The 144,179-nt window shown below is 42.4% G+C and overlaps 1 protein-coding gene across 4 annotated transcripts; it reads left to right on the top strand.

The window, feature by feature from the left end:
- The first annotated feature begins 69,550 nt into the window (after positions 1-69,550).
- On the top strand, positions 69,551-137,285 carry RNF19A (ring finger protein 19A, RBR E3 ubiquitin protein ligase). 4 transcript variants are annotated; one of them, XM_063130993.1, is made up of 11 exons: positions 69,551-69,704; positions 73,527-73,658; positions 112,546-113,297; positions 121,186-121,394; positions 123,959-124,103; positions 125,726-125,888; positions 127,482-127,596; positions 128,222-128,383; positions 132,285-132,498; positions 133,179-133,322; positions 135,133-137,285. In XM_063130993.1, exons 3-11 carry the CDS (start codon positions 112,702-112,704, stop codon positions 135,821-135,823), a joined length of 2,439 nt encoding a protein of 812 aa, XP_062987063.1. In that variant the 5' UTR covers positions 69,551-69,704; positions 73,527-73,658; positions 112,546-112,701; the 3' UTR covers positions 135,824-137,285. The 4 variants fall into 4 exon arrangements, with proteins under 4 accessions (XP_062987063.1, XP_062987064.1, XP_062987062.1 ...); XM_063130994.1 differs by lacking the exon at positions 73,527-73,658 and having other exon boundaries at positions 69,551-69,649; XM_063130992.1 differs by lacking the exon at positions 73,527-73,658.
- The last annotated feature ends 6,894 nt before the right edge of the window (positions 137,286-144,179 follow it).

Below are 144,179 nucleotides of genomic sequence, written 5' to 3'. Positions count from 1 at the left end.
CTAATTGTTTCTTCTTAGCTTGTATTTCCACTAATTTATATTTATCTTTACTTCGCCAATATCTTTCCTCCAAGTTTTTAATTTCTATCTCTAACTTTTCCTGTTCTGCACGTTGTTGTCTTTTTAAACTACATGTTTCTCTAATACAGATTCCTCTTGCTACAGCCTTCATGGTGTCCCAAATGACTGACCCAGCTGTTCCTCCTTTTTCATTAATTTCCCATGACTCCGACAGTTCCTTCCGAATTTTATCTACTATTTTATTGTATTTCAATATCTTTGTGTTCAACTTCCATCTATATGCCTCTTTATAATCTTTCTTAACTGTAAATTCTAAACTTAACAAGGCATGATCAGTTACTTTTATTACCCCCATTTCCATTTTACAAATCCTCGTTGCAAAGTCTTTTGAAACAAATATATGATCTATCCTGGAGTATGTATGATGAACTGGGGAAAAGAATGAGAATCCAGGCCTATTCCCGTTAAGTAAGCGCCACGAATCTAAATAATCATTTTCTTTTACTAATTTATTCAATATAGTCATATTGTTCCTCTTTTCAGCATTAGTGGGATTTGACCTGTCTCTTTTATTATCCATAACCATATTAAAATCCCCAGCTAATATAGCATACCCCTCCTTAAATTCTTCTATTTCTTTAAACAACTTTATAAAAAACTCTCTATGCCTCTCATTTGGGGCATAAACATTAATCAAAGTATAGACCTTTCCCTCAATTTTACCTTTTAACATAAGATATCTACCCTTATCATCCTTTTTTACCTCTTCTAATGTAAACCCACTTTTTTTTGAAATCAAAGTGGCCACTCCATTTTTTTTGATGTCCCTAATGACTTTTCATAATAGGCTAGCCACTTTAATTTTATCATATTCAAATTCTCGGAGCCTTGGTGTGTCTCTTGGATCATTATAATATCTGATCCCTCTTTATTAAGCATTTGTTCTATTCTCTTCCTTTTCACGACTGCCCCTAAACCTTTAACATTGAGTGTTGATACCTTTATCTTTTTATCCATAATCACCCTTTTGAAATCTCTTCCGATCCCTTGTGCTCAGCAGTTCAAACTTGCTTACATAAAAACACAAACTCCATACATAAAACCCCCACCCTCCTACCCCAATCCCTCCTCCCCTACCTTCCCCCCCTCCCCACCCCCCCACTCTAATCCCCCCCCCCATATCCCCGTGAGTCTAGTACTCCAGCCATCTACTTTAAAGGGGGAGGGGGGAGGCAGTGCTGTGCCTGGCCGGCAGGTTTCTATATTAGCATTTTTATTTGCAATTATCTCCAAACATAATTAACAATTCTCTTACTCTCCAGATATCCCAGCCTCATTCCCTCCCTGGGCTGGGAGGCTGAGAATTATTGGATGTTTAGAGAATAACCCAATGCTCCAGAGAGGACACAAACTATATTTGCACTCTCAAAAGAATTTACCTATTCCAGATAGAATGAAGTTATCCCTCAGTCTTCAGGGGTATTCAAGATAAAAAAAACTGCCTCCCCACATATGAGTCTACCCACTCCCTGAACTATTCTGGTGAGGTCTTTTGCACAGTCCTTTGCCTTCCAGGGTACATTTGGGCAGGAGACTGCATGAGAGGGCTTTTTCCATTGTGGAACCCAGTACATGCAACATCCTGAGAGGTTAGCTTGACTCCTATTTTGCCAGTTTTCCATCATCAAGTGAAGACTTTTCCTTTCTGGCAGGCTTTTGAATTATCTGTTATGCAGAGGGTTTTTTCTTATATAGTCCTGACTCCTTTGACATATTTAAATTTTAATGTTTTACTGCTTAGTGATAGAGTTTTAAAAATGTTGTTTATTGTTGACTTTGAGCTTCTCCACCTGAGCAATTTATTGCATGCTCATGATTGGCTACACATGGAAGTTTGCAGTGCCTTTATATGATGCTGTCAACCTCCAGGATGTGTTGAGTGCTTTTCCCCAGTAATCTTGCTAAGCCATAATGCTTAGCTCAAAATGCTTAACCACCGTGGCTTAACGTGTTGTCTGATCAGGGTCGATGCCTTCAAGCAGAGGCTGGCTGGCGAATACTAGGAATAGTAGGACATTTTGCACCTAAACATGCATCAAATTGCACCCTTAGTTGTGTGCTGCACAACTGAAGTTATACACATGCCATTTAAGGGCAGGTTTAAGATGATTCAATCCAGGTTCTAAAATTACCTGGCTGCACCTAGTCACGGTCACCTAGTCATGGTCTTCTCTGATATAGTGAGATGCACTGTATTTCTATTTCAAATTATAGTAATTATTTCCAAACAGGTATCTGCATATGTAAATTAGCATATGCAGATTTTTATGCAAACTTGCATCCTCTTTTATCTTTTTTTTCCGTGAATCCTGAGTCGTTGTCCCCTGCCCCACACTCACAGGGTGATCTTGAGCCAGTCAAGTTGTTTTGAGGATAAAATGGGTCAGGATATGAGCCTTGACAGAAGGGTGGTAATAAAATTAAAACCTCAATGTTTCCCCCTCCCTTTGGATGGAGCGTCATGCAAATGAGCCTGCTAACTGCTCGTAACATCTTACATCTGTAGGTGGGAAGCATTTTCAGTTTCGTAACCAGAACTCTAAATGGAATCCTACACTCTTGTCCTTCCTACCCAAAGACTCATTGTGGGTTTTTATTATGACACACATTTTAGATCTTAAAACAAAAGGATTAATGTAAAAGGGCATATGGGGGTTGGGGGGGGGGAAGGCAGGAAAAGATTTGGGAAATATGCATGAGGTGGCTGCTAGGCAATAGATTCAAAATGTTAAAAGCCTAGAAGTATCTCGATGTATAATTAACATTTTAATTGGAACACACACTCTCCTTAAAATGTGTGATTGGATAACGCACCCTTTTCAACGGGATTATTGAATGCTTTGCTTACATTCTTCATTCACTTTTCTCTTATCCATTAGATCTTTTAAACTGTTCTTTGACCTTCAGTTGGACAGCTGTGTGGTTTTGCCCACTAGCCAAGATATGAAGTCAGGGAAGTTGCCTCATGTATGGCCCAATCCTACGGTCTTGTTGTGTAAGGTGAAGCTGCCTTATACCAACTCATCAAGCTCAGTATTGTTGTCTACTCTGCCTCCTCCCAAAGTCCCCAATAGCTGCCAGGTCAGGGGGCAAGGTTTGATGAGGGAAGTGAGTGGGGCCACAGAGGGAACCCAAGCCTCCATGGGCTGGATGGGCAACTTCTGCAGGCCAGGTTAGGCACGCGGGCCGTAGGTTGCCCACCCACAGTCTACGCTGACTATGCTCAGAATTGTCTATGCCAGGATTTTTTGACAGGAGTCATTTCCAGCCTTACCGGGCGATGCCAGGGCAGGACTTGAGATACATGCAAAGTATTTGGTCCACCACTCACGTATGGTCCTTCCCCATGTGCCAATACTGTAGAGTGAATTGTAGTACTGCAGCCTTTATCTATGGAACAAAAGCAGCAGAGATTGAACCCTGCAGCAATGCGAGACAGTCCATCTGTGGCGATGCTGATCAAGGCCTTACAGATGTCAGTGGAGAGTGAGAACTGATGGAAGAGCAGGAATACCAAGCTCACTCCTGCAAGACCAAAAACCCCACCCCTCCCCTTTGCAGCAGGACACAGCATTTGCTGGCAAACACAAAACAGGAGCCTCAGGAAAGCAGAATAGTTCCACAGACCAAATGGCTAGAAAGCAGGAGGGCCTATTACTGCAGGTACGCCATAACAAGAAGGGAAAGGTAAGCAGTTTTGGTCCAATTGAATGCTAAGGTCAGGGTACCTAAGCTCCGTTGTATGACGAATGAAACGCTGCAATCGGAGCCAGCGTGGGGCACAAGTTAGAGCTCCAGGGCAAAAGCCTTACTGAACACAGGCTGTGGGGAAGGAGCTTATCTGTGCGAGATCCCTACCATGTTTAAAACCAACTTTCCAACATCTGCTGGCTCATTTCTTAGTGCAAGAGTGGAATAAGAAGCAGACTTCAAGCTACTGCTTGAAAGTAGTAATTAATTTTGTGGCGTGTGCCCAACTTGTTCCAAGCACAGGTCTTCTTCCGGGGCAGTGTCTTCATGCGCCTTATTTTGGTACACAAAAAACAAAACAAAAAACAGTCTTTTCCTGAGGGCCAAACTGCGCACAACTGCGCCCCTTGCTGCCATGAAAAGTCTCATGAGAGGGAGCCATAGTTGAAACATGCTGGAAAATCACAACGTAAGATAAATGACTACTTTCAAGGACTAGCTTGAGGCCTGCCTCTGCTTCACTCCTTATGCAACCCCACCTTCCTGTTCTCTCCTTCATGTGTAGCAACTCGCGGTGTACCCACTTGGGCCAGTACTCACTGGCAAGAGAACAGTATACGCCAGAGGCTGTAGAACCTCTTTAAGCCCAAAGCTGGATTTCATTTTGGAGAAGCTCTTGGGAGGCGCCATCCAGCGGTGGGAGGAGCCCAGCCTGGATTCCTTATGACTTGGAGAAACCTTGCTTCAGGACTGTGTTAAAAGCCCAATATGACCCCATTTACAGTGGTGTAGTGGTAAAATTTGACATGCAGACGCTCAACATGATATTCCCGCATAGCCACACCTCCAAGAAGTGTCCAAAATTATAGGCAGCTGTGTTGATCCATATGCACTAGCCAGTTCTAGGATTTTTCATCTGCTACCAGCAGGCCTTTTATGACACTAATGAGTCTTAATTGCCCATTCAAGACCAAGACACCCCAAAATACTTTGCATTACAACAAGGAACAATATATTGTTGCTGGGAAAATTAATTTCCCCCCTCTGGCTACTCTGAGGATTGCAGCTAAGCTCAGTGGGAAGAGGGAGATGGCAGATGGTGTCAGTGTTCCTGTGAATAAAGAAGTGCTGGTGATGCACCCACCTTAACCCTGGTTTCACTACACTACTGTCCATTCTATAACCCTCTTGGTCATTCATTCCCTCATTACATTTCTATACCGCCCAATAGTCTCTAGGCGGTTTGCAAAGAAAACCTTAAAAATGCAGTATTATGCATAATATAAAAACAGTTTAGCTACAGATCTCTCTCTCTCTCTCTCTCTCTCTCTCTCTCTCTCTCTCACTCACTCACTCACTCACTCACTCACACACACACACACACACACTATCCCAGGACCTGATTAAAAACCTATCATAAGCTGCCAAATTCCTAGGAGTAGAGAAAGCTCTTAACCCAGCATCGAAAAGATAACAATGATGGCACCAGGCAGGCCTTGCTGGGGAGTTCTTTCCAGAATTGGAGGGAGGACCACTGAGAAAGTTATGTTATCAGCACTTGTGTGGGGCCTGAATGTTTTAATTTTTGTGAACCGCCCAGACTATTGGGTGGTATAAAAATGTAATAAATAAATAAATGTACAATCAAGGTTCAAGAGGCAACACAGTCGTTTTGGTCCAGTCCATAGGTTCCTTGCTTTCCACCCAAATAATCACAGTCATGACAATGTATTTGCCAAATCATATGTTACCAATGATTTGTAAGAAATTTTAAAACCTCAACTTCTCCTTTTTTTTAATTGTGTAGTGCCAGCCTTACATGGAAAGCTTGGATATGTTTTATTTATTTTATGATGTTACATAAGCAATGTAACAATGTAACATCATAAACCATTAACGATGAGAAAGAGAGAGGGGTTTTTTTTTTTTTGAAAGAACCCTCAAAGTCTGGCAATGTTGCTGTGGAATGAGAGCCATTCTGTAAGCTAACTGTTGATAGGAGAAGTTTACTGTCTCAACGGATAAGAGATATGAATAAAACTCCCCAGTTACACACATCTATTTATTCCTTGCCAATAAACAGCTCTGGATCATAAGTCATGAATTATAAATACCAAATTCAATGCATAACTGACTAATTGGGTGAAAGCATGCCAACCTATTGTGAGTAGCCAGCACAAAGCTTCCTTTGAACAAGAGCATTTAGAAATGAAAAACTTTACCAGTCTCCTAAATCAACTTGGATGGCACTTTTGCTTACTTTTTGGGGGCAGTGGTTGTTTTTGGCCATTTGTCTAAACTTGTTTGCACTTCACTTTGCAGGAATGGGGCCTTGGCTCAAAAAAGGGCCATGGCAGGGTAAGGAGATAAGGGACACAGCAGCAAAGAAAGCCCAGCCCAGCTAGAGGTGGGAGAGGAGGAGAAATGACAGGAAATTGTGGATGAACGCACAAAATAATTTACTGAGTGGTGATATGCCATGGAGTGTATGCAACCACATACTAACACAGCATAGGGCATCCTAACCTGGTGTCCCCCAGATGTTTTGAATGGAGTGCCTGAGTATCTAAAACGGGGTGGGGAATCTCAGGCCTGGGGGACAAATCCACTCCTAGAGCCCCACTTTGGCCCCTTCGGGATTCCCCACATGGTCATGCCCCTTCTTCTGTCATGAACTCATTGGGCGGCTTTGGGCAAGTCTCTCTCTCTCTCTCTCTCTCTCTCTCTCTCTCTCTCTCTCTCTCTCTCTCTCTCTCTCTCTCAGCCTCAGTCATCCAGTCTGCAATATGGGAAATAATAAATAGATACAGGGTGGTGGTAAGGGGTACAAGGATAATGAATGTAGTGTTGAACACATGAAAGCGCTATGCAAATGATAAGTATCATCTATAAAAGTTGTGAAGATAATTTTAGCACTCCTACTTCCCCAGATTTCTGATCAGGTACAATCCTCCTCATCATTTGGCAAGCTGGTAAATGGCCATCTATACTGAGGGATGGAGAAGAATGAATGGTTTGTTTATTTATTTATTTATTACATTTTTATACCTCCCAGTAGCCGAAGCTCTCTGGGCAGTTCACAGGATGAGGTGTATGCTGTAGATGGGTTGGTGCTGCCTCTCTCCTTAACCCTGCACTTTCCCTCTCCGGGGTGGGATTGGGTGATCCTGACGCCGAGGAGGGAGTGGGGGTTTCTGGAACTGCCCCTGCCCTCTTCCTACTAGAAGGTGACCAATTGCTGATTGCCTTCCACCAGTCTCCATCCCTGGATTGGCTGTGGAGCGCCATTACATGACAGAAGAGTCGTGTTGATGTCGCTTCCTTGAAAACGTCGGGGTAAAATCCCTGACTTTTTCAAATCAGAGCATCGCGGGGAAGCTCCATGGTGGCTGCGACCCTGTGCCTGAATCATCTAACCAACGGGGCGCAGATCCACAGCCACCGTAGGGCTTTTCCCACATGTAAATTTGTCCTACCAAATTTATGATGGGCAGGGGGTATTAGTGATCTCATGGAGGCTAGTTAAGAAACCCCCTCTGTTTCCACAAGTTATTTGCCTTTCTGGCATCTTCCTTTCGATTGCCTGGTCAGGGACAAGAATGTCTGCTACCAGCAATCTTTCAATTGTGAGATTACCACCCCCTGCACACACACTTTATTTAAAATTATGGCTTGGGAAGACAAAGCTAGACTTCTCTCTTTCTTGACTCAGAGAGGACTCCTAGCAACACCGTTTGGGAAACGTCTGACATACAGTAAATCTAGAGGCCCCTTTTGTAGGGAAGAAATAATAATCAGCCCAGGAATAGGATAGTACAAAACAGCAGACGTTTCTCTCTTTCAATACTTTCCATCCTGTGCTTTTTGAGCCCATAGTAACTGCAAGTAACAAAGTCCACTGAAAAATGACTGCCTGTGCTCATAACTAAGCCATTAATAAATATCTATGGGCTCTTTGGGATTAGGTATGTTGCACCTTTGCCACATAAATCTGTCAAGTTTTATTGGTTCTGAAGGGAAATAATTTTCAGTTAAATCAAGTCTGAATAAAGTTTTTTAGTACTGCTTATGATAGCTCTTTCTTAATCAACGGAAAGGGGGTGAGGAGAAACCTTTGGCAGCTCAGTCCCATGCTTGTTTACTTGGAAATACATTCTCTGTTCCATGGGATTTACTCTCCAGTAAGGTAAATGTTCCAAGGCTTGCAGAGGCCCAAATGCAGTGCAAGGTTCATCTGGCCACCTATTCTGTCTTATTCACCAAAGCTGTAGGAAGAAGATGAGAAATACTTACTCACCCTCAGCTGTATCAGCTCAAAATCAAGAATCAATTGACTCTGGAGGACAGGTTTTCTGGTGCACCGTGCTGTGTCTCCAAGCTGTGCTTTTCATCGGAAAACTAGGCCATCCAGCGTGTGCTTTGCGTCTATTTTGGGGCCCAACTAGAAATTAGTTTTACGTAACGATTTCATCTTTTGTGTATCTCAGCCTGCCTTTTGCAGTCTAACAGGCAATAGTTCCTTTTTTTTCCTGGGAGGAGGCAGCAATTGCAGGATCGATCGTTTTCCGACTTGCGGTAGCAACACTTATCTTGATAACAGCTTCTTCTGCAGTCCAAGACCTCAAACAATTCACCCTAACCCTGAAAATACAACAATTCCCTTATGCTGCTTTTGACTTGTGTGATTCAATTTTGAATATCATCATCAATATGAAAGTTACGTGTTTTAATAGAAAAGTAGGCCATCCCAACTGTATCTGCGTTTTGCTTCTATTTGAGGGCCAATCTAGAAATTAATTTTACGTAACAACTTTCAGCCACAGATACTGCTAGCTCTTCAGATAAGATTTGATCCCGAAGTGACTTACAATTAAAATCCACATGGCCTTACAATATATTATGGTCAAGCATCCTGAGTAATGGAATTTATACTGTATTTTGTATTTGTGCTTTTAAAATGTTGGTTGTTTTATTAAGGTTTTAATTTTTGTGAACCGCCCAGAGAGCTTCGGCTATTGGGCGGTATAAAAATGTAATAAATAAATAAATAAACTGTGTGGAGAGACGCAGGATCTATTAAGGCAACAGGAAGTGCTGGACTGGGACAGGAAGTCTGTGGGAGGAGCTCTCAGTTTCTGAGCTGGCTTAAACCGACTTGTTGAGCACACTTATAAGCCTGCCAGTGACCTATGCTAATGAAATAGCCATGTGTCCTACTTTATGGAGCAGAGCCCTCTTTTTTGAATGACTGTCAGAAGGCAGTCCACTGTATTCAAATAGGAGTTCTCTATTTGAAGAGCTGTACGGCCCCAATTCAGTTAAAGACCCCCTTAGAAGGGAGAGAGAGGCCTTGGTGTTGCCCCTCGACTGTTATGTTGAGTGAATAGCCACGCAGGTCACCTGGTCACAGTCTTCCCCACTATAATGAGCTGAATTATATTTCTATTTAAATTGTAAATATTTCCAAATGTGCATCTATGCATTTAATTAGCATATGTACTTTTTATGCAAATCTGTCCTCTTTTTTTGGTGATGCATGTGCTCTTTTTTGCTGATATTAGGGATGTACAATGGCAGGCTTTTCTGGGAGGCTGTCTAAATGTAGGGAAAGCCCCAGGGTGGCTCCGCAGTGGCGCTGTGTCATTTATATGATGCAGCAGCCATTGCAGAGCCATCCCAGCGCTTTCCCCCGGAAGCTCCGAAATTAAAAAGTTGGGGACTTACCCCAACTTTTTTCTTGTGGAGCAAGACGATGATGGTGCATCTGTGCCTGTCCCCTTGCTCTGAAGTTGTTGTTGGTGTTGTTATTTATTACATTTATATACCGCCCCATAGCCAAAGCTCTCTGGGCGGTTTACATTGAAGTTGCAGCGGAGGCATGGCCAGGCCTATGGTGACCCCTGATTGGTTGCCTTTGGCCCGGGGAAAGGAGAAGCCCAAAAGAGGAAGTACAGAACGATCACGAGGACCATTGAGTCCGCTGCTCTAATGGTGCTGCTTCTCCTGTGCACAGCAGGAGAGAGCAGCAATTCAGAGTTTAAAAAAACATCGGACTTAATGAGGTATTTTTGGCGCGCAAGGAAGGCCAGAAAGGGCGGAAGATGCCCAGGAGGCAGATGATGTCATGTGAGGGACCTGAGCAAACTCTGTGAGTGCCCAGTAATGAGCATGCAATAAAACGCTCATGGATGGAGCTTTGAGATTAGCTGTAGTCCTCACAGTAGCTGGGGGAGGGGGAAATGTTTTCCCCCAGCAGTAATGTATTGTTGTGAGCTGTTCCTGTTGTAATGCAAAGTATTTTGGGGTGCCCTGTTCTTGAATGGGTAGTTAAGACCAATTACCTTTATTAAAGATGTACAAAAGACATATATAATGAGAGGGGAAAAGATGGATCAACACAGCTACCTTCAATTTTGGACTGTCTTTAGGGGTGTGACTATGGATTGTCATGATGTGCAGCTGCACTTCAAAATTGACCACTACACATATCTCACCCACTACATTGTCTTGAAAGATGTACAGACTAATGAACAGAAGTCCACATTTATGTATTATTACATGTATGTCCTACTTTTTTTTTCCTTCCAAGTTACCCAAGGCAGAGCCTACTCTCTCCATTTCATCCTCACAGTAGCCCTGTGAGATAGGTTAGGCTGAGAGTCAGGGACTGGCCGGAAATGGCCCAGTGAGGTTCCATGGCTGTGTGGGGACTAGAATCAGTATCTCCTGAGTCCCAGTCCAACACTCTAACCACTACACCACACTGGCTCTCACATAGTGCCTCCCGTCTCTTAACTCATGGGTCATTTTGCACACGAACCATCTCTATCAACCACAGAGTCCCATTGTCCCAAGAGCGTGCATCACAACAATTAGCAGTCCTGCAGGAATGAATTCTGGCATGGGACTGTTGGTTCATTTTCTATATGTCTTGCTTGGGTAAGGAGGAGGCAGAGTAGAAAATGTTGAAAACAGTATCATTTCCCACATCAGCCTAATTCACTTTGAACTCATCGCTTATTGGGTTAACACACTCAAGACCAGAATTAGAAGAGCTGCCTACTTTTTGCAAGAGTTTTCCTTCCCTGAACGCTCATAGACCTTAAAAGCCGGCCAATTCTCCCCCTCCCTCCCTCCCTTTCCATTGATCTACCTGGCTCTGTGCCTGGCATAAGAGCAAGTCTTGCTCGCTGAGTCATGCTTGTTTTGTCTTAGCTACTTCGAGGGAAGGCTCAAATTGCTTGTTTCTTGGCCAGGGAAGCATTTTTGTTTTTATTTAAATTTTGCTGTCAAAATGGTAGGCTCCTATGCTAGTGCAAGTGGAGTGTAAAGTACATTTTGTACAGGGCATGGAGATGGATTTGTGGGGATAACACGGACAAGGGAACACAGATGATCTGCTGACCAAGATCCAGGAACTTGGGAGCCAAAGATGCAACATGCATCTTTTCTAGAGAAACTGGACTTCTGGTAGGTCCAAGGTTCTCAAAGTGTCACGGAGGCTTCCCTAGGGATGTAGGAGGAATTGCCAAGTGAGACTGCCAAGACCTTTCCAGAAACTCTCCTCCATTTTGTGCATATCTTGATTAGGCCAAGAGAGAGAATATGGTCCTGCACTTTGCCTCACATATACCAGACAGTGTGTCAGTGGAACCAGCATCACTTTCTCCTTGGAAAAAATACATTAAAAAATAAAATAAAGCCAAGGATCAGTGGAGCCATTTCCCACTTGCTTGTTTACAGGCTATGATTGCCAAGATGCATAAGCACTTCTAAGCCCATTGATTTAGATGGGAGCAGGTTTGTTATTCTGATAGGGAGTGGTATATAAATATTGTAAATAAATAAATACTTGGTTCATCAAGCTACTTCAGAGGGAGAAGGGAAGCAGGGCCATTCCATCAGCTCTGCTGAAAGACTAGCTCCATTGGGTCCTTTCTCTCCATGTGCTGTTTCTAGCTGAGAACTATGATTTGACAAGAACTGGCGCCCAAGTTTGCTGCTTCTGGTTTTTTTTCTCTTCCCTCCCCATCTCTTTTTCATTTTGTGTTGTGTCTTTAGACTGGAAACTTGCCAGCACAGACTATTTTGGTTTTAATGAACTGGGCATTTCCCAGCATTTTAACAGTCTATAAATAAATTTTAACTTGGTGTTTTAAATTTGTAATTTTGTATTGCTGCTGTTTTTATCTGGTTGAGCTTTTATATTGTATTTTATAGTATGGTTTTATACTGTTGTTTTATACTTTGAATGTTTTTAATTTTTGTGAACCGCCCAGAGAGCTCCGGCTAGTGGGCGGTATAGAAATGTAATAAATAAATAAATAAATAAATAAGGGCCAGGATCTCTTCTCGATCATCCCAGCATGCAGGACACAGAATAATGGGCCCAAGTTACAGCAAGCCAGATTCCGGCTGGACATCAGGAAAAACTTCCTGAGTGTTAGAGCAGTACGGCAATGGAACCCATTACCTAGGGAGGTCGTGGGCACTGGAGACCTTCAAGAGGCAGCTGGACAGTAATCTGTCAGGGATGCTTTAAGGTGGATTCCCGCCTTGAGCAGGAGGTTGGACTGGATGGCCTTATCAGCCCCTTCTAACTCTACTATTCTATGATGGTATGTAAGCCATTCTGGGAGGCTTTTTGGCTGAAGCATGAGGTCAAAATGCTTTAAACAAAGAATACAATAATAAATACATAAATAACCCCTGTCCTTAACACTGCCACTGAAATCAATGGGATTTAAAAAGTGTTTGACTTTGGCTGAACCATTCCCTCTTTCCTGGCACCAGTCCTGTGCCTTTTTAGTACCTATGTAACAAGCAGAAGTCAACAGGTGAAGTTTTCCCCAGAACTACAAAGTTGGGAATAACTCTACCAGCTGGACTTCTGCTTGTCACACAGTGGTTCAAGACACAGGAACATTGTCAGGAAAAAAATGTTCTATTCTTGGGGCTTCTGCTTACCAGCCAATTCATATTTTTCCACACTCTCTGTAGTATAGTGCAACTAATACTTCCCAGGGAGAGGAGTCTGCAAAGTGACTGGATCCCAGTTCTAGGAAATAGGTGTGGCCTGGCTACTTTCCTGGAAGAAGCAGCTTAGAAGTGCTGGAGAGTTAAGCCCTATAAAAGGGGGTTCCCTTGAGACTGGTCTGGAAACTGCAGCATGTGCAGAATTTAGCAGTTTGGTTGCTTACGGTGTCCTATGCATACTTAGACAGAGAAAAGTCCTACAATTCCCAGGGAATGCGCATAGGCTCGTGCTCTTAGTGGGGTGATCTGCAGCATGCATGTTACAGCTTTGCACAGAATTGCACTGGCAACCAGCGTATTCCCTGGACATGTTCAAGGTGATATCATTGACATATAAGGCCCTAAAGAACTGGTACCAAGTTACCTGAGGGAGCACCTTCTTGCCATATCAGTTTGCCTGTTCACGAAGATGTACAGATCAGGGCCCATCGCCTTTACAGAGACATCTGAAGGGAATCAGGGAGAGGTCCTCTTCTGTTGTGGCACCCCGCCATCGGAATTCTCTCCCCCTGAAGTGCAACAGGTGCTATCCGTGACACCTCTTGCAGACTTATTTGTACACTCAGGCATTTGTTGATTTTAAAACTGTGACATTCCTGCACCCTAGCCCTGGGAGGCGAGAACTTTCAGGGGGCTTCAGCACGTCCTCAAACTTCTGTTTCCTAGGCAAGAGCTACACTACTGCTTTCAAACGGTTTATAACAGTAGTGACAACTGTTGGGGCCCAGGACACACTCCAGATACAGTTTTCAAAACATTTTCAAAGTGTCATATCCTGCTTGGTGTAGATCTGGCCTAGAAGGAAGGCACTGGAGTTTTGTGGTGTTTCTTCTATAAAAAGGGTTTATTTACACTGTGCTCAGGATGAAGGCCTACAACAATGCAACTCCACGCAAATCCTGCTTCATCTCAGCTGCCCAGGGATCTGCCAGGCGAAAGCCAATTTCTCCTTTTGTCTAGATTCACCTTCCCCCCAAATTCATTTCCTCTTATCCTCTTGCAAAACAAAAACGTTATCCATTTGAGAACTACAGTGTGTGGGGGGGAGGGGGGCAGAATCTTCAATCTCTTTCAGTCCGAGACACTGAGTTGTGGGGGACCCCTGGAGGTAATTTAGACTGATCCCGAACACATAATATCTAGCTTGGTAGATGTTATTTGTGGTTGTTTTTATATTTGCATTTTATTGTAATTGTGGTTTTAATGCATTTTGTACACACCTCTGTGATTTGATAATAAAGGGGTTATAGAAATATTTTCAATAAATAATAAATAAAAGGGATTAGACCTTTCGAGAGAAATAGCAAGGAATGGAGAAGAGGTTCACAATCCAGTGGTGGTTGGTGGCTCTGATTTCGGTGGGGCTGTGAAACCATTCTGGGTTTCCGTCAGAAGCAGCTGGATCTCTAAAGGAGCTATCCAGGGTGCTGAACCGATCTGGGGCTTGGCTTCAGCATGTTGGGTAGCGCCATTGGAATTCTGGCTGAAAACCAGAATGGATTGACTGCCCCACTGAAATCAGAGCCACCAGGGTTCACTGGCACAACCTGCAGCTTCAGTTTAATTTCCAAAACTCCCTGCAACTGATCAGTCCAGACCTCTGATGGAGTGATGGCAGAAAGAGAGAGAAGGGGTGGTCCTGCCCACTGCTGGCTTTAGCCTCATCCACCAGCAGTATGCAACCCCCAAGGGAATTCAGTTCTTAACTGGGTGTGGGGAGATTTCCCATCCCTGGGCTAGAAGGTACTTGCTATGGCCAGTAACCTAAATAGTTTGCTTTCACTTGGCTGCTGTTTTCAAGTTCTTTTGGTAAATAATATGTCCATCGTTTTTGTTGCTGAGGAAGCACAATATTTGACTTTGTAATTTCTGGCTGATCTTGAATCCAGCATAAATTGCAGGTCATCTACCTTGCTCCCTCTCTCAGTTCTTTTTTTGGGGGGGAAGCTCAGATTGCTGGCTTCATTACTTGGGCAGGTTTGCAATGAAATGCCAAAGGTTAAGACCAGAGTTTAGGATGGAAATATTCAAAGCAAAGGAACACCAGGTTGGTCGGTAGAAGAACATCAGTCATCAAGACCTGATCCTGTATGAAATAGCTGACATAATCTTTGTATCTATGTCCATATATCACCGAGACGTGCCTGGAGGGAGGTGTGCTTTGCCTCCTGTGTTTTTTGATGCTGTGGAAGCCTAGACTTGATGGTCAGAGAGATGGATTGCCCTAATTCCCTGGGATTCTCATTGGCTTTCCAGGTATCTTATGCAGTGGTCTACCAGTTTTCATTCATTCATTTATTCCCTTTTTATACCACCCAGAATCCAAAGCTCTCTGGGCACTTCACAACATGACAAAATATAATATAAAACATTTACCATAGAAAAGTTAGAAATAATTTGATACAGTTAAAAACAATTAACACTAAAACTACTAGGACCCAATTAAAAAATAACATTAAAAAGCCCCATCATATGCCAACAAATGCTGGGGAGTACAGAAAAGTCTTAATCTGGTGCCAATTTTTTTTTTACAATGGTGGCACTAGGTAGACCTCACTGAGGAAAGCATTCCACATTCAGGGGGTTACCACCAAGAAAACCCTCTCCCTTGTTATCCTCTGAATCTCCCTCAGAGGTGGCACTTGGAGGAGGGCCTCCAGTGTTGATCATAGTGTATGGGCTGGTTCATTCTTGGAAAGTTGCTTCTCCAGGTTTTGCCGGCATGAGTCATGTAAGGTGGGCTCTGAAACTTACAGGCAACCAGTGCAAGCAAGCTGGGATTGGTGTTATATGGTCAGAGGTTCTGGCCACCACATTTTGCACAAGATGAAGGTTCTAAAGTGTCTTGTATCTGAAAATGGCCCTATCAGACAAGATAGAAAATCGACTAGTGAGCTGCCTAGAACCTCTCTTCCTGAGCTGAACATAGTAGTCTTGAAGGTGGTCCTGGAGACCTCTAGGCTTACCTGCTATCCACACTGAGATTGCCTTGCTGAGTGTGGTTTAGAACTTCATAGCCACCGTGACAACCTGTCTCAGATTACATTTGGCTAAATACACATAGCCATTTTGATTTGTACTTCTGTCCTGGACAAAGGAGAATGGTCCTGGTTCCTTTGACATGGGCATGACATGGGCAAACCATTCTGTTCACACAGTGGCCAACTAGCTGTAAAGTAGGAACCCACAAACAGACATGAATGCAACAGCATCCTCCCACCCATGTTCCCTAGCAACTGGTGTACATAGGCTTACTGCCTCTGATATTAAATGTAGCACTTAACCATCAGGACTAGTAGTAATTGACAGCCTTCTCCTACAGAGATCTATCCAACCCCCTTTTTAACACCGTCCAAATTGGTGACCATCACTACATCTTGTGGTAGCAAATTCCATAGGATAACTATGTGCTGTATGAAGAAGTACTTACTTTTATCTGTTTTCAATCGCCCACCAATCACCTTCATGGGATGACACCTGGCTCTAGTATTATGAAGGAGGAAGAAAAATGTCTCCCTTTCCACATTCTTCACACCATGCATAATTTTGTACAGATCTATCATGTCTCCCCTTACTCTCAATTTTTCCAAGCTAAACAATACCAGCGGCTGTGACATTCCCTTCAAGAGACTCCACTTTTGAAGATTCATGGCTCCTGATGTCTCTGGGGGAGTTTCCTGCTGTTATGGCTGGAGGTCTTGATAAGACCTTTGTTGACCTCTAGAATCTGGAGATCATGAGAACCATCATCCCTATCATCCCCAGACATCCTCTTCACAGCTTCAGAGCCAGACCATCTTCATAGATTTCTGAGGACTTGGGTTGGATGAAACCAGCTAGCAAACATCTAGCACACAAATGGTGGAAGATACAACACAAATCTTGTCAAACACAAGTGAGAATCCATCTTAGGTCTTGCTCTGCAGTGGTGAGCCAATGGCTGCAATGAAGGCTTACTTCACCACCACCATCACTGCATCTGCTTAGTGCCATTCAGCAAAGATTATCTGAGCATTAAAGATCTTTTACAACTTAGCCTGGTGGGGAACATGATTTAGAATCTCAGAGGCCTCTGTTACTACTTTGCAAAACACTTTGGAGACAAAACTGTTTGCACCTGCTCTGACTCAGATGCTACAGTTGTCTGGTACTCATTAGGGCTATGTTTCTTATGGATACTTTTTAGTTTGTCTATTCAGAGGGTGTGGACAAGATTCTTGAAGTGATCCATGAACATCATGGCTTATTAAATCTCTCAGGAGAGAGCTAAGGGATTTGGCCAAGTAGGTGATAAACTCCTCATTGGGTCCTGTTACTTCTTAAAAAGGCAGCAGTCAAATCTTTTCTAAAGAAACCAATGTCTGACTCTGACTAAAATGTTGCCTTTCCTGGGCAAGACCTTTAAACACATTGTATCCAGTCAGTTCCAGGTCTTCTTGGATGAAACTAGTGTTTTATATCATTCCAATCTGGTTTCCAGCCTGGTTATGGGACACACACAACCCATTCCATGTACAAAGCCTGACTGGGCAGGCAGTTGAGACTCTTCAACACAGGAAATGGGACAGCATCCGTCATCACACCTGAAGAGAGCAAGCGAGCTGAGGGGGTGTGGGGCAGGCCATGTGGTCCTCAGGTCTCTTCTCCAACACCTTTCTGCCACCTCCTAGCATCGGCTGCCTGAATAGGGTAACCATATGAAAAGGAGGACAGGGCTCCTGTATCTTTAATAGTTGTATTGAAAAGGAAATTCCAGCAGGTGTCATTTGTATATATGGGAAACCTGGTGAAATTTCCTCTTCATCACAACAGTTAAAGCTGCAGGTACCCTGCCCTCTTTTAAATCTGGTCACTCTAGTATAGCTCCTGCACTTTAACTGTTGTGATGAAGAGGGAATTTCACCAGGTTCTCCATATATACAAATGACCCTTGCTGAAATACCCTTTTCTATGCAACTGTTAAAGATACAGGAGCCCTGTCCTCCTTTTCATATGGTCACCCTATGCCTGAAGCAACTGCCTCACTCTACCTAATGGTAGGTCCGACCCTGGGTATTAGGCTGTTGAATGGGTCCCAGCTGTAAATTTACCAGTTCTTCCCCTTTGGGTGATAGACAACTGAGCCATTCCAGATGGTAGTGCTTCCAGCACCTGGAATGCCGATACAGGAAGTGAGGCAAGAAGTATCTCAAAGAAGTGGTACATCTTGGTGGGTGGGATGGTGCCATGACAGCAGCTTTGGTGGGAGTTACCTTTGTAATGCTTCCTATGGTGTTCTGGTGGTCCTTTTGGACTAACAATTAGCACAGTGAACACTAATGTCCAGGGATTGGGGGGGGCACTCTTGCCCCCAGCACACCACCTATTTTTGGGGTGTTTTTTTTAAAAAACATAGTGCTTCCCACACACACATTGCAGTGTTCAGTTTTGATGGGGCAGTGGGAGGGAACGGCTAAAACAGCCATGAGGCCCACATGTGGTCCATCCCTGCTTTAAAAGAACATTTTGCTTCAGATTGTTTGATAGAGCAAACCCACACTGCTCTGCCACTAGCCTGCACTTCCTATAAGGCCAAAAATATTGTTTCTCTAAACCCAAAGAATGGACAAGGGGTCAGAAGAAATATATAAGGTATATCCTATGGGTTTATGTACACTTGGTGTCTCCCTTAGCTGCCGTTCTCTATGAGGAATAACTTGTGCAGCCTGATCCTATCCATGTGGTGTTGGGGGGCATTCATGAAGAATGGCTGCAGGAGGGGGTCACTGCTTCTGCTATTCTTCCCACTCTGCCTGAGTTCACTTTCCCTAATACTAGGGCCAGCCGTCATAATCAGTTAATGGTTTGCTAATGGACAAAAAACTGTGGGCTATTTTCATCCGTCAGTAATGGACATTTTGTGTCCTCTGAATCTCTGTTCTTCGCTTGCATGTGTTTATCCAGCAAAAAACTTGGCCTAATAAAGTATAAAAAAGAAGCATCCAGTTCTGGAATGATTTTTATCTGTTGTTTTTATTCAGAGGGTCAGCCGAATGGCCTGAAAAATGAAATCTGTGTTCCAGCTCTGTTTCTCGTTAGCTCTGACCCAAAACTGAGCCTTCCATGTATTTAAATGAGCAACGAGTTTTCCGTCCAGTTATTTCTGAGCTAGTAAAGACTGGACAGAATGACTTTTCCCTCTTTGGTTTCACGTGGAAATGTGTTGTGTGAAACCACCTCCCAACCATCTCATGCAAATAGTGAAAGTTGGCCACATTGGTGAGAACACTTTAAAATTCACAGGGTGCTTGCAGACGAGGTTTTTCTCGTGCAATTGCCTAGCCCCTGCCACATTCATGGAATTTTATAGGAAGTCCAGACAACAAGGCCTTCCATTTCTAACACTCTGTTGTTTTCCCACCACTTCTTCCATCCTTTTTCTTACCACAGAAAATCTATTAAGGAGGAAAAGACTGAATAGCTGCACAATGTCTTTTGATCGGTAGTGCTGAGAGCCGTCCGCCTCACCCGCCATCTCTCTGACATTATACATTATTTTCTGGAGAGGAGGGCGTTGCTTGATGCAAACAGCTTCCCACATGAAACTAAACAGCACAGTAACTGAACTGGGGCTTTAACTGCCTCAGAAATCAATTGAGAGACCTGAAAGATCCATTATCCTAGCCACAGGGTGCTACCAAAAACAGCACATCCTTGGCAAATTCTTCATCTTCCACATTGTAGCCTGTTGCAAACTCTTATTATGTGGAGTGAAGCCATCCTATAATGTATTGTATCCAGTGGTAGTCTAACTTAAATCCCATTCATTTCAATGGGTCTACTCTAAGTAGGGCTAACATGCGATACAACCCAATGAGTTCCCCATCCCTAGTAACAACTGTGGAGCGGGGAAGGGTAAACACTCCCAGCATCAGACTTCTCCAACCTGGCGCTCTCCAGATGTGCTGGACTACAACTTCCATCATCCCCAGCCAGCACGGCCATTAGCATGGCCAACACATCCGGAGGGCACCAGGTTTGGGAAGGCTTGTTTTCATGATTGCTGCTCACCAGCTTGGTAATAGCTTAAAAGTGGTCACGTCCAGGGTGTGAAGAAGTTGCCCCAGGATGCTGCTGTCTGTGACAGCAAGAGGAGCAGGTCCAATTCTTCCATATCAGTCCTTGCCTAAATATTTTAAGCCGCCATTTTCTCCTCCTTTCATCTTCCACAAGCACACGCACAGAATGATGGCATAGTGAGAACGGGGGCAGGGGTGAGGGGAGAAACAGGCCCTTCGCCAATGTGAGCTGGTGGCTCCAATGTCAGTGGGGCGATGAATCCACTCTGGTTTTCAGTCAGAACCAGTCAGAACTCTAAAGGAGCTATCCAAGGTGCTTCACTGACTGAAACCCAGAGCAGATTCACCGCCCCACTGACAATGGAACCACCAGCCTCCACTACTGAGAATATTTCTAGCTCACATAGTCTGAAGAAAGACTAAGTAGCTGTTTTCATGAGCAGGAACTTCTTGCTAACAATATTTACCTCTGTTATCCTTTGTGGGCATGATATGTTCCCCACATTTGTACCCTGGCAATGGTGGGCATTGTTTGGCATCAGCTTAGCCCAAATCCCAGTGGGGCTGTACCTGCAAGTCTTTGCTGCCTATTCACCTGCCCTCTTGGAGAGAGCAGTGAGAGGAGCAAGGATAAGGAGTAGTAATTTCCTCAAGCTTTTCCTCAGTCCACTCTTTCTCTCTCTCTCTGGAGGTGGTGCAGATTGGGCCCAGAGGGAGAGGCAAGCGAATGGAGAAGGTAGACAAACTCAGGGAGGAAGAGCCACGGAGACAGCAACTTCCTCCAGGGCCCCCCAAGACCAAAACCCAGCACTATATCCCACAGCTCTAGACAGGGTAAGCATGGTTAGTGTTATCCTCACAACAACCCTGTGAGGTAAATTAGGTCAATAGTGACTCATCCAGGCCAAGTAGGTTTCCTAGGAGCTGTCTTCATGACGACGCAGTGGCACGGCGAGCCCCCCAAACTCAGCGCTTGCGCTTCTGCAGGTTGTCCCCATGCAAAGGAGCGAGCGCGGGGTTTACATCAGAAGAGACGCTACCTTGTCTGCTCCCTGCCCTCTTCTCCCCGCTTTTTACTTTTAACTCTATTGACCACGGGGAAAGGTGAAGAGATGAGGGTGGCAGGGCCAACAAGCAGGCTGGGCTGGCTAAAGAACGTAATTTCCCCTCACCCACCCCCCACCACCTCAAGGGCGACTGCGCATATAGACACCCCTGAGTCGGAGGCGGTGGTGGCAGCTCTTCATCGTCTTCCTCTTGCACCCCGTCTGTGCACCCCTCCACATTTTTTTTACCTTTTATTTTTCTCCCCACCCCACATTGGAGAAGCGCGGAGGCGTTCCAGCGGCCATCCGGCTCGCTGGCCTGCCCTCTCCTACTCCCTTCTCCCAGTCTGGCGATGGTGACCAATCAGGGGTCACTAATTGGCTGGGACATGCCTCTGACGCAACACTGGAGCAAGGCGGCAGATGGCAGATGCTGTCGTCACCTCACTGCATGAAGAAAAAGTCTGGGTAAGTCCCCAGCTTTTTAAATCCAGAGCTTCAGGGAAAAGCCCCGGGCTGGCTCCACAGTAGCTGCTGCGCCATGTAAATCACCTAGCGCCACTGTGAAGGTAGCCCGGGGCTTTCCCCACATCAAGACAACACCCTAGAAGAATGGGAGTTTCCAGAATCCAGGCCTAACACTCTGTAACACCCTTTCCAGATGTTCATCCGATGGCAACAGGCTTCTCACCACCGGGGGAAAGGCATGGGTGCCTCTCCCTGTGCAACACACATACGAAGCAATGTGTGATGCTTCTTTAAATTAAGGGCGATGTGAATCCCAGTTACAAGGGCTTATTTTTGGAAATACAACTGCCTTTCATTACCTCTACTTAAGCAAAACAGAACTGACATTCCAGACCTGAAAAGCATAATAGCATCTTTATTAATGTAGTTGGTATGACAGAGCCTTTCCAACCTGGTGCTGTCCAGATGTGCTGGACTGCAACTCCCATCAACTGACTGGGGATGATGAGAATTGTAGTCCAACACATCTGGACAGTGCCGGATTGGAAAGGCTACTATAATATATCTGCTTTTGCATTGTTTTAGCTGTATTACATGCTTGATACCTGACCTTGAGCAGTTATTCTCCCCGTACTGGGCTTCTTATTGTACAAGTTGATTTCCTCACCTTTTCTGTACTTCAAGGAATTCTCTTCGGTCAGGCTTTTTCCCCCCTCTGTTGTATTTTTTTTTTATTGCGATGAAAACATTATTTTTGCATATAAAAAGTAAAAAAACACACAACTACAAACACACACACACACACACACACAAAACACCCACATCAAGCTTTAGAATATATGTGAAATGTTTTAGGAAAATTGATTTAACCTTGTGTAATGTAGTGTGTGTTTCAGAATGAATATAGCAGAAACCAGGCTCCAGGCTAAACTGGCTGACGTCTCTCCATTGAAGAGGCATGATAAAATAGCTATTTTATTTCCAGCACTACTGATGAAACGAGATCCTGATCCTGCACTTGCAGAGTTGGGCATGGAGCCAGAAAAACAAAAAACAACAAACACCCTTTCAAAAAAGACGTTCCAAATAGGATATGTCACGGATCATTTGCGCTGCAGAGAATGGAATGCCGGCCTCCCCGCCTGGCCTCCTAAAGGAGGGGCAGGATTAACTGGCCCCAAATCACAAACTGCAGACAAATAAATATCCACAGAAGCTCATCCAGGACTCCGTAACCTGCGCCCTACAGCGCCAAATGTAATTTGCCAACTGCGCTGCTGCCTGTCAAGTTCCTCCAAGTCCCTTGGGTTTAAGTCCCAGGTAATTAGCAAAAACAACAACAACCTGGGCAGTTGCTGAGCTCCTTATGGGTCGCCATACATGACTGGATGAGAGGGTTGCACTTCCTCGTTCTGTATTCGACACAAAGCTAAACTAGGGTGACCATATTTGGGAAACCAAAAAAGAGGACACCTAGTTTGTGTGTGGGGGGAAGCAGCTTTCTGAGTCCTGCAGAAAGTACGTTATTCCCCCGCCACCTTAAAGAACCCGATTGGAGTGGAGGAGGGGAAAGGATTTCATTCTGCACCGCCACCATCCACTCCAATTGGGGCCTTTTCTATAATGTCCACGAATGACCCACTTTCCCCTTTAAGACCTCAATTGGAGCTCGGGGTGGGGGAATGATGTGCCTCAAGAAAGCATGTCATTCCCTCCTGCCATGCTAATGGCAGCCTTAAAGAGGAAGGTGTGTCATTCCAGGACATTATTGAAAATTATAGAAAATCCCCCCTGACACCATGGAAAGAACAAAAACCAGGACAAATCCGGGGAAATCCTGACAGTTGGTCACCCTAGCTAAACGAGCAGTCTGATTACGGAGCTGGTATTTGCTGCATGGCTCTCAGGGCCGGCCCTAGCATTAGGTGGAATGAGACGGCTGCTTCAGGCAGCAAATGCTGGAAGGCAGGTGGCAACAGTGAGGTTTCGGAGGACAGATGTATGTGCTATGCACTCTGCCGTATGCCCCTAAACTAGTTTGCAAATCCTCCAGTATGGTGGCGAATGCTGTCCCATCAGTGAGGTTGAAGTAAGATTCAACTGCTAGGTCAGCTTCTGTGCCTGGAATGGGTGGCAGTGGTGGTGCCATTTGTCCAATGCCTCAGGCAGCAAAAATGTATTGGACCAGCCCTATTCAACCTGCACTCCTAGGCTTCCTCATATCATAACTTCCATGACTGGTGGTCTCTATTTGGCTTGCTGGTTTAGAAGATGTGAAAGCACTGGGTAAAATCCAACATAAATCCTATTTAGAGAAGACCTGTTGGAATAAATACAACTGATTTAAGTCCCGTTCACTTTAATGGGTCTACTCTAAGTAGGACTTACATTGGATTTTACCCAGTTTATAGAACTCATATATATGGCTATTTTCTAATGGTTGATGGTACTCCAAGTACAACAGGAAAAACAGGTTTGTTTATTTATTTCTTGAAGAGTTTGAAGCAGGGAGGATACAGGTGGGGCTCGGTCCGCCCCTAACAGACCTGCTCCTAGAGGAAAATGGTAGTTCAGGGTAAGGATGTTGTGGAGGGGTCTTTGTGTTGGGGAGGGGGACGATTATCTGTGGGGGTGAGGATTTCCATGGGCAGGAAAGAGACATCAGGAGCATGTGGGAAGTCATTAAAAATAATCTTCAAAATAATGTTATATTAGGAAAAGAAACAAACAAAAAACCCAGCCTCCAAGTCTGAAACGAGTGGGGAAGAAAGCCAAGCCTGAATTGGTTCCAAAATGATCTATTTGTTCATACTTACCGAGTTTGTCTTATTTTCTGTAAACTGTTCTTTCTTTACTGATAAACCTGCTATTTACAGTACCCACTCTTGAACTGCCAGAGTGTCTGGACTGCCTCCATAAGTGCCAATCTCTTAGCAACCACAGCAGTTTGGTCTTCAAATACCTGCTGCATTTGTCTGAGGCCCCATAAATCTGGTATGGAACCTATAAACTACAGTGTGGAATTACGAAGGTGAAAATGGTTCTTCTTAGAATACACTTCGCATTTTGCAGTCTCATTCCACAATGAATCAACAACTATATCATCTCTCTGTTTCTTATTGCTTATTCCCCTTTCTAAGAATGTATTGGTGATTGTACCATCGCGAAGGTACTGAGTTAGTATAATTGGCAAGAAAGGGTAAGTGGGGTAGGGAGAATTCAAATTTATTGAGAATGTATACAGTTGTGCTGTACTCTGATGAAAGAAGGATATGATACTCACCACTTTGCGAACAGGAAACAGATAGGTATGACTTACTGCATTCCTAGCTGTAACAATGTGCTGCTGTGCTGGATTGCATATGCTGCAATTCTTCAGAAATGCAGAAAAATCTCAGAGTGAGGTACCAGCCAGAGATCTCATCTTCCTAAGAATCTTATCTTCTTAGTTTTTTAAAAAGCAACCCTGTGAGGTAGGTTAGGCTGAAAGTCAATGACTAGGCCAAAGTCACCCTGTGTGCTTCATGGCCAAATGAGAGATTAGAATCCAGATCTCCCAAGACACACTCCAACACTTTAACCACTACACCATACTGCCTTTCAGTGTGACAAAATGAGGCAACATGGCAACAAGCGTCAATGAAATCAAACAAAGCAAGAGAAATTAAGCAAATTTGCATGACTGTACAGGTAGCAAAATCCAGCTTTTCTTGGCTCAGGATTAGCGTTACCCCTCCTTCAATCAAGTAGGGGTAACAGTAGGGTGACCATATTTGGGAAACCAAAAAAGAGGACACCTAGTGTGTGGGGGGGGAAGCAGCTTTCTGAGTCCTGCAGAAAGTACGTTATTCCCCCGCCACCTTAAAGAACCCGATTGGAGTGGAGGAGGGGAAAGGATTTCATTCTGCACCACCACCATCCACTCCAATTGGGGCCTTTTCTATAATGTCCACGAATGACCCACTTTCCCCTTTAAGACCTCAATTGGAGCTCGGGGTGGGGGAATGATGTGCCTCAAGAAAGCATGTCATTCCCTCCTGCCATGCTAATGGCAGCCCTAAAGAGGAAGGTGTGTCATTCCAGGACATTATTGAAAATTATAGAAAATCCCCCCTGACACCATGGAAAGAACAAAAACCAGGACAAATCCGGGGAAATCCTGACAGTTGGTCACCCTAGGTAACAGGCACTTTACCTTGCAGAATTTACACAGACGTAAGCCTACAACATAGTCCTCTTGTGACATTGTTTTCTACACCTGCAAAATATCTCCAAATGTCAGTGTCTCACTACTTCCTGTGGGTGGACGGGACCCGCTGTGGGGCATATAATAACCCCAGATCTATTGATCTTGCCGCTAGGTCTTTTTGTCCCTCAAACCAAGCAATGTTTATGGGTAAAATATGTCCTCAGGGTTTTTCTCACAGAAAACTAGTCTAGGGAAGCAGACATCAGTGCACTGGGAGTCAGTAGATTGTCAGAAACCATGTGATTTCATTGGGGAACATTTATCTCACAAGAGACAGATTTCATATGGGATTTAAAAATACCCCAAATGACCAAAAATTATAATTGAGTTTAAAACATACTTCCTGTGGCACCACAGATACAGGTCTTAGCTAGACCTTAGCAAGCAGCAGCAGCAACACCAGCTGATGACAACGGCAGGTGAGAAGGAAGGCTCACTGAGGGAGAGGCCCAATTGAGGGTGCCTTTCCCAAGGGCCCTCCAAAAACTGGAGCTGGCACTGAAAATGTGTTGCATGATGGATTATTTATTTATTTATTTATTTATTTATTTATTTATTTATTTATGCATTTATATCCATCCTTCCGTTCTCCAAGGAAACCAAGGCGGCATAATTAATCCTCCTCCTCTCCATTTTATCCTCACAACAACAACCTTGTGAGGTGGGTTGAGCTGAGAGTCTGTCACTCACCCAGGGCCAGGGCCAGGGCCAGACTATTTTGTGCCCTAGGCAAGGTGAGTTACTTGCACCCCACCCCCCAAAAATTGCCAACTTTGATTTTTAAAGAACAGATGTTCTGTAGAAAAAATAAAAAGCACAAAACTTGAACTTATTATGTTTTCTCTTAAAACAGCTAATTTGTATAAAACTGTGACCCTTAAAGGGCAGTACTGTGCCCCTCTGAGGTCTGCGCCCTAGGCGGCTGCCTAGTTGGCTTAATGGTAGCACCGGCCCTGCACTCACCCAGAGTCACCCAGTGGGTTTCCATGGCTGAGTGGGGACTAGAACACAGATCTCCCGACTCCCAGTCCAACACTTTAGCCACTATACCACACTGCAGTTATATGACAATTATACTGAAACAGAATAGATCTCCAGGATTCTTTCTGCACCAGGAAACCTGGAGGGCACCAGGGTAAGGAAGGCTAGCATAAATGGATGCTTCATACCAACAGCAGGGGCTTTCATTCAGGTTTCATACACCCCTTTACTTCATTTTTCTTGTGTGCTTAATATGTTCCAAAATTGATGAGACTGGATGTGCTAGACGCAGTGGAGGCCGGTGGCTCCGATGTCAGTGGGGCAGTGAATCCGTTCCTGGTTTCAGTCAGAACCAGTCAGAAGTCTAAAGAAACTATCCAAGGTGCTTCAGGGAGTTTTCTCTTGATACGCTCATGGGTTTGACCCTACACACACACACACACACACACAAATGGATATGTTGGAGCTCTCCATCTGCTTGCCATGCCAGGCTTTAGCCTGAATAAATTTTAAAGAATGTGTTAAAAATATTCTGTTGTTGCTGGGCAACTGCAGCAAATATTAAACTGTTAAACTGAACTGAATGTGATCATAAAATTAGCAAGCCATGTGCTTCTCCTCTGTAGAGCAACATTAGAGCAACATTTAATGTCCGTTCCTAGAGATTGTTTTCAGGGACAGGAGGCAAGGAGAAGAGAAACACACACACACACACGGAAATTACTTGACTATTTGGGGAATCTGGATCTCTTATGGTCACTCAAAACACATAGAGCTTTTTTAAATGAGTGTTTTACAGCACGCTTATTACTGGCCACTCACAGATGTTCGCAAGTCATTCTGATGACGCTTTCAGCCTCCTGTACATCTCCTGCTCTATTTTCCTGTTCTAGTGCTAAAAATAAAACCTAAGAAAACCCAGCACTTCTGGGATAAATCGATATTTGTCAGATTTTCTTGCTGTGTGCAGGCAAAGTTGCACTATAAAATGCCTACTACAGGGCACTGCCACATTCAACTACATTGAGGCTGTACAAGCGATGTTGTTGCTGCTCTCTTCCTCGTGTAATTACAGCTTGTTGCAGAAGCGGAAGAGATGCAGGAAGCACAGCCATGGTAAGGGAATGCAATTTCCCCCTGTCTAAAGGAGTTCATCATGTAGAAGGATTATCTAAAAGTTATGGATTTAGCCTGATTAATCCATCATCATCATAAGCTTCAGGGACCGCTGTACTGTACTCAAACCAATATTGCATATATTCTGCACTCATTACAATGATTCATATATTCTGTTGAAATGTATGGCTTGAATCCTTCTGTTCACAGAAGATCTTTGGATCCAGCACAGACTTCCAAAGGTGAAAGTGGAGAAGGAATATGTCCTATGGCTTATTTAGCAACTTTTGTATAGTCTAGGAAGGACCAGTGAAGAAAGGATCAGTGGATTATTTTACTTATAATATTTATTTATTAATTATTGCATTTATATCCCACCTTTTTACCTCCAAAGAACCCAAGTCAGCATACATAATCCTCCTCTCCATTTTATCCTCACAACTACAACCCTGTGAGGTGGTTTGGGCTGAGAGTCTATGACTGGCCCAAAGTCACCCATTGGGTTTCCTTGGCCGAGTGGGGACTTGAACCTGGATCTCCCAACTCCCAGTCCAACAATTTCACCATTACACCACACTGGTTCTTATATAAATATTAAAATCACATTTAAAACACAATATTAAAAGCACAACGTTAAGAACAATTCCAATTACCGTAAAACCAATACACGGAGTAGTAAGATAGAGCATCATCATTTAATTACACCCCAGAGAAAGCCTTGGTGAACAAGTGAGCTTTCAGGAGGCATTTGAAAGCTTCCATATTTTCTGCCTCCCGAATTGCACAGGGGAGGGTTTTCCAAAGGGTGGGTGCTACTACCAAGAAGGCTTGTGATCGGGGTATTGCATGGCGTCATTCTGTTAGTTTTGGAATTACTTGCAAGGCCTCCTCTGCTGATCTTAAAGGTCACCGGTGTACGTATCAGGGAAGGTGGCCTGCCAGGTAAGCTGGTCCCAAGTTCTTTAGGGCTTTGTATGACAAGACATGGCTCAGTAGCTAATAGGCAGCCAGAGCAGTTCTTTTAACGCAGGTGTTATGTGAACATAGGTAGGTGTCCCAGGGAGCACCCTAGTTGCTGTGTTCTGCATTAGTTGCAGCTCCTGAACCACACCCAAGGGCAGCCCCACATAGAACGCATAGCAATAGTTTAATCATGAGGTTACCCGTGCATGAATCACTGTGGATAATCTATATACCTATCTAAGAATGGGATTTAGGGCCGCAGGGGTGGGGAAGGTATAGCAAAATGGTCCAGATCAACAATTTCATCTGAAATAGTGAGCAGGTAGTTAATACTCTCATTTGTGTGTACTTTTCAGCTAAGAGAAATAGAAATTCCAAATGAAAGAAACCCAAATTTTGTGCCAAGGAAAACTGAATTCTGCAATGTGTATAAATTACGTAAATGAGACATATTTGCATCATTTATACAAATTGCAAATATTTGCATATTTGCTTATTTTCTGCTTTGCATTCTGCTTCTAATAACCAAGGAGAGTGCAGTATCCCAATATCTTACCCTTTGACAACTGGTGCCCCAACGGAGGTCACCTTTGTCTCTGGAAATCAGACTTCGTGTGCATGGTTTCCATCACAATTTTGCATTGATAGGGGCTAGAAACGTATATATATATATATATATATATATATATATGAAATTTTTCAGAATGGTGGATTTTGTACCCACTGCCAATGTTTGCACATTTTCTGCACTTGCATGGAATAGCGCTAATATACTATGAGCCGTCAATTCAACTGGTAATATCCTTGGATGTCTACAGTGCACAGAACATGGGGATGGCTGCCAACTCATTTTGGACCTGAGTCAAAATTGTCATTTTGTCTGTTGAAATACAGTAATTCACATGCTGTAGTTTACGCATCCCCATGATCTGTTATTACTAACTTTTATGAGTACGTGTGTGTGGCTGAGCAATTTTGTAAGACACAGTACATATTTGGGGAAATATCTTCAGCTTTGCATTCCACTGCAGACTGAGTCACTGCAAGGCACTAAACCTGTTCCCCAGCCTGGAAAGGATATTTGCAATTAACTGTATTGGGTGGTGCCTATGGGAACACCTTAAACCCAGACATCATGGCATGGTTAAGTGGTCCAGCTGTTTGTTCATTCTGCCCTAGATCTATTAGCCCACTTTCCCAGCCTGGTGCTTTCCAGATTTTTTGGACTTCAACATCCATCTGCCCCAGACTTCTGTATGTAAAGAATTTTTGATACATGTAGCCCATGTCTCTGATGTACGTTACAATAACATATAAGGCATACCAGAAAATCCAGATCCCATAGAGAAGGTCAATAGCAATAAATTACAAAGTACTAGATAAAACTCCTCCTCTTAATTATAATTAACTCCCTGCGTTGCTACAACAGGTAGGACAATACAGCAACCACTACCTTGACTCCTGTAATTCTCTGACAAGGTCAACAAGTATTATTATCGGAATGGAGAAAAGTATAATAATCCCTGACCATTGGATATGCTGGCTAATGGGAGTTGTAATGCCAACCACCTGGAGACCACCAGGTTGCCTCCCCTTGCTCTAGAGACTGGGGTGTTTTCTTTGGGCACTCAGTCTGAAATATTTGGAAGGTTACAGGGACCCATGGGCCTCCTTGCGGTTACAGAACTGAGAGCTTTCCTACATGAGACTGCTAATCTGCTGTTAATTCACTGTATTTACTTTTGGTTTTGACCCAAAATTTAGATTCAAGCACTACACAATGAACATTTCCTTTCCTGCTTTTCTGCTACATAACACTGTGGTTTACTGGAATAGTAGAAATGCACGAGAGGGGATTGCACTTTCTTTCACTTTCACAATTAAATGCTGTATTTTCCCTGCTCTAAAAAAACTCCCAAAAGTGTTGGTTAGACACAGAAGCGAAACTAGATGGTCACAACATTGTTCTAAAGAACCTAGAAACAACCATGAGTAGGGAATGACATTAAATGTAGAAAAGCCCTTAGTTTGGCCCAGCCCCCAGCACAAAGGTAAAGAGGAACACTTTAAAGACTTTACAACGTTATTTATATAAAGGAAGCGAACATCCTGCTGACCCAATCACACCCACTTGTATATATTCACATCCAAGATGCCTGCATGGACCAGGATAAGTACAGCCCCATTTTGCTTGTGCCGTTCCATTCTCCTTTTCTATTCCCGCTCCTAGCAATGCCAGGAATGGTTTGTCACTTGCCCTTTGCTTCCAGCTGTTCTCTCTTCTTCAAACAGCCCTTTTCCAGAAAGACTGACAATTAGTTTGAGAATCAGTGCCATTTGACAAAGTCAACTATTAATTGAGGAGCCTTGATTGTTTGCTCAATGGCAGTCAAGGAGAGATGAGATCCGGAAATAGGGAATTCTTGGGAACCCTTTGCTAGCAGGGTGGCCTGTTTGAGTCTGGGTACTTAGCAAGAGAGCTAGAAATTGGCCTAGCTTAACAACAGGCTAATGAAATTCATTGCCCTACAATCCATTTCCCAGTGTGAGCAGGACAATGGCAGTGGCAGCAGCCTCTTAGGTCTTAAGGAGGAAGACATATAAAAAATAAACAAGATAGGTATCATGTGAAGCAGCCCTAAACCTGCACCGTTTTTCTTTAAAAGCTTTCCTTTCTCCCAGCTGGGCAGTACAATGCCGAGCCTTGAGTGATGGGATCTGCCACCTGGGTTGGTTGATTGGTTTTATTGATTGATTTATTACATTTTTATACCGCCCAATAGCCAAAGCTCTCTGGGCAGTTTATGGAGATATATATATATATGAGCAGGTCCCTGCCCCAAGGAGCAAACAATTTAAATTTTGACCAGGAAAAGAGAGGCAAAAGTAATAGTGAGGGGAAGAAGAATGAGTGTGTAGGATGACCATATGGAAAGGAGGACCAGGCTCCTGTATCTTTAACAGTTGTATAGAGAAGGGTATTTCAGCAAGTGCTGTTTGTATACCTGCTGCACCTGGTGAAATTCCCTCCCCATCACGGCAGTTAAAGCTGCAGGAGCCCTGCCCTCTTTTGTATCTGGTCACTCTAGTATAGCTCCTGCAGCTTTAACTGTTGTGATGAAGCGGGAGTTTCACCAGGTTCTCCATTTATACAAATGACATCTGCTGAAATTTCCTTTTCTATGCAACTGTTAGATACAGGAGCCCTGTCCTCCTTTTAACAAATCATATCAGACAAGAGCTAAAGAAAGGTTAAACTGACATTTACCTACCCATGTATGCTATTTTCTCAGACAAAGAAGTATAAGTTAATTAATGCAAGCTCTTTTGATACAGTTAAAGTGATGCATACTGTCATCCCTTTATGTTTGCAATACTCTCCAGATCTCACAGGATGTGTCTTCAGTCAGGAGCTGGCCTGGGATTCTCATCATAGCTGTGCTTTTATTGTGGATAATTTTATTGTAGATACATGTAGGATAAACCCTTTCCCATGTTTTGATTCTTAATCATGTGATTTGCTGGCAAGAGCATGCATCCCCTGGCTTAGAGCAGCAGTAAGAAGCCGCTCCTGATAAACTAGTCCTGCAGGATGGGAGACGGACCATGGCATCTGATGGAGCAGAAAAAGCGCTTGGTTACTCGAGTGAAAATAGATCTATTGCAGAAGGAAGTGATAAAGTAAGGAATGTTGGAACAGAAGGTCACATTCTAGTCTCTTGCTAAATGCAACAACAGCCCGCTGCACATCTTTTCTGAATATGCAAGGCTGCACAGATATCAGCAGCCCTAGTTCCGCAAAGTGTGGGTGCCCTTTAAACTCTTCCTGAGCTGAACAACATTCTGTTAATAGCTAAAGGGAACTTCTATATCCAGAGCAAATATCCCTCTGAATACCAGATGCTGGTGGAGACGTAAAAGAAAGGAGTGCTGTTTGGCAGCAGGCTGAGAGCAGAGTAAAAGAAAGGACTTTCCTCAATCGGTACAAGTTACAGAATTCATAAGCATAGTACTGAGGATACTAGCTTGTTAGAGAAATCCCAGGAAGCTCTGGACTGAATGGTTTATCCCATCCACCAATCCACCTATCCTGCTATTTAGGGCCTTCGTAGACGAGGCCTTTGTGGGCCGGTTTCCCTGCTGTGCGTCCAGATGATGCACAGGGGAATCCGGCGCCAGGCTGCGCTGAAGCCTCCCCTAACGCGCCATAAGCAAAGTCGCTTATGGCGCGCCTTTTTCGCAGCCCCGGCCTCAGGCCGGAGCTGCGAAACGTCTAGCTACTTCCGTGGCTTTTTGTGGCTACTCGCTTACTCGCGAGTAGCCGCAGAAAGCCGCGGACTGGCCACAGCACTGAGCGCTGTGCCCATCGGCTGGGGGAGATCCCAACGGGGGGGAGAGGGGCAGGGGGAAGGCCGGACCCACCAGGAGAGAGGGGGGGAAGCCGGACATCGACGATGGCAAGGGAGGGGGCAAAGATCGGGGATGGGGCTGCCGAGGAAGGAGGGGAGAAGATCAGGGACGGGATCGGGGATGGCGGATGCGGGGAGGATGAGCGAGCAGGCAGGGGCCTATGGGGAGGGATCATCAGCGGGTGGGCGGGCTAAATTTTTAAAAAAACCTTACCTTCTCCTCAGTCTTCAGGCCGCACATGGCCCCTTTAAACTGAAAAAAAAATGGCGGACGCAGCAGGGATTGCGAGGTCCCTGCGCGTCCGGCGTCTGGAAGCCCCGGGCGCGCGCACTAACGTCAGCGCGCCGTCGCCTCGCCTCCCTGCCGGCTTATACCGGCAGGTCTAGCAAAGCCCTTAGATGGTAATGCATATGACTTCACTTTCTTCAAAAAAATGAATGAGCCAGCTATGCTATGTTTGGGGGCCCTCCTGCTCATTCTGCTGAGTGGGACCCTAGGCATCTGCCCCAAAGTCCTACCATGATGGCACCACCAGCAATTAGAACTATGGCATTCCCATTGGGGAATGCAAACAATAGGGCTCCAATCATGCACAAAGGGGAGGTGTCACCAGGTTTTGGGCAACCTCAAGATTTGCAGAAGTACAAAACATCTTTAGGGAAACCCCATGAGGGCCTTTTCAGTGGTTCCCCCCCCCCCAATTATGGAAAGATCTCCCTGATGAGGCTCGCCTGGCACCAACATTGTTATCTTTTCGGCGCCAGGTTAAGGGTTTTCTCTTCTCTTAGGCATTTAACAGCGCATGCTGAGTTTTTTTCTGAACTGACCCCAGAACAGTTGTTTTTAAATGGATATTGTCTGTTTTTATGGTTTTAAATTTTGTATATTTGATTTTAATGTTCACTGTTTTTAATCTTTGTAAACCGCCCAGAGAGCTACAGCTATGGGGCAGTATATAAACATAATAAACAAATAAATAGCATGCTTGTTTGTCACAGAATGCTGACTGACTTTGGGGTGGCAGTGTGGGGAGGAAAACCAGATGTGGGTTATATAACGTATTTTTCAAGCACAAGTTCATTTTGCCCCATTTCTAGATCAGTTTGCAATTGTGTTGTTGTAAAATTCACATGAGAAGCCATATACATTTTTGCATAAATGTTTCCCATATATAGGCATTTTTGCAAGCAGATTCCCCTAATATGTGCCCTTCTGTATGCTCTTTGCCCTATTGTATGCTTTTTTGTTTGTTTGCATGTTTCTTGAACGTACACATTTTTCTACACATTTTTCGATGAAGAATTGCATTCCAGCTTGCATATTAGTTTGAGAAGGGCAAAATTGGCTTGGTGTGTATTAAAATGAAAACCAAATGAATTTTGTCCCCAGTCCTAATCCTATAGTTTCCCGCTCCAGACTAGCTTCAAGAAAGGGGTAAGGTCCCACTTCCTCCTGCTATTTCTTTGCTCCAAATGTCCTCTTCTTGAAATTATTTTGCTTCCAAACAAAACAAAGAGAATTGGAGCTATGGCACATGTGATTGCACATCAAATGTAACTAGCCTCTAAGAACGGAGCAAGGTAGAAACTTATACAGTTATGAACACTATAGAGAGAGACAGTGCAAATTGTAGAAAACTTTTGAATCGCTCGCCTGATTAAGCAATGGCTATTAACTACAAATAGCTACATGTCTCCTATTTCAACAAGGTTTCTAGAGAAGCAGGTTTTCCAGGTAAGACAAGGAAGAACCCACGTGGCATTTTGTCAAAGGTTAGACTTCTTGCGTCACGAATTATTTAGAATTAGAATTCTTTGAGGGAGTCACCAAGCACAGTGAGTGGGAGAATCTGGGAGATAGGATTTGTTTAGATTTACAAAAAGACCTTGTCCAAAGGGTCTAACAAAGTTTAACAATCATTCAATAAGAAGCTGTATCCTCTTATGGATCAGTAGCAGGAAGCAGAAGACAGGAATAAATGGACATTTTTCAAATTGCAGGGAAGTAAACATTTGACCATTTCCAAAGTCCTGGGATCAGCTCTGCAACATTCATAAATGATTTAAACTCAGCACCCAACATGGTGGGGCAAATGCAAGGATTCACAGGTACTAGTAGCTGACATGCCTTTTTCCTTTTCTTTTGCTAACCTTTTTTAAAACTACAACAAAAGGGCTGGCAGCACTCAGAACCAAAGCACCAAGGGAGGCTGCAACTATTTTAGGATATTAGGAGTTGTAGTCCAGCACATCTGGAGGGCAACAGGTTGGGGGAAGGCTGTACGATGTCGTTTTCCAGACCTATGGTATATCTCCATTTGGAGTCCAGTGTGCAGCGGTGGCTGTCACATTTCACACAGTGGCCGGGGTTGAGCTGGAGACGGTACAGCAAAGCATAATTTATGAAATGCAAAATGCTTAAGTATTGGATTCTTGGATAGCTCCTTTAGAGTTCTAATTGGTAATAACTGAAACCCAGAGCGGATTCACTGCCCCATTGACATCGGAGCCACCAGCCTCCACTGTACAGCTATAGATATGGGGCTCTCCACAGATGCTTTAATGCAGGGGTTGGCAACCCACAGCCCTAGCATTGCATATGGCCCCTGGCATAACCTCAAGTGCCCTGTGGAAGGGATCAGTTCAGACCTCAAGCAAGAGCAGTCTGTGCCAACCCTAACAGTCCACTGTGCGGGAAGGAAGACAGAAAGAGAAAGAAAAGGGGTGGTAGAGGAAGGGGGTGACTCCTACAGTGTCATAAGCCCTGGGGGGGGGGTCACATCTCCTTACTGCCAATTTCCCCTTGCTTCTGTCCCATAATACTTCCTCTTTCATCACAAGGGGGAAGAAAGAGGAAGTAAACAATGACCACATGGCCCATTCAGTGGTCGTTTTTATTGTGCTACTTTTCCTGCACATAGCAAAAAACCCTAAAAAACGGATTTACCGGGGTCTTATTTGTTGTGGAAAGGCCAGAAAGAGCAGGAGATGCACGGGAGGCAGACACTGTCGTCGTCAAAAGGACCTGTGAAAAGCCTTGAGTGGGCAGTAATGCAAATGAGATAAAACGCTCGCCTGATGACCCTCCTCAGCTCTGGAACTCCCCAGGGAGGGAGGCTACATTGGCCCCTTTCTTGTTCTCCTTTGGCTGGCAGGCAAAGATGCTTTTATTCAGGCAGGCCTCTGGCAAGTCAGCTGCTCCAGAAGGCGGTTTTAATTGGTTAGGAGCTTTTTATTTCTTTTATTGTGTGTATTTTAGTTGTGTTCTTAATTTTGTTTTTATGTTTTAATTAAGATTTTGTTTGAACCTATATTTTATTGTTAGCCGACTTCAGTGCCATTTTTTGACGGAAAGGCGAGATCTAAATCAATGAAATAAATGAATAATAAAGAGAAAAACAATGGCCCTGTCCACTGCCACCAAGTGGCCTATGAGTTGGCTGCCTTAACAGCGCTCCTGGGAGTCAGGGAGTGGAAGCGAGGTGACGGAGGACGGAGCTATATGGGTACCGCACAGCCTGCGCTATGATATAAATAATAGTTAATTAACAGTTAACTGTTCTCTATCAGAAGACAAGCAGTAAGGCAAACATACAGCCTAGGTGAAGAGACCATATACACAGTTGGGGTCAAGAAGTAAGCACGTTATCTGGAAAGACCTGGCTTGCTCAGTCAACAGACAATACACACTGGGTTTCTGCTAAGGGCAGTGGCTGCAATGTTAGTCTATGGGCTTCTTGTGGAAATTTTCCCAAGCATGCACACTGTATAACCAAATATGTAACTTGTTTGCCACACAGTATAAAAGTCCTGGATAAGCATTCGGGGCTGCTGCTGCTCCTGAATTTGAAGCAGGCAGTCTTTTCGCTGCGGAAATAAAGCCAAGGCTTTGATCTAACCCCGTGTCTATTTGTTATTTGGTTCCGGCGGCTAGACACGTTCCTAGAGAGGGAGCTCAATTTGAGGGCTCTTACCACAGCTATAACCAGGGCCGGTGCCAGACTATTTTGCACCCTAGGCAAGGCGAGCTACTTGCACACACTCACACCCCCAAATTGCCAGCTTTGATTCAGCTGTTCCAGAAGAGTTTCTGAACTATTATATTATCCTTTTATTATGTTTTTTCTTAAAACAGCTAATTTGTATGAAACTGTGACCCTTAAAGGGCAGTACTGCGCCCTCCTGAGGTCTGCGCCCTAGGCGGCTGCCTAGTTGGCCTAATGGTAGCGCCAACCCTGGCTGTAACAGAGGCAACTTGCACTGATGTAAGATTGAACTGACAGTCTTGTAACCTTCTCTACGTGGAATGGAAGGGATACCATGTTGTCCTCTGCCACAGGCAGCAAAATATCTTGGGCCATGTTCTCTGTTCTGTCCTCCACAGAAAAAGTTCCCCCACAAAGGATTGCGCATAGTCATAGGGTGGAGGGCCCCCTCCCTCCCTCACATGCACGTTCTTTATCCCACGACTGAATGCTTGAAAGGGCTACTACTAAAGCAGTAGTGCGGATACTGCATATTACCTGTCCGTTTCTTTGATTGACTGACCACTGTGGGAGAATTTCAGTCCTTGAAATAGCCATCACTCACCTAGGAAGGATGACTCTTCTGCAGCAACACACTTATCCTCAGCCCCGGTGAAACACTTCTGCCTTCTCAGGCTGAGTCATCTCTCCTGCCTTTATCTGAAAGGGAAGAACTCATTTTCAAAGAGAACTGATTGTCTCCCCCATGACAAGGGTCTGCCACTTCTCCAGTGCCTGGCAGACTAGCAGAGAGTAAAATGCCCCCATTGTCAAGTCGTCAGTCAAGAAGACCTTGTTCCCTCATAACCTGCAAAGGAGGGCTTTTGATGTCTGGGTGTGAAATACTTCAGGCTGGGGTCAGCATTGTGCTGACAGATGAAAGGCAGAGGAGCTGAGGTGCCTTTTTCAAAAGAAAAGAAAAGAAAGGGACTGGAAGCTATTTGATTCATTCTCAGTGAAGGAGTCGTACCCCAGTCCTGACACTGGGAGGAAAAGTTTGTCCTCTGTACCCAAAATCTTCATCCTGTGGGCCTAATTCAACCCACACGGGGCACCCCAATCCAGCCAGCACAGCATCTGGGGGTTCCTCCAGAGGGCTGGGCTTAAACTCCAAGCCCACCTGCAGGAGGAATTCCCTAGGAGAGCATCCCCACCGCTGCATTTTCTGATCTCATTTCTTTTCAGTTGGACATAATGGAGTCTGGAGGCCATAGGATTGTGGTCAAATGTGTTCTTTTGCATTTTGCACAACTGGTTTTTAGCAACCAAAAGAGAAGGTGCAGGGGGTAGGCTCAATCAGGATCAGGTCTATGGCAGATGGGAAAGGGAATTTGTATCCCTTTCCCTTCCTTCCACAGTTCCAGCAACAAATGCTCCTCCTCAACTGCTATTTGTGTAGGGAAGATACCTCCCATTGGCATCAATGAGAGATTAGTAGAATCGTAGAACAGTACAGCTGGAAGGGGCCTATAAGGCCATCAGGTCCAACCCTCTGCTCAATGCAGGAATCCACCTTAAACATTTCCGACAGATGGCTGTCCAGCTGCCTCTTGAATGCCTCCAGTGTGGGTGAGCCCACAACCTCTCTAGGTAACTGGTTCCATTGTCGTACTGCTCTAACAGTCAGGAAGTTTTTCCTGATGTCCAGCCGGAATCAGGCTTCCTGTAACTTCAGCCCATTATTCCATGTCCTGCACTCTGGGATGATTGAAAAGAGATCCTGGCCCTCCTCTGTATGACAACCTTTCAAGTATTTGAAGAGTGCTATCATGTCTCCCCTCAGTCTTCTATTCTCAAGGCTGTTTCCACACCCCTGATCATCCTTGTTGCCCTCCTCTGAACACACTCCAGCTTGTATGCATCCTTCTTGAAGTGTGGTGCCTAGAACTGGATGCAGTACTCAAGATGAGGCCTAACCAGTGCCGAATAGAGGGGAACCAGTACCTTGCACGATCTGTACGCTATACTTCTATTAATGCAGCCCAAAATAGCATTTGCTTTTTTTGCAGCCACATCCCAAAAGAAATAGCAGCATTGAAGAAGGGATTGTGGCAGAGAAGGAAAGGGATAAACTCTCACTCCCTGCCTGCAGTGGTCCCAATCTTGACTGGCAGCCCTCCTATGCCTGCTACTATAAATAATAATAATAATAATAATAATAATAATAATAATAATAATAATACCTATATTCAGTGCAAAAAATATTTAATATAATATGTAGTTTGGCCCTAAACTCAACTAGAGTAAGGCAGAACCTCACACCAAGGGAATGATCTGTTGAAGTCGCCCTTAAGATAATTCAAAACAGTAGCACTAGTGGTGCTAGTTCCCCCTCACTCCATTATTATTTTGTATTTATTCAGTACCCATGTTGTGCTTGGCGGCGTATGAGACACAGATGGCACCTGAGATCTGAGCTCCGCCATTCACACATGCAGCATTCCCCAGAGCAGCTGCTAACAAGCATGGCTGTGTGTCTGTGCAGTTAGCTCACATGCTACTGTGGAGAGCACACACACCTTTCTGAAGTGCTTCCAACATGACTTACCAGGCTGAGGTCAAACTAAAACACAGCAAGAGCCTCTCTGCTCAGTTTGCCAGCTACGTGTCAGAGATAATTAATGAGAAAGATAACGTTGACATTGTAGGTCATTGTAGGCTCCACAGTTATAAAATTTTTGCAGGTGATTATGCAGGTCACAGCCCAGTTGAGAGAGGACACAGCTGCCATTCAAGGGGTGGAAGGGACAGATCCTATACAGAAGGAACAGTGTTGCATTTTTGCATAACAAACCACTTCCATTTATCTGAAATGGATTTCTAAATAGCAGCTTCTGAGGTTTTTGCAGAGGTGGGCAACCTGAGACTGCCTAATTTCTATCCCCCTGTGCAAGCAATCAGTTTAGAACTTTGACAAGAGTGATGATCTGTCCTTCTCTCTCCCTTCACCTCTGCTTAAACAAGCTACGGTAACCCTAGGGGCTGTTCTTAGGTTATCTGAGGGTTGTTTCCACCTCCACCATGCCATGCTGCCCTGGTTTGGATGATAGAACAAACTGCGCCTGGGTGGGCAAATGAGCCACATGTCAAGGCTTAAACAAGCCACTGTGGCTCGTTTAAGCTATGGTGATTGTACAATCTGGACCATTAACTGATGACAGATGTCCTGATGAAATTCAAATTTAAAGAATATGCGTGTATTTATTTGTTTTACATTACAGGGAAGGCACAAATTGCTTGGGGTTTATTTATGTATGTATTTATTGAATACTCCTTTCTCCCACAATTGTGATTCGCACCTTCTCAATCATGCTACAAGCTGAGCAGCTTTTGACCCTGTTCAGACAACCCAATAAACCATGGCGGTTAAGCATTTTGAGCTAAACATTACAGCTTAGTGTGTCGTGTGAACCATGACTTAGCATGTCGTGTGAACCATTCCTAACCATGGTGGCTACATAACCATGGCTCCAAACCATGCCCACAGTGTTCTTGGATGGCAGATATAGAGATGTTCCAAGAAACTTATGGTTCTGTATCTGTGGTATGGGAGAGGTAGAGGGTATCTCACACTATTTACTGTACTGCCACCTATGTAAAAATCCCAGGGAGAGATTCCTGGGGCAGATTTTGGCATCCTTACAGGGGGAAAGTTTCTATGTGAAAATTTGCTGGGTTTTGTCAGATTGTGACCCTTGTGTTACACACAAAACAGCTTTGTGTGCTGAAGCCGCCAAACATATTCGTGCAATCACTCTGAATGCTATTGCAGGGGTCTGCGCAGTTGATTCACTAATTTAATTTCTGTTATTGCATGGTGTTATTCTGTTATTTCACCATCTATCAAGCTGTTCTCTTTGTAATGGCTATTAGTCAAATACAATAAAACTATTTGATGATGACGTAACCATAGTTTAAACATGCTCACAACTGATTTGCTGCAAAAGGGTTAACAGCCTTACCATGGCTTAGTGTGTTGTCTGAACAGGCCCATTATGTAGTCTCTGGGCTGCATCGAAAACATCTATATCAATGTCTCTAAGGAATGACAACATTTAGTGCTTGCAAGATAGTCAACAATCTGCTCCAGCATTTAGAAAGTGTTAGCAAATAATCCAGTACTAATCATTGTTGGAAATAAGCGTCTGGATTCGCTGTGGCCGGCTGAGGTAAAAAGGGAAAAATCAGGAATGCATTTGTCCGCTTTGTTGATTTAGTGTATACACAGCAAATTGGCCAGGAATCAAAATACCTGCTTTATTTTTTTTCTTTCCTTATTCCTACAAGTGCAGTTCATCTGTCTTCCCATTCCTCAATATGCTTAGGAAGAATATGTGTGGTGTGGACTTGTAAATACAGATCAAAATGTAAACTCAGAAGAAAATGTAAATATCTTCCAGAAAAAGCACTCTCCCCCCCACCCTTAAAGTGTCCTTTCTTAAGAAGGAAATAAATCAAGAGGTATGCAACTAACAGACCAAACTATTTTTTCCTGGCCAATCAGCAACCCCCTCTATAGTGGGTTGGCTGCCTTTCTTCCTGTTCCTTCAATGGCAACCTGTCATTAGGTGAGGCCTTCCTCATTGCTTCATCTTCATGCCAGGAAAATATTTGCCTGCTTAATTAGTTTGAGTCATGCTGCTTTTAAAGACACAGTAGCGGAGCCAGAAAAAATACCACTCCAACCTCAGATTAGGGTTGCAAATGTATTTTGGGGGGCAGTGCTCTTGTACCTCTAAACTTGGGGTACGCAACCTTTTTTACCTTTTCTGAGGGCCACACTGGGTATATACTAGGGTGGTAGAGGCTTTACAACCTTTCCTTTAGCGGGCAAAAGGCAAGGAAGAGATGGTAAGGTCCCTTCCTGGTATGCTGAAACCATGGCCATAGCTAGACCTAAGGTTTATCCCTGGATCATCCAGGGGTCAAACCTGTTCATCTAGGTGACACACAGGGGATCCAGTGCTCAGGCAGGGGCGAATCCTGGATGATCCTAGGATAAACCTTAGGTCTAGCTGTGGCCCAAGTGTAATTTTTTCTTCCATTAGCCACTTTGGGGTTTTCTTTCAAAAAGAAAAGGGCAGGATATAGATATAACCAATTGTCATTATTATTATTAGTAGTAGTAGTAGTAGTAGTAGTAGTAGTAGTAGTTGTAGTAATTATGTTAGTAAGTTGTCAAAGTTAGAACCCTTCTGATTGATATGATGCTTTTGTTATGTGGGAGGTTCGGGGAGAGGTTATATTCCAACTCTTCTTTGCTGCAGTATTTAAGTAGGGTGACCATATGAAAAGGAGAACAGGGCTCCTGTATCTTTAACAGTTGTGTTAAAGGGAAATTTCAGCAGGTGTCATTTGTATATATGGAGAACCTGGTGCTATTTGTATGCATGTCACACCTGGTGAAATTTCCTCTTCATCACAACAGTTAAAGCTGCAGGAGCTATACTGCTGCTATACTGTGACCAGATTTAAAAGAGGGCAGGGCACCTGCAGCTTTAACTGTTGTGATGAAGAGGAAATTTCACCAGGTGTGACATGCATACAAATAACACCTGCTGAATTTCCCTTCTCTATGCAACTGCTAAAGTTACAGGAGCCCTGCCCTCCTTTTCATATGGTCACCCTAATTTAAGCAGAGGCTAGATGGCCATTGGCCAGGGATGCTGTAATTGTATCTTGTGGTGAGTAGGGGGTTAGGATAGATAGCACTGGAGGCTGGTCGTTCCAATTTCAGTGGGTCTTCACATTTTGGAAAGCTCCTTTAGAGTTCTGAGTGAAATCTGGAGTGGATTCACTGTCCCATTGACATCAGAGCCACCAGCCTCCATTGGATAGATGACTTCCAAGGTAATATCAAACTCTAACAATCTTGATTCATCCCCCTACTGACTGGAGCCATTTATCCCAGCCTTAGATCACATGAACCTGATAGTTACATTTCACCTCTTACAAGATCCATGATAACATCACTTTGGCCCATCTGGAGATTGGCTATTGGCCCACTACTAGAGGGATGTGATGTTTAAAAGTAAAAAATATTGGCCAGTATCCAATACTGCCACTATGCCTACACTAGTGCCGGGACCATTAGGCAGAGTGAGGCAGTTGCTTCAGGCAGCAGATCCTGGGAGATGGCAACAAGGCGGTAGCACTGAGCCAAACTAGCCTGCTGCCTTCAAGTGTGGTGGAGGATGCTGTCTCATTGTCAAAGAAAGATTCAGCTGCCAGTCCAATAGGCTTTTGTACATAGAAACTTGTATTTTAGCCTCAGGCAGCAAAATGTCTTAGGCCAGGCCTAACTAGTTCTGTTGCTACCACTAATGCAATAGGAACTAGAAGTTTCTAAACTCAGCACGTGAACAAGGAGGAATGCCACTCATTTCTAGTTTTTTCAGGATCTGCTACATCCTGTTGCACTTAGTGGCCTGTTCCATTGAAGCCGTCCACTGAAGTCTCAAGAAACTGGGAATCTGACCCGAAACACAAGAATTGTGACAAGAGAACATTTTAAACACCTTTTCATGATGAAAGAAGCTATACAGTTTTCATAGTAAGAAATATAAGACCATGGCCATAGCTAGACCTAAGGTTTATCCCTGGATTGTCCAGGGGTCAAACCTGTTCATCTCGGTGACACACAGGGGATCCAGTGTGGATTATCCTGGATGATCCCAGGATAAACCTTAGGTCTAGCTGTGGCCCAAGAGTGAATTGATGGGGGGAAAAAACTTTTATGGGTGAGAGAGAAGTTTATAGTAGGTAAGGCAAGGGTATTGTGAGACAAACAAATTCCCATAAAATCCAGCTCCAGGGCAAGGAGTTTACTGGCTGGAAATATCTTCCTCTCACAACATCTATGAGCATCATCAGACAGTGGGGAGGGAGGGGTAATCACGGTTCCCTACCGTTGCTTCTTCACCCCCAGGCCTGTCCATGTGACCCATTTAGGGGACATTTTTATTGCGCCGCTTTTCCTGCGCACAGCAGGAAATGGCAGCACATTCCGTTTCCAAAAAAAGAAGTCGGATTAAAAGGGTTCCATTTTGTGACAGAAAAAAGGCAGGAAGGAGTGGGAGGCGCGCAAGAGGTGGCCGGCAGCGTCTAAAGGACACGCGAAAAGCCGTGAGTGGGCAGTAGCGAGTGTGTGATAAAACGCTCATCTGATGAACCCCTATGTTTCACCTAAGTGGTTTTAATACCACAGGCTGCTGCTGCATCAAGAGCAGACAAAGAGCTCAGACCCACCGCACACAAATCTGCATAAAATTTGCATAAGCACAATAAAACTTCAAAATGCAGGGGAGTATGAGGTTTAATGGATTAAATAGTAGCAGAAATGCTTGAAACCTATTTAGCCACGGTTTGTTTGCATGAGATTGCTCCCTTCACCCGGATTGCCAACGTAGCTGTGAAAACTGTGGATATAGATGATCTTTCCATTTTGCACGTTTGCTTTCTCTGGCCCAGATTTTGCCTTAATGCTGTTAAAGTGTTTTATATGCCCTGCTAGATCCTGGCTGCTGAGAATAAAGCATTTGTGTTGCCTGTAAAGCCGCTGCTTTAAACTGGAAGCAAAAATGCTTCCTCCTCACCCCTGCCGCTATTTTTACTACAAAGTACATCAAATAAGCTCTTGCAGTTCAGAAAAAGCAAACAAACTGAAAATCATTCGTTTTCCATAGACCGCTAGCCACGTGCTGGCAACTTGCACACACAAAGCAGCTTTCGGTCTCAGCTTACTTTGCGTCATTTCCCCCTGAGCAGCAATAATGGCAGCATCTGACTGTCCTTGTCAGAAGAGGCAGTCTGTAATTTTGAATTTTTAAAAAAATGTCAAGTAAGGGCAAGCTTACATATTATGCTAATAACATAATTACACATGATCCAACTGTCCTTACTTACCAGGGGCATCTGCTGTTTTCTGCTACCTGATTCTGGTGAATCATTGTTCCTGTTTATCCTGTACTAGAGATACTTTCAGGCCTGCCTTTTTAAAAAGCATTTTGTTAGCATTCCTTCTTGTCACCCCATAACTACCTGTTGTGATGAGATAGTAAACATTCCTGAATGTGCTGGGAGTTACACAGCCATTCTTTCTTCTGACTTCCCCAACCCGGCTATTGACCACGATGCCTGGAGATGATGGGGGTTGGAGTATAACACATCAGGTTGGGGAGGCCTGTACGACCACATCCATTATGAGACTAAACACCCTATTAAAATGCCTTAATTGAGAGTCAGTGTGGTGTAGTGGTTAGAGTGTTGGATTGGGAACCAGGAGATCTGGGTTCTAGTCCCATTCAGCCATGAAGCTCACTGGGTGACTTTGAACCACCAATGACTCTCAGCCTAATCTACCTCACAGGGTTGTTGTGAAGATAATAGAGAAGAGGAGGATCATGTAAGCTGCTTTGGGTTCCTCACAAGAGGAAAAAAGGTGGGATATAAATGTCATCGTCGTCATCATCAGTTTTATTTTAATTAATTAATTAATTAATTGCACTTCTATGCCTCCCAATAGCCAAAGCTCTCTGGGTGGTTAGCAGCACTATAAAACACCATTTTTGAAAGAAATCTCTGAACTTCAATTTCTTAACATACCTGTTCCAGAGGGTAGTGCAGGACAGGTTGTTTGAGAGTAACCGAATACAGCAGATAGAGAAAAACCTTCAGCAATACATAATGGTGTGGGGATGTGAGTCAAGAAGTGACTCCCGATTTGGGAATGAGAGTGTTGCAGGCCTACAAGGCTGTCCATGTTTACATTTATGAAATGTTGGTGGGTATGTCGTTAATAGCCAAGCGACTGTCTTTTTAGGTAAACTGGCTGTGTGACCAATTATCACAAAATCTGTCCTTGGGTGGATTATGCGGTGAGTGGCATGAGATTAGGCAAGCATGTGTTTCCAATATGTTCACTTTCACATCTAAGCTGTTTTAGTAGATGTTCAAAGCCACTCCTGGTCTGTTTCCTTAAAAGCAGGACTGGGCAAACTTCAGGCTTGTTTGATCTACTTTGTTTATTTTTTTTACTAGAACCCTGAGATCTACCAACCAGAGCCAGGTGCAAACTCAGAATTAAAAAAACAGATGAGTGCTTCTGAGCCTAGGAATTTATTTCCAAGAGTACTGGAACTGAACTAAGCTCAAGGTCCTTTCACACACAAAAAGTCCACTCCTGGACTTTTTTCTGTCTGAGCATATATTGTATTGCACCCTTAGAATTAAAGAATTCTGAGCCCAGGAATTTGATTTGAGTTCCAAAACGGGATGGACTGCTCAGTCTTTCCAGGCCAAAATCCCACTCCAGCCTTGTGTTTTCTTTATCTCAATAGTATAACTTAGGGCCAAGGGTGAGCAAAGTCATTCTGTTGCTGCTATTGTCAAACAAGTAAGAGTCAGAAATCCTTGTCAATCTGCTGCAGATTACTCAGAGATCTATCAGTAGATCCAGATCTATCTTCTGCTCGCCCCTACTATATCTTGCTTTAGCTGTCTCAAGAATGTGGTGAATGCATTTACCTGCCTTCTTTCAGTGGCACAAATATTCAGGTTCCCAACCCTGAACTTTTCAACACCGTCCACCTTGTTTTCTAATGCCTATCTTCAATTGCCTTCGTACACACATGCATTCCAAGCTCCTCTCTTTAAGCCTGGGATGAAGAAATCTCTGGTTCACGGAGATATCCCATTTGGCCAGTGCAGGATTGGGCAACCTCTGCAGGCTGCACCCCCTCCCCAAGCTCTGTCTACTGGCCTGAACATTACAGGAGGGAATTTCCCTGTGTCCTGCTCCCTATTCCAATGGGAGGCATGCAGCATGCAGGGGGATCCCCTTGTTATCTCTGATCTGCGATTGGAAGTAACAAGTAATTCCCCTGTGTACTGCTCCCTGTTCCAATGGGAGGATGAGCTGCATGAAGAGGAATAGCCTTGTTATTTCTGATCTGTGAGTGGAAATAAGAGGATTCCTATACATGCTGCTCCCCATTCTGATGGGAGGGTGAGAAGCTTTAGGGGATTCCCCTTGTTATCTCTGATCACACATCAGCGATATCAAGGTATTCCCCTGGGGAAACAGCATTCTGAGTGCTGCACACTCAGCTAGTGCTTTCAGGAGCTCCTGCAAGCACCAGCTAAGTCCCTTCCCTTTGGGATGGTACATGAAGGAAGCACCCAACTCGGAAATGCTCCTTGAAGCACCTGCCGAGTCCCTTTCTCTGTGCAGAGAGACTTGGAGCATGGTGTGTAGAGCCTGATGGATGTGCTATTGTGTGCATGTTGGCCGTGTGAGCATGTTCAGGGATCCTGCAAAACACAAGGTCCCTACTAGTGCAGGCAGGGCCTACACATGCACAGTTCTACAGATGAACATGTGGAGATCCCGGGTGCCCTCTGGTCCCTGACTCTGCTCCCCCTCCTCCATTTATCAACTGAATGCATGATTTTCAAATGAAAAGGGCTTAGATGTCAGAGAGAAGAGTCCACTCTTTGTGGTGTATTGGTTAGAGTGTTGGACTGGGAGTTGGGAGATCTGGCTTCTGGTCCCCGCTCAGCCATCGAAGCTCACTGAGTGACTTTGGACCAATCAGAGACTCTCAGCCCACCTACCTCACAGGGTTGCTGTTGTGTAGGGTGACCATATGGAAAGGAGGACAAGGCTCCTGAATCTTTAACACTTGTATAGAAAAGGGGATTTCAGCAGGTGTCATTTGTATGCATGCAGCACCTGGTGAAGTTCCCTCTTCATCACAACAGTTAAAGCTGCAGGAGCCTTGCCCTCTTTTGTATCTGGTCTGGATATCTAAGGTCTGGGTCTTTTACCTGTGTAAGTGGTACTGTTGACTCAGTTCTGACCAGTACATTCCTCCTCCTCTTCTATGGTTGAATCCCGGCTGCTGCTTGAAGCTATGGCAATATTTATATGGAAGGAAAATCAAGACTGTCACTGTGGTGTGGTGTTGCCCTTCCATGCCTAGTTTCCTCTACCTCAGCCTTCCTCAACCTGGGGTGCTCCAGATGTGTTGGACTGCACCTCCCAGAATGCCCCAGCCAGCTGGCTGGGGCATTCTGGGAGTTGTAGTCCAACACATCTGGAGCACCCCAGGTTGAGGAAGGTTGCTCTACCTCTTTCAAGCTTTCTTGGTCAGACTGCTGGTCCGTATGGCTTATTGGGAGGCAGGAACATCCCTCACATCTTCCTCCTGTTGTAAACATACAAACTGGAAGCCTCCTTTGAGATAACCAACTTGTATCTCTCTTTTAATTAACACTTGGCTCCTAGTCCAGCAAGGAGGAAATGAGTGTTTTCTGTGTAGGTGATTAGCACTTGATTGGCGAGTCACACGGGGGTGATGATTCCCTGGCTTTCTCCATCTGACTAAACCCAGTGGAAGCTGGTAGCAACAGTGTCAGTGGAGCAGTCAATCTGCTCCGGGATTCAGTCAGAACTCTAAAGGAGCTATCCAAGGCTTAAAGCGCCTTGGATAGCTTTTTTAGGGTGCTGACTGAAACCTGAAGCAGATTCACTGACACCAGAGCCACCAAACTCCACTGGCTAAACATAAACAAAGAGGTACTTGTCCTTTTGCCACAGGGGTCTTTTGTCATCTGAATGTGATGTTGCTCTGAGCCTGGCGCACTTTCCGATTGGAAAGCTCCTTCTTTGAGATCAATTTATGGCATGGCTTTATTTTGTTTTCTTTAAGTATCCTTTGCTTCCCTTTTCTTCTCTGTGGACATTCCTCTTCTAAGAAGCATTTTCTTTTAATTCAGACTGGAGGGGTGTAGGGTGGGCTTCTGACTGAGATCCAGGAAGAAAGAGGTTTCCTGCCATTACATGGCCTAACTATTCATTACCACTGCCTAGGTATTTGGACCTGGAGAGGGAGAGGTGGGCTGTTGGCAAATGCTGTTATGTGCAGCTGGGTGCTCCTTCAACCGTCAGGTAAGTTACTAGCTTATATCTCTGGCATCCACCCAGCACAGAGCTAGAAGAAAGTGGGAGGGGAGTCAGTTTGCATTGTTCAGTTCAAACTATGAACAGTTGGCCTTGGAAGGGGAATTGTGGCACGAGGGTGGGAGGGGGACACAAGCAGGCACAGGCTCCGATTCAGTGATCAATGACCTGCACTTGAGGAGGACCCAGGTTTATCCCCTTAGCTTTACCCTCCCAGTGAAAAGTCAGCAGTTCTGGCCATCGCAAGTTTAGCTATTACGCATACATCCCTTGCATTGTAGTCAGCTTAGGAAAGGCATTTCGGTTCATATATGGCAAACCGACTTATGTTAGGCTGCATTTTAAAAATGCCTCTTTAGCTTCCTCAGCTTTTTTACATAGTACAGCCTGCTATATGTGTTCCACGAAAAAGGATATCCTCTTTCATTGCCGCCTCAGGGAGGAAGATGTGGTGGGGCAGATAGTAGAGCAATGAGGCCTATAGGGGGATGCATGGAGGAGGCCAAGGAACAGCAGGCATGAGACAAGGAAGTGGGCGAGACAGGCCTGAGGAATGCCGATTCCTTTCTCTCCCTCTTTCCATATTAAGCAGCCCTGAGAATTACACCTAAGAGAGCTACTACTTTTTCCGAAACCGTAATGGTGACTGACAACAGCTTTCAACAGACATCTGATATCCACTTGCTGAAGCAAAAGCACTCCACGAGGCTGTTGCAGACAGGATAAAATGGCCCCTAAAAAAGCTACCACAATGAAATGGGTTATGCCCATCCTGAAACACTATGGAGTGAACTTGGGGTGGCCACTCATGAATTGCCCAAAAAGAGGAATTGCACCACACACACACACACACACACAAACACACTCAAAAAAGGCAAAAGATGACAAATGTATAAGTGCACATTTAGAAATAATGGTTATAATTTAATAATTTAAATAGGATTAGAGTAGAAGACATGTGTGCTTGCTTACTCTGTCTGCTGTCCAGGTAACAAGTCCTGATGGGCAACAGTTCTTATTGTTCTTTACCTTTAAACTGGAAGTGGACAGGCCATTCTTTCAAATGGAGGGCGCCTTCAAACAGAGGACAGTCCTCTAGCAGCCCTTCAAATAGAGGACTGTCCTTGGTAAAAGGGGCCACCCTGCCACCCTAGATGAACTTGCCATTATCTACAGGTAAGAGAAATGTAACTTCTGCTAGCCTGCTGCTTTCGCTCACAAAGAGGATTCAGTTCCTGGCATTCTGCTGCAAACGCTCCAGAACTAACCAGTGTGTGCTAAGTGGGTCCTGAGTATTGGGTCGTCATTCCTAGTAGGTTGGTTTAAAAACCACAATAGGTTAAGAAATATGCACAGTGTCACCAAGACCCTCCAGACTCCCATTTTGCACCACTGCAAGCAGCTACACGAAAAACAACAGAAACATTTATGAAGAAAACATTTATATTTTTATGAAGAGAACACACACACACACACACACACACACACACACGTACTGCGAACTGCTAAAATGAGAAGCAAAGGCCAATTTTGCAGTCTACTGAAATAATAACGTTGGAAAAGGACTGTATTCTGTGGGGTGACGATATCCTCCAGCAAAGTTTCAGCAGCAGCTGCAGCAGCAGTCAGGACTAGCAGAATGTCAGGGCTTCAGCTACTTCGACATTAGAAAGAAGGCACCATGAAAACAGCTGTGAAGTCATTTAACCTGCATTGTAGAGGTCCAAATGCCTTTCAAGTCTGTAACTACTCCTCAGCAGTAAACGAACTCGCAAGCTTAAAAATGGTTCACTACGGCATCCATGTCTACCTCTAAAAAAACACGTTTCTGTCATTTTCTGTGGTTGCTGAGTGCTCTGTAGCTGTTTGCTTTTACTTTTAAATTAGATCTGTAATGTGAACATGGTTTATTGTATTTATTTTTGGAACATTTTACTGCTGCGATGCGGGTGATTTTTTATAGAGGAAGTGCACACAAGCAATTCATGGAGGGGAGCGTTGAGCGAATGCATAGTTTCTCACCATGCATGGAGTGCTTGGAAAATCTAGTGACATGCCCCATGTGGCTATTATTTTGAGCATGCTAGAGGAAGCTGCTAGCATGGCGAACATTTGTTAAGAGAGAGAGAGAGAGAGAGAGAGAGAGAGAGAGAGAGAGAGAGAGAGAGAGATGAGAGTGTGTGCATATGGTCATCTATTTTACCCAGTTGGTGACACCACTCTTGTATTATTTTTTCCCACAGCAAGGCTTTCATCTTCTCCTTTTTCCAAACTGTAAAATCTTTCCCATATATGACAAAAAGTTATGCCTGTGTTTCTGTTCTGAATATTGAAGTGCTTTCTGCAGGAACTTGTCAAGAAATGTCTCTCTGTGTGTTAATGTCATGCTTAACAGCAAGGGTGTAGTGCAGCCAGCGCCCACAGGGCCATAGCACCAGCACTTTTTAATTAGCAGGGGTGCTGATGTCATCTGCCACCCCTGTCAGGCTTCTGTTTTCCCTCAGAGCTTACCTGCAATCCACACAGTATTTATTTTGTCCCTCATTATTCCTCTCCCTGAGAAAGAGGAAGTAATGAGGGACAAAAGGGTGGGTGGAGAAGTGACGGTAAGAAAACACGATTTCCCCCTGTGTGATGATGCTCTACATTAATCTGAAAGAATAAACAAACAATAACAGCAAAGGAAAACCAGGAAATATAAAATATACAAAAACAAAATTCAGCCTTCTGGCCAAAAGAGTTCCCAGCCCTGTTTTAGAGTACAAAACCTTCTCAATGTGTTTTAAGTCCTGTAATATTAATTGGATCATTATGGGTTGGATCCTTGCCCAGCTCCTACTTAGGACAGGTCCATTGAAATCAATGGGACTTAAGTTTGTCATAACTAACTTAATTCCCGCCTATTTCATTGGGCCTCAGAAATTGGATCCAACTTGTCATATAGGGGAAAACATATGCACTTCATGACTCCATTGACTGCTTTGCCCACTTTTTTTATTTAGTTCCTACTTTGGGTTATTATATTGTATCAATATACTATTTTGTCATTCTATACAACGGAGAACTCAGGGACAGAACCCATTTTGAGCACAGGCCTCTGAGCCAAGGGCTTATTGGCCTTATTATTTATTTATTGCACTTTTATGTAGTGTATTACATTTATCTCTTTCAGGAAGCTCAGAGCAGCTGAAAGTCTCCCATCCAAGCGCTGACGTAAGATCTGCTTATGTGCTCTCAGGCCTCTTTCTCTCTCCTCCTCTCTGGTCTTGTCCCTGCCCATATAGTGAAACAGATGAACAGTATGGCATACGATCTTCCTTCATCAATATCATGCTGACCCTGGGACAGGCTGCCGTAGCATGACATCAGAGATGCTGTCATGCTCTCTGGCCTTAGGTATCCCATCCCACCTGAGAGGAAGACATGGAAGGTGAGTCTGATTCCCAGGTCCCAGTTTTTCCAGACTGAAGGATGTGGTTTTGCTGGATTCTTCCAACTTGGAAGACATGTTCCTTGTGCAGCCCAGCATGGCCCCCAGGCTGTAAAAGTCAACAGCTGCCATGGTGACCATATGGAAAGGCAGACAAGGCTCCTGTATCTTTGACAGTTGTATGGAAAAGGGAATTTCAGCAGGTGTCATTTGTAGACATGCAGGAGCCCTGTCCTCTTTTGTATCTGGTCAAGAGGGCAGGTCTCCTGCAGCTTTAACTGTTGCAATGAAGAGGGAATTTCAGCAGGTGCTGCATGCCTACAAATGACACCTGCTGAAATTCCCTTTTCTATACAATTGTCAAAGATACAGGAGCCCTGTCCTCCTTTCCGTATGATCACCCTAGCAGCTGCAGAATTGGATAATGGCCTTTTAAGGACAAAAGCAGTTCCTAAGTGGGCAGGGTGGTGGTGGCCAAGAGCAGGGCTGGACCTTCACCAGGCCTCAGAAGGCCTCTGCATCTTGCTGAGGCAACAGCTCTCCTTGTGCAGGTGAGGATATGACAGCCAACACTCTTCACAGAACTCTGTCCTGGGTTCTGGCAGACTCTGCCTTGCCTGACCATAACTCCGCATTACTATATGTGACTCGGATGTACCTGCCAGGACTTTGCTTTGCTGAATGTGACTCTGGCTTACCCATAGGTGCCTTTCCTACAGTCAGCTTCCCTGGTAAGCCTTGAGTTGTGATGGGACAAGACACTAACTAGGTCAGCTGTAGGGAACCTTTGGCCCTATAGATGCTGTTGGGCTCCTCCAATTCCCATTACTTTGACCATCTGCCATGTTGGGTGTGGCTAATGGGAGTTGTAGTCCAACAACACCTAGTAGGCCACAGGTTACCCAAACCCTGGACCAGGTGTTTCATTGGTACTGCAGTTCAGAGTCTTGATCTGGCCTGGATTCCTGGGAACAGTTGCACAATAGGAATAAATGCTGAGGAGCAACTGTGAGGGATTCAGAGGTGTTGGTGAAGCAGGGCTGAGAAAGAAGGGAAATTCTTTCTCCCTCTCCTCTGCAGTGTGTTTGAGGACTCTATGGCGTCTAGCACTGCATCCTTACCTCTCCGAGGATGTGATGCTGTTGGAATGCAGCACCTTAGAGACCATTGGCAGAAAAAGAGCAGAGAGATTCCCCTTCTCTCTCAGCAGGTGAGAGAGCCCGAGGGAAGCTGGTGTTGCTGGCCCAGAGCTCTAGGGATACCGCACTGGGACTCCTCACTGCAGGGATGTTGAACCTCTTCCAGTCCAAGGGCCAAATTCAAATTCGGAGGACCTCTCTGGGAACCACATTCCAGGAGTGGGCAGGGCCGAAGGCAAAAGGGGGACAAGCCAAAGGCAAAAAGAGTAGGGCCAAAATGGCCAAAAAATACCAGCCTATTTTAGCTTTGAGCGCCTATTGCCAGTGACTAAGCCAGCCAGCCTTTTACCGTGGGGGTGAGGGCCTGCAGAGAAGCTGGGGAAAGGGGTGGGGCCGGAGGAAAGGTGTAGGGCCATCCAAAGAATCCCAGGTGGGCCAGATTTGGCTGCGGTCCCAAAAGCTCAATACCCCTGCCTGAGAGTCTCCTTGCTCGTCAGATCTGTAGAACCTAGCAGGCAAGGGAATGAGCGGGGGGGGTAGCATTGTATGCTAGAGCTCTAGGAGCGTGGTGCCAGGCGTCCCAGTAGTCCAAGCCATGAGCTTGGGGTGGAAGGCAGTAAGCACACACACACACACACACACACACACACACACACACACACACACTCTTCGCCATTCTGTCAGCCCTGGTGCCTCTACAGGGGCTTTTCTTTTATCTCCTGAGTCCAAGGACTGCAGCCCCTGCAATGAGTTCAGGGCTGAGGTGCTACTAGGGGCGAGCAAACATCCCCCCACCCTGCTTCAGCCCTAAGGTGGCCACTTGTGTATCAAAAAAGAAGACATGTATCACTGCAAAAAAGGGCACCAATTTGCATAACATTTGCATGTGCTAATTTATATGCAAATTTAATAGAATAATCTAAATAAAAATGCAGTGTGAACCTATGTGCTTTACTCAGAGCTCCATCACCGGGGTGGGGGGGTGGACTGGACAGCCCTTCAGTTAGAGGACACCTTCAAAATAGAGGACTGTTGTCTGGTAGGCCTTCAGATACAGGACTGTCCTCTGTAAAAGAGAGGACACAAGGCCACCCTGTAATTGTGTGGGCTTTTGGCAAGTTGGACAAAAGCTAACAGCAAGCTGCTTGTTTCCCTCCAGGAACCTGAACTCTGAGCCCTGGTAGCTCTGGGCAGCAGCTGCAATCTTCTCCCTGCTGGCACGGGTTTTCCTTGGCAGCTCACAGCTGCACGTGTTTTGAGGCAATGGAGGGTTGTCGCAATATCTACTCTTTTATAGAGGATTACAGATAATAAATATTTGCATTGAATCAATATAGGAATACAATAATGAAAGGCTTATTACTCAAGATCTACGATTTTGCTCATTCTTATTTTAAACTGAAGCTTGAACAGTGTGGACGTGCAGAAAACTTTGAAAGTTTGAGAAAATTCCAAGCTCAGCTTTAATAGCAATTAATTTCCTCCATGCCAAACAGGCAGGGCTGCTCCTCCACCAGCAGGATGATGGACAGCCCTGCTCAGCCAATCAGTTTGGCGAGAAGGTGAGCCCCAGGCGCAGCTGCATAGTTAGGCTGCTGCTGCCATTGGGGAAGGGGTTGGGGCATGTGAAGGAGGGAATGGGGTTGTGCCACATGCAAATTTCGGAGGGGGGATTCGCTATGCTTGAGTCCTGACTGTTAGAGCAATACGACAATGGAATCAGTTACCTAGGGAGGTTGTGGGCTCTCCCACACTAGAGGCCTTCAAGAGGCAGCTGGACAAGCATCTGTCAGGGATGCTTTAAGGTGGATTCCTGCATTGAAGGAACTGCATTGGTTGGACTCGATGGCCTTGTAGGCCCCTTCCAACTCTGCTATTCTATGATTCTATGAGTCACACTTGCATTATTCATCAGCATCTCTGTGGTGAGAGGACTGGGGGGCAAAAAAAATGGAAAAGGAGTAGGACTACTAGCACCCATGGCAACATGGGCTTTACACTAGTTTATAGAGATGACAAATAAATGAATATTGCATTGTACTTTCTTGTGCAACTAATTTGCTCACTCACTTTAGGTCCAAGGACTGCAAAGCAGGAGAAAGACTATTGACAAATATTGCAGGAGACATAAGATTCTGAGACTGTTGATCATAGGCTATGGTTAGTTGATACTGGTGGTGTGGAAGTAACCCTGTGACCCAAGCAATCCGCAGTAATGGTGCATTTACATTTTATCAGATATGGGAGCCTGACCATGGGGAACATAAGAAGAACCTTACTGGATCAGACCACAGGGCTATCCTAGGGGTGGGCATCTTGTGGCTGCTCAGCTGTGAAGGATCATGGGAGTTGTAGGTCAGAACAACTGGAAGGCCACAAGTTTCCCACTCCTGGAGGCCCTACCTAGTACCACATCTTATTTCTAACAGTGGCCAACCATATAGCTATGGGAAAACCACAAGCTGGACAGGAAGGTGATGGTCTTCTCCGGCTGTTGTTCCCCAGCAGTAGCTAGTCATAGGCGTGCTTCTGCCTTTTATCTTGGAAGTAGTGCATAGCCATCATGCAAAGCAGCCACTTTGTTTCCGGAGTCAACTATCCTGCAGAGTAAATTCATTGGGCCAGGTCTGGCCCAAGACATTTTGCTAACTGAGGTGGAGCAGCAAATAATGCCACTCAGCCACCCAAGACAAAGTGAATAGGATGCAAAGGCGGGCATGTTATTTGGCCACACAAAGCAGAAAATCCAAGAAGCGTCTTTCCTCATCTCTAGCAGTAAAAAGTAGGACTGGGCCAAGCCTGCCCAATTTGACTCAGAGGCTGTTTCGGAGCTTCCAAACCTGCTCCAATTCAACTCGGGAAGCCTTGGTACTGCCCCAGCCCACTTTGGATTCGGTACTGAATCTGAAGCAGGCCAGGTTTTGCAATTTCCTGGGTGCCTCCTGACTGCCCCCTCCCCTCCCACCTGCCTGTGGGACTTACCTGAAACCTCTATGCATACCCACATGCCGGTGAGCTGCCCATCCTCCATGAGAGCCGCTCTGGTCTCCTGTAAAACTACTGTTGTAAACTATGGCGGCCGAAAATGGCCTTTTCTGATGGCTGTAGTTTACAACAGTAGATCTACGGCAGGCCAGAGCAGCTGTCATGGCAAGCTGGCAGCTTGTCAGCATGCCCAGAGGCTTCAGTAAGTCCCGGGGGTGCGTGTGGAGGGTGTGTGTGGCATCTGACCATTGTGCCGAATCAGCCCAAAGTGCTTTGTCTGCTTTGGGCCAAATTGGCATGCTTCGACTCAAATTCAGGGTGTGGGACTGAAGGTGAGCACACTCCTAGTAGAAATGCAATATTAACAAATTGAAAAGCGAACAATTTGCTGCCCCTTTTAAACCTGCTGCCTGAGTCTCCCCACAGCTCACTCTGCCTCATAGTAGAGCCAGCTCTGCCTTGGGGCTGAATGGCACAGTTGTATTATTAAGTGCATCAGTCTAGATCAGGCTTCCCCAATCTGGCGTCCTCCCGATGAGTTGGACTACAACTCCCAGCATCCCCAGCCAGCAGTCCAACACATCAGGAGGGCACCAGATTGGGGCAGGTAGGCAGTTCCTAGATGTTTTGGCGTAACGGCACGACAGTACATAGACAATGCACAACCGTCTCATGATTTGGTGCAGATTATGAGGGTTGGCTTAAACTCTGGCATTCAGCCAGTCCTTGACAGTTCCAACATTTAAAGCGGGCAGAGAGACAGCCCAAGAGCACTAATCCATGTTGTTCACAGCAAGAGCTGTTGTAGAGGACAGTCAAAGCTGTCACCACCCAAGGCCTCTCGCTTCCTACAGACTCCACCCCCTCCCCGCAGCAGGACTTTATAGTTCTTCGCTCTTTTAAATACAGCCCTGTCGCCAAATTTACCGTTACCTTCAGTGATGTTTCCCTCCCTACTTCCCCTTTCGTGCTATTTTTGCTAGAAGAATGGGTCCTTAATCTTTTCTACCAAGGTTTTTTGGGGGGGGCATTTCCTTGTAATAGAAGGAATTTGTTTAAAATGCGCTTGAAAAGAGACAGGATGGGGAATGCCAAACTTATTGTTGAACTAGCCATGGTGTTTCAATGTAGGAACAAGCTAATTGGACTACAAAAAAGATAACCATTGAGGCATAAATCTGCTTTAAGTATCATCCTGTGGTTGTATTTAAGGGACTGACCTATATTTTTGAACGTCTGGGTCAGAGGCAATGGGCATCCCAGTAAGCCATTCAGTCATGCATTAGGCACACTTAAGGCTCACTTCACCCCTGGCAAGTCCTAATAGACTGAAAAAAGCAGATGGCATGAAGTGTACTTTAGTGCTGCTTTTCTTCTTTTCATTCTTTTCATTGCCCTTTTTATACACTTCAAGAAAATATTTTCCAATGAATTTCAGAGTTCCTTGATTTACTGTACTGAGGGGAAATGTTTGTTGTTTCAGTGGATTGTTTCTGATGCCCAGTTTTTAAACTCTTGTATATGAAACTTCGCTTCTAGTTAGAAATTAGTAGTAGTAGTAGTTGCTGTTGTTATGTGTTACTCTTTGTAAAGCAAACATGTGCATACCTGATAACCTGAATTTCCTGAATGACATCCAGGCCATGGAATCACTGGCAAAAGATTCCAGGAGAATAAGGCAGCAGAATCCTGAACTGATGAAATGAATACCAACTTTGAAGAGCTAGCACTTCATGGACCATGGTTCTAGTGCTCTAGTCATGGATGGGTAGAAGATAGATCTCTAGAAGTTTTGGACTTCAATTCCCAGAAGCTCCTGTCAGTTTAGCCTCTGGTCAGGAAAGTTGGGCATTGAAGTTCACAACATCTAGAGATCTACTTTCTGACCACCTCTGGTCTAGCCCACTCCCTGCAGTTTTCTATTTGCATGGAATTGTTTCACACACCAGATGGACATTAAAAAATGACTGTCCCCAAGAGTCTGAAATGGGATAGTTCATTCTATGACTTCACAATTTTTCACCTCATTCTGCTGCATACATAGACTAGGCTTTGTCAGAACTTTCCATCACTGAGAATGACTGTGGTGTAGTGCTTGGAGAGCCAGGTTCTAGTCCCCACTTGGCCATGAAAGCACACTGGATGACTTTTGGGCCAGTCACTGATGTTCAACCTAACCTACCTCACAGGGTTGTTGCAAGCCAAACTGACCTGCTTCAATTCAGGTTCGAAGTTTGGGACTGAGGGCGAGCACACTCCAAGTAGAAATAGGATGGAAAAGGAAAATATTGGCATAATTTTTTAACAACTTTAGGCCCCAGTTGTATGGATTTCCCATGCTTGTTCCTTTTTAATAGCCAGATGATGTGGAAAAATGTAGCTCACAAAAAGTTACATAATATGGGATTTAAGTTAAATAATGTCACAGTTCCCTTCCCCCCCCAAACACACAAAGGAATATTAGAGTAATTATAATATATTTGAAAATTATATGTGTAAATCAAGTTACCATCTGCATAATTCCATCCTTGATTCTGTTGCTTGGTTGCACCAGAGTGTGTTTTTATTTTGTTTTTATTATTACACATATACCCTGCTTTTTCCCCTTTTGCAAGGAACCCAAGGTGGCTTAAATGGTCCTCCTCTTCACTGTGTCTTGCTCACAACAGAGTACTGGTGCAGGTCTACAGTGCCCATAAGGTGCCTCATCAGGACACCATCCCTGTGGCTCATTGAGCCTGCAATGGGGCAGAGAGAGGCCTTGACCCCACACAAGTCCTCGGCACAACGTGCGCCAGAGGAATGAAAAAGGCTATCAAACTGGAAGCCCTGCGCCTTATTTTAATGGGAGAAATGGTTAACTCCACCCCTGGTGGAAGTCCAATGTTCCCTTGAACGGGATGAACAGACGGGCATTGGCTGCGAATGCTTCCTCCCCTGAAGCTCTAGGAATGGCTGTCCTCACTCAGTTTCAGGCCCAGGGGAAGCGGTGCACACACAGCGTTCACTGTCTGTTCTGGATCACTGACTGACTGGACGTTACTCCCAGAAGGAGTTGTTGTTATGGTGAAGGGCTGCAGTCAACTGAAGCGCTGAGATGTCTGGCAGAGCCTTTGAGGCCTCTTATTTATTTATTTATTTATTTATTTATTTATTACATTTCTATACCGCCCAATAGCCGGAGCTCTCTGGGCGGTTCACAAAAATTAAAAACATTCAAAGTATGAAACAACAGTATAGAACCATAATATAAAATACAATATAAAAGCTCAACCAGATAAAAACAGCAGCAATGCAAAATTACAAATTTTAAACACCAAGTTAAAATTTATTAATAGACTGTTAAAATGCTGGGAGAATAAAAAGGTCTTCACCTGGCGTCTAAAAGCATATAATGTAGGTGCCAAGCGAACCTCCTTAGGGAGCTCATTCCACAGCTTCAGCTTGCCTCTTGCTTCCACAGCTGCCTTTCTGGACAATGTACCTCCTTCCAGCCCAAGAAGGGATGCCCAGGCAGTCTGAGCCATCCCAGTCATTGATTTCCCACAGTATTTTCTGAAGGTGTACCTCCATCTCCACTGTGCCCCATTCATCTGCCTCAGAAGGACACCATGTCTGTGGCTCATTTAGCTAGAGAGAAGGCAGAGACTGGTCATATCCCCCCCACAAGCCCTGGGCACAACGTGCACCAGAGGAGTGAAAAAGGCTATGTCGCATCAAACTGAAAGCCCTGTGCCTTATTTTAATGGGAGAGATGGTTAACTCTACCCCTGCTGGAAGTCCCATCCTATCCCTGGAAGTCCCACTTCCGGAGTACTGCCACGGAAGGAGGGATCACTGGATGGGGGTCATATGATTCCTAAATCAAGTCATCATACTTCCATGGACCAATAGGATGAGGGTGGAGACCCCTGCTGTACATGTGGGGGAATGGAAGTGACTCAGAAGGGGCCATTTCCAACACCATGCCCAGAAGTCTTACCCTGGAGGGAGGGATCACCTGATGAGGTCATTTGACCTGTCTACAAACTCATCATGCCACCTCGTCCTCTTCAGCCACCATAGCATGAGGAGTTCGTAGAGGGGTCACACGATCCCATCAAGTAAACCCTCTGCCCAGGCCAGGACTTTTGAAATTGGGAAGTCTTGGGATGGGGTTGGAAATGATCCCATGCCTGCTACCTTGCCTCCTGGACTTTGCCCTGTGATGGATGCTCTGGTCTACTGACCCTTGGACTCTGCTTCTGGACTGTGTAACGCGTGTGAGTGTCTGACTGTGTTTTGTCCCCTGACTGATATTTCGACCCTTTCTGCCTAAGTTAGGGATGTTGGGGGAATCCATGTAGGGGTGGAGCTTCACAAGCTTTTGTCAGCTCTGCCCCATGGACTCTGTTGTGACTTCCACCAACTGGCCCCACTCAGTGTGCAATGAGCTAGGCCAGCTGGCAGAATTAATTAAAAAAAAATGTCCAAATTTGGCTGAAAATTATGCAAATCTGCATAATTTACAGGCAAAATGTATGCAAATCCCTATTTGCACAAATTAAGCCAAAACCAAAAAAAATCTGTAAAGCCACACGACTTGGGTTGCAAAAGCAAACCGAGTCAGGCATGCCGCAGAAGTCCAGCAAGCTGAAAAGGGCTGGATTTCTCGGCGAAGGACATCGCTAACCCCTGTATCTAACTGCTTCCAGTTCCCCACATGTATGCCAGGGGCTTAATGGACAAATTCATAGAGGAGTCACATGACCCCCATCAGGTGATGCCTTGATCTGGGACGTCCGTGGATGGGGGTGGGGCTTCTGGCAGATCCGGGGCTAAACCCCCTTTGAATAAGGGGGAGGGCTTAGAGTTTGATGTGAGGTAGCCTTTCCAAGGTTCCCTTGACCTCTTCACTCTGTCTCCCATTGCAGGCTCTCCCAATGCCAAATCCAAGCACCTTTTCTTGTGCCATATGCAGACAGAGACGAGGGAGAAGGATGGAGATGTTCCCTAGAATGGGATGAAGGGAGGGGCATTGGCTGCGAATGCTTCCTCCCCTGAAGCTCTAGGAATGGCTGTCCTCACTCAGTTTCAGGCCCAGGGGAAGTGGTGCACACACAGCGTTCACTGTCTGTTCTGGATTACTCTGAGTAAGACAGAATCCACATTGGAGAAGGAGGGAGGCAGGGATAGGCCTTTGGAGAGCACTGTGGACGGTGGCTAGAGATTTCTCTCAGAAGGAGCTGTTCTTATGGTGAAGGATTGCAGGCAACTGACACATTGAGATGGTTGGCAAAGCCTCTTCAGTTTCAGCTTGCCTCTCACTTCCACATCTGCCTTTCCAGACAATATACCTCCTTCCAGTCCAAGAAGAGAGGCCCAGGCAGTCTGAGCCATCCCAGTCACTGCTTTCCCGCTGTGATTGCTTCCTCCCCTGAAGCTCTAGGGATGGGTTTCCTCACTCGGTGTCTGAACCAGGGGAAGCGGTGTACACATCATATTCACATCAGGGAAGGCTGGAGGCAGGGCAGGACCTTGGAGAGCACAGTGCATGAAGAGCTGACCAGACGTTTCTCCCATAAGGAGCTGTTATTCAGGTGGAAGTCTGCAATCCACAGAGGCCTTAAGAGAGCTGGCTGCGCCTGGTCTTTCAGTGGCTACCCCCATGTTGCCTACTAACTGGAGTTCTTCAAGGGCCACTGTCAGGTTCCATAGTCCTGTGCTCTTGGTGGCTGAGGAACAGGGGGAGATGGAGGTATAAAAGGGGGGGCTAAGGACTCCCGCTGAGGTGATATTATGTGTTCGAGTCATTTGCAGGGTCCTCTGGAGCCTCAGATCTAGGGGACAAGATGCCTTCCCCAACTCTAGGCACACCCCATCTCACCTGACATGGTCCAGGCATTGACTGAAGTCATTCGTTAAATTTTATAGAATCATAGAATAGCAGAATTGGAAGGACCCTATAAGGACATCAAGACCAACACCCTGCTCAATGCAGGAATCCACCTTAAAGCTTATCTGACAGATGGCTGTCCAGCTGCCTCTTGAAGGCCTCTACTGTGGGAGAGCCCACGACCTCTCTAGGTAACTGGTTCCATTGTCATACTGCTCTAACAGTCAGGAAGTTTTTCCTGATGTCCGGCCGGAATCTGGCTTGCTGTAACTTGAGCCCATTATTCTGTGTCCTGCACTCTGACATGATCGAGAAGAGACCCTGGTCGTCCTCTGTGTAACAACTTTTCAAGTATTTGAAGAGTGCTATCCTGTCTCCCCTCAATCTTCTCTTCTCCAGACTAAACATGCCCAGTTCTTTCAGTCTCTCTTCATAGGGCTTTGTTTCCAGACCCCTGTTCACCCTTGTTGCCCTCCTCTGAACACGCTCCAGCTTGTCTGCATCCTTCTTGAAGTGTAGTGCCCAGAACTGGATGCAGTACTCGAGATGAGGCCTAACCAGTGCCGAATAGAGGGGAACCCATAACTCGCATGATTTGGAAGCTATACTTCTGTTAATGAAGTACGAAATAGCATTTGCTTTTTTTGCAGCCACATCACACCATTGGCTCATATTCAGCTTGTGATCCACAACAATTCCAAGATCCTTCTCGCTTGTAGTATTGCTGAGCCAAGTATCCCCCATCTTGTAACTGTGCCTTTAGTTTCTTTTTCCTAGGTGTAGAACTTGGCATTTATCCTTATTAAATTTCATTCTATTGTTTTCAACCCAGCGCTCCAGCCTATGAAGATCACTTTGAAGTTTGTTTCTGTCTTCCAGGGTATTAGCTATCCCACCCAATTTTGTGTCATCTGCAAATTTCTAGATGAGTTGATGTGCCTGGACATGCATGGAGGCTCCCACGAGCACTCTTCTAGACCGTAACCTTTCCAAAAGTTCAGTAGTTGTTGCACAGTTGTAATTCCCCACTTGTCTTTTGATGAATCAAACAGGTACCCTGGCAAGTGAGGTGGAAGATGAAAGGAAACTTTGCTTTAGATTTTTAGCCCAATTCCACAAGGGCTGCCAGTTCAAGTTGCTCTGATAGGGGATTCAGCTGGCCCACAGGGATGCAAAGTCCTGGGACAAGGTCAATGGGGCAGACAGAGGGGTGATGAGGGGCAGGCTTTCTTCTTCCACCAATCTGAATATGTCTTGGTGGTGAGTATACTTGTTGGGAAGTTGTGGTTCTAACTCAGGGGAGACAGTTGCTGCTGACTGGATCACATGACCCTTGAAGCAGGTATTTCAACAGTAGGCTGAACTGAATCCAATGGACTGACCACACTCTAATGGATAAGAGGATTGTGTTGAGCAAGCCAGGCTTAAAACACCATTCAGCTCCGTAGGGCTTACTTCTAAGTAGACATGCATAAGATGACCCTTAATGGCTTCCCTGGGAACCTAGCTGAGCAGGGCTTTTTGCTCTGACCCCACACGGCAGCTCCTTCCTATGTCCTTCATGGGCAGGAAACCCTTTCTTGAGCAATGACAATCAGCATGTTCAAATATGTGCCACTTTTTAATAATGTATTAGTTTTATATGTTTTAAGCAATTATATGTATTGTATGGTGTTTTGCATTTGTGTTGTACCCCGCCTCAATCCAGAGGGAGAAGCAGGTAACAAATAAATATGTTGTTGTTGTTGTTGTTGTTGTTGTTGTTGTTGTTGTTATTTCTGGCAATATTGTGTAATCCCAGACTATCCATTTAGCAAATAAGTTCCATACTTAAATAACTTCATACAAATATTTCCCCAAATCCCCTGAAGAACTTGTGGATGGTGGGGAAGGTGGGGGTAGAGAAGAGCTGGGGAGTAAAATAATTTCCTCTATTTATTTAGTTTGAATTATGTAAACAGAGAAAGACCCACAATATGGCCTGGGGGTTCTATAAATTAGCTCTTTGCTGGTTTGCACAAGATGAAATATATGCTATGGCTATAATTTCCAAAACAGTTTTCTCTGTTCTGTTGGAAGAATGGTGTATTGCTGCTATTACATCATCCCATCCCATAAAAACCAACATCCACTACTAGTTTATGTTTGGTTCATTGTCTAGGTCACCAGTTGGCAAATAATTTTTGAAGTGAGGCCATCTTTTAACTGAGCCAGGGTTAGGGTGGCCTCTTACCCATCACTAAAATAAAGAAAATGCATTGCCAAAAAAGAGGACATAGATTTTCATATGCTAATTTGTATACATAGATGAAAACAACATTTCTAGAATTTGAATAAAAATATAATACATCTCACCATGGGGCGGGGGGGGGGGGGATTGTGACTAGGTGACCTGTGTGCCTACTCAGTCTGCTGTCCAAGTGCTAACTATTGCTGGGCAACTTTAAGGCCTGTGCTCTTCTGTCTCTTGGCTTTTTATCTTCAAAGTGGACTTGGACTAGAACTAGAAGGGCCGTCAAAATGAGGATACTTTCAAATAGAGGGCTATCCTCTGACAGTCCTTCAAACAGAGGATTGTCCCCCCTTGCTAAGGTTGAAGGACCAGCAACACTGGGTGAAGCATGCACAAAGGGGCTCTTCAACCCCATCCTTCTCAGTACAACTAACATCAGAGACTTTGGTTGCGCCCTCTCTCTATTACTCACCTCTGCTCCTGATTCCCAGGCTCAAGCCAAGACACAGGCAAATGGGAGTGAGCACTTGAGATCCATAAGGGGAGAATTCTGACAATCTCAGTTGTTATTTAACTTGAAGTTGGGGACAATAACGTATACAGAGCCCTATGCTTAGCTCCTTCCTATCTCTCCTCTCTCATCTCACACTATTGCCCCGCTCGTGCTCTTCGCTCCTCTGATGCCATGTTTCTCGCCTGCCCAAGGGCCTCTACTTCCCTTGCTCGGCTCCGTCCATTTTCTTCTGCTGCCCCTTACGCCTGGAACGCTCTTCCAGAACATTTGAGAACTACAACTTCAATCGCAACTTTTAAAGCTCAACTAAAAACTTTTCTTTTTCCTAAAGCTTTTAAAACTTGATGTTGTGCAGACTTTATACTGTTAGTTTTACCCTACCCTGTGCCTGCTTACCCTACCCTGTGCCTGTTGGCATTCTCTTCCCCTCCTTATTGTTTTACTATGATTTTATTAGATTGTAAGCCTATGCGGCAGAGTCTTGCTATTTACTGTTTTACTCTGTACAGCACCATGTACATTGATGGTGCTATATAAATAAATAAATAATAATAATAATAATAATAATAATAATAATAATAATAAATGTGGTGGCTCACGATAAAGAAAGCATTTTGGGTCCATTAAGGGAAGCGGTGGCTGCTCGGAGGATGCAGAGGTATGCTAGGGGTCAGATGGGAAACCTCTGGAAGAGAGATTGTGCCCTGGAATGCAAATTGAGTGTCTTATGTCTAAACTAGACAAACTATAAATTGGTTCAAAAATCCTTGAAAAGTTGAGTTACGAGAAAAAGATAATTTTTACATGTACTCACACATGAGGCATTGATATGCAGCTCCTGTTTAGAGTATAGACTGGGGAAATGTATTGCCAAATATTGTTTGATGCTGTATTGCATATAGCTATATCTGAACTGGGATCCAACTATGCAACTTATGGCACTTTTAGAATGTACATTGAAAGACCTGTGGGTTATTCTGTTTTTAGTTGAACGCAGAGTTAATGCAGCATGTTTAGAGATGTGAAGGGCCAGAAAAAAAACGTGTCCTCCCATTTCCCCCCGAAGCCCTTTTTGTGTTTTTTCCAAAAAAATGGGGGGGAAATGAAGAAAAATGGATTATGGGATGTTTTATTTTAGCATGATGAATAAAATGTTTAAGCCAAGGGGTTCAAATGTTTACTTCTCCAAATGATTTCTAAAAACTATGTACAATATCAGATTATCACAATTTCAGTGCACCAAGGACAAGCAAGTCCTAGGTTGCAAACTGAGACTACAACTCTCAAATGCAAGAGCCAGATGCATTTCTGCCTTTAGGGGGCACTGCCATTGAAGCAGAGACTGAAACTGATAGTGATAGCTATAGCTCAGGAAATGAGTCTGATTAAATTTCATGCATATTCATTGAATCTTGGTCCTCCCCCTTTTTCTCAGTTGTTTTTATGGGAATGGGTGCTTTATGTCTGCTTGACACTGTGGAGGACTAGCGGAGACATAAATAATTTTCTTTGTTACTAATGTCAATGGTTTCCTCTGTTGTTGTTCTAAATTATTTCTTGCCTGATCCTCATAAACTAGCAAAACCAAAGAGGTTCCTTACAGGTGCTTCTAACAGTTCAGGAGCTTGTAGCTCCATTTGTTACAACAACAACAATAATAATAATAATAATAATGTAAATTCAATTTGTAATAGCTTGAATACACTGTACTTTTAATATACCAAATGTAATAATTTTATGCCAAACCAACTTTGACTTAATTACATTTTATATTCCTAAAGTAACAAAGTGACTTTCAATATGTAAAAAGTGCTAATATTGCATTATTTGAATTTTAAATTTTTCTTTGCCTGCTCCTCATAAACTGGCAAAACCATTTTTTTAAAAAAAATCCGGGTTTCCCCCCCCCCCCGAGCCCCCCCCCGGGGAAAAAACGGGTTTTTTTCCATGGCTTCAAAATTTCCAGAAACTATCATTTCTTGAAACTGTCATTTGAATTATGGGATAGTACTTCTTAGAGCACAAAACATTAACATTTGGACTTGCGTTAAACAGAGTCACATTGTGATGTCATTGTCTCAATACAGAAAGTACAAAAAGCAATGGGAAGATTAACCTATGCATGTTAACTATGCTTTAGTGGGACCTACAAGTATTCATAGAGTCAGCCTGTTAGGTGTCTCTTACAGAAATCTTTGTTCATAACTCAGACTGATGTGTGTGATGATGGTTTCAAATGTTAATGTTCAGTTCCCAGTACTGAAAGTTCAGACTTAAATTTATAATGGAATTTCTCCACCAAGTATTTAGCAAGAAAACATGTGTGTGTGTGTTTGTGCGGGGGAGGGAAACCAAAATCAAAATTAATAGGGGATAACCTTACAAAAAACCTCTGAAGGCACAAACTGTGTATTGTTATAAAATAGCATGTCCTTTTTGGTAGTGGTGTATAGAAGAAAAGTGTTCTGAGATGTTCTGAAATGTTCTCTAAGTGTGAGAACCAATAATAAATGCAATTAATAGATTTTTTTTAAAAAAAACTAATTAAAATGCACTTCTTCAGTTAGCGTGGGTGTGAGGAGGTGGTTTATGGATAATGAACTACTCAGATTTTCTTTTTGGTCTCACCCACATGGATATGCACAGCCATAGAGGAATTAACCACAGTTGTGTGGGTGAGAAGGAAAAGCGAAATTTTCCAAACTATATAGTTCTTTTGAAAGAAGTTGGACATGGTGAGCTCATACAAATCAATATTTCCATTATACCCTCAGCAGTTGTGGAAAATATACCTCTGAGTATATCCACAAGCTGTAAGGCCCAGTTTATAAACAACAACCCCCACCCCACTAAGTTTCAGCTGACAAAAGGGTATAAAACATAAATAAGAACAGGTATTAATTAATTTAAAAGAAATACCTTAAAAAGCCTGTTCAGACAACACACTAACCCATAATTAGGCCACTAATACTTTTACAGCAAATGGTTAGTGAGTGTGTTTAAACTGTGGTTATGTAGCCACCATGGTTAGGAATGGTTCACACTGTTGTCCCCAAAAGGACAGGAAGGCCCTGTTACCCAGCGCACTAGGTCCAATAAAGCACACAGCTGTGGAAGTTCCAACTTAATTTTATTTCCTGAGCTGCAGCAAAGGGGTACCAGGTGACAAACCGCAAATAAAGCACACCTTCCAACAGTTACACACACACATATATAGTCTTTGGTTTCAAAAAGGTTAGTATTTCATTGGTCAGTTTCGCTAGCTTCTATCAATGAGTCAGCATCCTATTGGTCAGTGTCACACATGTGGGCATTGATCTTTTTTACTCTTTCCCCCTGATACAGGGCAGTCCAGGTGTTGGTGTCAGTAGTTAACAGGTGTTTAGCCGCTCTTTAACAACATGACATGCTAAGCCATAATGTTTAGCTCAAAATGCTTAACCATCATGGCTTAGCATATAGTCTGAAAAGGGCCAAAGCCCAACAGATTGGATTTCTTGTGGCATAAATGGGTTTATCGTACAAGAAAGGATATGTGAGAATAAGGCTGCAATCTTATGTATGGCTGGCTAGGAAATGTTGTAGAACTTTTTTCTGTCTAAACATGTATAGGATTGTGCCCTACATTGCTTATAGAACAATCCTACTCAGAAACAATGCATTCCATTGACTTCAGTGGGGCTTGTTCCCAGATTTCTCTTATAGACAAATTAATGAAGGGCAAATACCAGTTGCAGGGAGAAGGCTCCTGTCCTCATGTCCTGCTTGAGGGCTTCCTATTGGGTTATCTGGTTGGCCACTTTGGGCAAAGGGATGCAGGTCTAAATGAGCCTTTTGGTCTGATCCAGCAGGGCTCTTCGTATGTTCCTCTGAAATGTTTATAGGATTGCAGACCTACAGCAAAATCCTATGCATGTTTACTGAGAAGTAAGCCCCATTGACTTCAACGGGGGCGCCCTCCCAGGTCAGTGTGCATAAGTTTGCCGCCGCCAGTCTTTAAACTGCTGTAAGCCTCTTCTTGGGGTGCATTTGCCACTGAAAACGACCACCCCCTCAGGTGCGGACGGCGTCAGCTGAGAAGAAATAAGGGCAGGTACCGTCAACTTCAGTACGCAGACAAAATGCCGCCTCCTTTTTCCGACATCCACGAGACTTCCCCCCCTCCTCCCCCCGCGGGACGCACACCGGGTTCAACCACCAGGCGGCCCCGCCTCGTCTGTGATCTCAGCAGGGGGAGAAAGAGAGGAGGAAAGGAAACCTCCCCCTGGCCGGGCAAAGCCCAGCCCTGCCTGGGGCCTGGTCGCCTCGCCTCGCCTCCCCCGCCTGCCTGCTTCCCTCACACGCTCGCTTTCTTTTTTCCCCTCACAGGCACTTCCTGCGCGGAGCCGGGTAGGGCCCAGTCGGGTGGAGCAGGTTTGCCGTTGCTGCTTCTGTGGAGTTAAAGGTACTGGGGAAGGACAGGGGAGGGTTGAGGGCCTCTGTTGTGTCCCCGGGAACGGCGAAGAACAGACGGTTTGGGGGTGGGGAGTCCCCGAACAAGCCACCCGCTGTTGGGGACGCGAAGGCAGCGGGGACTCCTCGAGCGAAGTGGAGGTGGTGACTGAGGAGAAGGACTTCCATCTAGGGGTCCCTCCCTCCCTCCCTCCCTCCCGCGCTGTCGGTCGCCGCCGCCGCTGCTCTCGGGCGCTAAGAGGGGATTAGGCGGCGGCCGTTGCTGCTCCTCACATTGCTGGAGGGTGAAGTCATCGTGGCCATTGTCTCCCCCTAGTTCCCCGCCTGGGCCGCCGAGGCGGGGGGTGGGGAGACCAGCAACGAACCGTGGGGCCCGTCTTGTTTTCCGAAGCCGCCGGGTAAATTCCCCCAGACAATCTTGAAGAGACTTAAAACCTACTTTCCCACCCAAGGGGAAGGAAAGAGAAGAGAAGAAGAGAGTTTGTGAGGAGAATTTCGGGACACAAAAAAAATCCTCCATTTGTCTTTTCCGCTCCCTACTAAGTTTTTTTTTTCTTTGAGGGGAGAGGACAGCCAAACGCCTTTTCAGTCACCACCCTCCTTTTCCTTCTATAGCCCCGTCAGAGTTTCTGTAATTCACTTCCCTCTTGTAAAACAAGGGAACAATCTGAAAAATCGACGAAAACTACAAACAACCCCCCCTCCGAGTAATCGTATAGCACTGTTTCTTTTTAAAATAAAAATTGGGCTTCATATAAAATAACCTTAGAAAGATACGCAGCCCAAACTAAAAGGAAGTCCGCTCCCAGGGGAAAAAGGGGGAAAAAACTTTCCATATCCACCACAAATCTTAATTTGGAGCAAGACTGTAGCAATCTTCTCAAAAAGCTGTAGGAGCATATTTTCCCCTCCCTCTCAAATTACAACTCCTGAAAGAGAATATTAATATATTTCCCCCCTCTTTCGTTTGTGTGTGTGTGTGTTGCAGTAGTTATGCAGCCTTAAATGTAGTCCCTTTAGAGAATCTCGTATCCAAACGGCAGATAGAAATATTTTAAAATTTCCTTGGATTGTACTGTAATTCTCAGTGGAGGAATCATTGCTTTTTTTTAAGTTCTGAAAAGAAAAATACAGCCAGTCCTGTGGGTAGTAGGTGGCATTTTCCTGTGCAATTGCCTGGTGAGTCCAGGTGGTAATACTAGCTGAAAAGTGACTAATGAACGCAGTCTAACAGGCTATCACAGGTTGTAAGTGTAGAAATGAGAGATTTCTCATACAAGTAGACACAGCGTGGGAGCCTTACCGTTAATCCCTGAGAGTTACATAGGCATCAAGCTTAGGTCTAATAAAAGAGCCCAAATGAATTGCATGAGAGGTCAGCATGAAGTAGTGTGGAATTTTCCCTTTGTATTTCATGAACAAGCAGCCTTGGCTGGTTTACTTGAGGGACCTTTTGTTGGTTTCTCAATTAGAAACTAAAAATTAAGGGAGTGCCTTGAGTGACCAGGTTGGAATGCTGTGTTTCGTGAATCAAGGAAAGTGTTGGGTGGAAGGATCAATAGTATAACTTCCACCACATTTCACCTTTATTTCCACTTGGTGGACATAGCAGCTTTAGCTACTGTAAAACTTTTTGTATGCGTTGCTGCATTACGTCAGTTCTTCAACATATGGTCATAGTCGCTGAAAAGAGAGCAGTAAAAAGGTCAAAGGGTGTTTGTGAAAGGGATGGTGGAATTATAGGAGTGAATGCTACACATATGTAACCTGTTTTATTTCTATCAGTCTTTGTTTAAAATAACACTTAGCATTCTTGAAAAATGCAGTTGGAAGGCCTAGTATTTGGATCTTGCTCACTTTACCCACTGTAAAGTAATTTATGACAACAGAACAAAGTGTTCTCATTCACTGTTTTAATAAACCTGTCTTACCTAACATAGGTTTAGTTCAGAGGTCCAAATTTACTAAATTCTGAGTTTGGAAATTTATTCTCTGGTTCATTTCCCTCCCCCCCCCCCCTTTTTAATCTGTCTTGCAGGTAAATTTGCAAAAATGTTAATAACATAGTTAAAGATCAAGAAAATGTATTAAATGCATAGTGAATTGGATTTCTGAGATTAAGAATAATGAATGTTAGATTAGAAGGAAATCTTGATTGTGGGCAAGGTTTTCCATATATAGTGGAAATATTGGGGGCAAGCTTGATATTTTTAAATTATCCATAATCTAATACCTATCTGACATTTGTGCTTACTATTGTAAAATATCATTTGTATTGGAAATTACCTGTATTTTTAAACGTGTTAAAAGTAAGATCTTATTCCCATTCTCTTAGTAAGTAGCATGTTGAGAAGAGTGGAAAGGGCAGATTTACTGATTTGAATGATATTTATTGGGTTACATTCTAAACAGTGTCTGATTAGTTTAGAGTCCACAGCAAGAGCTCAGGCTAAGTTTTCACAGTCCCCTCATCCTGTTTTCTTATGAGGTGGCAACTTGTATGCTTACTTATTTCTATTACAATACCCAGGATTAAGTTTATTTGTACTTATGTACCTCTTGCCTCTCCCTCCACTCCAAATTATAAAACCAAGTGGCTATTTTGGCTTGTCCTAGTCTCTCAATAATAACTGATTTAAACTAAATCCGAATAAGCATAATTCTAATACAATGAATTATTAAGGTTGCTCTTAATCATTTGACATTAAGTTAAGTTAGTGGTGTGATAGAAATTCTCAACTAGTGAAGATGGAATGAAATTCCTGATCAACTTACTTTAGCTGTCCTCACTTTTATGACTTATGATGGTTGGATATCTGTGCAGTGGTTATTTGAATTCATCTTTTGAGTCATGACGATTTTTAAGATTGTGTGACTACATGAATTGGGAACTAAATCAGTGACTTGAGGAACATGTATTACCTTGTTCTAGGGGAAGGTTTATTTTTAATTTGCAGAATATGTCCTAACCTTACTTGTGTCTGTTTTTTGTTTAAAGCTGTTTGTATCTCACCCTTTGGCCAAAACAGCTTCCAGAGTGGCTTACAAAGTCAGTAGTATGACAGTTCCGGCCAACAGTCTTGACAACAGGGGAAAATGGATTGTGGGGTTGGGGGGAAAGCAATTGCAGGCACCACTGGCACCAGTTCTTAAGTTACACTTCTTATAACAATCAGTTGGTAACAAAACTGATGGAATTGCTAGGTGACTGTTAAGAGGGGCAAAGGCAGCTTGTCTCTCAGCAGAGGTGATGGAAGAGCCTTGCTTCTTTTCTCTCCCTGTACTCTGCAGCCTCATTGAATAGTTGATAAGTGCATGCGTAAGGAGTGATGTAGTTGAATGAGAAGTTGAGGTATATCTTTTCCTGATTTGCGCAATAGGTATGTTTCGCATTTGATCCTCTTCTTTCCCTATATCTGTGTTAAAGGCATGGTCTGTCTGAATTCTGCAGCATTTCTGAAAGTAAGTTTGCTTTCTAGGTTATTTAGTGGTGGGGATGGGCAGGGCATAGCCAATCCTGCAGAAATTCATGATTATTTTAAAACATACTTTGACATTTCCATTTTTCCCAAGGAAGACCAAGAAGAAAACTCAAGTGAGCACAGATGCTGTGCAGCCTTATAAATTTGAGCTCACAGCCTATGTTCTGTAGCTATTTGGAAGTCTTTGCTAAATCTAGTAACTTTGCAATCTTTTAGTTTAACCCAAATAGTTCTTGTGTATTGTTAGAGGACTGCTTCTGTTGTTCTTAGTTATGCTGACATGTTCCTAATGGAGCTACAATTGCTTTCTTTTTCTTTTGTCTGCATTTCAGCTCCTAGTTTCACTTTCATGTTAGTTGGCAAAAGATGTAACTGACAAAAGGGATGGCTGAATAACAAGATTGAGCATGATCTTTGAGGTTCCCTTGCTAACTAGCACATGGAGGTTGACTTCCTCCAAGAAGGTAATAAGAGTTTCGTTGCAGTGATTACGACTATTTTCCCATGAATTTGTGTGTATTTTATTTTCTATACTGAAAACACAGGAGCTCTGTTGAGTCAACAGCAAACTTCTTTTTCAAGTGCATTGTGACAAGTGTGATTTGTCTAAGTCATGACTCTTATTTGAGTTTTTAAAACTACCTGCAGTTTGTTCATTTTTCAACCTTTTTCTTCTACATCCATTCACTTTTAATTTCCCAAGGCAAAATCACTGATATTTGTTAATTTTAAAACTTTTATAGCCTGCCTTATCTCCAAAGAGTTCCATGAGCTCATAACAAGTTATTAATGTAAGAGTTAAAAACATCCCTCCATAACAGAAAATACAAAACAGCAGCAGAAAGATACAAAGCATGGTATATTAAAAAGTAGAAACTGATTAAAATGGCAGATTAAAATTGGATACTGAAGGATTTTGTAAACGGGAAGATTTTCACCGACTTCTGGAAGGTTGTTAATGAGGAAGTGAGATGGTCCTCTCCTGCAAGCGAGTTTCAGAGCCTACATGCACCATTGAAAAGGCCCTAATGTCAGATTTAAATGGATATAGGTAATCCATTTTAACCAGAAAAACTTGAAGCTTATCAACCATTACACACTTGAGCACCCTGTCCAAGAATGGAATATTAGGGACTGGCCAGAAATTCTCCAACACAGCAGAACTAACGCTGCCCCCCCCCCCCCAAATAATGGTCTTGCCACAGCCTCTTTCAATCATTCAGGAATTACCCCTTCCCACAATGAATATTTACTTCTCCCATCAACCATTTGACCATTCTACCTCTGGCTGCTCTTATTAGCTAGGATGGGCAAAGGTTGAGTAAACATGTTGTTGTCCTTATCTGTCCAATCCTCAGACTGCACAACTTGAAGCACATCTAATTTAATTGGACAAGCAGGTACTAAAGATACATCTCCTGTTCAGCTCTAACTGTAGCATCTAAGTAGGAATGGATATGAATGACTATTTGCAAAATGCCTCACAAATTGGTCGTGGCGGGCTGCTGATCTGTCCTCCACCCTGTGAGCCAAGAAAAAAGGAAAAATGTCAGATGTGGCTTATATATTCTTTATCTTTAGTGTGAATAATTCCAAAGGCATTCCTATGATGATCAGTGTCATAACTCATTTTTGCCCTTGTGTAACTGTAACTCAGAAACTACAAGATATTTGCAAAGCAGAGTGATTTTTTTAAAAAGGTTAAAATATATATGCAACTTTTTAGAGCGACAGTACCTTCCTGACAGTTACCTTATTTTGTAAATAGATCTAAAATATGGTCTAACTTAGCAGAGGCTTTGACAAGAGTGCTTAGTATAGTGTAAACTTTAGCTTCTTATTCTGCTTAATGTTCTTCCTGTAGAAAGAGGGTATTCTGCTTAGGCAGGGTGACCATATGATAGTAAAAAACCAGATTTGTCAGGATTTTTGGTAACAAATCCGGGAAATTGGAAGGAAAATCCAGATTTTTCCCCATCCCCCGCCCAAAGGGCAGCTCTATTTTAATGGGAATTAACAAAAACACTTATAGCTCTGTCATTTTTAAAGATAAAGAGATGAAACTTAGCACTATGATAAATCCTAGGTAGGGCTTTAGCCATGCCAAATTTGAAACAGATGCGTTCATTTGTTGATTTTTAGGAATTTTGTTAATTTTGAAGTTTTAAAATTATTATTATTTTAAAAACATCATTTTTAAAAGTAAAGAAATGAAACTTGGCACCATGGTAGCTCTTAGATAGGGCTTTAGTCATGCCAAGTTTGAAACAGATCCATTCATCCATTGATTTTTAGGAATTCTTAAAAATTTGAGGTTTTAAAATTATTATTTTTAAAAAATATCATTTTTAAAGATAGAGAGATTAAACTTGGCACCATGATAATTCTTAAGTAGGGCTTTAACCATGCCAAGTTTAAAGGACATCTGTTCATCCATTGATTCTTTAGGAAGTTTTTAATGTTTAAGGTTTTGAAATTATTATTTTAAAAAACCTCAGGAGCCATATCCTTCAAGCTCAGGTTCTCAAACCTCCTCTTTGGGGTCTTGCACATTGAGTAGTTTCAGCCCTTGGCATCAAGGGGATCTCCAGTTTTTAGCTAAGAAATGCTGGGCGAGCAGTGCACCTTTCCTGTTGCAGATTTGGTGGGCAGTCAGGCACCTGGAGCTCAGCAGAGGCAAGGCGTCCACAGATCAAAATGTGGGAAAGGAGATGTCAGTCAAAGTAGCCCACAGGGCAAAACAAAACAGGTCAGAGGCCTTTTTCTCAGAGTTCCACATCATGGACGATGAAGAGCCAACCTTAGAGAAAAACTCTCATGACCAACAGTGAGGTACCAGTCAAGAGAGAGGCTCTCATCTTTGTGGATGTCCCGTTGCTGTGGTTGTTGAAGCTGGCATGTCATTGCTTTGCTTTACTACTCTTTCCCTTCCACTTCCCTTTGTTTACTTGTGAGCTAGGCTCTGTCTGCACTGCTGGCATGCAATGCAGAACATCTGAAGTGCATGTCAGAGAAAAATAGATACATTTGTGGTTCTGGCTGGCTGGCATATCTCTTAGAGATGGAGTTAGACTTAAGACACAGCTCAGAGATGGCTGTAGCTGAGCCCTGAAAGGCTGGCATGCCACACAGCCTTTTAAGAGTGTCTCAGAGTCCAGTGTTGGTGCAGGCAGAGGTGGCTGGCAGCAGAGGTTTTTTTTAAAACAAGAGTCACTGGATGCGACAAAGCTATAAGCTGGCACCCTACCCCTGGCCACAGGGTACAAGTACACAGACTGGCTGGACCATTGGGAGACTTTTGCAGAGAGAGGGGGGTTGTTTGACGCTGTAGACTTTGGCTGGCTGGCATAAGGCAGAGAGAGGCTGAAGGAAACCCAGATGCATTTGTAGCTTGGCCCTGAGACCCTGGCTTGCCACCCAGAGTGTTTTAAGAGAGCATCAGAGTTGAGAGGTTTTGCAGGAGGAGAAGAGGTGGAGATAGCTGGAGGCAGAGATTTTTAAAGTCAGAGTCACTGGACATGACCAAGCAATAAGCTGCAGTAGGCAATACACCTGGCCACAAGTGTGCAGCCTGGTGGACCGCCAGGAGACTTTGGCAGAGAAAGAGAGAGAGATTGTTTGAGGCTGGAGGCTTTGGTTTGGCGACAATGACTTAGAGACAGACAGACATCAGAGGCTGCACAGACAATCCAGAGACACCTGTTGTAACTTAGCTCCACAGTGCTGGCACGCAGCGCAGGACATAAGAAAGAGGGTCTCAGAGTCGCATGTTTGTGCATGCCCCCTGGGGCCGGATATGTTGTCCTCCTTTTTGGTTTCCAAAATATGGTCACCTTTTGCTTAAGAGATCCTGAAGAATATTGGAGGAGTTCTCTTAGGAATTGGGAACTAGCAGCAGCTCTGCTGATCATAACTACCTTCCCTTTATATTTTCCTAGTGAAAATCCCTGGATGACTTCTTGCTTACCTAAATAGTACAAAAGCTATACTACTGAATTCTTACTGGTGTTATACAACTAGAGCCTTTCTTTTTGAAAACCAGCTTCTAGTATTATGGCCCCCTTGCTGTTAGCCTTTAGGGTATACAGACTCATTGGGGAAGTCAGTTTGTTTTAAAACTAAAGCTTCTGTTCCATCCCTTCAGTTGCTGTACATTTTTGAGGATAAACCAGGCTGTGCCCTGAAGGTTGTTTCAGAAAGGGGGGAAAAGAGGCTTGATATCATTACACAGCTAAAGCTGCATAAGTCAGCAGAGGAACTGTGATGGTAACATGTTTGCCTGATGCAACTGCATCAGCTGAAATAAATTGCCGCCTTAATCTTTTCACACCAATTGAAGTCATGTAATTTCTTTTAAGCCAGAAACAAGTATGAAACTTTTACAAATTGTATCCTAGCCTAATCAGAGAATCAGAGAATAGTAGAGTTGGAATGGACCTATAAGGCCATCAAGTCCAACCCCCTGCTCAATGCAGGAATCCACCCTAAAGCATACCTGACAGATAGTTGTCCAGCTGCTTCTTGAATACCTCTAGTGTGAGAGAGCCCACCACATCCCTAGGTAACTGGTTCCATTGTTGTACTGCTCTAACAGTCAGAAAGTTCTTCCTGATGTCCAGCCGGAATCTGGCTTCCTGTAACTTGAGCCCGTTATTCCGTGTCCTGCACTCTGGGAGGATCGAGAAGAGATCCTGGCCCTCCTCTGTGTGACAACCTTTTAAGTATTTGAAGAGTGCTCTCATGTCTCCCCTCAATCTTCTCTTCTCCAGGCTAAACATGCCCAGTTCTTTTAGTCTCTCTTCATAGGGCTTTGTTTCCAGACCCCTGATCATCCTGGTTGCCCTCCACTGAACACGCTCCAGTATGTCTGCATCCTTCTTGAATTGTGGAGCCCAGAACTGGACACAATACTCTAGATGAGGCCTAACCAGGGCCGAATAGATAGGAACCAGTACCTCACACGATTTGGAAGCTATACTTCTATTAATGCAGCCCAAAATAGCATTTGCCTTTTTTGCAGCCGTATCACACTGTTGGCTCATATTCAGCTTGTGATCTACAACAATTCCAAGATCCTTCTCGTTTGTAGTATTGCTGATCCAAGTATCCCCCATCTTGTAACTGTGCATTTGGTTTCTATTTCCTAGATTTAGAACTTGGCATTTATCCCTATTAAATTTCATTCTGTTGTTTTCAGCCCAGCACTCCAGCTTATCAAGATCACTTTGAAGTTTGCTTCTGTCTTCCCGGGTGTTAGCTATCCCACCCAATTTTGTGTCATCTGCAAATTTGATCAGCGTTCCCTGCACCTCTTCGTCCAAATCATTAATAAAAATGTTGAAGAGCACTGGGCCCAGGACTGAGCCTTGCAGTACCCCACTCGTTACCTCCCCCCAGTTTGAGAAGGTTCCGTTGATAAGCACTCTTTGAGTCCGATTCTGTAACCAACTGTGAATCTACATAATAGTTGTTCAATCTAGCCCACTTTTAGTTAGTTTGTTAATCAGAATATCATGGGGCACTTTGTCAAAAGCTTTGCTGAAATCAAGATATATGACGTCCACAGCATTCCCACAGTCCACAAGGGAAGTTACCCAATCAAAAAATGAGATCAAATTAGTCTGACAGGATTTGTTCCTGACAAATCTATATTGGCTTCTAGTAATCACTGCATTGTTTTCAAGGTGCTTACAGATTGACTTCTTTATAATCTGCTCCAAAATTGTCCCAGGGATGGATGTCAGCCTGACTGGTCTGTAGTTCCCAGGTTCCTCCTCTTTGCCCTTTTTGAAGATAGGGACAACGTCAGCCCTCGTCCGGCACCTCACCCGTCTTCCATGATTTTGCAAAGATGATAGACAGCAGTACTGAGAGTTCTTCCGCTAGCTCCTTCATTACTCTAGGATGCCATTCATCGGGTCCTGGAGATCTGAACTCATTCAAAGAAATTAGGTGTTCCTTGACCATGTGTTTATCAATCTCAAACTGCAATCCTGCCCCCTCAACTTGTGCTTCACTTTTTCCAGGTGGGTGATAGACCCGCTTTTGGGAGAAGACTGAGCCAAAGTAGGAACTGAGTACTTCAGCCTTTTCTTTGTCATCTGTTATCAATTTGCCATCCTCATTAAGCAGTTGAACCACCATTTCTTTCCTCTGTCTTTTACTACTCACATATCTGAAGAAAGCCTTTTTATTGCTTTTAGCATCCCTCGCTAATCTCATCTTATTCTCAGCTTTAGCCTTCCTGATGCCATTTCGGCACTTCTGTGCCACCTGTAAGTACTCTTCTTTTGTAGCATGGCCTTTCTTCCACTTCCTATAAGTATCCCTTTTTGTTTTCAGGTCATCTCTAAGCTTTTTGTGGAGCCACATTGTTTTCTTCTGTTGTCTTCTATCTTTTCTCCTTGTTGGTATTGTTTGTAATTGTGCCTTTAAAATTTCCTTTTTTAAATACTCCCATCCATCTCGCACTCCTTTTCTCATTAGGCTCACTTGCCATGGGACCTTGCTTATCATGGTTCTGAGTTTATTAAAATCAGCTTTCCTAAAATCCAGAGTACGTGTATGGCTACACCCAGCTTTTGCCTCCTTTATAATCAAGAATTCAAGTATGACGTGGTCACTTTCCCCCAGAGTTCCCATAATATTTGGATCTTTACAAGCAGTATTGTCTGTCTTACAGGTATGGACTTTTATTTTGGATCAGGACTACCTTTTTGTTTTTAGAACAAAGTACAGTCTTAATTTGTTTCTTCTTGAACAGTGAATATGTTAGACATGACTCGGGCTCTTACTGTTAAGAGTTTAGTTTTCCCTCTGTAAATTTTATAGCTGAGGAATCTAACTTATCAGCTGTAAAGATTTCTTTTGAACATATACAGATGACTGGAAATCATTTGTATAGCCAGTATTCTTTTTATCATGACTGTGTTTTGTGCTGTAGGATAGCCTTGTATGCTATGTAGCTTTGCTTTGCATTTTTTAACTTTGCATTTACCTTAATTATCTGCTGTTTCCTTGCTTTTGTATCCGGGGAGCCTAAAGTTTCACAGTCACCCTGTTCAGACAGCATGCTAAGCCAAAGTGGTTAAGCACTTTGAGCTAAACATTATGGCTTAGCATGTCATGTAAACCATGACTTAGCATGTCATGCGAATGATTCCTAACCATGATGGCTACATAACCAGGGTTTAAACATGCTTACTAACCATTTGCTGCAAAAGGGTTAGTGGCTTAACCATGATTTAGTGTGTTGTCTGAACAGGCCCTGTGTTAAAATATTGGCCTTATATGTGGATAACCAGGCTCCACCTCTATGCACAGGGTTTTGTTAATGTTAGCCTTATAGAGAGATGAAAGGAAGAAAAAGCTGATGAACTCACAGGGAGTTTCTATAAAGTATATTGTGCATCAGGGGAGGAAATGTTCCAAAGTTGTGACAAAGGAGAGACATATCAATGGTTAACTTAATATGCAGCCAGTGCAATGACAGAGTTCCATGTTAGTCTTAGATTTGTCTCAGACAAAATACCTGCATACTGTATATTACACACTGAAGCAGTATAATTTAGTTACTCTAAAATGCAAGAAAGAGGATATTATGATTCTCAGCCATGCCCGAGATAACAGAGGTGAGAACATTTAAAAACTAATAACATTTAAAAACTAATACATAGCCAAACAGTATTATCAGATTTCAGTGCTGCTAAACTAAGTGGTGACTGTTTAGAGTCCTGCGCAGACTTTTCTGGCTCTGTAAAACTGTAGTGAATGCTGTCAAACTGCTTAAGGACACTAAAAATATATATTTCTAGAAATATGGTTCTATCTTCCCCTTTTCTGTTCCCTGTATTTATTTATACGTTCTGTGGGATATGACAGCATATCGAAGCACAACCATAGCAGTTGAAGGCTACCATGTAGCATCATAGCTATATTTCTTCTGTACAAAGGAAACAAACTGTCACATAGCTTATGCCAAAGCATTTTAATTTCTTAAAAGTCTTGTAGATATTTAGTGTATGCCCATTTGTTGCTTTTCAATATGATAGCACTTAATTCAGATTCCTATTAAAGCTTTGTCTGTGATTTGCATCCATTTATATTATTCACTTGCCTTGAATTATATTAAATGAAAAATATATTCATCTTATAGAGCAAGTTATACAGTTACAGTTATACAGTTACAGAGCAAGTTATAGCTATAGGAGAAGTATTCTACTATTTAGTATTCTTGGCTAACCCTGCTGTCCAAAGACTATGGCCCCTTTCACTCATCATGTGGCAAATTATGTGTTAATTAATGGTCGCCACCATTTTGAATATGCAACTTCTGATCAGCTCTATCAGAGGTTATTCTATCACTTGCAAACCCAGATACGATGGGTTAATCATGGGTTAAACAACCCACAGTTAGCCCAAGGACTAACTGTAGGTTAACTGTGGGTTGTTTAACCCACAATTAACTCATAGTTCATACATCACAATAATCTGATCATGCTGATCGGAGGTTGCATATTTAACATTGTGGCAGCATGCGACCCTGACAAATTGTGAATTAATTAACCCAGGATTTGTTGCTGTTACATACAAAACTTCCAGCATTTTATGTCTTGGCTGTCTACTGTCAGGAATAGAAGGCATGGCCATGGGTCTTGTAGTTTAGCTAAGATTTAATTAGAAGTAGTATAGAAGGCTTTGGGGCCTGTTTGGCCTCTAGAATGTTACAATCTGTATGATTAGATCTCTGTCAAATGTTCACAAAGCAGAGCTGATTGTACTCGCACAAACCACCTGCTTGTCTCACCTTGGGCAAGAAACTATGAGAAATTGATAGAGAAAGGGTGGGCGTTTGTAGAAGGGTTGCCTAGATTGAATCGGCATCTTGGTGGGCTGAGCAGTGCCGCCCTGTTTGGACAGGGGCTTTGCTGAAAGGCCAAAGCCCCTGTCTGCCAAAGCCCTTGTCTTAGAAAGGGAGCCTACATCTCCCTTTCTAAGCTGGTGCAAAGGCGAGGAGCCTTTGCTAAGAACACCTATGCTGCATTTCCTGGGAAACCTCCCTGATTGGATCCTACATCATCTGATACTATGGGGCACTTTGCACTTGCTCCCTCCTAAGTGGAACTTTGGATTACTAAGAACTTTGCCATAAAAAGTTCTGTGAGGCCTTTTGTAGACTTGAATTCTCATTTGCTGTGGATTGTGTGTTTTCATTTGTCAGCTCACTGCACCAGCAGACTGGGTTTTATCCCGGATTGTTGGACTTCCTTTTCTCTGCTCTGTCTGGATTCATGCAGTGAAGAGTGGGCTGTGTGAAAGCTATGGCACGGAACTCCTTGCATTTGAGGGTTTACCTTCCCAGTGATCTTGTTTAGGCTTTGACCATGTTCCCTTTGAGTTATCAACATTTGATCCTAGGTTGGACTAGCTCATTTAGGGTGGTTTGTTTGACCTTTCAAGAATTTGATTGCCTGAGAGATTACATCAGGAATCATCCCCCTCCCTTATCCAGGTTTGGAACCTGTGTATGGATTGTCCTTCCCTTGTGTTCAGAACCATGGAGATGGCAGCAGGATCTCCTCATGGTAGTAATGATTAGCTTCGACTTTTCTGGAATTTATTGGAGCCTATTGCTAATGACCAACAGCTATATCATTTTCTGAAGTGTGTAACCATGAAGCTTTTACCATGGGAGTTCCTGCAATAAAGAAGTCTCACTGATTTGGATGTCCCGTGTCAGTTTGCCAGAATGTGGGCTTGCCTGAGGAACTGGAAGCCCTGACATTTACCAACCTTGTGAAAAACTCAAAAGACAAGATTGTTTACCCTGCCAAAAATGGCTTTAAATGGCTTTCATTGCTGAACTGCTTGCGTAGTTAAGAGAATCTGCTAAGTTTCCAGCTTGAGATGTATTTATTTATTCAGTCTTTTGAAGTGTTTGCATTCTTTTCCAGTTTTGTATCTGAAAATGTGATACATGCCCTTTCTGTTCCTTTATTCAATAACTAATGAAGATAGTAAAGATTATTTCTGTTTCAGACAGGCCACTGCACTTGCTGTCCTGCATTCTTCTTGGATTAGTCTGGTTCTTCTTCGTGGTCTCTATGCATCACACATATGGGCTTTGCGCCTGCGCAGAGACCAGACCGGAACCTACTATAGCTGAGTGGAACGTTTTTGGCGGGAACCCCTCCCCCCACGCTACCGCGCATGTCCATGGGGTTCCCGCCCTTACCTCAGTTCTTCGTCGTCCGCCGTTGTGCATAGACCAGCTTAACCGAACCTCTAGCGTTTTTTCTAGTTAACTTACTTAATCTTTTCTTTAAACCTGTTCATTCTTCAATCTTTCCTAATTCTTCTTACTTCTTTCTTATCTATATAAAAAAAAAAAAAAAAAAAAAAAAAAATTTAATTGTAGATAGTTTTTCCCTCAGCGACTTCGGTCGCCTGAGGCCCGTATGGCAACGAAAGCCCCATTTAGGAAGTGTGTAAGGTGTGGGGCGAAACTTCCGCCGACGGACGGACACTCTCTTTGTCTCGTTTGTTTGGGAGAAGGACACGTTGTGGAGGCCTGCCACCACTGTATGTCGTTTACAAAACAAACTAGGAAACATAGAGCCGATAGACTTCGCTCTATATTGTGGGAAAAAGCTCTCAAGGCTACTGAGGCTCCCAGTATGGAAAAAACGGCAGTTGGTAAGTCCGTTACTGAAAAAACGGCAATCCGTAAGCCCGTTATCGACAAACCAGCAGACCGCGGCACTGAGGTGCAAGCCAGAGCTCATAGGGCACAGATACCCCTCACGCCTGGCCGGTCTTTGACGAGTTCTATGGCTAAGAAGATTTCAAAGAAAGCCAGAACTCCTAAACCTTCTTCGGAGCTGGAGAAGAAGAAGAAGAAGAAGAAAAAGAGGGACGCTGAAAAATCCACCTTAGCGTCACCTCGAGCGGCGGAGCCGGTTAGGAGTCATTCCACGCCTCCCATTGCTCCGACCGCGTCGATGTCGAGGCCTCCCTCGGCATCGAGATCTCAGTCGGTACCGATGGCCACGGTACCGACACGCCCACTCAGCCTTTCGGAGGGCGAACTAAGAGATTCCGCGTCAGCGGCTTCTTTCCAACAGCCTACAAGGCCTCAAACGTTGCAGGGATTAATCCCACTACAACCATCTCCAAGACTTACACCTCGTCGTGAATGGGACGGAGCTTCTAGATACTCCGATCCTCAGCCAAGATATGAAGACTATGAATGGGACCGATATCGTCCCCAGCGCTACTTTCCGGACCGACAGAGTCCCCGGGAAGGTTACTATGCGCACCCGCCACCTATGACAAGAGTGTGCCGGTTACCACTACCTTCACCACCTGACCATCAGGCTTCGAGGGTGTCTACTCCTCGACAATGTATGCAACCTTCGGCGTCGACCGGGGCAGTTCCCACGGTACCAACAGACCAACTTCAATTGCAGGTGGTTACGCTGTCTTCTCCTGAGCAAGACTACCCTTCAGATTCGGAATCGAGGGTGTCTGCGACTCCAACGATGCCTTCGCCGGAGGATGAGGTCCACGATGACGACCCTTCCTCTCCTTCGGACGATATGGTCAGGTTTTCTGACCATATGCTTAGGATGTCACAGGCATTGGGATTAGATATCCAACAAACGGACGAATCGGTTGTGGACCCCATTTATGATGTATTCCAGACTACCACTAATCAAAGACTTGCTATTCCCGTTCCACATGCATTGAAGCAAACAGCTCAGCTGTCTTGGAAGACACCTGCTGTGACTCAGGCTACGTCTAAAAGATTAGAGACTCTTTATCGAATCCAGGAGGAAGGCGTCAAATTTTTGGTACAGCATCCAAAGCCTAACTCCATCGTGGTTGAGTCAGCCCAAGGCCAATCGCAGAAGGCACATTCGGCACCGGTGGATAGGGAAGGGAGGAAATTGGACCAGACTGGTAGAAGGATTTACTCCTCTTCTTCTCTAGGTATTAGAGCGTCAGCATACGAAGCGACGATGGCGAGGTACCAGCTTTTCCTGTGGGAAAAGATGGGGTCGTTATGTGAACACCTCCCGGAGGACAAGAAGGAGCTGGCGAGAGTGTTTCAAAATGAGGCCTCTGCAATCGCCAGGCAGCAATTATCCACGGCCCGACACCAAGTGGATTGCCATTCGAAATCGATGATGGGCGCAATATCTCTGAGGAGACACGCGTGGCTCAGATCGGCTAATTTGACCCATGAAACCAAGTGGAGGATTGAGAGTATGCCATTCGATGGCGAAGGACTCTTTAATACTAACACTGATGAAACGCTGGACTCCATCTACAAAGCGAGAACAACGGCTAAGAAGATGGGGTTCACTGCTCCTCCTGTGCAGTATAGGCCAAAGAGATGGGTGAGGCCGCCAACGCAACAACACCAGCAATACCGGCCTCAGTACCAACCTCAACCTCGGCAGCAACAACAACAGTTGCAGAGGAAGAGACCATACCAAGCTCGATATCAACAAGATAAGAGGCAACCTGACTTCTCTAAGAAGCAGCGTGTTTGACTCTTCGGCCCCAGATCCACCCCCTTTTGCGGACCGCCTAGCACCCCATTACCATCTATGGGAGTCAATAACAACAGACTCCTGGGTGCTCACTATCATCAACTCGGGCTATGCCATCGAGTTCGATGCCCTTCCTCCTTTTTCCGGCGTGAAAGTAACGACTCCATCCCCTCCTCTGCTGCTCGAGGTACAGACCTTACTATCGAAGGGAGCCATCTCTTCTGTACCTGCAGAGGAACTCAACCAGGGGTTTTTCTCCCGTTACTTCACGGTCCCGAAGAAAGATGGAGGTCTTCGACCGATCATGGACTTAAGACAACTGAACAAGTTCATCACCCCGAGGAAGTTCCGTATGACAACGGTTACTTCAATTTTACAGCTTCTACAGAAAGGAGTTTGGTTCGCAGTGGTGGATCTGAAGGATGCGTATTTCCACATATCCATCAGGAAGTCGCATCAAGCTTACCTTCGGTTTTCGATCGGCACATCCCAGTACCAATTCACCGTTCTCCCGTTTGGGTTGGCCACGGCACCGAGGGTCTTTACGAAGGTCATGGCGGTGGTGTGCGCCCACCTAAGGCAGAAAGGCATTTACGTTTATCCATACCTGGACGATTGGCTCCTCGTAGCGGACAACAGCGAGGCGCTCCAGTTAGACATATTAACCACCCTCAACCTGTTGGACTCGTTGGGGCTGTGGGTCAACCACGAAAAGTCCATTTTGACTCCACAGCAGAGATTGGACTTCATAGGGGTAACCCTATCCTCTCGAGACGGGAGGGCATACTTACCGTCAACCAGGGCGAACACCTTGCAGCAGTTAGCCATCGATACCGAGAGCCGCCGAAAGGTTTCGGCATGGACAATTCAGAGACTGTTAGGATTGATGGCAGCTACTACGGCAGTCATCAGATTTGCAAGACTCAGAATGAGGATCTTGCAGGCCTGGTTTTTGAGGACTTTCGACCTCAGACACAATGCTCGACGAACTTACCTTTCGATACCGAAGCAAGTGAGGGCATCCCTGAGATGGTGGTTCTCGATGTCGACTCTTCTCGAAGGCGTTCCATTCCAACAAGACGCGCCTTCGGTAACGATCACGACGGATGCATCCTTAGAAGGATGGGGAGCCCATTGCAGCTCTTTAACCTCTCAGGGTCGTTGGCCTCGATCACAGAGGGAGCATCACATCAACCATCTCGAACTCCTGGCAGTAGAAAATGCAGTAAAAGCATTTGCACAGATGATCGAGGGCAAGAATGTCTTGATCGCGACAGACAATACGACTGTAGTGGCATACATCAACAGACAGGGTGGAACAAGATCACACCCCCTGAACCGTTCTGCACTCAGAATATGGAACTGGTGCATAAAGAGAAGGACTTACCTGACTGCGATCCATGTAGCCGGCAAGGAAAACGTCATTGCGGACTCTCTCAGCAGGTCCTTCCATGTCGACCACGAGTGGGAGCTCGATGTCGAAGTGCGAGAAAGTCTTTTTCGATACTGGGGCCGTCCTGTTGTCGATGTCTTCGCTACCGAAGACAACGCAATTTGCGCCAAGTATTGCAGCAGGGCAGGAAGAGGAAAGCACTCTTTAGGAGACGCTTTCACCAGGACTTGGAGAGGAAATCTCCTGTACATGTTTCCTCCCTTCCCGCTATTGACAAGGGTGATAGCCAAGATCCAGATGGACAACTCCAATTGCATCCTCATCACTCCGTAGTGGCCTCGTCAGACGTGGTTCGCTCACGCCCTTCGGATATCGAGAGGGGATTACATCAGGCTCCCGTCGACACCGAAGCTACTGTCTCGACACCAGGGCAGGGTTCGACACGCAGATCTGTCGACCCTCAAGATGACTGCATGGAGGATAACAACCACTCCTCCTCTGGAACTAGAACTTTGACTGTGGATCACATTATATTGGCAGCACTAAAGCCTTCCACTAGGAAAACTTATGCAGCAAAGTGGCAGAGATTTCGGAACTTTGCTTCAGAACAAGATCAAACACCAGAATCTTGCCACTTAGCCTTTATCCTCAATTATTTACTGATGCTTTTTCAGCAGGGACTTAAGCTTACATCCATCAGAGTGCACTTAGCTGCAATTACATCTTTTCACCAAGGCATAGATGGGTTTACACCCTTTACCCACCCAACAACTAAGAAATTTTTGAGAGGGCTTAAGAACACAATACCAACTGTGAAGAGTATTGTACCTCCATGGAGCCTGTCAGTTGTGCTGCAAGCACTGACACGCAAACCCTTCGAGCCTATGGCGTCGACAGACCTTAGGCTACTTACTTTAAAGACTGTCTTTCTAGTAGCCATTACATCGGCAAGACGGGCAAGTGAGCTTAGAGCTCTTAGGATAGATGTCCCGTACACTATCTTTCATAAGGATAAGGTTGTGCTACGCACAGATCCAGCCTTCCTACCTAAGGTAGTGTCTACTTTTCATCTGTCCCAGCATATTACTTTGCCTGCCTTCTTCCCTAATCCAACTACACCTCTTGAGTCTTCCTTGCACACTCTCGATGTAAGAAGGGCTCTTGCTTTTTACAAAGACAGGACAGAGACATTTAGAAAAACAAAGCAATTGTTTATTTGTTATGGTGAGCCTTCTAAGGGACTCCCTGTCTCTTGCCAGCGGTTGTCACGCTGGATAGTGGAGACGATTGAATTGGCCTACTCTATCTCTAAATTAGAGTTAGTGAAACCTGTGACAGCTCATTCCACCAGAGCTGTTTCAACATCGGTGGCTTTCACCAGAGGTGTTCCACTGACTGAAGTCTGTAGAGCCGCAACGTGGTCCACTCCATCCACGTTTGTCAAGCACTACAGTTTGGACACCCGTGCGAGGCAGGACTGTTCATTTGGGAGGACAGTGCTTTCGGAGATCTTCAGATGATGCACCAACCCACCTCCAAAGGTATGTCAGCTTGCTACTCGCCCATATGTGTGATGCATAGAGACCACGAAGAAGAAATGCAGGTTGCTTACCTGTAACTGTAGTTCTTCGAGTGGTCATCTATGCATTCACACAACCCACCCACCATCCCCACTTGGTGGTGTGAGACTTATAAATGACACTGTTTTATTGTGGAATGTACTTTACTTTATTTACACTCATGTTTATGGGGGCACAACGTCGGACTCCTGTAAACTGAGGTAAGGGCGGGAACCCCATGGACATGCGCGGTAGCGTGGGGGGAGGGGTTCCCGCCAAAAACGTTCCACTCAGCTATAGTAGGTTCCGGTCTGGTCTCTGCGCAGGCGCAAAGCCCATATGTGTGAATGCATAGATGACCACTCGAAGAACTACAGTTACAGGTAAGCAACCTGCATTTCTTTATTCTGAAAAAGCCAGTGTGGTATGTAGTGCATATTCCAGCATTCTTCAGCCTGTTGCTCTCCAGATGTTTTGGACTACAACTCCCAGGATTCCTGATCATTGGCTGGGGCTGAACTGAGTTGAAATCTTGCAGGGCACCAGGTTGGGGAAAGCTGGCATATCCCATTGGACCTGGATTGAGGAAATATGGGGCAATTGGACCCATTGTTAGTCCAACAGTAAAACAACAAGAAATGAGCTGCGACACTTATTTTTGGGATGGGGTATATCAGCAGAGCTTGCAAAAGGGATCTCTGTTGACCTGTCCTGTTCTGGAAACTAGCTTTTTGACTCATTTCCGTGGTTGTTTTAGGAAGCGCTAGCTTCCTGTTGTGGTGGCAGTTGGTCCTGCAGTTAGAACAGAATCAATGGAGGTGCAGTGACAGTATTGGACACTGCACATAGTTTAAATATACTCTCACTGCCTTAGTAACCAACCAAACTGGTTAGTTGAGTGGATAAAATGGGATAACTATGTAAGCTGTACTGAGCTGTTTGGGAATAGGGTGTGTTCCAAATGTGAGAAAGTAGTGTTTCTGAGACTCTTAATAAAAGTCATTTAAGGTTCTTGGATGACTCTCATCGCTCTACTGATGTGCGCATTAGATTATCCACATATATTTTGACTTCTTAGTAGTTATCCTGATCCATTGCTATGCTGTTCTTCATTTTGTATCTTTTGATGATAATCTTACGATATGTATGCCAACCTGAAAGTATGTTCCATTGATTTCAATAAAGTTGAGCAGCAGGTTTTCATTTGCCTGCTGCTTTTCCATAATAAATCATTCCAAAGAGGGACACAACAAAGATAAGATGTCAGTAGCAATATAATATTATTTGTAGTAATACTTTCAAAATAGGTAATTAATGCATTGCAAAACATATTAGTAACATTTAAATAAGCATAAAAACACTTCAATAGACCAATCAAATATCTCATTGTGATACTATACTAAAATCCACTAACAACTCTTATTAATAAAATTTAAAGAATAAGAATTCTTAAAAATTCTTAATAAGAATTCTTTCTCTTAAAACTAAGAATTAATAATTAATTTTAATATTACAGATTAAAACAGATGAAGTTTCTACTTGAACAAAAATTTCAAATATTTCTCAAAAATTAATCTGAACTGGATGAAAGAGGAAAACGCATCTGATGGGTTGTTCTTGCTTCCTAGGGGGTTAGATCCAACCCTCATGCAAGTGCAAGTCCCATAGTAGGAGGGAAAAATCCAGATAAGATTAATAAGAGTTGTTAATTTTTACTGGTAGAACTCCATTGGATATAACCCTATTTTCCCCCTCCCTCACCTCCTGAGGTGATATACACTTGATGAGTCCAGTTGTCATTTTTTTTGGCATTACCTGATTGCTCATCAGTTAATTTTTCCAGCTTTTAGCATGGCATGAGCAGAAATGGGAGTGACTCATCCTTCCAGATCATGTTAGAAATGCAGGAAGATACACCTGTCTAATGATACATGGAAGCAGGAGCATTCATCCTTCCGCTCATGTTGTGTCCACAGTCATCTTATTCTAAGGGTAGAAGTAGTAGAAAATATAACAGGCTTAAATGAGAAGGCCAAAGTTATTCATCCTTTAATTCAGGGGTAAGGGTTAAGAAATCCAGTGCCCTCCAGATATTTTGGATTCCTGCTTCCATAATTTCTGATCCCATGCTGGCTGGGGCTGAGGGCAGTTGTAGTCCAAAACATCTAGAGTGCATGAGCTTGCCTATCTCTGACTTAATTATTAAGGGACAATCAGAGGCAGTAAGCCTATATACACCAGTCCTGCTTGTGGGTTCCTGGTTGACAGCTGGTTGGCTACTGTGTGAACAGTGCTGGACTAGATGAACCCTTGGTCAGATCCAGCATGGCTCTACTTATGTTCTTATGCTCTAATTTCATGATAATGTAATGGACTTTTTTAACCACTTAAAAATGGAGAAGAAAGTGCAGAATGTGTTCCTACAAAGGAGTTAATATAATCAGAATTATCATGCAGTGATGAAACGAACTTAATATTCAACAATGGTTATACTATTTTTAATGAGGATATGTGAAAGATGGAAGTTAAGCTAATTCTATACATTCTTTTTGGCTGTATTGCTGATGAAATAAGCAACTTGGTGAAGAATGTATGATAAAGGTAACCTTAAATACATCCACATACATTAATAGCTTGCCTGTCTCACATTTGTTAAGACTAAGGCCTTAGCTAGACATAAGGATTATCCCAGGCAAATGGAGGGGTCGTCCCTGCCTGCTCCCGGTATCCCCTGTGTGTCATTTGATGTTGCAGGGATGATCCTGGGGCGATCCCGAGTTATAGGCCTGGTCTAGCCATGGCCTAAGAAAGAATCTTATATCTAGCTACCATGCTTGATTGCCTGCAGGCAATTCTTAACTTGTCCAAGGCAACTTTGCTTGAATAAGGTTAGGTTATTAAAACTTGGGTTGTTTGACAATTGTAGTGACTTTTGTATCAAATGAAACTTTTGTGACTTTCTATGTATATAATTTGCTCTCTGAAACATGTTAGGTAGTGTTACCGTATATAATAGTACTACTCTATTTTGAAGTACTTGCCTTTGCTTTTATTAAAAATATGACAACAGTAAACCTAGCCACCTAATTACAAAATAATTTCTTTGCAGATTGTTTGACAACATTGCATATGCTGAGAGGATTTGTGTGGTTAAGGAATACACTGGATAAGGCTACAATGTTTTCTGTTGGCATAATATTACTGAATTCATTGGTGGTATGCCAGTACAACATTTGGTCATTGAGTCATGCCTTTAACCCTCAGAGAAGTACACTAATAGATATGGAATATGTGTTTTTGAGTGTATTTCTACTGAAATACTATACATAATATAAAAAGAGCATCTACATTGTATCTATTTTATGCAAGTATTAATTCAGGATAGTCACTCTTTACCTTTTAAGGATAACACTGAAACTGCGCTAGCTTTTCAGTTAATGTTTGAGCTTTGGCTATGGGGCTGTATATAAATGTAACAAATAAATAAATAACTTTCAATATTCTTTTTATACATTTATTCATTCATTCATTGTTATTTATTACGGTCTACTTAAAAATATGTATTTTTCTGGATGTCCTGAGCAGAAATTATGGCTTTTGTGAAACAATGGTTTCTAACTGTATGCACTGTTTAAATTGTATAATTTTTCAGATTCTGCATATTCTTGCCTCTTACTTCCCTTCAAGTTTCTTGTCTACTTAACACTTGTGCTGTTTGGGAAGAGGTTTGTTTTGCCCTGTATAAAGTCATCCTTAAAACCTAACTATTATATGAATTCCATGATCTGGAATTAGGAGTGAGCCGTGAAGTGGCCAAGTTTGCCAACGACACCAAATTATTTAAGGTTGTTAAAACACAAAGGGATTGTGAAGAGCTCCAAAGAGATCTCTCCAAGCTGGGAGAGTGGACATCCAAATGGCAGATGCGGTTCAATGTAAGCAAGTGTAAGATGATGCACGTCGGGGCAAAAAAACCCAACTAAGTATAACTTAATGGCATCTGAGCTAGCAGTGACCAAATAAGAACGAGAACTTGGAATTGTAGTGGACAGCTTGATCAAAATGTCCACTCATTGTGCGGCCGTTGAAAAGAAGACAAACTCCATGTTAGGCATTATAAGAAAAGGAATTGAGAATAAAACTGCCAGTATCATACTGCCATTATACAAATCTATGGTGCGACCACACTTAGAATACTGTGTACAGTGCTGGTCACCATACCTAAAATAGGATATTAGGGAGCTGGAAAAAGTGCAGAAAAGGGCAACTAAAATGATTAAGGGACTGGAGCATCTCCCCTATGAGGGAAGGTTACATCAACTGGGATTGTTTAGCTTGGGAAAAAGGAGGCTAAGGGGAGACATGATAGAGTTGTACAAAATTATGCATGGTATGGAGAATGTGGATAGGGAGACATTTTTCTCCCTCTCTCAAAATACTAGAACCCGGGGTCATCCCATGAAGCTGATTGGTGGGAGATCCAGGACAAATAAGAGGAAGTACTTCTTCACACAGCATATAGTTAAATTATGGAACTCACTACCACAAGATGTAGTGATGGCCAACAATTTGGACGGCTTTAAAAGGGAGTTGGATAAATTCCTGGAGGCGAAGGCTATCAATGGCTACTAACCCTGAAGGTTGTGTGCTATCTCCAGTATTTGAGGCAGTAAGCCTGTGTGCCACTGTTGCTGGGAACATGGGTAGGAGGGTGCTGTTGCACCATGTCCTGCCTTGATGGTCCCTGGCCAATAGCTGATTGGCCACTGTGTGAACACAGTGCTGGACTAGATGGACCCTTGGTCTGATCCAGCATGGCACTTCTTATGTTCATGGCTTAACTATTGATCCTCATCCTCCACTAAAATAAAGGGTGGATTCCTGCATTGAGCAGGGGGTTGGATTTGATGGCCTTTTAGGACCCTTCCAACTCTACTATTCTATGATTCTATGAAAGCCCAAATACATGCAACTGCATTTGTTTAGATTCATCCCTTTGCATTGTTCTCCTCAAAGTTGAATTTTAGATTGTAAGATTCTTGGAACAAAGTCCTCATTTTTCTTTAAACTATGTTTATTGGAGCTATATCAATATTAAAATCCTAACTTGCTATTTTCATTATTCTTCGAAAGCAGAAGACAGATGCTATAATTGTGTATGTGTCTTCTTAAGATTAAATGCAGATAGCTATGGATTGGAATGTCTTTTTCTCCCCATCCATTTTAATCTGTTCTTCTATAGATTCTATAGGTTCTTATTGGAATAAAATGTATACTGTGTATATTTTAAGTTCCTAGAAAAGACCGGTGTAATTGGGGAAATGGCTATAATTTTCTCCCATAGTTCACCAGAGCATTTATTTACCTTAAGTGAATGTTAACATAGTAGTTAATTTTTTTAAAAAAAAAACCCCAGCATCATGATGATGAAAATGAAAATTTTCACCATGTACATTGATGGTGCTATATAAATAAATAATAATAATAATAAAAGCATTAGTATACATGACTGGATTTTATTATCAAGACTCTTACAGTAAAATTTGCTTCTCATTTCACTTCCCATGCTTTGGGAATCATTGTATTTCCCTACCCAGAAGAATTAAAATGTTCTTACAATGTTTATTTTTATTATGCTTGTATTTACATACAAAGTGAAATACTGCAGTTATTCTCTACAGTATTTTTTTTGCTTTTATTTAAAATAGAATCTGCATAAATAGCAATTGTACAATTTCTAGTGAGACTATTGAATTCAGTGGATCTTACTTCTGAGTAGACAAGTGTAGAATTACACTGTAAAGCTGCTTGGCTTATTTCTACCATCAAGGGGTCATTTGAAAGCCCTTGGTGATACAGGGGTTTAATTTGCCAGAAGATGGCTTGGTTCAGACAACATGCTAAATCACGCTGCATAACTACAAAATGGTTAATGGAATGCATTAAGGTCAATGCAATCTGTTAACTATTTTTTGGGTAAGCAGCATAGTTTAGTGTGTTGTCTGAATGGGGCTGATAAGACAACTTAGAATTTACATTTTAAACTCTCTCATGACCCTGTAATGAGTTGAAATGGTGCTGCTCATGTGAAATAGCTATTTACTGTACCCTCTTGTGTCTCTTGGAGGGATGAATCAATCAGGGAAGAATTGACTTTGGGAGGAGCCAGCTCATCAGTTAGATGTGACATGATGGACACTTCTCATAGGGTGGATTGATTTTAAATCAAGTTTTCCATTTTGATTTTTTTCTCTAAACAAGCATGCTTTATAACTTGTTGCTATAGCAATGAAAACATTAATTTCCAAATAAATACTGATTTTCAAATAAATACAGCCTTCATACAAACTAGGAACATAGTCTGAAACCTTGATCATGCAGTTTGTATACACTGCAAAATTATATTTTCCTAGAAGCAAGCAGATTACTGTTTTGTTCTCTTTATGCAAAAATACTAAGGAAGATCTCTTAGTTGAAAGCTGTGGCCAGAACTTTTCATAAGCAAATTATTACATAGCTACAGTTTCTTCTTAAGATGGAAACTAAATGTTCATTCACTTTGGTTAATAAATTTGAGAACTTAACACAATACAGAGCACAGCTAGTTAGAAGATATAAAATAGGAATATTTATTTTATTTATAATATGATAGTTGCATGCATGATTCTGGAGTTTATGGATGGTATCCCCCGGATCTCAGTGCCAGTGATTAATTCAATAGGAAGCCCTCAATAATTGTACAATACAGTGATTAACTCACTTGTGTATGTGCTATTCTGGATCTGTTGCCCATTGTAGCCCATTGAAAATTATTATTGTGCTATACATTATTTAATGTCATATGCTTATTGGAAATAGAGTTCTAAACTTCACTTTTCAAAGACTTCTAAGTATTTAAGATTTTCATGACTACTTTTTCTCAGTTGATTATTTTTAGTCTGTTAACGGAAACCATTTTTTTTAGTGTTCAGTCGTATGATTTATGGTATCAAACCCAGGAATCTGTACAAAACTTCCTCAAAGCCCATTATGTACATAATTGATGAAGTACGTGACTGTAGGAGGAGCATAGCCTTCCAGAGATGTAAAGTGATTGCAGTTGCCCTGCGGGGAAACTGCAAAATTCCATATACCATCTATTGGTGTATGTTTTGTAAAACTGTTAATCAGAACGTTTTCTAATGTCCTAAATAGATTGGGATCTGATCTAGCATGTTTGGATTATGTGCATTTTTAGTCTATTACAAGTAGTTGAGTTACTAATAAACACAGGGTGGCAGGGATTTCACCTGAAAAAGTTAATTGCAACTTTGAAATTGCTCAGTTTGACTGGTGCTGCATTTGTTCATTGTATTAAAAGAGAATTTATGAAATAATGTGTCCTTACAATTGAAACATTTTTCATGGGAAAATAAAGTAAAGGGAAATATAGCGCCCCATATCACTACTACTTACTGAGAGATGCCAAGGTATTCAGGGCTTCAGACTCCCACATGCCTTGAGGCTTTGCACTCTGAACTAATTAGGCTTTCATTTCCCTCTATGTACTGTTGCTCCTTTCTGAAGGGTTTGAGCTGTTGGTCACTGTCTCTCCCTCTGTATATGGTAACTAGAGGGCCAGCCACTATGCAGCTTGCATAAGCGTTTTGGGAGTTTCTATCTATCTACTAGAATAGAAATCTCAGTAATACATATGAGTGAAATTATATGCCAGCCATGGCAGCATTCTCAAGAATCCTGTGTGTTTTTATAGCTTCCTTGGCCCTACTTGTTGCCATGTTGTGAACATTTCTGTGTTCCTGGAGTCCATGGACTGCCAGTCATTAAATGCCTCAACAGCACTCCCTCGCACTGTCAATAACTCACCTTAATTATTAGTATTATATGTGAGTGGATTTAATTGGATACCTTAATAACAGTGTTCAAAGTTCTTCCATGAAACATAACCCATTTTGCACTTCTTAAAAGGCAAGAGTAATTTGTGTCAACTGGTGGATGGCATTTACTTCCTGTTCTGTAGGGCTTCACAGAATGGGATCAGTTGTGCGCTAGTAAATATGGGGGGCATTTTTTTTAAAAAAAGGATTAACTTGTCAGCTAATATCAAAAGGAAATATAAAGTGCACATACCTCATATGAACAGAAACAGACAAACCTTTTTAAAAAATGTTTTGGACAAACACAATCTTGTTCCTAAGCCTTTGCTAGCCTGAAAAAAAATCACTTGCTTTTTACTTATAAGATTCTTGAGGCCTGTTCCTCCTTGATCAGTTAACTAATGGAGACAAAGCACTCATCTACACTAAGCAGGATATTCCACTATGAAAGTGGTATGAAAGAAGTATATAAAAGGCCAGAGCCACACTACTGCTTTATAGCGGTAATGAAGTGCACTGACAACTTTTGGGGCCCATGACACATTCCATATACTACTTTCATAGTATTATATCCTGCTTGGTGTAGATGTGTCATGGGCCCCAACAGTTGTCAGTGCACTTCAATACCGCTATAAAGCAGTAGTGTGGCTCCTGCCTTTTATATACCGCTTTCATAGTGGAATATCCTGCTTGGTGTAGATGAGCCCAGAGAGTGATCCATGACTCCAGTCTGCTGCATTTCTGTGCTGGACATGGCGGTGGTAATGCTCCTTTCTGCTAATCTAATATAGAAATGAAGCTGGTGGAGGAGGCATGGATTACTCCCTTCTTCATCCACTAGGCTGCTTGATTTTTATGCCATATCTGCAGGAAAAGGCTTTTCCTGCTATATATCCTCCATAGAAACCATGGTGCTGTGCCAATATGACCAGCTTCCATGCTGGGCACAAATCCGGTGAAGCCCCTTTCTCTATAGCCAATACAGAAGCCGATCAGGCTGGTGAAGTAGAGACAGTATCCCTGCTTCACAAGCCAGGTTGGCTTCTATACTGGATGTAGAGGAAGGGGCTTCGCAGCCTTTGCAGGTAGCATGGAAGCTAAGTGAGCTGGTGATGGTTGGAGTTGATTGCTCTGTTCCATTTTCACTAGACCACTCACCTGAAGGGAATTCATGCTCTTGCCTTTGTGAAATTCTTGGTCCTCAGTTGTGCTCAGGTGAGTGGTTTAAAGTTAAGACCAGTACAAACCTATACTGGGATGTTGACTTGCCTTGTCAGCTGTTTGATATTATCCATGAGAAGTTTCTGCCTGTTGGTGTAGCAGTACTTTTAATTTTGTTCCATTGACTTACATAAATCATTTGCTTATATTCTTTTTGATGATCAATCAGAAATAAAATTTGTAACACTTCCTTTAGAAAAATAATCATTTCTTTTCATGGCTGATCACATGCTTTCCAATGCATGTGTTTTAACTTTAACAGTTGTAGTCTGAGCCATTTCCTGTTTCTCAGCTGTTATACTGCCAGAAGCAGAAACCAGCTACTCTTCAGCCATTTTAAAGATCTTACAATTATTTACCAGGGGCTATTAATTGTGAACAAAATTTCTAAAGCTTTTTTGTTTTCCAGTTTTTAAATGCTGGGTGGAATGGGATTCATTGGAACTCTGAATTAGCACCCTGAAAACTAGAGTGAGATGGACGAGTACAAATAAAAAGGCCTAACTCTTGTCCCTCAAGAATTCTTAACTCTAAAAAAAAAAAAAAGTGCCTGCCTTGTTTGCTATATAGCAATGTTTTTCAAAATTTAGAATTCAAAAAAGTTCAAAAGCTTATGTTATTATCTAGAAGTTATCCCCAGATGAATATGCAAAGATCCTTACCATCCATTTGAGCATACAGCCTGTTATTGCTTGTGAGGATCTGTGGATTCAGGAAGTAGTCTTATAATGGGAGTACCCTTTTAGTGTTGGGTATATTCATTGATTTTCCATTTAGATGTTTAAAACAAAACTGGGATGAACAGTTTTTTTAAAAAACAAGTCTTAAATACAACTTTAGATTTACACATATAAGTAGTTTGTCAGCTGCATTAGACCTTTAAGGAAAGGTGGGATAAAATGTTTTAAAAAAATAAATAATAAAGATTAAATATTCTGACTATACAAAAATGTACCAGGTAAAATGCAACTGTCTATCCACCAATGGAATGGACACTGCTGGTGGAATGGATTCCCCTGTCCTTGTGGTCCCCTGAACACACTCAAAATCTGCTCTGGAGGATGAGAGACCGTCCAGAGTAGATGGGGGTGGGGAGAAGAGGAAGGGGAAATCCTCTTCCGCTTGCATGGTGTTGGACTTGGTTTCAAAGAGCAAACATTATTTTTCAGAAATGTGTCCATGTTCCTTTAACTATTTGTACCTAACAAGTAAGATGTGTAATATCCATTTTTTGAACTCTGAAATACTGGATTTGTTGTATCTAACCTAATTTCACGATGTTAGGAAAATCCTGCTGTGTTTGTAATATATACACAACAGAGTATTCAAGCTGTGAAGAAGCCTATTCTTAGCAAATACTTGGATTTTTTCCCCTGTTGGGTCCTTTTCGTGTGTTCACTTTATTAGTAAATGTCTTAAGAGTGCAAGCAAGAGCCAGGTAAGGCGGGAGGAGGATGGAGGCAAAAATGCCTCCTGGTCCTCCTTTTCTGAATAGTTTTAGCTGGATAAGCCTTTTGGTTCATTTAACTGACCTACCTTGTTGTGAGTAGAATGGGCAATGACAAGGTTTTAGGATCCTGGCTTCTCCTCCTCCCCCACTTGGCCCACTATCCTTCTCACTCTCCAAGCTCTTTGGACATCTCAGCCACTGCACAGCTTTCCATGGTGGCTGTGTTGGAGTGGGGGGAAGGGTCCAATCTCAGATTTCCACTCCCAAGGTTGTAGCAGTGTCTATGGCCTGGGTAGGGGGGAAATGGCCATATCCTATGATTCCTGGGACTCTACCAGGCACCATGGGATTGCTCTGCCCATTGAAATTTACAATTTTTCAAATTATATGTTTTTTTTTTCCTTTTTTAAGGCTCTGCTTGCTTTTCTTTTTTACTGGTTTATGCTTGTTAGCTACTTTTTACCTCTATTGGAGATAGGTTTATTTAATGCCAACAGTTCTGAAGCTTGCTTCTATGGCATGTTTTTACCTCTTTACTGGAAGTAACTGTTAAAAAACAAATGAATCTTCCCTTCTTCTAAGACAGGCTCACAGTAACTTTCAAACACACATAATTCAGTTTCTGCCAAGACTTTAAAAGCTGTTAGGCACTTGGCGTCTTTTTGGAAATGTGGGGAGAGTTCAGATTAAAAGAAAATGAAAGGATTGGCTTTCCTGTTGCTGACTCACCATCTTTTTCACTTTGAAATAAATATGAAGGTCTGAACTGTAAACTTTGCACCAGACACAGACTTCAAAGACCCCTTGAGTACAGGCACATTCAGGAAGGCTCTATTTAAGAGTAGGGGAGTAACAATACGTATGTTGTTGTACGGAGTGGTAGTTGCTTAATAGGACTGCTGCTATAAAAGGAGATGTAGAAACACCAGCATGGCTGACTTGAAAATCAAAGACAAAATTGTAAGTGTGAGAAATTGCTTTAACTGTACATTTTAAATCATTCTTTAATATTCACTTCATAGAAGTTGACAAAGTTTTAAATACTCATATGTGGGAGAACAGGCTTTCCTTTCTAATCTTTTTTAAAAAAAGTTATATCAACAAACGAGTCAATTCCTGCACTCTAGAAAACTAGTTTGTTTTATTTTAAACAGGCAAAAGACAGGGAGAAAAGTCAGTATGCACTTATTGTTGAAAATTTCTAAGGAATCTCATAATTCATCTTTGTGTGATTAGATGCTTTCCACATAGCTGCAGTCAGCTGTTAAAGAGGTGGCTCAGGAAGACTAGCACATGATCAGGCCTTATCAGGCCCCCTACCTACCCAAAATTTGGTGCGGGATTCTACTGAATGGCAGACTGCACATGAATTGGAGATATGTAGGCTACAGATCTCTCCTATGAAGGGAACTCTAAAATGAAGGATTACTAGGGAGATGAGCAGAATGCATCCTTTTCTGAAGAGAAGCAATAGAAAACAGGACAGTCTCCTATCTGAAAACTTCCTCTAGCCCCAGCCACAACCCTCAAGGGAAAAGTCCCTGCTAAGAACAGCACAGACCCTCTGCTTCAGCTTCTGAAGGATTGAGTTTTCTTTCTTTAGAAACTTTGCTCTATTTTTATAGATGAAGGGAACCTTTTAGGATCAGATAAACCTCTAGAAGAGATGCAATCATTTCTCAGTCTGCCTACCTATCATAAGCTATATTGAATGTTAGCAGTGTCAAGATCCTAGGCTTGAGTATTCTAGCAGATCAAGCCTCCATCTCAACAACTGTTTCCCCATCATAGATATATGTTGACATCTAACAAATGAATTAGCTTTACTTCTAGTTGCTTCTTTTGAACAAATTATAGGGTGAACAGGAAGAATCAGGTAGGTCTATGAGAGTTATTTGGACAATTAAGACATGCCACTTCTCACAGGATAGATGAGGTATGTTCTCTACTGAAGGTATATGCTACAGCTATATTCAGGTCACTGTGCTTCGCAGGATGAGTTCAAGAACAGCATTCCACAAATGCAAGTTAGAGAAATGTCATGGCAGCATATTCTCCTCGAAAACCCTCCTTGGCAAACCCGTGTTTTTCCAGAGCCATATAATCCTGAATAGATAAAATTAAGGATCAGGTGCAAGTAAATAAGAAACTGGACCTATACTCAGCAAAATGTTACTATCAGCAGCATGTCTTGCATATGCCAGACTTGATTTTGCCAGACATTCATCCTGAGCCACAGTTAGAGGACACCTTTTGTTTTATACTAGAGCACTGATCCCTCACTTGTTAGGCCTACCTTCTGAAGGAAAACGTTCTGTCTTGATAAACTCTTTACAGACCTGGATGGGGAAGGGAGAGAACCATGCCAAAGTCAAATTTCCATCCCTATCAGAAAATGTCTAGAAAACAGATTTCACAGACTTATAGGTTCCCAGCCAAATCAACATTATAAAGCCTAACCACAACACCATCCAAGAAAGGGGTAAAGGAGGAGATCCTAGGCCAGGGGTGTGCAACATGTGGCCTGTGGGCTACATGCTGCCCCTCTGTTGTGGCCCATGCTGCTGCATCACTGTTTTGCCCTGAAATTTTAGCAGCAAATTGCTATAGAGGGGTGAAAAGGACAAATTTAGCTTGAAGAGAAGATCTCGCCATAGCAGTATTTCCTGAAATTCAGTGGCAAACTTCCAGTTTGTTTCTATCCGAAGAGTTTGGCATGGTGGCAAGTGTGGGGTGAGGGGAGGTGGGTTAAAAGTGTCTGCTGGGTCCCCCAAAATTGCCCACCCCTGTCCTATGGACAATTCCAAGTAATGTCAATATTTCCAGAAGAAAATTTGACTTCAGCGATCTTTACTCCCAACAATATCAATACATCCCTTCTACAAACCCCAGTAAGAAGGAAGACTGTCTTGGTTCTCTCAAGAGTGGAGAATATAATCCAAGTCAGATTGGCAATAGATACCATCTGTAAGGGTCAGGTTGTATGACTGCAAGCCCATAATTTAAAAATGGATAAAAACATTAAGGTCCTGTTCAGATGACACTTCAGGCTCTGTGGTTAGCGAAACTGTGGTTCTTTGTAGTTAGCACTAACCACAAGCCATTCTGTCGCACACAAAACCTTAAGCCATGGTTAGAGTCACTAAACCTGCTGCAGACAGTCCGACTGTGGTTAGTGAGCAGGGTTTAGCAAAACACATTGCACAAGACACTTTAAACCCTACTGCTTAACCAAAAGCCAGCAGGATTTAAGGTGTCTTCTGAACAGGCCCTAAAGCAGGTTTTCTCAGCAGCAGCACAAAAAGTCAAATACCATTACAAGCCAGAGAGAATTTTCCTAGTGCATACCAGGAAATCCTGGTATTTACTGGTGTGTTAAACTATTTTTTCAGGAAATGCCTAACTTTTATTCACAGATCTATTGTTTTTGTGGAAAGAGTTATGCATGACCCTGTATACAAGAGCACACATGCTTTATAAGCTTCAATCCATGTAACCACAAAAAGATTCAGTATTAACCTGCAAGCTTGCATATGTCCTTTCCACAATTACTGATGCTTATCTTGAGAATGAGTGTCCTGGGTACTTGACTGCATACTGAGGATTAGTAAATGTCTAAAGTAGGGGTGGGCAACACAAGGGCTACATGCAGTCCCTTCTGGCTTTTTTCAGCCCCCATTGCCCCCTGATGCTGTCAGATATGCAGCTATGGTGGCAGATGCAAAAAAATACAGCATTTTTTAAAAATTAAATAAGGCATATGAGGAGCATGTAACTTGTTGGAAAACAGAATCATGCTCATGAAAGTCTTCATGGAGTCCAGTTTTTCTTCCAAACAAGATGTGCACTTCCCATATGCCTTATTTTCAATGGGGGGACACATGTTTTTGTCACCACTGTGCCAACAAATTTTGGTGGCCATTTCGGCAGGAATACAGTCCCTGGTGAGATCCAGGAGGCAATGTGGCCCCCTGAGCTCTGGAAGTTGCCACCCCAGGTTGATGAAAGGATAGTACTTATATTTTAAAACCTTTGTACTCCACCTTTCCAGGTTTCCTCACTAACAGAATAGCATGACCAAAATATTGCATTTATGGTATTTATGTAACGGGAATAAAGTAAAATGCAATAAAACCAAATTCTTCATTCCCCTTAAACAGAGCTTTATTCTCTTCATTTTTCTTTGTGAGTCTTAGCATATTAGCTTGAACTTCATGCTTTGCCTCTTTCCTAAATTTGTTAGATCTTCTGTAAGCACCCACCTTCAGCTAGAAACCTCACTGATTATTCCCACCTAGCTCATGCACTGGATATGTACTGTATTTTCTCTCCATTATTTACTTACACCCTCTTCCCTGGCTCCTAATTATCTTCTCTTGGACCTGGACCTGCGTAACGGGCCCTCTGTGAGAAGGGGTCAACAACTTGCTTCTCCCTTTCAGTCTCAATGGTGATGTGACCTGGGACAGTTTGGTTATATAGATCTTGCAAAATTGTTTTTGTATCTCTTTCTCATGCTGATATGTGTCACTCTCTTCTGTAGTTTGCAGTTTGAGAAACATTTCCTTATTGAAAGAAAACTGTCAGTGATTTGGTATAATGGTAGTTAACTCTTCTTAACATGTAAGTTGTATACTACCCACAGTAATTGTGGCTAGAGTTCTATAGATTACCGGACAACAGGTTGGATCCAGACCATGTTAGTCACACTTCAGTCCTATTGAAAATTAATCATGATTAACTTGTGCTGTTGTTATCAGTGTGAGTAAAGCACGACTAATATAGCCTGGATCCAGCCCAACATTTATAGTGTTCCAAAATGCCCAATGAGAGTAGATGGCATTGCTTGAAATCTGTTCTTCCTTCTTTAATAGGTCACAAGACTGTGTAGCATACACACACACTGTTTAAATTGAAAACCCTTCTCTGGGTTTATTATCCTTGGATTAGTCACTGTAAAATACAGTTAAGGGTATTTTCAAATCCAGCAAGCATCAAGATAGAAAGTGCAAGTCAACTGATTGGATTACTGGCCGTTTCAAATATGTCATAACATTTATGGTGACTATCTGATAACGTTGTTCTGAGCTTTCATATTGGGAATATGTATTCCCAACATAAAAAGGGCATTGTCTAGTACTGCATAGTTCACATTTAAACATTTCATTCAACCAGCTAGCACATGAGATGCACTATTAAATTCTGTTGAATATCAACAAGGCATTCTTTTATCCATACTTTGCCCATCCCTGGGTTTAAAAATGTCTATTTTGCAAATTTGTTGTAATCTGTAAACTAGGTAATTGGACTCTGCGTTGTCAGTTTCTCGGCTCTTTTTTGTATTTTTCATTGCAACATTTTATCCTGGCTTTCTGTATTAAGTTGGATAGTGTAATGGCTTTTTGTCTCCTGTGTTTTTGCCATTTCCTGATGCTTAAATTGGCTTAGAGTCAGTTTCCTGTCTGGAATATGGAGTTGGAAGGGTTGATTATTTTGTTCTTGTGTGCTGGACTTGTACTCTGACCTCATTTGTTGTTTGTCTGTTCCTTCTTAATTGTTGTCTTGTCAGACTTATTTGTGTTTATACAATTAAAATGGTTCATATAAAATCTCATATGTACAAAGAAATCTGTAAATTGGTTCAATATGCTGTGAGGTATTTTAACCATTTCAACAGTTTATTTTTTAATTTAATTTGGTATTAGCTTAACTAAACTAGATAACATAATCATACCCAAATCTATACCTTAAATAAACGCAGTCCCTTAGAATGTAAGGAGCTCTAAATTTTGATAGCACTGTATGAGAGCATATAGTCTAAATCCAACATCCATGTTTGTCAGACCATAGCTATTTGCACCTCAGACTCTCAATATCAGTGTTTGATAGCTAGCCATTCAACTTTCTATTCCCCCACTAACAACCATTTGTTCTTTAATGAGCCAGCCGCACATGAATTTACCTACCCTCTCCTCTTTGGCTTTGAGAGTTCTCCTTCCAGCTAACAACTGGTATTGCTGATCCCAACAGAGGAAGCAGAAGTCAGGCACCCCTCCATCATCATGCCAGGATACAGTTCCATCTGAGAACCCCATGCTCTCTAGTTACCAACTGCCATCATTGTTGTCTCCAGAGGCACAGCAATCCTTTCAGTGTGCTTAGATACAGCTCCATGATCTGCTGAATTACTGTCTGCTGAACTTTGTAACTAAGAATTTAGTGCATGAGTTACATTTTTCTTCCTCTGTCTCAATTCACTTTCCTTTTGTGTTATGTCTTTAGAATGTAAACCTGCAGATAGGGACTGTCGTATTTCTGAACATTTCTGGGAATAATTGGACTTAATCAGGGTTTATCATCATGGCTCCTCAAATTTCTCCCTTTTCAGTGCTAACTATGGATAATATTGCACAGAGTTGAATGTAAATCATAATTTGAAACCATAATTATAAGCTCTGCTTAATATACATCTTTATATTATGTCATGTTAACAGGAGTTAGCATTGGGAAGGAAGGGGGCATGCATCAGTGAGGGATGACAAGCAGTGGGAAATGTTATATCAGCACCCTGCATACTGGGGCGGAAGTCTTTTCTGCTCTCCAGTGCATGGTGTTGCTGCAGCTGCTAGCTTCCCCCTAATGTGTGACCAGGCTACCCAGAGGTGGCACTGTAATGGGATGAGAGCTAAGCAGCAGCTCAGCTCCAATCGGTGCTTGGTAGTCTTGGTATTTTAGTCACATGTTGTTGTGAGAGATAAAATATGGCCACCAGCTGCTAATTGGACCTGAGGAGGTGCTTGCCTCCTGGTCCATGACAAGGCTGTTGCTCGGTAATCTCGCTTGTGCTGGATAGCCCCACTCAGGCTAATAGCTGCAGAAGTGCTGCCAACTGGGTACCCAAATGTAGCAGGCACTGTGTGGCCACTGAGCCCTGGCGCCAGGAGGCCAGCTGCTCTCCCGCGGCCTGGGGGCAGCAGCGGAGGCAGCAGCAGCAGGACCCAAGATGGCTCTGGGCTGTGGCAGAGCCAGTTCTCCCAGGGGCAGACGAGGCCCCCGCCACCCCCTCCCTCGGGCCAGAGGCATTTCCAGCTCCTTGCCGGAGTCGCTGGGCTGGGCAACAAGGGCAGCCTGCCGAAACATCCCAACACCTGGCACTGGGTCTGATTAACACTGATTTTGACTGTGCTTACTGCTGACTGAAATTTGCTGTTGGCTAGGGTTTGAAGCTGGCTTTGGATAGCTAGCAATAACCATGGTTAACAGCAGTGCTTATAACGTCAGCAATGCTGTGGAGTGACAGAATTTGCATACAAGAGGAGAGGAACTGTCTCAGTGCCCTTACTTGGCCATGGTCCTTTGACCATGGTTAAGAGATGTGCTTGTAACTGCAGTGATGTTATTAGTCAGCTGTGGATCCCCCCCCCCTCCGCAGTTCACTAGATGCAAATCATAATTGCAGTTTTGGAAGCTGGGGAGAAGATTATGAAAGTGCTGGAAATGTTTTGCTTTACATGTAAGCTTTTTTGAAATGATTGATAATTTGCAGCAAATATTTTCTAAGAATCTTTGCAGGAAAGGCAATATATAATTACTTTTTTTAGCATTATGCTGTGACTTTTGTGCACTTGCAGTGGTGCTGGGTAGTATTCAATAGCTTTCTGGTTTGGGATCAGCAGCATGTGTCTGCAGGCTACAGGGGGTTGGAAGAGAATTAACTTCGTATTTTATATGCTGGTAATAGGTACAAACTAAATTTTAATATGTATCAGCTTCTGCTGTATTGTATGAAGTAGAAAATAAAGTTGAGCCTATTAAGGTAATAGATACTATTAAAAGTGGCTGGTTGATCGTGTATAAAACAAGGAATTCTGTACTGTAGTCTGTTAAGTCTCTTGAAGGATTGTTAATCAGGATTCATGTGATTCCATGTTTAAAACTTGCATGGCTTGTAAAACTTTTGTTATGTTTTGCTGAAGGATCAACAGTCAAAGCAAATGCTGTACCTGTAGTAATTCTGATTTCAACTGTAACTCTGCTACATACATCTTTTTAGCTAAATCACCATGTCACTTGTTTCAGCACCACTACTAAATTGGGGGGTGGGGGTGGAGTAGAAGGCCAAAGGTTTTGAAATGGAAATTAAATTCTATTGAAAGACTGTTGTAAACAGAAAATAAATGAAAGGTACCTTAATTTTAAAGAGTTATTGTTCTTTTAGTATGCAATTGAATGCATGTTTAGACAGAAAAAAGCCCTACAATTCCCAGCTAAACATGCATATAATTGCACCCTTACTTAGTCAATTTTAAAAACATTGCTAAAAAGTCACTATTTTATTAGAATTATGTCATAAATTAATCTGTTGTATTGCTTTTAATCTAAAAATGCTAATCCTGAGAAATGGCTTCAGTGATGAGTAAATCTTTAATGTCATAAGGCATCTTCAGACTCCTTTTGCAGTTACTTCTGTTTATGTATGGGGGAGAGAACACATTCAGGCATCTATTTAAATATGTTTGTATATTTTAATCTGAACATCAAAAAGTTTCGGAATATCTAAGAAGAAAAAGTATTCTTAGATATTACAAAATGTTTTGAGGTTAAGATTAAAGTTGGAAGCTTCTGGATTGTTGGAATAGTGGGAATCTTACGGATTGTTAAAATAATCTTATGGATTGTTAAAATAATTCAAATAAACTTGGTAGGCATTAGTCTAATTAGCAAATAAGTACATTGCTTTTGTATTGCATTTTTTTAAAACAATACAAATAAAGTGCATTACTTTTATTAGGGATTGGTGTTTATACCTTCCTGTAAATATGAAGTAAATATGTATAAGTATTCATAGAAATACTATTCCTGCATTGAGCAAGGGGTTGGACTCATTGGACTTATAGGTCCCTTCCAACTCTACTATTCTGTGATTTTATGATTATGCACAGCTTAAATACCCCTGAGGGCTGCAATTTATGCCAGGGATTGAGGAGGAAATTCTGTCTCGGTACCAGCAAGAACACACACTGCTGGCAGGGAAATGTGCTAGCTGCGTTTGCTCCATGTTCATGCTGGGCACTGAGGAGAAGAGGCAGAGAAGGCTGGATTGTCAGCTGTGTGAGGGTGCCCATAGCCTTGCACAGGTAATAATATTTATTTGTTTGTTTGTTACCTGCCTCTCCCTCCGGATCGAGGCAGGGTACAACACAAATGCAAATGCCATAAAATACAGATTCAACCCAAGCGGTATCGACATCAACAGCCTTTGCCAGAGGGGCCTCTATCTAGGACCTGTACAAGATGGCAATGGGATCGAACCCACCGATTTTTGTTTCCCACTACCTCTTGGACATAAGGGCACAAAAGGACTGTGAATTCAGACAAGCTGCACTGTCCACACTACTACAATAACATCATTGGGCAAGACCTACCCACGACCGGTATGTGCACAAAGCTTGCTACTTACCCATATGTGTGATGCACAGAGACCACGATGGAGAAATGCAGGTTGCTTACCTGTAACTGTAGTTCTCTGAGTGGTCATCCGTGTATTCACACAACCCACCCACTGTCCCCGCTTCAGTGTCATTGCCTGTGTTTCTGAGACCGAAGTGTAGCTACATCTTTACTCTTCTTCTCAGTACTGAGGCCTATCCTCGGTCTCAAGGAACTGAGGAGATAGTTGGGAACCCCTTAGAGCAGTGGTTCTCAACGTTTTTTGCTCCATTCCCACCTTTCACCATTGTTCAGAATATAATTCCCCCTTCCCAAGATAGTCTAACTCAAAAGGTGCATTCCAAATAATATGCATATAATATTGAAAAGCTTTTATTTTTTCTCTGTTAATCCCATTTAAAGGGGCAACGCAAAGCATGGCCCGTTTTACATTCTCAGCTCCTATGCTTTGCGTTGCCCCTTTAAATGGGAAGCTTGAAACTTCTAGGATTGCGAGGGAGGGAGGGAAAAGAGAGCAAAGGACTGGCTTTTGCAGACAACATGACACTTTTCTGGGACATTTTTAATAACGTGTAGGAAGACATAATCTACAGGACATCATACTTTGCTGAATAGTAGTCCCAATTCCCTCCCTAGAACCCTAACATTCTCCCCTTGTTGAGAACCCATGCCTTAGAGCATGCGCGGTGGGATGGTGGGGGAGGGGTTCCTGCCTATCTGTGCAGGCGCAAAGCCCATATGTGTGAATGCACAGATGACTACTTTGAGAACTACAGTTACAGGTAAGTAACCTGCATATACCTCTTCTGCAAGCACAAACTGGAGGAAAAGGAAGCCTCTGCTCTAACCTATTGTCCTCTGTTATTTTATTTATTTTTTATTTATTTAAGGATTTTTATGCCGCCATTCAGCCAAAAAAGGCTCTCACGGCGGCTTACAAAAGTATTTCTTGACAGTCCCTGCCCACAGGCTTACAATCTAAAAGACATGACACAAAAGGAAAGGGGATTGGGAGGGAGGAGGAGGAGGGGGGAAAGGAAAGCAAACTCAGGCACTACAATCTTAGTTGGAAAGTGTTATATCACAGTGATTTTATATCCTATTGTGCTATCTCCATCAGAGTGTAAACTTTCCTTCTGATGCTTCCTTCTGATGCTTTGAGATTATGGAAAGTTCTGTACCCAGACTCTGAATGGCACAGATATCAGATAAGTAATTAGTGGCAGTTATCCATTGAATGGCTGTTTGTTCTCTCCTATCCTCTACTCTGCTGTTCCCTTTCTTGGTGCTTTGCAGAAGATCTGCCATCTCCAGTTAAAAGCATCAAGTAGCAGGTAATGGGAAAGACCTTTGCCTGAGTTCCTGGAGAGCTACTGCCAGTTAGTGTAGACAATATTGATGTTGACCCACCATAAGGCAGCTTCCTATGTGTTTGATTATTCTCTAGTACACCATACTAGGCAGATATTCTGTTTGACAGCAGTGTGAATTTGTATGGCATTCATTTTGATATCTGTAAGCAGTAGTTTCTCATTATTTCAGACAAAAGTATGCTCTCCTTTTCTTGATGTACTCAGCACTAATTTCCTGTCGCCATATATATAAGACTTAAGGTATACATTTTGCTCTTGCCTGCTCAGAACTGTAGGTGGAAAACAACTTTGGGTGTATGTATGGAAATCAGTAGCTTTAGAATTTTATTTATTGGAAAGGGCATTCTAGATGGGGATATTAAGCAAGTTTTCCAGCCCGCCCTATTCTTGTTTCCACTTACATTGTTGCTTTTTGTTGATACTGGCTTGGATCTGAAGAATGGTGAGCAAAAGCAGAAAATGTATTAATGCTCTTCTGCAGAATCTTGTGCAAGCTAGTGGAAAATGTCTCAGCGTGCTGTGTGACAGCTGAGGCCATGGGTTCATTTAAACCAGAGGTGGGCAACTTGTGGCCCTCCAGATTTTTTAGCCTACAGCTCCCATCATTCTTCACCATTAGCTACACTGGCTAGGGCGGATGTGAGTTGTACGCCAAAACATCTTGGAGGGCTGCAAGTTGCCCATCTCTGATTTAAATGGACATCTGAAATAGGAATTAAATGATCCAGTCAAACACCTGAATAATCAGCAAACTTTTAACTGTTTGAAATCCGCTAACAATACGTTTCCCTCTCACTTTAATAAGTGTGTCACCACTTTGTCCTTTGATTCCAGTTGCTATGTGCACACACTGTGTTTTAGCTGGAATAGGTTGACAGTGTAAAGTAACTGCTTGCTTATCTGATGGATGACTTTCACATAGCAGGCCTTGTGCTCCCCGACCTGCTGTTCACAGCAGTCCTGTCCCTCAATCAGAGGGGTTCCTAGTCCAGTCTATTGGCTGTGATGAAGGTTGTACTCTCTCTTCAGAGAGAAAGAACTTCTTCCCTCCTCTTGTTTCCCTCAGCGTCTCTTTTCCAACGGTCCTTCTCTTCATCTTCCATTTCCCTAGTAATTGTTGCCGTGACTCCCCCTCTTCCCAGCATCCAATTTCCTTGGCCCCTTTTATGTACTACCAATGACAGCTATTTATTCTGTGCCACAGCAGTAGCACAATGTTATACCAGGGATGCACAACTGTGGTGAATTAGGGGGCACATTGCCTACTTCAGCAAGATAATGGATTAGAGGAGAGAGAAGGGCTAGGAGCTAGTTGGCCTGTATGTATGGCTGGGTGGTTTGAGAACTGAAATTTGGCGGTTTGAGAACTAAAGGGTAATGAACAATCTGGGCATCTAGTAATAAATAACTCATTTCATTGAACTTCTTTATATGCTGTCATTGAATAACAAAGGTTATTTTTACATATACTACAAAAACTTTAAAACTGTATTTCCAAATAAGGGTTCAAATAATTCACAAAAACACAAATTAATACACAGACAATGAAAGCATCTCCATGTTAAGGGTTCAGTGGTTCATATACAAACATCACCAATTACAAAAAGTCAAGTAATGTGCCCATGAAATTTATCTTCAAATCTAAATTTAATTCAACTATTTTATTATGACAAGCTGTATACCAATAACAAACACTCACTGCACACACTTTTTCCAGTTCTTTCCCCGAAAGAACCATCAGCTGCCTATAAACCAAGAGCTTCTTAAAGCACCTCCTTGCCCCCACCCAAACTGTTCTTTTGCAGTTGCACCATTTTGGGGAAATGTTATTGAGATCTTGATTCCCATGATATATGTTCTACACAGTATAATAAAAAGACAGTCATGTCCTCTGATGATATTGACTTAATAATTGACAGAAATGCAACAGGTGGTTGAAGTAAATAAGGTGGAGGTTAGGTTGGTGAGACAGCTGTAACATGAATAAGTGTAGTAATGCAAGTCCTTTGAAAATGACAAAGGATATGAATATATGTGATGCTAATCTGTCTGTGTCATAAGAACACAAGAGGTATGCTGGATCGGACCAAGGGTCCATCTAGTCCAGCATTCTGTTTACACAGAGGCCAACCAGCTGCCCATGGGAAACCCACAAGCAGGACATGAGTACCCCTCCACCCAAGTTCCACAGCAACTGGTGTACATAAGCATACTGCCTCTGATACTGATGGTAGCATATAGCCATCAGGATTAGTATCCTTTGATAGCCTTATTCAAAGTGATGGCCATCGCTGCATCTTGTGAATTCAGTAGTTTAACTATGCACTGTGTAAAAAAGTACTTGCTTTTATCTGTCCTAAATTTCCTACTAATCAGCTTCATGGGATGACCTCAAGTTCTAGTATTATGAGAGGAGGAGAAAAAGTTTCACTATCCACTTTCTTCACCTGTCTCTTTTCTTTCATTTACAGAATCTCTGTGAAGAGCTTGTGAAGAATTTCGTTTGTGAACAAGATTGACCTGACCATGCATAACATGACTTAAGCCTGCTCCCCATCATGGCCTAAGTGTGCTGCTTCTCAATAGCAATTTTATCCATAAAATGATGAAGGTTTGATCCATTTTTGATGAATGTTTTAGCCATGAGTTTACATCGGCAAATGGGATCTGATAGGGACCTGCAATCTTCTGCCTCCTCTGTAAGCTTGCCATCAATTAAAAAGGCACCGAAGAAGAGGAGAATTTCACTGGGGTCTCTCTTTCGAAGAAAAAGGGATACAAAACGCAAATCCAGGGATATAAATGGAGGTGTAGATGGGATTGCGAGTATTGAAACTATACACTCAGAAATGTGTATAGACAAGAACTCTATTTTCTCTGCCTATATGTCTTCTGACAATGGAACAACCATCTGCGGTAAACAGAGCGGAGACTTTATGGAGTGTCCCTTGTGCCTTTTGCGGCACTCTAAGGAAAGGTTTCCTGAAATAATGACTTGTCACCATAGATCTTGTGTGGATTGCTTACGTCAGTATCTCCGGATAGAAATCTCTGAGAGCAGAGTTAATATCAGCTGTCCAGAGTGCTCTGAGCGATTTAATCCCCATGATATTCGATTAATATTAAATGATGACATCTTGATGGAAAAATATGAAGAATTTATGCTTAGACGATGGCTTGTTGCAGATCCTGATTGTAGGTGGTGTCCTGCTCCAGATTGTGGGTAAGTAGTAATCTTTTTTCCCCCTTTCCCCAATTCCCATATATTCTTATGAAACACATCAATAATTATCATTTTCCTGAAATGTATTATTCAGGCCTTACTTCTTTCCAGTTAAGTAAAATCTTCTCTAATGTAGTAACCATTTTTTATTTTAGCATTTCAAATTTTTGTTTCTTCCCAATACCACTCAATAAGTAGTAACTTGTCTTTCTAGACAAGCAACTAGAAAGTTAGTCTTTCTAGTCTAGCATCTAGTCTTTAAATATTAAATAAAACGAAGTGAAAGAACAGAGAGGTAGATTTGTTCCATAAAACGATCTTGCTTTATGCACCGGAACGTATGAAGGGGTGGCCTTACAATCAACTTTACATATTTTAAAGTTACTTGCCTGCCATATTTTTACTAGATTTCTGGTAGTTGGCAGAGGAGGCAAGGAAAGCTGCATTTCTCTGTTGTGTGTAGAGGATGGAGCTTCCCTCCTAGTTTCTGTGTTGTGTCCAGTGGTGTTTCAGAATGCCCCATCCTTTTTTGACAGCCCATTCACTCACCTGAATGGAATTCCTGATTGTTTATGTGTACGAGGATAGTACTTGTATACAAGGATGTTTTAATGTTTAACACTTTAGTTCTTTTAAAAAATGAATTTAGCAGTTTTCTAGATCTAAATTGTGAAGGTTAGTATAAACGATTCTTTAATTATACCTACTGACTGCCAGCAGGAAGGCAGTTTTAAAGATCATAAACCAATGTATTGTTGTTTGATGCCAGAATAATTTTCTCTAAATTTTAAATGCTTTGTTGAAATATTAAACACATTCTGATTGTCATCATTAAGGCCAAACAGGTTTACGACAACCTGTGTCGATTTCTCAGCTGTTTTTAATCTTCACCAAGATGGTTGCTTCAGATCACAACTATGTCACTTATGCATTTATGCTGCAGACTTGTATTATGAAGCCTGTTAAACTGAACACTTCACATTTTAAAAGCACACAGTAAGACCTGAAATGCCACCTTACCATATTAGCAAGTAGGAAGTGTGTGTAGTTGAAAATGGGTGGATTGTAAGGGAAAGTGTAGGGATATTATAAAGAAACTAACATGTGAAATCAGGTGGGCACAAACTGGACAAAAAAAATTCCAGAGTTCTGAAGAGCACAGAAGAAAATGAATTAGAACAAGAAGCTTAATTTTCAAAGATTACAAGAAATCCATAGATCAGAATACATGTTGGCTTGCTGGCATGTTATAGTTAAGCACTAATAATAATATTGTTGTCATGGAGTAAAATCAATGAACACTTTTTGTTCACAGAAGTCTCTCAGTTCAGTTATTCTCAGTGTCAGGCATAACCTCCTTGGGAGGCACAGACTAGGGTGACAGCAAATTCTTTCCTGGCCTCTCAGTCAGTGCGATACAAGACTGGAGATGGGTTATTGTGGTGGGTGGAGTGTCTTGCCTTTTTGTTAATTCATAGTACTGTGGATTTATTTAAGTGACTCCTTCTTTAATTTATAGGGCTATTTATGTGTATGCATGGGGTTTCATGTGGCTCTGATCATACCAGTTTCCTTTGACCTACTCAGTCCAGGACCAAAAATAATTGATAGTAGTTTAGTTGCCTATTTGTGTATTGTCTGGGTTAAGCTTTGTGAATGGCACATTTGTGGCAATGAAATAGTACTGACAATTGTAAATAATTTTAGTGCAGTTCTGGATGCAAACTGTTTACATTATTGTTGATGTATTTAGACTTAGCACTTTTTGTTTTTAATGTATGGAAAACCCTTTGAAAACAAGCTTTACTAGAGTGGAATTTCATTCAGCAAAAGGAAAGCAACTCCCTCACCAGTCCCAGTAACACATGAATAAAACCTGTAACCGAATAAGTAAACATGCATAGGATTGTTCAGTTAGAGATTTTATTCATGTGTTACTGGACTGGTGAGGGAGTTGCTTTCCTTTTGCTGAATGATATTCTCTCTTCTCTGAAGATCATAACTTTCCAGCAATCTTGTTAAAAACCCAAAAGATTGAGCTATGAGTGGCCAAGACATGCAGTGGTAGTCTGGGCTCTTTACAGTCTGCTCTTCTCCATTATACTCTGATGGATATTGCAATGATGAGTTGGTTCTGTATCTAAACTTTGAACTAGCATTGTATCTAAACTTTGAACCACATTGTATTAAATGATTGACAATGTTAGACTGCTAGACTGCAGTTCTCTAAAAGCAGCTTCAAGTGAAACAATTCCCTTGAGCTATAAAAAGTTGTGCCAAGTCTAAATACATCAACAATAATGTAAACAGTTTGCATCCAGAACTGTTGTTTTTAAATGGATGTTGTTGTTTTTATACTGTTATGTTTTTGATGGTTTAAAATCGTGTATACTTTTTAATGTTTACTGTTTTTAACTTTTGTAAACCAGAGAGCTTCGGCTATGGGGTGGTATGTAAATGTAATACATAAATAAAAGTTGTGGGTAATACATAAGCTCATGAGGCAATCTGTATAGGGAAGATTTGCCTAATTTTTGAAAAATGTTCTAAGTATGTGATATATGAACCCACTTTGAGGGAAAATAATGAACAAATCTGTTTCATACATTTTCCTTTAAATGTATTCTTGAAATCTAAAATATGTTTAGGTAGTTTCCATTTTCTTTTATTGCCTTTTTTGTTTTTGTTTTCTTGGAACAGAAGAATTTGGAATTTGAGGAAATCTTCCTTTACCTGGGTTGGTCAATATTTCCTTAAATTATGAGATAAAAAGCAGGATGCTTTGGCCCTGTGGTTCTGTATACATGAACCTCAGGCCGGTTAAGTGATGCTTAATGTTCCAGTTGGCTCAAGGAAAAACTACAGGAGCAAGCAAAGATGATGAGCCAGATAGCCTTTAAGGAACAAGCTAGCACATCCTTCCCCAATCTGTGTCCCTCCAGATGTTTTGGCCAACAACCTCTATCAGTCTTGATCATTGGCTATACTGACTCCGGCTGATGGGAGTTTTAGTTGAAAATTATCTGGCAGGACACAGGTTGTGGAAAAGCTGGGCTAGAGCTTGCTTAATCAACTGCACCAGTGGAAAGGCAAAAAAAAAATCATTTGAGGCTAGTCAGATGCCTGTTTCACACTTGTATTCACCACTTTGGGGAAGAACCTACATAGCATCCCTTGTCTACACTTAACTGTAAATCCTTTTTTGTTCAGTGAAGGAGGAATGGATTCCCTTGAGGGCAGGGAGGGGACACACACAGGAGACATAGTTAGCAAATGGTAAAACATTTACACTTTCATAGATTTCCTGGAAACAGATGTTTCATATGTGTTTGAAATATTTTAGAGCAGCTGTAGTACAGTAGCTCTATTTGTTATGGATTAGGGAAAGGGAAATGCTGTTAACAAAGTAGCAGAGTTGTTCCAAAAGTAATCAGTAGATCTCCTGGGTGTTCCCAGCACATCTCATTGGGAAATTCTTAATTTGTAATTTTTGACTCTTTAGTTCACTATATAGTTACAATGTCCATTTTGTGGGCTATAGTTTGAATTAATGCCATGCTAACTGCACAGAATCTCAGCCTAATTCTGTGGGTTGCTGTACCAGCATAGTTTTGAGTCGAAAGGTTTTTGTGCCAGCATGAAGGCATAACATGTGCCAGCACTGTGTGATAGCCCTAACCTCACTGGTGACTTGGTAATAACTGTTGGAACAATTTACACAGTTGCTTGGAGAATGACAGTCACAATCCTGGTGTGCATAATAGTCAGAAGTTTTCTTGGACGAAAAGAAAACTTGTACAAACCTGTATGAAGGGCTTTTATTGTGTGGGCTTCCTTGGCTGAGCTAGCTGTCTCTGGATTGATTTCCAAGGATCAGTTCGCTTTCCAGGGTTCGGCTGTACTAGTTGTGGCACAGCAAGCCACTTTATTTCTGCAGCCAAAGCAGGCTCTTAGAATAAAGCTTAAGTGTTGTGTCTTCTTAAAATGGCATGCCCTGGCTAATATACTTCAAACAACAAACCTGTTTACCTATCTTGGCTACTAATTGTTTTGTTACAGATTTGGCCTTTACTGAGTGATCTATAGTTCCAATATTTAGGAAACATTTTGCCTGCCAGTTAACTATCTATAGCTGATTAATAAACTTCAAACAAACCATGCACCAAAAATTGTTCTAAGGTTGTTTAAATTTTAGTTTTGTACCAAAATAGGTACAAATTATTTTAATTGTTGTTTTATACTTTGAATGGTTTTAATTTTTGTGAACCGCCCAGAGAGCTTCAGCTATTGGGCAGTATAAAAATGCAATAAATAAATAGAATAATTTTTTTTGTGTTAAAAAATATACATATTTTTTATCACATCAAATTATTACTTGAAATAAAATAAACAAAAACTTTTCTTATTATAAAGGAGAGCATTGCTTAAGTTTTCAAGATTTTAATAGTTTAACAGGAAATAGTATTTTCTAAACTTTTTTTGTTTTTAGATTCAAGTCCTAATAACTTAAAGGAGATCTCTCATCTAACTATCACGTTTCCTATTCAGATTTGAATAGGCTGTTCAAGTGACAGATATGCAGGCCTGGGGAGTTCTAGGTGTTAAGAAGCTAATATACCCATAACATCAGAGCATATTTACATACATTCTACAGTATTATTTTATATTAATATTGTCAACTGTCCCATTCATTTTTGGGCTCAAAGTGTTAACTTCTAAAAATTGCTATAAGATTAAAACAAATAAAAAGGCTTATCTTTCAAGTTAGGTGAAATTATCTTTAAATAAATTACTCCGGTCAAGGAAGCTCGTAGCCTTGGCTTTATATTTGACTCCTCACTCTCCTTTATTCCTCATATTGAGGCAGTAGCTAAATCTTGTCGTTTTTTCCTGTATAATATTGCCAGGATTCGATCATTTTTGTCTGTCTCTTCTGCCAAGACGCTTGTTCATGCGCTGGTTATTTCACGGTTGGACTACTGCAACCTTCTTCTCTCTGGCCTTCCTTCTTCTCACATCAGTCCGTTAGTTTCTGTTCACCACTCTGCCACAAAGATCATCTTCTTGGCTCCCCGCTCTGACCATGTTACTCCGCTTCTGAAATCTCTTCATTGGCTTCCAATTCACTTCAGAATCCAATATAAACTTCTCCTGTTAACCTTCAAAGCTTTTCACGGTCTAGCTCCTTCCTATCTCTCCTCTCTCATCTCACACTATTGCCCCGCTCATGCTCTTCGCTCCTCTGATGCCATGTTTCTCGCCTGCCCAAGGGCCTCTACTTCCCTTGCTCGGCTTCGTCCATTTTCTTCTGCTGCCCCTTACACCTGGAACTCTCTTCCAGAACATTTGAGAACTACAAGTTCAATCGCAGCTTTTAAAGCTCAACTAAAAACTTTTCTTTTTCCTAAAGCTTTTAAAACTTGATGTTGTGCGGACTTTATACTGTTAGTTTTACCCTACCCTGTGCCTGTTGGCATTCTCTTCCCCTCCTTATTGTTTTACTATGATTTTATTAGATTGTAAGCCTATGCGGCAGGGCCTTGCTATTTACTGTTTTACTCTGTACAGCACCATGTACATTGATGGTGCTATATAAATAAATAAATAATAATAATAATAATAATAATAATAACAACTTTGAGGAAATAACTGGTTAATAATTACTCAAAATTTACTACATAAACATAAGCAAAAAAATCTTTCAAGACAGCTATATATCAAGTCCTTTGATGTCAATGCCTTATTCAATATTATTTTGAGAAGTAAAAACTTCAAATACACTTCCATCCTTGGATAGTAAAAAATAAAGTTTTACATTTCACCACTCCTTAGCTAAACCTTTGCCATGCCCATTAAATCTACCATTCTTTATTCTACAAATAATCTCTAGTCCTTGAACAATGGGCTTCAACTCAACATTCTCTCTTTAGAAATCATGCAAAATGCCTTGCCAATTAGTTTTCACAATATTCATTGAGAACCTGCTTGAGTCTTCCCTTTAATACACTTACTGCCTTCTATATCCCCAAATTCTTAATTCTGTATCATTAAACATTTGGCATTTGCATTTCATAACAAGAATTCTTGTATTGCTTTCAGAGAGGTGATTTAGCAATTTCTCAATAGCCTTCCCAGCAATTCTAATAATGCAAATCAGCTATTTTCTAACAGTTTCTGTCAAAGAACATCTGGTAGTATATGGGGGGGGGAGCCTATTAAGTAGCGAAGAATTATTTTCTCTAACATTTCAGCCACACTACATGTATTTCTTTTGAGAATCAAAGGAAAATGTGCCTATCTCTATGGCCAGTGATGGTTTAACTCTGTATTTTTATAGTCTAAGGCTTGATATCTTCAACTTCAGAAGATCACTTTTAAGAATGCAAGAAGACTAACATGTCGGGCCCAAATGTTGTATGCCTCTGTACACTAATTCTGCAAGCAAAGTCTGTATTTTTGTACACCAGAAATGTCAAAATCCTGTTATTCTGTTGAATATAGCTTCCTTTTTACAAAAGGCGTGCTAGCATTACTACTATTTGACTAAACATTCATGCGGAAAATCTGGGATTAACAGTTTAACTTCATAGTAAAACTCTTTTTGTATTATAAGAGAGTGTGTTACTTCTATAATACTGATTTTCAGTAACATCTGTACTCTATCTGTTTGATATATGTCCCACTTCTGATAGTTCTGTACTTAAAATTGTCATCAGTTTAACAGAAATCTCACAATATTTGACTATAAGCCCATCTACAGCCCAGGATTTTACCTGTGGTGAGATTGAGAATAAACCTTGGGCTTCCACATTCCCTCATGCATTCCCCACCATGGAAGAAGGTAAAGAGTGCACCAGAGTGATGCACAACCTCTGAGACCCAGAGAGAAAGAGACTGCATTTTTAATAGGCTCTCCTGTTTCAGTAATTAACTTGCCCTTATGATGAGGAGGGAACTTGTGAAAAAATTGTCTGCTTCTGATCAATTAAATCAATATTAGAACATTATCAGATTTTACAAATATGTGTACACTTTTTTAAAAAACTATTATATTTTCTAACAATTACTTGTATTCACCCACCCACCCCGCAACGGTAAGTTTAAGGGCTTTGCATAATAAACATATTTGGTGTTTTCTAGAAATTCATGCAAGGTTATCTATGAACACTGAACATTCTGCACAATTCTGCTCTGAGGTTCCCACTTAACCTAACATGGCCACTTTTTAAAATGATGTTGGCCATGTATGTATTAGTGGGCAGTTTATGGGATTGGAAATAGTCAGTTAACCAAGGTGAGATTGGGTCATACTACCAGCACTACTTATACCTGACTGTGCAGTTAGTCTTTCATTGCAGTTGAGTCTTGCAGTTCATCTAATTTTCCATGTATAGCTTGACTGCAGGAGGCCTTGAGACAAACTAATTTAACCTTGTGATTGATGCTAATGCATAGAATGGCAACAATTGGTTTATCTTGGCACAGTGAGCTATGATGGGAACATACAGCAGACCTATTTATTACATTTGTCTTTGTATCAAGTGTCCATAATCAACACTGGGCCTTCATTGAATGCTGGCAACTACAAGCTGCACTGTAGCAGTTGTATATTCTATTTGTGTGAATTCCCAACAACTACAATGTGTGCATCTTCTGAAAGAGACTTCCATCCAGATGTTTTGGACTACAACTCCCAACAGGCTGTGGAATAATAAAGGGCCTAGAACAGAGTTTTGTATTGTGTCTTAAGTAGATCTCTTGAATATTGCTTTATTTCCAGTTATATAAAGAAGGGTGTTCTTTAATTTCTTCCCAAAGTTAACTGTTTTAATTGGCACTGAGCAGTACTGAGAATAAAGTATCTTTCTCCTATTCTTGAACTTCTAAGGTATGCTGTGATCGCTTTTGGCTGTGCAAGCTGTCCTAAACTTATGTGTGGCCGTGAAGGCTGTGGAACTGAATTCTGTTACCATTGTAAACAAATTTGGCATCCCAACCAGACCTGTGATGCTGCTCGCCAAGAGAGAGCCCAGAGTCTACGGTTGCGAACAATTCGTTCTTCATCCATAAGCTACAGCCAGGAGTCTGGAGCTGCAGGTATTTATAATCTCAAATACTAGGTGTCTTAAAACATTTTTATGTAGCTAGTTAGCTGACTGTTCTGTTCACCAATTATTGGTGTTTATAGAAAAGAAGATACAGTCCAGTTGCACATCTTTCAACATGATACATGGTACAAGATTTCTTTAAAAATATAGAATATCCTGAGACAGGCTGATGAGGATAATGCTGGCTGACATTAGTGGAGTATAGAGAAGGTAATAGTCTAGTGAAACTAAATTTTCATGGCTCTATTTAAAGATAATGCTCTTGGTTTAAAGTTTCAAGATATGGACTGCACACTTTCTGCGATTACTTCTTTCAGAGAACTTCAAATTATAGAACCAGTGGTTTAAGTAGAATGGAAACCTTTGGCCCACCCGCTTTCCTTATCTCCAGTCAATGATCAGAAATAAGGGATTTCTCTTCTTCACTTTCCTATTGTGATGAGGCTTTTTAAAAGCCTTCATTGGGGGCAAAAATGGGGCATTTGGGGGGGTCACTGCTGAGGAGAGAAGTTACCCTCTCCAGTGCAGTAGTACCCCCCCTGAAAAATCCTCACCCATTGCAACAAGTGCCAGTGGACATTTTTAAAAAGTCTAAAGCAATGTGTATGTAGGGAGGGGGCATTTTGGGAGGGATTACTGCTGGCCCTGCCTTTCCCAAAGTTGTAACCCCTTAAAAAAATTGCCCCTCCCCTGATGCAGCCAGTTTTTTAAAAAAGCTTGATTGTAGTGCTGGAGGGGTGCTATGTATGTATGTATGTATATGTATGTGTCTATATGAGTGTGTGGGAGTGATTGGGGTCTGGACAGCCACATTATTTTATTTATTTATTTGTGGGATTTACATACTGCTGAATATAATAAAAGCCCTCAGCGGTTCACAATAAATATTAAAATACATTTAGATATATTATTAAAACACAACATTAAAGCAATTACTTTAAAAAAATACAAGGAGCAGCAAAATGGAGCTATATGATGGGTTTACTTATAGCCCAGGGAAAGCCTGGGTGAAAAGGTGTGTTTTTAGGAGTTGTTTAAAAGATGTCACATTTTCTGCCGAAACTACATAGGAGAATGTTTTCCAGTGGGTGGATGCTGCTGCAGAAAAGGCCTATGATGGGGTTCTTCATGGCAACATTCCATTTGTTTTGGAGTGACCAGCAAGGCCTCCACTGATGATCTTAAGTGTCACCTTGGTATATCCAAAGGAAGGCAGTCTGCTAGGTATCCTGGTTCCAAGTAGTTTAGGGCTTTATATGGTAATAACATAACCTTATGGCTTATAGCTACTAGGCAGACAGTGCAGTTCTTTTAACACAGGTGTTATGTGAGCATAGCTAGGTGTCCCAGTGAGCACCACAGCTGCTGCATTCTGAACTAGCTGTAGCGTCTGAACCACTCACAACAGTAACCCTACATAGAGTGCATTGCATGGATCACTGTGGCTAGGCTATCCCTATCCAGGAATGGGTGTGGTTGGCTTATCAACTGAAGTTGATAATAGGCACTCTGGGCCACTGAGCCCAGTGACAAGCTAGATCAAGGAGCACCCTCAAACTACAAACCTGCTCCTTCAGAGGGAATACAACCCCATCCATAACAGGCAAACACCGGAACTGCCAACCCATAAGGTCTCTGTCTTACTGGTATTCATCTTCAGTTTATTGGCCCTCATCCAAGCCATAACTGCATTCAGGCACCAGTTGAGAACATGCATGGCCTCTCCTGATGCAGCCCCCAGCTTGCTTGCCCAAAACGAATTTGGCTTTTGGGCCGAAAAAGGTTCCCCAACCCTGGAGCAGAGGAACACTAAAGTTAGGATCTAGCACCACCCTTTCTTCCTTGTGGTGCATGAGCAAGAAGCAATTCAATGTATGTGTGGAAATATAACATTGACCTGGTGGTATCCTGCTGTCCTGCATTGAATCCCATGAGTCCTCTGGCCTTTGTGAGCAGTTTTGGGCACTAAGAGGATCCATGGGGAGGGTGCAGAAAAGCTCCAGTGCGTGTGTAGTATTCCACAAAGGGCTGTTTGGATCTAGCCTAAATATGAAATGGCATACATCCGTTCGGACTTCTTCCTATCATAAAGGTCAGAGTGGGCACACAAGATGGCTAAGTGTATTGGAGATGTATTGGAGATGACAGCTAAGGAGCCCACAGATTTTATACCCTACGTGAAAACTTATGTGATGCTCCTTCTGCCAATTTTCTTAGGTAAAGCTACTTTGGGAGAAAGTGACATGAAGCAGACAAGTACTTTACTTTTTCTAGTCTTGCCTTCTCTGTTCAAAATCACTTTTTCCTAAACCTTTTTTCTTTTCTTTTTGCATAAAAAAGAAAATCCATTGTTACATGTTTGCATGTAACATGTAGTCAGGCCCTAAGTCACAAGAGAACTGAGGGGAAGACAGAATAGGCAATGGCTGACATATGTCTTCTGAACATATTTGGTTAATCTGAAATGTTTAAATGTGTGCTTCAGAAGACTTTGAGTATCTTTCAAATTATATGTGTACATTAGCTTTCTTTGTTCCTTTCTTTTCAAAACAGCTGATGACATAAAGCCATGCCCACGCTGTGCTGCATATATAATAAAGATGAATGATGGAAGCTGCAATCACATGACATGTGCTGTCTGTGGTTGCGAATTCTGTTGGCTATGTATGAAGGAGATCTCAGACTTGCATTATTTAAGGTATTTATGGGAAAGAGGTAAATGGTTATGAAAGTGATTTTTTCTTGGTAATGTATATTTTAATCTGGCATGGCATTTTTGTAACCCTTGGGTCGGTACCCAGGGCCGGGTTCTATGTCTAGGGGTTGTTTGTTTTTCCCTTAAGGTTAGCTGAGGCTCAAGCCCCCACCCAGGAAACCTGGGACACCAGTTTAGAGATGTCTGAGTAGCAACCTCACCCACACACCTGAGGTATAAGTACTGGTATTTATTCAGTTTGACAACAAGCAACAAAAATAGAACATGGGAGACAACCTTTTGATTAACACATTTCCCTCCCAAGGTCTAGGTAGGCCGATGGAAGCCTGTGTCCTTTAACATTATTCACAAGCCCAGGAGACAGTGAATGAATAGGGATCCTCCAGGCATGCAATAAGGTGGATGGTAGGTGGCAGCAACCGGAACTGGGGTGCGCTGCAAAGAGAGCTGTTTCAGCAGCATCAGGAACTGGGGTGCGCTGCAAAGAGAACTGATTCAGCAGGCCCAAACCAGGAACCACCTTCAACACTAACAATGTCAAAGTTCAGCTCCTCCTTCTGCAGCAAGAGACTGTTGCATGCACAACACTGTATGCAAATGAGCTCCTTCATGTTAGGGCATGTTTTCCCTGCTCTCACCCCCCCCCCCCCCCCGGGTGGCATGTACTCATTTCTCTACTGCTTTACATTTTATTCCTGTACCAAGTTGGATTTGTTTAATACTTTTTGAGAGTGAGACATTTCTGAGGTTACTTTTGCATGGGCGTTTACTGCAGGAAGTGCTCTGTTTTTTGTGGGTTTTGTGCATACTAAAGTACTTTCCAGACTGTGATAAACTAATGCAGAAAGTCCCAAGATTTGTTTATTTATTTATTGTGGGACGTGGACACGTTATTTCCTGTAGGGAAATCTGTCACAGGAGTTGCCCTCTCACCCATTTGACTGTTGCTTGAAGTTTCTTGCAAACGACATTCTGTTTGCTCTGGTATCTGCCAGTGTTAGAGACCTATGAAGCAACACCCCTCCGTCCCCTCTTGTTATAGGCCTTGGAGTTTTGGCCTAGTAATGATTAAAGAATGTGGAAGATGTTTACAATCCTACTTACTTCCTTTTCTTTTGGCCTGCATGTTCTCAGGCCTAGAGCAATACAACACAACTTGTCAAATGTATGTTAGTTAAATTTGGGGAGGGTCAAATATCCCCCCCCCCCCAGGCTTAGGGAGGCTCATTTAAAATGTAGGCTGAGAAACCTTTAAAAATTAATAAACATATATTTAAACACCTTTGTTCAGTTCTGAGTTGTTAAATTCTCCCCGTCTCATTTTAGCTCAAGCCCCTAAAAGTTACATGGCCTGATGCCACCAAAAAGAAAGAAAGAATAGCTATATATAGTCTATCTGTATTTATTTCATATTAAACCAATTTTCTCTCGCTCCCCAATTTCTTTTCTGATAACATATTTATCAAGATGTAAGTCGGAGTCTCAAACATTAGAAAATAGATTGCTGTGCTAGAGAAAAACTTGATTTAAGTCTGATGGTTTCTTGGGACTGTTCACTCTTGAGTCATTGGCTGGCCTTACTTATGGAAAACTTCTTCTCATAGTCCATCAGGTTGTACTTTCTGGGGTAAAAAACCATGGAGTCGGAAGAAGAAAATACTGTGGCAGCTGGGAACACTTGTGGGTGCGCCTGTAGGAATTGCCTTAATAGCAGGCATTGCTATTCCAGCTATGATTATTGGAATCCCTGTATATGTGGGGCGTAAGGTAAGCTGTGTTAATATTGAAATTTAGTTGCACTGTTCAGATGCTTTAAAAACACATTTCAGGCTTATTCATGCACTACTATATGTTGTATTTGTGGTGTTGTAGGGTGTTGCCGCCCCCGCCCCCTGCAATTCTGTTTTCAACTGTTTTCTCTTCTTCATAAATGTATATAGTTTTTCTGCTCTAGTGTTGGCCTCTCCTGGCTGTAACAGATATAAGACTGAGTGCAGTGGCCAGGGTTGTGAACAAAAACTAGCCAAACTATATTGCACCAGCCTTGGAAGAGCTGTACTGGTCATCATTTTAGTTTCCAGCCACAATTCAAAGTTATAGTTTTGACATTTAAAGCCATATATGACCACCTTCATTATCCTCACCCCAGTCCAAGATAAGCTGAAGATGTTCTATTGAAGGTCCTAATACCGTCTGACTGGTGATGACCATGGATGGATCTTTTTATTAGTGGTGGCTCTGTGCCTCTACAACTCCTTACCTAGGGAGGTTCATATTGCCAACTCATTGCTATTCTGAAGGATCATGAAAACCATGCTAGTCAGGAAGGCTTTTTTGTCTTTGGATTTGCCTTGATCTGATGCTGAGTTTGTAATAATTATAAACTGTTTGTTTTATGTTTCCCACTGTTGCTACTCCTGTATGTTCTCTACTAGTGCATGTTTAGGCAAGTTTTATTGTGTTGGGGTTTTGTTTTGTAAGCTGCTTTCAAAACATAGCAAAAATCTCAAAAATAAAAATAAACCAGGAGTAAAAAAAAAGCTCAATTCAATTCATATCTTTCAATATTCTATTTCTTCTTGCTGAGCCATGATTTCTTTTCAGTTACATTTCCCCCTTTAATCCATGTGCAGTGTTCCTTGTTATTTACTGCAACCATTGAATCTCAGTAAATCTCAGTTCTGCGCCCAGCAGTGCCACTGTAGGTGACTGATAGAAGTTCTAAGTATTCTCACCCAAAAGAAAATTCTGCTTTTACAGGGATTCATTTGATATGGTAGCTACCTGTGCCTCTTTTGTTGAAACTTTGTAATTTATTTATTTATGTATTGCATTAATGAATCACCCAATAACCAGTGTATTTTGGACAGTTAAAGGTAATCTTGTTGATCTGTAGCTTTGTCCTTGCTTCTTCTCTATGACATGTGTTGTACCCAGTGGGCTTACAAGCTAGGTAATGTCAATGACAATTGGATAAAGGATAGTGAAGATGGGAGAGGGGGGTTCAGGGTAATATATTTTTAGGTAAGAGGGGTGAGAGTTGACCAGGATATTTGCACGGAATATGCCAGAAACTCGAGAAGAGGGAATAAAAGTGGTAGATTGTTATAAGAATGTTTATGTGTTAGCCTGCCATGAAATGGAGGCTCCCAAACATCTTGAGAGATTATCCATATACAAACCAGATGGAAGTACTGGAGCCTTTATTTGAGGCACTTTTCAGCATTCAGTGTTCTAGCTAAAATATCAAAGATATTTTAAAAGCATTCGTTTAAAAATGGTAAGAGCAACGATAAATCTGTTGTAGGAAACATTTCTGAGTTTTCTAGCACTTCACTTCATTTTTGCTTTTTTGTTTAGATTCACAATCGCTATGAAGGCAAGGACATTTCAAAGCATAAGAGAAACTTAGCCATTGCAGGTGGCGTAACTTTGTCTGTAATTGTTTCACCAGTTGTAGCTGCAGTTACTGTAGGTAAGTCAAGTTGCTGGCAAAATAGGTCAGGAAAAATATTTTTCTGAATAAGCTATTGTACTGCATTGTGGGGCACAAAATGTATATTATGAATGTTGCTAGCAGTCCAGGTTCTAGCACTGAACCTAATATTTTGAAAGATGTAATATAGTTTAAAGATATAAGTAGATGACACATAATCCCTCTTCCTGGTGCCCCTCCCAGGCTTTCTTTCTTTTTTTTTCTTTTCTTTTTTTGCAAAAATAGTTGTGCTAGGATCAGTTCAAGATATCTGTACGTGCTCAGATTTGTATGCAGAACTCCTGCATGTACAGCTGCATTGATGTCAGTGGAAGAACCAGATTCATAAGTACAAAGGAGTGTACTTGCAGACATGTTTCCTCAATTTAATGAATGGGGATGGCAATGCAAGCAGAGCGTCTTCATGCCAAATATGAACTCCTGGGCCCAGCAAGAGTTTGCAGGAGTGGCATGGGTGTCGTTTTCCATTCATGATAGGAATTTTTCCTTACCGTTGTTCTGTCATTTAAATGAAAGCTATTAAATTGTACAACTTGGAAATATGAAATGATCATTTAAAAATGTGCAATCTGTACTGATTGTAGCATCCTACATTTCTTTGCAGGTATTGGTGTCCCTATCATGTTGGCCTATGTATATGGAGTAGTTCCTATCTCCCTCTGTCGAAGTGGAGGTTGCGGTGTATCTGCTGGCAATGGAAAAGGTGTCAGAATAGAATTTGATGATGAAAATGACATAACTGTTGGTGGAACAAATGCAGCAGTAGGTAAGGGAGGTTACTTTTAAAAAAATAAAAACTTTTTGTGGCTCCTGAAGTTGTCTGTTATAGGTCCAGACAACATGTTGCTACTTTTCACATATCCAGGGTCCCCTATAAGTCCCTGGCCCCTAGAGGCTACTGAGTCCAAACTTTTTCCGGGACTTCTCAAAAACACCAGCTGTCACCACGTAATTTACATAGAGCAGTACGACTCTCCTCTTTATATCCTTAGCATGTGGGGCAAGATATGCTAATCTTCAAGTCCACCCAGAGCAGAACATAGGTATTTAAAAGTATAAACATATATTTATTTTAACAGGTCAACATTCAGAACAAATAGTCTCTACCTATAAAGCGGAAAGTATGTGTGTGTGATGTAAGACCTAGGCTTACACCTACAACTCCCAGCATGCTTTGGGCAGGAGGAAAGACTTATTGGGCTTTGGCAGCCATCATCTGGAAGTGTCTCTCCATCCTTGGTCACATGTCGCTAGGCACCATCGGGAGCAGTAGGGGAGGAGGGCGCAGCTCTGGGCCTGTTGGGAGCCAGTGTGGTGTAGTGGATAAAGTGTTGGACTGTGGGTCAGGAGATCTGAGTTCTAGTCCCCACTCAGCCATGGAAACCCACTGGGTGACTTTGGGTGAGTCACAGACTCTCAGCTCAACCTACCTCACACGGTTGTTGTGAGGATAAAATGGAGAGGAGGACGATTATGTACACCGCCTTGGGTTCCTTGAAGGAAAAAAGGCGGAATATAAATACAATAAATAAATAAATAGACAACCGAGTTAACCATCCGTCAATCAGCCAGCCGGCTTCCTCATGGCCTTCCTACAGGCACCGTTTGCACAGTGCAGCATGGACTGGTTCAGCCAGACTTTACTTCCCATGATCCTTAGTGGCAGGATTCCCATTGGGCAAGTTGGCACCATGGCAAAAGGCATGCTGGGAGTTGTAGTTTTTGTTTTCTGTGGGGACAAGTAAAATCATGGCGGCACCCCATGTGTCAGGGGTGAGAGAGAAAAAACCCTGAATTTAGTTTGTTTTAAAGTTACATCAAAGATCTAGCACTGGCCTACCTTGCAGGGTTGTTGTGAGAGTGAGAGGTAAAAAAGATATAAATTTAATTCATGTAAAAGTTAACTCACAGGCCTAGCACTGGCCTAGTACTTTAAGATGATTTCCTCGCAGACATATAATTAGCAGGCTCGAGCAATGCCGGGTATATCAGCTAGTAACTGATAAATAATAGTAATAATGGTTCTAAAAATTTAGCATCACATCTGCTTTCAGTAGCTTCTCTCTCTTTTCATTCACAATATTTTTCTGATTCCAGTCACTGATAAATTTAACTAAGAGAGCAATCCGATGCCCACCAGCAGGGGCATAAAAGAGTTCGGTTTCCTGGCTCTGAGCTCAGAGACAGAGCTCAGAGCCAGAAAACCACACTCCCCTCCCCTTCCCCATCCTCCTTGTACCTAGTTGGGAGAGAACCATGCCAGCTACCTGTTTACTATGGCCGCTCCAGCCTCCTTCCTCCAAGACAATGCTGCTAGCATAAATGGTGGGCGGTTGGAGCGCGAAGCTGTTGCTCTCCTCCCACCCTGCATTGGGTACTTGGCAGCCTCTTAGTTTGGAGGCTGCTGACTATTTGGATAGGAGTGTGCCCTAAGAGTACAATCTACACATGTTTAAACAGAAAAAAGTCCTACAACTCCCAGCATTTCCCCAGCTGAATGCTGGGAGTTGTAGGACTTCTTTCAGAGTTAGTTGTACTTCAATTCTGGCCCCTAATTCCTCTCACTATCTCTAGAAAGATGGTAAAGAAATCTTAAATATAAAAACACTACAAGGAAACTAGTTGGTTATCTGTTACTTTTTGGAGCAGGAGCCAGAATTATTCTTATTTGTAGCCCATATCTGGAGTGGTATGTTTCCTTTCTCCCAGCATTATTCCCAGAATAGCAGTAAGGTTAGGACCATGTGTTGTGGGAGTAGTTGTGTTCTCATTCTTCCTTCTTTTTTCCTTTTTTATTTTACAATTTTTATGATTTTCTACAGAAAAAGAGGAAATGAAACTTCACAAACTTAACAAACAATACAATACAACTTATAAAAGCACACACACAAAACATATAAGGCCATATTCTATTTATGGTATTCTTCATGGCAGACAGATGGGCTATCTGTTCTTACTAGTTAGTTCCTTTAAAATCGTAACTTTATATCATTCTTACTTCACTTTAGCCAGCACAGTATTGTGTATTAAGACCACAGATTATATGTGGCATCCACAAACATATAAATTGTTTTTTTCCAACTCTTGCAAATATTCTGTCAGAGGTTTCCAGTCTGATACAAACAAGGTTGTTGATTTTTCTCTTACTGGTGCTGTAAGTTTAGCCATCTCCGCCAACTCCAAAACCTTCAGCACCCATTCCTCCGTTGATGGCACTTGTGTATTTTTCCAGTATTGCGCATAGAGGAGTCTAGCAGCAGTTGTCATGTACAAAAACAACTTAAAGTTTTCTTTAAGTTGATCATCCATAAGTCCCAAGAAGAATGATTCTGGTTTCATTTGTAGATTTGTCTTTAATATTTTTTGCATTAACAAATGGATCTGGGTCCAGAAAGATTTTGCTTTTTTACAGGATATGTAAACAAAATTTCACATATGGGGAAAAAATTAAGGACCCTTAGAGTGGGAACATACTTGCTCCATTTTATGCAATTGGGGACTGTTTTCATCCTATTCCCAATTCCTCCAGAGCTTGCAAAGAGTCACTACATGAGTGCATGCTCTCTTAGTCCTGCAGTCATTTCAGTTACATCAATCTAGGACCAACACCCCACTCCCAGGTCTTGGGATAGATGGAAAAGCTTACAGCAATCCTAGCACATCACTATTTATTCTTCTTCGTGGTCTCTGTGCATCACACTTTATGGGGCTCTGCGCCTGTGCAGAGTCTCATTCGGAACTTTCAATAGCTGAGAAGTGTTTTAGGCGGGAACTCCTCCCCCATTCTTTCGCGGTCTTTCTAGGGCAAATCTAGAACCAAACCTTTAACATCCACAAAAAAGACTGTTTGTCTGTTATGGAGAACCTAAGAAAGGCTCCCTGGTCTCATCACAACTAATAACAGCGTGGATCAGGCAGACAGTGACTCTAGCCTACCAAATCTCTAAACGAGAGCTACCATCAGAAATTAAAGCCCACTCCAGTCGAGGAGTGGCAACTTCAACGGCCTTTGCCAGAGGAGTCCCCTTGTCAGACTTATGCAAAGCAGCTACTTGAGCTTTGCAATCGACGTTCATTCGTCATTATAAACTGGATATACAAGCCAAATCCAGCTCTCGATTCAGAAGGGCCGTGTTGTCGTCAGTCCTCCAATAGACACCTTACCCACCTCCAGTAAGTCAGTTCACTAATCGCCCCATAAAGTTATGCACAGAGACCACAAAGAAGAATGACAGGTTGCTTCCCTGTAACTCTGGTTCTTTGAGTGGTCATCTGTGCATTCACACTACCTCCTCACCGTCCCCGCTTCGGTGTCGATAATACCATTGATTTGGTACTGTTGATTCGGCTATCCTAAAGTTCGAGATCAAAACAGCAGTCTCAAGGAACTAAGGGATAGGGCAGGAACACGGTACATACACACACAGCGGTGGGTGGGGGGGAGTTCTCGCCTGAAATGCTTCTCAGCTATTGAAAGTTCTGAATGAGACTCCGCGCAGGCGCAGAGCCCCATAAAGTGTGAATGCACAGATGACCACTCGAAGAACCACAGTTACAGGTAAGCTACCTGTCATTACTGCAGCTTCTCCAAGAGCAATGTCCTCTACACTGAAGGAGGTTCAATAAAATATGTTTTCCAATTAAGTTCTACCCTTTTTCAAATTTAGATACTACATCAGTGGCAGAGGCACGTCATAACCCTAGCATAGGGGAAGAAAGTGTTGGAGGATTGACAGGAAGCCTGAGTGCAAGTGGCAGCCACATGGACAGAATAGGAGCCATTCGAGACAACTTGAGTGAAACAGCCAGCACCATGGCCTTGGCTGGAGCTAGTATAACAGGGAGTCTGTCGGGAAGTGCAATGGTCAACTGCTTTAACAGGTAAAATAATCTTTTCCGAGTGTTAAGCCCCATTTTCTGGTTTTGTACATAGGCTGCAATTAGCACTGAGAATATGAAGTTCTATATTTTTGGACCTACATTTTGTACATTCTGATGCTATAATACGTACAGTATGTTTTTTGGTCATAACTTGGTGTGTGTGCAGTCTAAAAAACGTTGATAGCATTTACTGGGAATAAAAGAGAGCTCTGATTTATGTGGCTCTCAACTACAATGAATAATGTGGAAGGATAGCATAAGGAATTCTGCCTTTTGTCCCATGTTTGGTGGGGATAAATCTTACAGATTTGAGGGGGGGGGGGAAAGCCTGAACATAGATTCCTGTAGGTAGGAAAGCTTTGAAATACTAAATAATGGGAGAACATTTGTCATCTCTAGATTATTGGAAGAGAAAGAAGTATAACTCTGGCAATTTCTCATGGACCTCCATTTTGAGTGGGGTTTTTTGCACTTACCACGTAGCAGGAGACATCTCTTAATTTATTATGAGGATTGATTATATTCTCTTGTGATAGAAATAGGAGCAAGAGCAGTTAAGGCCCCCAAACCTGTCATTTGTCTGAAATTGAATGGTTGGTAAATTTTTTAGAGGCTCTAATTCCAAAGTGGTTAGAAAATGGAAAGGTAATTGTAGAACTAATATTGAATTTCTCCCCAAGGTTGGAAGTCCAAGCAGATGTGCAGAAGGAGAGATGCAGCTTGAGTGGAGAATCAGGCACTGTTAGTTTAGGAACAGTTAGTGACAATGCCAGCACCAAAGCAATGGCTGGATCCATTATAAACTCCTACATCCCGTTGGACAGGTAAGACTGAAGCAGTGGGAATGTGGGTAGTGGCGGGGGACACACACACACATCTCATTCAGCTTGAGTGATATTAATGAAAAAGTATTCAATATGCAAACCCTGAAATTGTTAGGGAAGGCAGGATAGGATTAATGAATTCCCCTCTATTGAAATATCTCCAGTATGACTGTGCTCAGGTTAAAAAATAGCAAATTTTACCTGCAGCATTCTATTCTGTTACTCATGACCAGAGCTCTTCTGCTTTTTAAAAGACACCCACTACATGGCAGGGCTCAAGCCTGCCTGAACATCCCAAACTCTCACAGACCAGGGAGATGAGTAGTGCTCTTCTTTTCAGTTTAGACCTTTATATCTAAAAAGAAAGATGCCATGGTTGTAGCCCATGTGGAGAACTAGCCATTGACTTTTAAGGTTCAGCAACCTAAATCTAGATTTGTGGTGATGGGCTGTAGCTATCCATCAATGAAGGGAAGGTATATTTCATCTTGCATATTTGCTGAGAATAACCTGGTCTTCTCATTACTTGTAAGTTAATTGTAAGTTATTAAATGGGTTTCTAATTTTTTGTTTCTTTCTGACTTTTGGGAGGGGAATTCTGTTTCTCTCTACTACATAAAAAAAATCAATTTGAGGTATTTTTTTCCGTGACTGAATGGCTTCGTTGGAAAGAAGTATTTTTTTCCTTTGTAACTTCAGCGCAAAGTGGGAGGGGGCATGCTTTTCCTCTTCTGTTTGGTTAAAAGCATGTATGTGGGGGGTTTTCTGGCTATCCTAAAACTAATTGGTGGACCTCCACATGTGGGTTTATGTGTCTGTGCCACATTGAAATTACGAAGGAGTTCTTATAATATGCTTTTTGGAAGAGTAGGCATGCGTGCTCCAGAACCAGCAAAAGTCCTGTGATGCCTTTAAGACTTAAAATGTATTGTGACATACGCTTGCCAAGGCAAGACCCTCTTCCAATATCGTCATGAAATAGATAGTGAGGATTTTGGATGATGTACATCGGTCCAGCTGGAAATTTGATTTAGAGAGTTAATTTATGAAAGCAGAGGACCAACACATAATGTATCCATCAATCACAATTAACAAGTCTTTGTATTTGCAAATATATCAATTATATTTGAGTTATATTTTGCTTATTTTAATTCAAAGGGGTGTTGGAAAAGGTGAATGGGATGGGGTAAAGGTCGGTAGAGCTGTATTGACAGTCTCTTGTCCACAAAACCTTCCTTCCAGGCTGCCAGTGTGTCCCAAATAGACTGGCACTCATGAGCAAGCAGGCAACTAAAAATGAAGTGGGCTCGTAACGTGTAAGGATGCTAGTGGTTGTGAGGCTTGTTCACACAATTAAAAATACATCTCTATGAACAGTTCCATTCATCCCAGAGTTATGAATTCATGTGGGAAGACATGAAACAGGAAATACACCACAAGACAACTTAACAAATAAATATTTCTTATAAACCTGCCCTTTTGTGGTGATAGCTGGTATTTACAACATTTTGGGTTAGGAGGGACCTAATAACTAAAAGATTCTTGATGTAATTAATGCCAGCACCATGTGAGGGTATATTAGTAAGCAATATTTCATCATGTGAAATTCACATGATTATGTTGTATTATAAAAGTGCATTAAAGATAGGCAGAATGAGTCAGCTGGTTGCATGTTCATTTCTAATCTTTAATTCATTTGGTTTAAAGACACATTTAAATTGCTTCATTCAACTTTGAATATAGCCAAGTTAAGTTCACAGTTTTTTACATTCTTAAAAATATGGAATTTTCTCCCTTTTTTCCTATCTAGAGATGGCAGCAGTATGGAGGTGCAAGTGGACATTGAATCGAAGCCTGCAAAATTCAGACACAATAGTGGAAGCAGCAGTGTTGACGATGGTAGTGCTGCAGGTCGAAGTAACGCTGGTTGTTCTTCAGCCTGCTTGTCGGAAAATAAATCTAGTGCCACCAAGTGGTCCAAAGATGCATCAGCAGGGAAAAAATGCAAAGGTAAACTAAGAAAAAAGAGTAGCATGAAGATAAATGAGACCAGAGAGGACATGGATGCTCAGTTGTTGGAGCAGCAAAGCACAAACTCCAGTGAATTTGACTCTCCCTCTCTCAGTGACAGTATCCCATCTGTAGCTGATTCCCACTCGAGTCATTTTTCTGAGTTTAGTTGCTCCGATATGGAGAGTATGAAAACCTCATGTAGTCATGGTTCCAGTGATTATCATACCCGCTTTACTACAGTTAGCATTCTCCCAGAGGTAGAAAACGACCGTTTAGAAAACTCTCCACACCAAAGTTGCAATTCATTGCTTGTTCCAGCTGCTCCAAACTCAGAGATTCCACAACTGAGTTATATTGCTGAAGAATGTGTTTATAATGGAACTTCAAGTGGTGCAGATGTGGGTACTGGTGAAACACTGAAAGAAAGAAACAACAACCATTCACAACATGCTGTGGCATTAAACACCGCAATTCAGACTGAGATTTAAACCTGTTCAGTGCTGCAGAAATGTATTTACCACTAAAGAACCTTGTCAGGTAACTTTCAGTGGCCAGCAGAAGCAAAGCTTTGATGCAATTTACATTTTATATATGTCTCTATTAAGGCTTGCGTGGAACTCTGTTGCAGAACTGTGTGAAGTGACATGAAAGGTTTAACAAGTGCATTACAATGAAACAATATGTTCATGTTTTGTATTCTTGCCATAACTTTGCTGAAGGTCTGTATTTGATGTACTTGGACAGGAGGGAAATCTGGCTCATGTTAAATGCTAAAGTGGCTATTTGTTATAAGTTTGATGTAAACAGTAAGTGGATTTCAAGCGCACAGAAGTAACTTAACCATGCTGGGGTAAACCGTATCTAGCAAAAATGAGTTGCTGTTATATAACCATACCAAATAAGTATCAGTGCTGACAATTTTGTCTGGAGCAGAATGAAATCTGTTTTAAGTAATGCCTGAGGCATACATTCTTTGAGCAAGGTTATGGCATTAGCATACCTTTAAATACAAAAACCTGGTACTTGATATATGATAGGTAGCAAGGTGACGTCTCCTTATCAAGAAAGTGGGGGTAATTATACTTGCAACTGATATGCTGTATAAAGTTTTTGTAAAATTTAAAATCATTTTAATTTGTAATCATTGTAGAGAAGCTGATACAGTCGCCTTTCAGTAGGTGATTTCAATTATGCTGTTTAATTCTTCGTGCCTTTGGAGAAGACTGGGGTTTTAAGTGCCTGGTCTCATGATTTTACTGTAGAGTTTTCCTGAATGTCCTCTTTTTGTCACCCTTTTGGAATCTAAAGGAAAACTACAGCAAATCAACTGACTGTGGTAGATTAATGGATATCATAATACTGAAGTATTAGCCTACCAAAGACTCACTCAGGCTTTTAGTGGATAACTTTTCTGACATCCCTTTGCGAGTCATGTGCACAGAAATAAAGTACAGTGCAGAGCTTGCACATATTCAAACAATGGGCTTCAAGTGCAGCTGGCGTTTGGGGGTTTCCCAGTTGTCCTGCTTATGGAAGGTGATCAGCTAAACGCAAGCTGAAACTAGCTCAGTGCCTGCACTGTTAGATGTTTGCTACACAATTCATAATGATGTGTACCCTCTGCCCCTACCCCAAAAGAAAGAGATGTGGATCTTGGCATAACAGCCTCCAATATTTTTGTTTTGTGTTCTTTCTTTCTTTCTTTTTTGGTAAGTATTGCCATTATGGTGCTACTGAAAGTTTGGTGTATGAGAAGAAGACTGCCGTAAGTGGCTGTCCTCTTCAGTGGCTTCCCCTCATCTTTTTCTTTAATCAGCTTATAACACTAGTGCCAGATACTTTATTTGGTAACGCTTGTTATGATATTTGTATATTTGCTATTTTAATTTGCTCAATGATGTGTGTAAACTGCATACCTGAAATAAATGTCTGAGTACTATTTCAATTGTCCTCTGTCCATTGAACAAAGAGTCTTTATTAACAATTCAAATAGTCATTGAAGACTTCAGTTTTGTTGTACAGCCCGCTGAGCTCACTTCTCTCTGGAAATCTTTCATATATACTTCATTGGTGTGAAAAGGTTGCTTCAAAAGATGGTACTGAAAGTTGTATATCTTGATTCCCCACCCCCCTGCCAAATTAAGCTTTTCCATAAGGTTGTTTTGAATGTTTTGGGGGATGACAGCGTTCTTCCTGTTTGTTTTTAAAAAGAATTTACAATAAGTTCTAGGTGGTCTCAATTAAGGGATGGGTGGATGTGTTTGGTGGGGTGGGGGAGTCAGTTCTGGTAAGAAAGTTTTAGATGAAGGACCCTAGCTCAGCCATAGAACCCATACATGTTTTGCTTACAGAATGTCCCAGATTCAATCTCATGTATAATAATAATAATAATAATAATAATAATAATAATAATAATAATAATAATAATAATAATAATAATATAGTAGCAGTTGATGTGAAAGAGCCTCTCCAGATACCCTGCAGATTCGCTGCCAGTCAGTGTCATCAATACCATAGTTTGATGTGTTATAAGGCAGTTCCTGATATTTGCAGTTCACAGTACATTCCTAAGATTTTTTATTTAAAAGATTAGTTAACCACTTATGGGGGCTTCTTCTGTATGTAGAAGTGACTTAGATACAAGGGAGGTTCCTGCAGCAGGAAGGATTGGAAATGGTCTTCACTGGTTTCCCCTTCCTCCAGTGCTACCTCCCTTGCTGTTCCATTGGGTCCTCCACTACCTTGGAGCAGATTTTCAGGGGGAATCAGCAAAGATTATTAATTGGACACTGCTGTAAGTGGAAGTAGAGGAAGGCAGGATGCTGGTCCATGCAACTCTGGGTCCAACCCATTAAGTGTAGCATTTTACTTTTTATTTTATTCTTATTTCCACTAAAGAAATTGTATTAAAATACTCTTATGGAAGCAATGTCTGCATATACTTTTTATCTATCTATCACAGCAAGCTTACTGATCATTTTGATTTGAAAACTAAAATTAGACGTAGGTTTCCCCATGTTCCTACTTTTGAGTAGAATGTTTAATTGCCATACCTTTTCTGCTGCTCTTAGTTGCCTGATAGTATGGGTGGAATGATTACAACTATGAGCATTTATCAGTAGAAAAATAGTTGTTTTTAACTTGTCAGGATGAAAAAACGAGACTATGAAAGTATTATGTTAGCAAAACTCACAATCCCCAATAGCATTTTTGCAGGGGTTTCCTGTTCTCTTCTATGAAGTGTTTTCTTATTTGTGCAAATGGAAGAGAACAATGTTCTTGTATGTATTGGAACAGCTGTGTAAAAAAATGGAAATCTATCAGAGCAATCCTACGCCCTTGGATAGTGTTTGGGGTCTATCGGATAGGTTGGGTTCCTGGATCTGAGGTTGGAGTCAGCACTCTGGCCTTGGCCTCAGGGATCCAAGCTCCCCTCCCCTCGTAGCTGGTGTGGAGAGAAACATGCAGGCTGCCTCTCCATTGCTACAAAAGCAACCTCAGAAGGAAAGTAAAGGAGATGTTCTTGTGGCAGGGAAGGGAGGCAACTGGGAAGGCCATCTTACTAGGAATTCTCCAGCCTCCTTCCCAACACCTCAGCCAGACAGGCAAAAAAAGTCTCTCCTACCTCTCCACATTGGATGGCTGTAAGCCTCTGAGTTCAGAGGCTTACGGCCATCCCATAGAATTGTGTACGAATTTTTGACATTTCACTAATGTGAGGAGTTGCTAAAGATTGTTTAAAATATTGTACTACTTACAGAAGGCAATCTATGGATCTATGGCATGAATGTAAACTAAAGGTTGGAAATGAACATTTATTTTTCTTAGGTATACCAGACATCGAGTAATTTTAAGTTCGTTTAGATAAAACCCAAGAAACAATAACTATGAAAGCAGTTATGTAATTGTTTAGAACTAATGGTGTATCTTGCATCTTTACATGTTAGACTGCTGTTAGAAGTAATTTTTATGCAACTGTGCAGACACAATCCAGGCTTATTTAGAGATTTCTCTGCAGTAACTCTCATACCCAAGTGGCAAGCTGTTCTTAATACTGCAGTGAATTGCCTTTTATGGATTGGGAGCTATTGCAGAAAGCACTTCAAAGCAAGCTGCAGCTGGACATGCAAGACCCTTTCACGTATGTTAAGTACTTTGGAACACAAACAATTAATTACCACATGGCTGCCACTCCTCTGCAAATCAAATCTAGGGAAAGGGGCTGCAGTGAAGATTGCCTTACCTTGTATCTAGTTACTAAAGACAAGCAGCATCCCCCATAGTTGTGTACCATTGGTAAATGGCTGCCCTTGGCTAACACAATGACTTTCCTTACTCTCAGTGTATTGACAATATTTCCTAAGGATGGAAACAAAGTTCTAGACCACATTGGCCAAGAATTCTGTATCTCATTCTTAATAGCAAAAGCACTGTTAATCTAAATATTTGGGGATGTAATGTGGGGCTGTCACCTTTAATTCCGCAGGAATGGTTAATTACCAGTGGGTCAACATTTGAACACTTATTTCATGTTTATATACTACTAATTTTGTCAGATCTATATCTAAACCCAGTTGAAAAAGTAGTAATGCTTCTTCAGTCTCTCATTTTATCCATTTCTGGCTTCCAGACTCTGCCACTAGGTAGTTACTTCTCTAATTTAGTTTGTGAGAATTATATTGCATAAAAGAGAACCAAATGCTACAACTGAAACCATATAAATCCTTGGCCAATAAAGGATAATTAAAAGTAAGCACTGTGGTCTCATTTCTGTATCATAATCATATGTTGATTTGGTATTCTAAACTTCAAAATTTGTTTTATTGGTTTTCCAGGTTTATTTAAAGTTAAATGTTAGATTTTACTTTGTTTTCAGATAAATGTCAACATTGAACAACATAGCTATGTCAAAGGTGAGCAGTTTTGACTCCCATTGATTTCAATGTGAGCATTAAGATATTGAAGGGGTGAGTGGATTAATTAATCAAGATAAACAAAACCTCTGTTCAGAAGTAGCACACTTTTGAATATTAGCTACTGTTGCCAAAGATGAGAATTGTTGCTATGCTTATAAGCATCCGGTTGGCCACCATTGGAAATAGTCTTTTAGTCTGATCTGAGAGTGCTGTTATGGAAGATCACAGCTTCCACATATTATAAAATTGATTTCATGAAGAGTTAAAGAGAAAGAATCTCTATACAACGAGCTTCGTAATGTGTAGATGTATTTTTCCCCCTTTCTTTTTTTAAAATCACAACCTTGTATACTCACTCAGACTTTTATGTGACTGCAGGATCCAGGATAGGAAAGAAGCTGCTGTCAAGATAGGAAAAAGCTCATGCACGCTCTTCATACTCCACACCTGACTAAATGTAAGGAGTCGTGGAATTTCCTTTGGAGTGTGCTAAGTTTGAATCTTGCCATTTTCATTTGGATTCTTTTAAAGTCATTATGAAAGCTTAGTATTTCCAACACTTGCTTTGCATAGCTATACAATTAAACTACTGTTCTGAGAAACCCTTCTTGAAATGGTAGGACAGTATAATCTAGGGTTTATTTACATAGCCTGGGATTCTGATATCTATGTCTCCCTTTAAGCTCATTTCTATTTTTCCCTTTTTATTAAGAGCATAATAGTTCGCTGCCTTCTCCCCAAAGCCACTTCTCCCAGTCAATAGCATTAGTCAAATTAAAGCCCATGCTGCTAGCCTAAATGAACTAGAAGGATAGTGGAATCTCTTGCATGGTGAATGGGCTATATTGCAATATCTATACTAAAGGTTAATACACAGCACTACAGTCAGCTACCTAGGTGGAATAGAGTAGTTCTAGAAACATGGATGTGTATATACTCTGGCATCCAAATGTGATGATAGAATCAGTTGAGTCCTGCAAGTATACATTTATTTTCTATTTTTGTATATAGTGGAAGGATAATAATTAATATTTATTTCTTACCCGCCTCTCCTCTGGATCGAGGTGGGGTACAACACAAATACAAAACACTATAAAATACATATAATTGATTAAAAACATATAAAATTAATACATTAAAAGTCAGTACATTATTAAAAGGCATCTTAAAATTCAACTGGGTAGGCCTGCCGGAAGAGATCAGTCTTTATGGCTTTCTTAAATTCTGGAAGACTGTTAAATTGACAAATCTCTCCCAGCAGGCTATTCCACAGCCCAGAGGTGGCAGACGAAAAGGTCCTCTGGGTAACAGTTGTCAGCCTAGTGGCTGACCGGAATAAATTCTTCCCAGAGGACCGGAGTGTGCAGGGCGGATTGATTGGGAGAAGGCGATCCCGCAGGTGATTTGGACCAAAACCATGTAGGACTTTAAAGGTAATAACCAACTCTTTATACTTTGCCCAAAAACTAACTGGCAGCCAGTGTAGTGGTTTTAAAGCTGGTGTAATATGGTAGTATGGGGACAGAAAATATTAGCTCATGGCATGACAATATGAGCTAAGCTGGACTTTGGAGTATTAGTAACTTTATCTGAAATCCCCTCCTCTGAGCACTGCCTGAAAGATTTGATGCTTTTCTGTGTGTATACAAGGACTGGAAACATTTTAAAATGAAAACACTCCTATTGAGAAGTGAGAATATACAGCATTTTGTTGCAGCTCCCAGTTTCTATATAGTATACCTGTAAGTGCTATAGCCATGATACAATAGGCTAGTACCTGTGACAATATGCACATCAATAACATAAGCTCCTACACATTATATAGGGTTTTGTAACATGTAAACACTGTCAACAGTAGAATGAAAATCAGTATTTGAATGTGCTAGCCATTGCATACTTTGCAAACATTCTGATACTGACATTAGGCAGCTCAATGACCAGTCTTGAACAAGCTCTAGAATGCTGTTTAAATGTCATGCTGATACTTGTTAGTCCAATGATATGTACTTCACACAGCGTGCAGTTAAACTGAAATTCTCTACCACAAAGTGGTCGCCAAAGGGGAATTAGATAAATTCATAAAGAATAAGGATATCAATGGCTACTAGTAACTATATTGTCTCCAGTATTGGGGGCGGTATACCTCTCTATCAATTCCAAGGAAACCCAGGTGCTATTGTGCTCATGGGCTTCCCATAGGTATTTGGCCACTAGGAACAGAATGGTGGGCAAGATTGGGACAGACAATTTAGTCTGTCATAAAAAAAAAAAACAAAGTCCTGTGGAATCTTAAAAGCTAACAAATTTATGCTTTAATAAATTTGTTAGTCTTTAAGGCACTAACTGTTTTTCTAGAACAGGTATTCATCTTTGTGTTAAGGTAGTGCATGAAATGCAAACCCCAAGAGGAGAGTGTATGTCTGTGTTTATTTAACATCACATCTTGAATATCAGGCTGCTAGAGTGAGGTTAATTCGGTTTAAGATGGAAATGAACAAGAGATCAAGGGATGAGTAAGCTAAAATTACACACTAGTTCTAAATGAAGACCTATAGAAGCATTTTAATGTAAACCTATTAGCATTCCAGGCAGTGGGGGCAAAACATAAGACTTGGGTGCTTTGCTTTGTAACCACTATAATCACTGAAAGCTTATGAAGGAGCGTTGCTCCTGGTTTGAACAAATTTGTATTCATGGGAGAGCCATGAACCAAACTCTAGCTAAGGGTCAAAGACAACTGCTAAAACATTGTTTGAACATTGGCATAACAGTTTAAAATAACATTATATAATTGCATCTATAAATTCATCGCCAAAAGTTCCTTCCTTGTTACCAGTGTTCTAGATCATTGAGAGAGCTGCATCATTTGCTAAACCCCACCTGTAGCATATGGTTTCAACAGAAATGATACCTTGTGCATTAGGCACTATATTATGCAGGTTCTATTTAGTCATGTAGACTCCATTTTACTGATTTCCTTACAGTATTTGTAGGCCACTCTATAACAGAGTTCTCAGGGTGACTCACAAAATGCAGTCTATATGGCTAAATTGAACCTCTGTGACTTGGGCAATATGCACAATAATATAGGAAATAAGTTGGATCCAGATTTAGGCATATGTAATTGGGTTGGTGTAAATGGATTTACCTGTGATCTCCTCCCCACAGTAGCCTATCCACCCCACCTTAAAAATGCTACACAGAGGGCTGGGGGAGCCTGCTGAATGGGGTAAGCTGTGATGCAGGGGATCCCCTCATACTGGGCAGAAGCACCTCTCAAGAATGGACCCCTTCTGCCTACAGAAGGCTGATCTGGATCCAACCCATGTTATGATTAGGAATATGTAAGATCTAATAGACCAGAAATTGTCAAAGTCAGAAACTAATTCCATAGTACTAAGATAGTGGATATCACTATATATCAAGCAGCCCTCCAGATGTTTTGGTCATTATCTCCCAGCATTCCTCACCATTGGCCATGTTCCCATTGTGATGGAAGTGTAAGTTCAAGGGTGAAATCTAATGCAGTGCTTATGCTGCTGCCAATTCCTTTATGCCCTACCAATTCCTGTCCATAAGCAGGACACCTAATTGTGGAAGAACGATTTAATGCTTCCAGGGCAACCACTGAAAATACTCGTTTTTGGAATGGGGCAGGTTGGTGGAGCTCACGTAAAGGAACTCTGCTGACCTGCCTCAATCAAGAAATGAGTGTTACTGTTCAGTTCAGGGCTTCCCCTGGGAAGATCGCTGTTGCACAAGCAGTCGGTCCCATCCACACAAGGGAATATGTGGAAGCATAAACGCCCCTTTGGATTCTGAATAATAACATATGGAGGATACCAGGTTGAGGAAGGCTCATATAAAGTAACAAATCAGATTTAGATAAGGATTCCCTTCAAAATGAAGAATCTATAGTTTGTCTCAT

This window comes from Elgaria multicarinata, chromosome 7 (genome assembly GCF_023053635.1).
Source record: "Elgaria multicarinata webbii isolate HBS135686 ecotype San Diego chromosome 7, rElgMul1.1.pri, whole genome shotgun sequence".
NCBI classification, from domain to species: domain Eukaryota; kingdom Metazoa; phylum Chordata; class Lepidosauria; order Squamata; family Anguidae; genus Elgaria; species Elgaria multicarinata.
The sequence above is the reverse complement of the archived record's forward strand: the minus strand, read 5'-3'. Positions and strand labels throughout refer to the sequence as shown.

Bases quoted from the DNA above. Each gene is read 5' to 3' on its own strand.
- RNF19A (XM_063130994.1), top strand. From the start codon at position 112,702: ATGAATGTTTTAGCCATGAGTTTACATCGGCAAATGGGATCTGATAGG. The intron at 121,395-123,958 runs GTATTTATAATC...TTTTCAAAACAG, and splicing joins CCAGGAGTCTGGAGCTGCAG to CTGATGACATAAAGCCATGC. The intron at 128,384-132,284 runs GTAAGGGAGGTT...TTTCAAATTTAG, and splicing joins TGGAACAAATGCAGCAGTAG to ATACTACATCAGTGGCAGAG.